This window comes from Populus alba, chromosome 16, assembly GCF_005239225.2.
Source record: "Populus alba chromosome 16, ASM523922v2, whole genome shotgun sequence".
In the NCBI taxonomy this organism is placed as follows: Eukaryota; Viridiplantae; Streptophyta; class Magnoliopsida; order Malpighiales; family Salicaceae; genus Populus; species Populus alba.
In genome coordinates, this window is record NC_133299.1 from 1,464,439 (window position 1) to 1,566,932 (window position 102,494).

Below are 102,494 nucleotides of genomic sequence, written 5' to 3' on the forward strand. Positions count from 1 at the left end.
TAAAATCATTCACGCATTGACTCGTTTCATTAAAATACAACTATGTATCATATCTTATCTTCAAATACATCAACATAAAGAAGAAGAAGAAGAAGAAGAGTGTACGGAGTTTTAAATTTTCTTCTTTTAGTGTGAAAGCATACATATTCGGGTGTACTTCCATGGGTATCAATTAATTATGGCTGAAAAGAAGGATGACCTTGAAGAAGAAGAAGAAGACTTTGCACCAGTTTTGTTAAGTGTACTTTTGTTAATTCAAAATTCATATATCTACTTGGATAGCAGCTCTGTTTCGCAGTTCAACGAGGAATGATTAAAATTGTGTTTTTTTTTTAATTATTAAATTTAAAAATATTTAATTAATTAATACAAGATACTTTTTACATGATGAGATAATACAATATGTTTTTTAAAAATATTTTTTAATGAAAAGTATATTAAAATCATATTTTTTTTAATTCTTACATTATCAAATCAAAATAATTGAAATGTACAAGTATATTAATTTGATATTTTTTAATATTTTAAAAAAGCATTAATTACTACTCTACTAGATAGATATTAAATCACTCAAGTAAAAGTGTTTTCACATAGGAAATTACGTACCTTCCCACCACCCATGAACCTCTTTGTAGAGATTTAAGTATGGCTAGGATAGAAAAATTTATTTTTTCTTTTATGATTTTTAAGAAAAATAAATTTTAGAGTTTATAAAATTAGTGAGCGTGTGTATAAACTCATCCGGATATCTATATTAATAATAATAATAATAAAGTAGAGCAAGGATGGACACAGGTTACCTCTTTGGTGGATTTTGCAGAAACTTTTGTCTGGATTAAATTAAATCACATAAGTTCGTGAGTTAAGTGTTAAATCACATGGGAAATCAGAGCTTCCCACCACTTATGCCTGAACCTCTTTGTAGAGATTTTTTTTTTCCTTTCCTTTTCTTAGAGAGTTTTTGTTTTAGGGATAGGGAGAAGCCATTGTTCTTCATCAAGGTTTTTTTTTTTTTTTTATATATATATATAAAATGACCGTTTTATTACCTAGATATTGTAGTTGTCAGGAATTCAAACTCCTTATTAGTCACCTAAATCTTTTGAATCTAGACTTGATCCCGTTATAAATTAATTAAATGTTGTTAATTTCCATCGGGTCCAATAATATTCTCGATCCAAATCGATCATTCACGGACCATATTTTAAGCTTGTTTTTTTCATTTCAGTTAACAGGAGGCAAATCTCAAGATAATCATGGCATGAGCTTTCTTTTTTGGTGGGTGGAGAATGAATGTATCCCCATAACAATTAGCTCAATCCCTTTCGATCTGGTTTGCAATTTCCTTAAATGGTGGAGCTGAAGAACTTCTTGTTTTTAATTCATTTTTAGTAATGATTAATTAGGTTAACTATAGTGAGAGACAAGGCAGCCTAATTGGTCAAAGTCCATGGTAATATAGTGGTCATGAGCTAGCGGGGGGGGCCGGTGTTTGATCTGGACAGGAGCTTTCGCGTCAGCTCAAGTGGAAGGAGGCAGAAATTTGGATTCCGAGACTCTAAATTTCAGAAATTCGGCATTTCATTTGCACCGACGTGTAGAAAAGGAGAAGATAAGGCGCTGCCTGGGCTGATGTAAGGATATCTCGAGATGGTCAATCCTTTGTAGAGTGCATCACGCAAGTTTAACTTATTTAAGGGTTTATGAATTAGTTATTAAAATAATATTATTATTTTTTTATCAAGGAAGTTATCACTCTAGACCTTTGAAGGTTCACTTGATTGGTTTTTTTTTTTTGGTTTTTGAGTTTAAATTCTTAAATTTCTTTAATAAAATAACATATGTCCCTAGAAGAAAGAAAATGAAAAGGGCAAATAATTCTCGGCACTTGGACTACTGGCAATACCTATCTTTCCTCGTAATTTCTCATCTCGACGAGTAATACTTCAACAATTTCCAAGAAAATTCTTCTCTTTTTCTTCATCTAGAGGTTCAGAGGAATTTTTTTTCCTTGTCTCACTTCATTGCTGCATTTTGCCCCTTGTCAAGGCCTTAGGTTTCATTGCTATACATCGAGAAAACAACCACCAGGGAAAACTCAGGTGTATTTCATTTTGGGGTGTTTTAATATTAATATTAATATTAATATATTAATATATCTTGAGAGATTTGGTTTCACCTTATCAATATAAATAAACTTGATTTCAACCTCTGCCACAAATGAAAACAGTCATTGGCAGACCAAGTGTTTAAAAATTCTTCAATTTTATTCTATAATAATTCTCACAGTGTGCGTTGTACGAAACTATGAAAACACTTGAAATAGTAAACTAACAAAAACTTGAAAAATCAACTTTTCGATAGCAGAACTTCAGTGACCAAATTGTTCAAGTTTAAAGAAGATGAACCATGAAAACCTGTGGCCTCTTCTGCCATTTTCTTCCATTCCAAGACCTTTTCCTTCACTTTCTTACCCTTTTCACCTATCAATATCTCGTTAACAATGTTCTCCACTTCTTCTCTTTTGAATCCATCTCTCAGCTCCAAGCCAATTCCCCATTCGTTGCAAATCTTTCTTGAGTTTGCAAATTGGTCCCCAAAGAATGGCCAACAAATCATCGGCACCCCGGCAGATATGCTTTCAATCGTTGAGTTCCACCCACAATGTGTTAGGAATGCTCCTATTGATGGATGGTTAAGGACTTGCTCTTGTGGGCACCAACTTGCTACAAAACCTTTCTCTTTAGTTTCGAAAAGAAAGTCCTGTGGTAGAATTTCCGAGTCTCCTTTAATCAAATCTGGCCTAATTATCCACAAGAAGTTGTGCTTGCTATCTGCAAGTCCCCAAGCAAGCTCAACTAGCTCCTCTGCTGTTGTTACTGTCGAGCTACCAAAACTTACATAAATCACCGAACCTGGCTCCTTCGAATCAAGCCATTTGATGCATTCAGGCTCAGCATTCCATAGATTTCCATCAACAGATTCATAAAAATCATTAGAGATGTGATTCAAAAACATTTGAGCAGGACCAATGCTATAAACTCGACCAAAAATAGACGAGAGGCTGTTCAAGTCTTCACCCTCCAAGCTATAATAGGTATTGAAAATAACTGCCGATGCCTTGGAAAGTCTTTCCATATCTCCCTCGCTACTATCTTCCATGTATCCATTTCGATCTCGAGCTCGGATAACATTAAGAAGATCTCTCATTCGTGCACCTTTCGTTCCTGGAATCCATTCCACCTTTTTGTCCAACATGTCATCAGTTTTTTGGCTTGGTTCTGTGAACAATACATGATTACCAACATGTCATCACTAAAATAACATCTACATTTATGTTGATTGTTAGTAAAATCGATAAAAAAGAAAAAAGAAAAAGGGATGCTACAGATGAGTTTTTACAGCAATTTTCTCTTCAAATGCCATTTAAACTTCAAGTAATACGATCAATAGTGAATGTGATCTGGGTCCTAGTAGTTGTTTTCTAGACTTAGTTCGATTGCTTTCAGTGGGCCTGGCTCAATTTGATCTGAAATTTTTGGGCAAAAATCTCAAATGTAAATGGGATTTTTTTTGCACCAAGAATTCAGGCCATCGATCGATCGATGAATGAATTAGATTAATTAAAATAAAATGGAACAACAGCTTTTTCAGAGTAAAAAATATATAGAAAACACCTTTGAGAAGAGTGACCAGTTGCTTCATTTGATCACGAAAATGTGCAAAGCTCACAACCCCAGTCGCAGCTATCTGCCAAACAAACACATTCGGCATTTCAAGTTCTTCAGTGAGTACTTGAGTGTACGTCAACATAGCATCAGACACCATGCATGTCACAGGAGGATTTGCAGCAGTGTCATTGAGTCTAGCAATGAGGTCTCTCAAGGGAGACAAAAGGCTCTTTCCACATGCCTGTCGAAGGGCAACAAGGTTCAGGGTGGCACTTATGTGGGAATTTGAAGGAGGGTGCTCGATTGGTAAAGTCTCAAAACAGAAGTCAGGCAAACCATCAAGGGCATTAGGGCCTCTCGCATCAAGTATTCCTTTGTGGTTGATTTCTGTGTTGACAAAGGTTACATGAAAACCTTTATGGTGAAGGAGCTTCGCTATTTTGAACATAGGGTTTATGTGCCCTTGCAATGGGAATGGGATACACACCACATGAGGCTTAATAACTTCTGCCATTGCTCTATTTTTCTGTGTCTCTCTTCTAATTTCTTCCTCCTTTCTTGTGTTCTTTCTTGCTCACAATGGTGTGGAGCAAGAAGAATATCAAGAATGATTTTTAAAGGGGAACTAAGATAGAAAAACGACGAATTTGAGAATATGAGATTCTTGTACCAACCCTTGTACGTTATTCACTATCTTGTTCTATTTTTTGGATGCTCTTAATTGGTCTTTCTATTTGTTTGAACATGAGAGAGGAGCATCATCTAATCTAAATTGTTATTGATTATTTGTTTGTAACATGAATAATAATAATTCATTAGTTTTTCTCTTGAAGCAAAACTAATACTCCCATTTAATGTTATGATAATTTAATTCAAATTTGATAAATATCAATTCAATAACAATAAAGCCGGATGAATATAATTTTTTATACATATTTATCTTCTTGGTTGATGGAAAAGATATTAATATTATTGAATTCTATTCAAAAACTCCAATTCAATAAATAATAAATAATATTTGGATGATGTATAACTAATGTAGATATTTTTTATTCAATGAATAAAATATAATTACAGTAAAAATCCGACCAGTGGCATCGATTGGCATTCCTTAAAAAAAGAAACACCAATATGTCACCAAAATTTATCATTGACTTGCAAAAGTGTGCCTTCATACTACCTCGAGGGGTCATTTTGGAGTTTTTTTAAAACACAACCAGAACGTGGTTTCATAGAAAGCAAAGTCAACAAACTTGTACATTACATGGTTCATCATTAAAAAAAATTGAAAAAAAAGACGGCACTTGAAACGAGGGAAGAGAGTTTTTTTTTTCGTCTTCCTCCAAGCCAGACAGGTCTTTTATGCTAAGCTTTTCCTATAAATTATGCCGGATATCGTCTTCCACCATCGCATTGAGAGACAGGGAGGGAGGGAGATGGCAGCAGTTCCTAGGCCTCATTTGGTGTGTGTCCCATTGCCATTGCAAACACACATAATCTCCATGCTAAACCTAGGCAAGCTCCTTCATAACAAAGGTTTCCACATAACTTTTGTCAACAGAGTTTAATCACAACTTGCAGAGCTTTGCATGGGGACTAGCTAATAGAAACCACAACTTCTTGCGGATAACTAGACCAAATTTGATCATGGGGAAATCACCGTTCTACCAAAAGAGTTTATGAAGGAAACCAAAGAGAGATGTTTCATAGCAAGTTGTTTCCCACAAGAGCGGGTCCTTAATCACCCATCTGTTGGAGGATTCAGGAACCATGGTGGATGGAACTCAGTACTTGAAAGAATTGTTGAAAGAGTTGCGGTGAGTGGGGTGTCGGCATGGAGTTGAGTCATGACTTCAACAGGTATGAAGTGGAGAATCTTGTCAAGGAGTTAATGACAAGAGAGAAGGGAAAACAGATGAGAATAAAGCCAGGGAAAACAGAGTATCATCGTCCTCGAACTTAGACAATCTAGTGAATGAAGTCCTGCTATCCAAAAGTTGATTACCCTAACCATATGCATCAGCGAAACTCGTTTATCCAGTTGGTCATGTTTGTGTTTCTCTTCATAATTTGCTTTGATCCGCTTGAATAAAGACATTTACTCACTTCTTTCAGGTCAAGAAGATGTAGTAACAAAAAAGAACTAGAATTATAGCTTTCCAAATTTGTAAGTTTATATTGGGTTTTCAAGGATAATAAAAAATGGTGATAAGAATCAGACATGGAATGTGGAGAACTATTTTGACAGGGTGTGAAGATGCCTTCAACTAAATTGGTTGATATATAATTCTATGTCAAATACAGAAAGGTTCATGCCATCTTATTGGCAAATTTCATTTCCCGCAGCACTATACAAGTGTAAAGAACAAACAAATACATATAAGAGATAATTATTGAGGATCCACGGATGATTCACTTATCTGTCCTCGTATCTTGAAAATCCATGGGCATGTTACTGTGAGAGTTAACTGGAGAGGTGCTTGTCATGTAGATGCTTTGATGCGATGCCATTAAATTGCGTAGAGCTGACAGGTTGTTCCTGCAGCAGTTAATCCCATAATGCATGCTGAGAAAGTTGGGATGAAGAATATAAATCATAACCAATGTGACCTTTTGAAAAGCATACCAAATCTGGCAGGTTACTGAAAGAAGTTTGCATGGTTGGCGCTCTGAAGCCCAATTGACCCTGCGACAAAAAATATTGATCCAGCAGATGTTGATTCTACTTGGTAATACTACAAGTGAAATCAAACTGCTACATAGAACAGAAAAAATTATCAAATTCAATACCAGTCCCTGCATGCTCAGTGGGGCTCCATAGTGACTAACATGTGTTGGTATCAAATGCAACTGTCCCTAAACATAAATTAAATCAGTATGTCAGAATATATTGCCACCAAAATTTTTTGTGAACTTACTATTGCAGAATGCAGCCAAGCACCATACCAGAACCGGTAAGCTCTGTTGATTGCTATAATAACCATCACGGAATGGAGAAATTGAGTTCAGCTGTCCCTGTGATACAAATAAGAAAATGCATAACTATCCATAATTCTCAATGAATATGTTGCCGCTAAAACTACAAGGTTCCATACCACTCCTGGCGCGCCTTCTTGAGAGCCATAATAGCCTTCAAGATTTGGTGCCCTAGACCCTAATTCCTATAGAAAATAACCAGTACAGGCAATATGAAAAATAGAACTAAAATAATACCACAGTAAAATCAGGTCAAGTTTCTTTTGCAATGACTTTGCCTACAATATGTATTTCATACCACCTCTTGCGTGTCCTGTTGAGGAATGTAGCAGTTATCAGTATGGTGTGCCCTAGAGTTAATCTGGTCCTATACACAAAACAAAGTGATGTGAGTTGATACAGACATAAAATCCACAATTGTTCAAGGATCAATTTGACACAAGTAAGTTTGAAATAAGCAAACCATCTGCTGGTAGCTTTCTTGCAAACCAATTTTTATTCCACCAGCCTCAGAGTATACCTACAGTACAAAATGAAATCTACTTCACGAGCTTACAATTTCCAACAGTACACAGTCATTATATCTTCAATAGCAACATTCAGCATACCTTTTTTTTCTTGTAAGTTCTCTTTTTCTTTGATGACTTGGCCAAACAGTTATCACAGTTCTCTTCTTCAAAGCCAGGAAAACCAAGAACATCCAAGGTGTTAGGCTCTAAGACACTCTTAACAGAGTTATTTAGACCTACACAATTTTCTAAGACTTCCTCTAATGTCCGAACAGCAATATCATAAGCTTCTTTAGATAAAGAACCCTCTTTGCCCAGTTTGATGGCTTTTTTACATAAATCATTGAAACGTTGTACCCTATAATGAAGACTTTTTGATACCTTATCAACAGCTTGATTAATCTTGGCACCTTTTGTCCAACGCTTCAATATGTAGCGGGATGGTATGTTGGAAACACCAGACATTTGAAGAACAAGGATTGCGTGTTTACACAAGAAACCTCTGTATTCAAAAGAACGACATATACAACAAATATCCATTGTTGATTTGTTCCAAGATACAAGAAAATTCTGACGTTCTTCAAAATCATCAACTCGAAAGTTAATAGTTGCCTCATCTTCGCTTTCCTTTTGCAGGTGACATGAAACTACTCCCAAAACCTCAACCTGGAATTTCTTGAAAACGGCATCTGTATATAATGTCGATGCTTGTTTCTCAAAAGATGAGAGAGACCTTAATGCAGGCTGTTTGTTTTGTGTTTCAAATTCAGCTTTGGCTTCCATCTCATACCCGTCCTCCAAAAATGCTTTATATTGCTCCATAAACTCCTTGAATACAGCTTCCCTGTGAATGTACTTGTCAAAAAAAGAGGCAACGCTTCCAGATCGCTCAGTTGTGGACATTCCAGCTAATGATGTATCTCGTATAAAAGTTGGGACCCACTTTATACGATTTTCATACAATGAGTGAACCCATTCATCCTCCCTTAGTTCAAATCTATGAACCATCTTCCACCATCTCTTTTCAAACTGCTCATCTGTCTGAGACTGATATATACATTTGTTGAATTTCAACATAAAAATTTCACTTTGATTCATAACAGCAGACAAGTTTTCAGGAATCTTACTGAATACATGCCATAAACTATAGTAGTGGCGTGTGTCAGGAAATACATCCACAACAGCTTCATTCAGGAATCTTTCTTGATCAGTAATAATTACTTTTGGAGCTTGGCCACCCACTGCTTTGAGCCATGTGTGCATTAGCCAGAGAAAACTAGATGCAGAGTGCTCCCCAATCAATGCACATCCAAGTAACACGAACTGGAAGTGATTATTCACTCCAATAATAGGAACGAAAGGAAGCTTATATTTGCTGCTAACATAAAAGGTATCAAAGAAGACAACATCACAGAAACTATGATAATCATGTCTGCCTTTTGCATCAATCCAGAACACATTTCTCATACGTTTTTCATGGTCCAGATCTATTGCATAAAAGAAGTTCGAATTCTCAGCCTGCATGCACATAAAATACTCGAGCATAACTTTTACATCATCCTCATCTAAAGCCAACTGCAAACCTTTCTTCGGACGAGCAACTGCACCTGATTGCTTGTTTCGTCTCCCTGTAGCATTATCGTAATCTTCCTTACAAATCTCATGGTTATGCTCCTTTACAAAACTATATATAACCCATTTCTCATCTTCTGTCCTCTTCATGTGCATTCCTGCCTTGCAATCTGTCTTTGTACATGATCGTGGATTAACAGACACACTTGACTCCCGCTTGCTTCCAAATCTAGAACAAGCAATTTTCACATCAATAAATTTCCCATTCTTTTTTGAACGACGACTAGCTTTTATAGTGATCCCAAATCCCACAGAGAGCGCATAATCTCTATAGAACGCATATGCTGCCTCCTTCGTTTCAAATTTTAATCCATTCTGAGGCACAGAGATCCCACCTTCACCAACCACATCAACCCCCACACCACTCTCCTCCACCTTATCCCCGCCATCAATAGCACCCTCAATTGCATTCAACCCACACGCTTCAACAACCTCTTCAACCAAACAAGAACTCGCAGCCTCATCAATACCGCGCAATTCACTAGCGCTATCCATGATACACTCATTTGTGTTCACTCCAGACTCTAATTTCTCCTGATCACTCGAAGGCAGTTCAAGATCTATCTCCATTTTCCAAACAATCAATTGTTTGAAACAAATAACATCATCTCGCTACACATACCTGAAATTTTCAAGAAATCAGCAAGCTGCAACATGAATTCTAAAATTAACTAAAAGGTTCCACTTTGATTACCATAATTTGTAATCTTCAATAAAAAATACAAATTCTTTAGCCCATTAACTTTCATTCTTTGCAAAAATATATCAATTAAACACAACCAAAGAAACCCTTTTAGATAGAATTTCCAAAAAAAGTTTCCTTTCACAAAACCAACTTCACTCACTGTATAAATTTAGTATCTCATATTCCATTTTCCATAGTCTTTCCTCTGATTTCTTGGAAACCAAAGAGTATGTAACTTTAAAAGGAAATTGAGAGCATAAAATTGGATGTAGGTAAGGAATGAAAGTTGAGAATAATGTAAAGCACCTGAGCAACATAGAAGAAGCAGCAGTGATTTCTACAGAGAGGGTAGGGAAGTGCAAGAGAACAAAAAAATCAGAGTGGCCGAGGAAATGCCAAAAATAGGAAAAGGGGAAAAATGTTAAGTCGCAAAGAGGAAAGGAATTTTTCCAAAAGGGAAGCTCTAAAATTGAAGAAGTGAAAAATGAAAGGAGAAAACATTGGCGATTAATCGGTATCTTTTGGAAATCACTCCTGGAGTTACTGTAAGAGATCGGGAATAACTCGGCCAAAGAGGAATTAACTGGCAATAAATCGGAATCTAAGCGGCCTTGGCGGCGATTAATCGCTAAATCATCGTCAAGATAATCGCGACTGAAAAATCCTTTGAATTTACTCGGTAATTAATCGGGAAAAGATCGGCAGTAAAATGATAGCGAATTTCCTCGCAATAAGTCGGCAATTAATCTGCAAATAATCGGTGGGGGATTACCACTAAATCGCCAATTAACCGGGAAGCATATCGATTAATCGCCAAATCCTCGGGAACCGTCACGATCAATATCTAATTCATCGAAGCGATTTTAATCGGAAATTAATCGGCAAAGTGGTGCTATTAATCGCCAATCAATCGAGAAAAAGATGCGCTTAATTGGTAAGTGATGGGGGAGCAGTTAGCAAGTAATCGCCAATTAATCGGAAGCTGAGAAAACAATGAAGGATAAAAAAACATCTAATTCCGCCTTTCTATTTCTTTTATTATTAAATTATTAGAATATGAAGAAAAAAAAATTAAGAGTGGAATTATTTAAAGATTAATTGAAATCATATGAAGACACCACAGAGATGAATCAAACACCGATATGGAACAATGTTTCTGGACACCAAAATCAATTACATGTATTGTTTAAAAATGAAAGAGCAATTGTTTAAAAAATTATTAATAATTTTTTAAATATTTTTTATTAATTAAAATATCAGATTTCCCCTAACAACTTGATAATCATATACATAAAAAAAAAAAAAAAACTAATAGTACAATAATAAAAATACCCTGAAACCCAAGGTATAAGAATTTGAATTTCAAGGTTAATTAGGTCTTTTTACTATACTTTCTATATGGAAGAAAAAAAAGTAAAAAATACCCCTGTTCCCGATTAAAGTTTTTTTTTTATTATTATTATTAGAAAAGTATATAAGCTATTTTACGTGCACTTTTATATGAAAAAAAAAAAAAAAAAAACTCTCTTTGAAAGCCTTATAATTTGAAACTTTTAAGGATATTGAAGTTATTTTACTATGCAAATAAAAAGCAAAATGCTTCTTTTATCCTCGATCAATTTTAAAACATTGGAATCATTTTATTGAAAAAACAATTTCACCCTCAACCATTAGCCTACAAGTTTTTTTGAATGACAAGATATTAAAAATATTGTTCTTGTTCATACTGCAATGTGTCTATAGAAATAGAATTTTCACCATCCCTTCCAGGTTTTTTTTTTTTTTTTTTTTTTGTAATACTATTAATTCACTCCCACTACATTGCAAGTCAAATCAAAAGTTATTTTCTAACATAAAAAATCTTGGAGCATATTCTACGCATTTTTTAGCTTGTTGAACTTTTTGAGGCAAGAAATTAACAAGATTATAGAAGCAAAATTTAATTTAAAAAATAATGTTTTCATTATTATGTTGTGGATTTATTAAAAAAAAAATATAAGAATAATATAATGAAACTTTTTGGAGTATTTGTTTTTATGTAATTATGTGATAATAAAAAAATATGTGTAGAAAAGCCAGAAAACATAATTGAAAAATAAATAAATAAAAATCACAAAATGCTTTAAAAAAGTGCTCAATGATTTTATTAAAAAAAAACTATAATTTTATTTTTTTTAAATGATTTGTCTTCATAAAGTTTAATAATAAAAAAAATATACAACAGGTTAACTTTAGTCTATTTTATCTTTTGCAAAATAAAATTTTAAAAACATCTTAATAAAATTTTTTTTATTAAATAAAACTTGTTTACAATAAAATCAACTTTTTTGTGTTGTTGAAATGTGACTAATGAACAATTTCCTTACTTCTTCGTTATTTTCTAATGAGTTTTTTTTTTTTTCAAATCTAGGATTAAAAATAATAAATAAATTTTTAAATCAAAATTTAAATTTAAAAAACTTTGAATTTGAGGGGAAAGGAAAATAAATGGATTGAAAAACATTTTTTTTTTTTTTATGAATTTGAGGTTAAATATTTTTAAACAAGTTAATAAATAAGATGTCTTGGAATATTGTGCATTTATTACAAGTTAAAAAATAAGATGTCTTGGAATATTGTGCCTGACAGAAATTTTTGCTTGAAAGAAACCAGAAAACAAAAAGCAACATTCGAAGCGAAAGAAAAAATGATCACAGCAATGTTGAGAGAGAGTCATAATCTACATAAACACATGCTTTACAAGGACCAATCTTCCATTTACATGAGAAGAGCTCAATCTGATTCAAATAAACTACGCATCCTGAGAATCTTTCTGCTCCTACATGACGTTAGGGATTTTCCACATTGCTTTCAGCACTTTCCTGATAAGAACATACACATCTAATAGTACCAGGAAAGAGTTGATAACCGCAGATCTACAACATCTGCCATGGACATGAAAAAGAACATTCCTCGTACACTCCAGCAACGAGGACAATGTCATCTCACCATCTGAAAAAAGGGAATCTTCTCTTTGAGCAGGATCTTCACATCTCCATGGCTATTGGCCTGGCATATATTAAGATCTGATTCCAGATAAACAGCTCTTGGACAAGAAATCCAGGATCTTCTGCCTTCATTTTGGTGATTAACTTCTGGACTGTCAAAGAAACGACGCTCATAAAAAGAGTGCTCACCGTTTCCTGGAGTAAGCTTTTTCCAAAAAATGTCATATACCTCCAGGGAAGATGACATGCAGCCATCTCAGAAGGAAAACTATCATTCCAGCTGCTAATATGAAAGACCCTTCTTCCTTGTGTATGTGTTCAAGCGCTGCCATGCATAAGCGTAGATCTCAAATGAGAGTCATCCTGCAACTAGAAGGCAACTGCTTCATCTGAAACCAAACTTCTCTGGAAATTTATTTTGTTATAAAATACTGTACCTGCCCATGCATACTTCTTCAATGGCTGCCTTCAAGGTTTTGTCTACATCAGTGGCTACAACTTTAGGTGCTTGCCCACCCATTGCTCTAAGCCATGTTTTCATTAACCAAACAAGTGTTGATCTAGATTCTTCTGCAATAAATGCACAAGCAAGTAAGATTGGCTGACAGTGATGATTCACCCCAACAAAAGGCGCAAATGGAAACTTCTCGTGATATTTTACATAGAAGGTCTCAAAACAAACAGTAATTTCTCAGGCGCTGCTCTTCATTCGAATCTATTGCATAGAAGTTTGCATTCTCCTTCTTGATACTCTTAAAATATTCAAGCACAGCTTGGGCATCCCCCTCGTCCAGAGCCAAACACCGCCCTTTTCCGAATTGCGTGTTCATCTCACTCTTTACAAACCCAGAATTTTGATACCCGCCACACTGTCGAGGCATGTCAACATACATCTTTCTTGTTCGTTCACTGACAGCATGCAATATATCAAAACTGTATTTTTTCCGGCAAATTCTACGTTCCTATGAATTCGAAAATGATATGCTAGAGCCGGTGAGAGCTCATGATTATGCTCATTGACAAATTCATGGATTATCCACTTGCCATTGGGGCCCTTATACTCTTCACATGCATGCTGGCCTTGCAATCTTCTTCTTAACAGTTGATCGCCGGCTATTACCACAATCAGACTCTGGTGTAACTCCGTATCTAGAACAGGCAAATCTACCACCAGTAAACTCCTATGATTTCTGTGACCACCTACTGTTCTTTATCGAAGTGGCGAACGCCGTAGATTTTGCATATTCCTGATAAAATGAATACGATTCTTCATGTATACCCTTCAAACATAGCAACAGCCCCTTTGGAGAATCAACGGCAGCAGCATCTCCAATGCGCGTCTCATCCGCCACACCACCAATATTTCCCCACTTACTACATCATCAGCAGGGGCATTATCTTGAAGATCGATCATGTCATCGATCATATTATGAATATTCCTCTCCATCATCGTTATAACACATTCCCGTTAGGACAAAAAATCCACTCTTCACAGCATCTTCTTTACAGTGGCACCTGAACATATGAAAAAGCGTGTAGCATAACGTTGCATGCATTAATTAAATTCAAACAACAGCAGATGTTACCAAAAATAATAAAGCTACCCTTTCTCAGTTGAAATTCAATAAAATTCAGTACAGAAATCATTGCCCATTATTACATTCTTGATCATTCTCCATTCTCTGATGAGATGCTGAGAAAACTTTCAACCTTGATCTTCCATTCAAGGCATTAATTAATCTTACCAAAATATAACAAAAAAACTACCATTTTCATTCTCTACCAAATCAAATTCAATAAAAATCACAACCCATTTAAGCATTCTTATTCCTTTTCTACCTCCTGCTTGGATTCTAAGAAAATTTTCAAACTTGATATCTCATTCAGAAAATCAACTAATGTTATTAAAAATAATAAAACCACCATTTTCCCATTCTCTAGTGAGTCAATTAAAATAAAAATAAAAATAAAACTTGGCCCATCAAAGCATTCTTATTCCTTTTCTACCTCGTGATTGGATTCTAAGAAAAATTTTCAAACTTTATAATTCATCCAGAGCATCAACTAATGTTACTAAAAATAACAAAACCACCATTTTCCCATTCTCTACTGACTCAAATTCGATAAAAACCACACCCTATCAAACCTTTTCACTTCCTTTCCAATCCCTTCTTGTGGTTACTAAGAGGATTAGGGAAAACACAAAATTCCACTTTCCCACATTTTCTCAGCAACCAAACAGACAATAAATACAATTGTACACCAAAACTAACGCAGAGAGAGGTTTTAGAGAGAGGAACATTGAGAGAGAGAGAGACAGAAAGATTCAGAAAATAAGAGGCAATCGTAGTGGCGCGTGAGAGAAAAGAAGCGTCTGTGAAAAAATTAAAATGAGGGTTTTTCTTCTTCTCCACACTCGCTAGTAGGAAAAATTTGTCAAAAATCCACTCGCATTTTTCCACTCGCTTCCATCTCTGTTTCTTCTCGGCGCGTTACGGTTGTTTTTTTGTATGCAGATTCATTTCCATCGTTTGGGATTTTAATCAATTCGTTCGTTAGTGCCACAGGGCTGGCGCGTGCACTACAAGTACTTTTGATTTAATTTTTTTATTACTATTACTAATGTTTTGGTTTGTTGAATGCACTACAAGTACTTTTGATTTAATTGTTTTATTACTATTACTATTACTTGGCCGTGTAAAACACGAAGTATATTCTAACAACAGGCAAGAGTAAATAGTCATCAATCAACTGGGAAATGAGAACTGATGTTAGCTGATAAAGTATTTAGGTTGAAGAGGAATTACTGCTATAATAGTACAACAAAGCTTTACAAGGGAGATTTTACCCCTACTAGAAGTTGTTCAACTGATCTGCTATGGTGATATGCAGTGAAGAAAAAAGCATCCTACTCTCTTATTTTACAAATACTACAGAGTGAGTTCCCTATATTAATCCTGCCATCTGTGTTGCATGATACATTTCATTGTTTACAGAAATCTCAGCTTCAGTGGAGATGAATCTTTCCTGCTGCATAACAAAATAGATATTCATTCTTCCTCGCCTACCAAGAAATGAAGCTGTTGTTGATACTTCAATTGCCACATGATTCAAGAAACTGTTTCCAAATGTGAACTGCCTTACAGTGAGAAAATTGTTCCTCATGCATGCCTGGATCCATCATCATGTAGCTGCGCTGCTGTTCTTACATTGGGGTCGTCCTGCTATGAGAAAGTAAACCCGTTTTAGGAATATTTTGCAAGTGAAAATAGCATACTCGGAATGAATATCAAGACTACAAAACTGACCCTGATGCTATAAGCGAATCCAGTTGGTGTGCGAAAGAAATCCATCTGTCCCTGCAAGTTGTAAAAACAGCACAAAAATATCACCATTTGCAAGCTGTAGTAGAAAGAAATTACTGGCTGCAGGATAAGATACAATACCAGCCCATGCATGCTTTGCTGAGTACCGTAATAACCATCATGGCTTGGTGCTATTGAGTTTAACTGTCCCTAGAATTATGAAATCCATATGTCAAAAGTCATATCATATATGATGCTTAATTACTGGACAGGACCGATAATACATTAAGCATTCACACAACATTTAATACGCCATACCAGGCCCTGGATGGTCTGCTGATTGCTGTAGTAATTATCGCGTGTTGGAGCCATCAAGTTTAGTTGCACCTACAAAAACGAATAGCTCAAAATGAGATGGGTAAGAAATACATTTCACTACATTGTCATGAGCGTCTAACCACGTTCACAAGCAAACTTACCATTCCTGGCACTCCCTGTTGTGTTCCATAATAGCCTTCTAGGGCTACTGCTCTTGAACTTAATTTGTCCTGGAAAATCAAATCAAGTTGCAGATACTCAGTAGCAGTTGGGTCAAATTGACTAGTGCATTCACTTGCATACTAAATGAGTAACAACATGACCAACCCAGATTCATGCAAGGCCAACCAAGAATGAAGGTCATTGATTTTATTTTTTTTCTATTTTTTGCAAACATATAACATCTTCAATTGTAGTAAATTCAATGTGCCAAGTCAATACAAATATTTCCTTTTTTTTTTTGGTTGTTTGACAAAGTGTAGGAAGACAAACCATTTGTTGCAAGCTATCTTGTGGCCCATCAGTCGTGATCTCCTGCTCAGAATTCACCTGCAGTTACGGAGGAAGTCATTTTTTATGGATACTATTACAACATAAGAAATCAGCATTCATATTCATTATTGACCCCCAACCTTTCTTTTCTTTGTTTGATTCTTTTTCTTATTTGTCTTAGTCATACTCCTATTTTGGTTATCATCTTCAATACAGAGCAGACCATGAGTGGTAGATGTACCAGCTTCCACCAGACTCTTGTTAGAATTATTAATGCTGATGCAGTTTCCAAAAACTTCTCCTAGAGCACGAAAGGCAATATTGTAACTCTCTTGAGATAACGAAGCCTCTTCACTCAATTTCAGAGCTCGCTGGCACAAGTCATTGTACCTTTGCACCCTAGACTGAACCTTTTCAGATTCTTCCCCTAAAAGATGTTTGCTCTTTGCATCTTTTGTCCACCTTTTCAAAATATATTGTGATGGGATGGCAGATTGTTGACACATTTGAAGAACAACCAGAGCATGCCTACAAAGAAAACCCTTGTATTCATATAGTCGGCATATACATGAGACCTCCAACCTCATTTGATTCCACAAAACAGTGAAATCTTGATGCTTCTCCAAATCCTGAACTCTAAAACTAACGCTGATCTCATCTTGGCTTTCCATTTTGGGATGGCAAGCGACTACACCTAAGATCTCAACTTGGAATTTCTTGAATACTGCATGTGTGTACACCCCTGAAACACTCTTTTCCAAAGGCGAGGGAGATTTCAATGAAGGTTGCTTGTTCCATGTATCAGAATCTGCTTTGGCTTCCTCCTCATACCTATCTTGTAGAATTGGTTCATACTGTCTCACAAATTCCTGCACAGTTGTCTTCTTATGCACATGCTTATCAAAGTGGGAGTTTGTGCTCTCAGATCGCAGAACTGTGGACATCCCAGCCAAAAAGGCACCTCTCATGTAGATTGGCACCCATTGCTCACGATCTTCATACAGTGATTGCATCCATTCATTCTCTCTGAGTTCAAATCTGTCAAGAATTTTCCACCACCTTTTTCCAAACTCATTCTCTGTCCATGATCTGAAGATGCATTTATCAAATTTGGCCATGAAGTTTTCGTTTTGTTTTATCACGCTCCCCAGATTTTCAGAGACCTTCCCCAGAATGTTCCACAAGAAAAGGCAATGATGAGCACTTGGAAAGACCTCTGCAATTACTTGCTTCATGGCTTTATCTTGGTCAGTGATTATAACCTTTGGGGTCTGTCCACCCATTGCTCCGAGCCAAGTCTGCATTAACCAAGAATAAGTAGCTGTACTTTCATCTGATATCAGGGCACATCCAAGCAACATGAACTGATAATGTTGGTTCACTCCAACAAAAAGAGCAAGAGGCATCTTATACTTGTTTCTGACATATGTGGTGTCAAAAGATACAACGTCAGAGAAGTTACCGTAGTCATGCCTGCTTTTGGCATCAGCCCAGAACAAGTTCTTCAAACGTTGATCTTCACCCAAATCTACGGCATAAAAAAAGTTGGAATTCATATTTTGCATCTTGGTGAAAAAATCAAACAAAATTTTGGTCTCCCCAGCTTCAAGTCCCAAGTTCCGGCCCTTGTCAAATGAATTTTTAGGGTCATTCTTGAGACCAGCAACATTTTTATATTCCGCAAACTGTTGAGCCATTGCGGCGTACATCCTTCTGGTTTGTTCACTGACAGCTTGGGCAGGTAAAAGACCATGGTTATGCTCCTTCACAAAACTATGGATGACCCATTTTCCATCTGGCCTTCTCTTCACATGCATGCTTGCCTTGCAGTCTGTCTTTGAACACAATCGTCGGCTAGTTCCATTTTCTGGGTCTTGCTTGGTTTGTCTGGAACGTGGTCGGTTAAAGGACTTGTCATACTCTCGTTTCGTCCCATACCTAGAACAAGCAAATTTCGCATCAATGAACTCCCTCGATGTTTTTGAACGGCGGCTGTTCTGTATCGCAGTATTAAATCCCATAGATCGAGCATATTCTTGATAAAAAGAATATGCTGCTCCATGTGATTCAAATTCCATACCAGAAAGTGGCTCAAGATTTGTGTCCTCTTTGAATGTCGTTGGAGTGGGAGAATTCACATCTCCACCTTCTATAGAAAGTATTTCCTCTGCGACATCAACAACATTTCCAGTCTCTGCATCTCCATTATGCAGCTTGACTTCACTCAACATATTATCGACACCATTTGGTTCTTCACCTTCCTTATCATGATCACCAGAAGGTAACCTAAGATCAATGTCCATGATGAGACTTGACAACAGTTCTTACAACCACTGCTGTCAAGGCACCTGAAGAATTGACAAAAATTAATATTCAAAACACTACAAAATGGACATATGCATGCATAAACAGAAACAAGATGGTTTTTCGCCTGTGCCAATACAATACTGTTTGCTTTATATCTTTCTAATTGCCACACGATAGTTAATAAGACTTTCTAGACACAATTTTAATCCAGGCCAATGGTAAATCTATAGAGGATGCTATCAAAAAGATGCAGCATCTAGTCTTAAAAACACTTGTTCCATATACAAAGTCTCTCCAAAACCACTTCCCCGATATCTCACCTTAACATGACCATAATTCAGCTACAGCTCTTTTATTCTTCTCATCTTAGCAGATACCGAAGAAAAATAACCGTGTTCTAACCAAAATAATTTAAGCACTAAATTCAACAAATTATAGCTCAAGAAATCCTCCGAAAATCATTAAAGACAAAACAAATTCTAACCTTGACCCAACAATCCAATTTACCTTCCCTTTCCCTTACCTCAATTTCAGACAAAACTAAGTACCTCGAACACCCCACCACACCACAACCTTAAAACCCAACAACGTTAAGCTTTACCAAATTTAAAGAAACCCCATCATTCAAAACACAATTTTTTTCAAAAAAAATTAACTCAAAAGCCAAAACCCACCACTAGAAATGAGTAAAAATTGTTTAAAAAGAGGGGGGGGGAAGCTTTATGATTACCTATAGAGCTTCTTCTCTCTTTCTGTGCGTATTGGGTTCGATCTGTGAAGTTGCAAGGTGAAAGCTCACGCGAGGGAGGTGAGCGAGTGGGAGATTGAAATAAATTTTTCCTCAATTTTGATTTTCTTTGGTTTTAGGGTTTCTGGTTTTTTTCACTCTCGCTTTGTTTGCTATGTTTCTCAATCGCGAGTGAGATACAGAGATCGCGCGTGTGCAGGCACTCTTGTGGAGGTGGTTTTGGTCCTTTAATTAAAGGTAAACTGTATTTGTAGTCCCTATATATTTGACAATGCTTAACCGCAGCCTCTATAGATTGGGTTTTTCAATATAAACTATACAGTTTCTGTATGGCCATTTTCCATGTGACCATTTTTTTTTTTTAATAGTTTTGATTTTTTCATGATTTTGTTCAAAATTTATCACATATTTATGAGCTTTTTCAATCATTTTTATTTATTTATGAGTTTTTTAAGTTGATAGATTTAAATAAATAAAAAAACCGAATGAAAAAAGTTATGAAAGTGAGCCTTTTAAAACTATTTAATATAGAACAATCAAATTTAAAAATAAAAAATATGAACTTGAGACTAAAATTTTTACAAAAAAGGATTATGAATTTAGTAATTTCAATCCAAAATCCTTTCTAACTCGAAATAACTAAAAAAATTTGGGTTAAATCAATACATTTTGTGAATAATTTTTAATTTAACCATTATATTAAACTTAAGTTTAAAAAACCCAAGTCTATTAATAGTATAAATAAAGAATTATTAATTTAAATATTTTAGTTTTTCTTCTCTTTTGAGCCTAAGTCCAAACTTCGTGTAGAATTAGAAGTTTTCAATGTACGAGGACCAAGTTGAAATATATTTTAATTTACAGGAGTTAAAATATAAGTTATCCTTTGTTGACCTTTGACTGCTACACATGGCGCGAGGGTTTGGTGCTTTCCGTGTTTGCTGTCGTCCATGATCTTGTGGTGATGAGAGGTTTGTGTCCGAGTTAAGTTAAGATAAATAAAACCAGCGGTGAAAATTTAGTTCCTCGAAAATCTAAATATATATAATTTTGTTTTGCTTGGATTATATCAATGACGGGTTATGCGCTGGATAAGTCCATCTAAATCAATTAAAAGATATTATTATTTTTTAAGTTAAAAATATATTATTTTTGTAAAAAAAAAAAATTTAATATAGATTTTAACCGGATTACAGTACATTTAAATTTTTTTAAAATTGAATTACATTAAATTAACTCTTAAATAATTTTTTTAAAAAAACATAACTTGAATTAAGTTGTATTGGGTCATTCATAACATTACTATGTCTTCCCTGTTCATTGCAGGTTGGTTTTTTATCAATCTTATGATATATTTAAAAGCTCCCATCTAAATAAATATTTTATATAGAAAGAATTCTCTTAATAACTAGCTATTTTGATTCTTTTGAAACAACTAAATTCAATTTAGCACTTACTAAACCAGATTTAGTAATATAACTTAATAAAATATACTTTTAGGTTAATCCGTGCACCCTCTATCCTGTTGTTCCTTGCATTAACATGATATTAATATGAGCACATTCTTTAATCTTAATGTAGTTATTGATATGTATCTTGATGTTGGATGCTTAAATTTCCATCTTAAATATAGTTTTTTATAATTGATTTCTTTTTAATTTATAAAATTTATCGAGAAAAACTCAAGTATGAAGCGTAAAAAATATCACAAATATTAAATTCAACATTATTCTGTCAATATTTTTTTATTGACCCGACCGGTTTAATAACCTTGGAAAGTAGAGTCGTCGAGGGCCAGCCATTACTTTCAGCCAGAACATGGCCTCCCGAAGCCAGCCTCGGAGGATGGGGCTGTCCACTTCAATTTTAATGCCATCATAAAGTCGAGAGGCCTAACCTCCACCATTAAAATACAATTGCCTCTTTCTAAATATTGCAAAAAGAGAGATACCAGCTTACCTACTACACAGCACGCGTACACATGGAGTGGTTTTATTTTATTTTATTTCTAAGTTAAAGATACTCCAGACATTTTTTTTCTTTTTCTTTTTCTTTTTTTTATGAAAATCAAGTCCCTCTTGATAAGTCTTCAAGCTAATACATTTGTAAGATCTGTTTTTGTCAGGTATGGTACTAAAACCTAGATAAAATATGAGGATTAAACTCACTCGGTAACTTGGCTAAATTATCAAAGATTTGATAAATTAATAAATTACAAGGTGTAAAACATTAAATATTATTTCTTTTAATGGAGCTGCTAAATCAAGATAAGGAAGTGAGAGAGAAAAGAAAGTGAAAATAAAAGAAAATTTATTTTTTTCCCATCATTCACCTATCTCTTTTATAAATGGATCATACTTACTCTCGACACTATAAATTTTTTCAAAAAAAATAAAAATCTAATCATGAACATTCAAATGATCTGTTAGGTGTTTATTCTTTTAAAAAAAGATGATTTTAGGTACCTACTTCATTATTAAAAAAATGATAATTTGGTAGAGAACAACCATACATGGCATGAAAGTAGTCATACATTTACTGAGATTGATTGATTTTCTAATTTTGTTCTGTCAACGCCTTAGTTTTGTTTCCTTTTGTCAGCTTGTGATGTCCTTCTAACATTTCCTCTTCTTGACTCTTGTTTTCACATTCCTCTTCTTTTTCTCTGTTTTACCTTTTCCAAGTGCTACTTCTCTGCCTTCTTTCCCAATCCCTGGGCCTCTCACTTTGTTCTTTTCTTTTCACTTTTGCTGCCCACCTTAGCTCTTTTATTTTCTTTTCCTTTTTTGTCCCTTCATTTTAGTTAACGATAGCGGCAAGGCAAGTGAGACGGAGGCCTAAACCCGATTGAAGCTTACTGTTTCTTGATTTGAAAAGGGTCTTGCATTTATTTTGGTATCTGGGTTGCTGTAGTTGAGAGGAAAGTTCCTTTCTTTTGGTGTTTCTTTTCTCTTTCCAGCAAGAGTTTTCAGGGTGTGTTTAGGGTTGTGGCCTTTTCTGGGGTTTGAGTTATGGTGAGGAAACATGGATGGCAATTACCAGCTCACACCTTTCAGGTATGACCATAAAACCTTCTATTTTTGAGACTTTGAGGCTGTTTCTCAATTATCAAGCTTTGTTTTTACTCATTCAGCAGTGCTTAGCTTTGCTCAAAAAACTGATCTTTTCTTCTGGGGTTCTCTAAAAAATGCTAAAGAAATGATCTTTGTGCATTTTTTTTTTTTATGTGGGCATAAGAAATTGGCTTTTGTTGTTTGGCATTTTGTAGTTACTGAATTTATGAGTGTTTTCATAGGTCCCATGTAGTGATAATTTATGTGGTAAATGTTTTTTTTTGTTTTTTTTGTCTTTGATAGGTTGTTGCAATCACTGTCTTCTGCTTATTGGTGATTGCATTTTATGCTTTCCTTGCTCCTTTCCTTGGAGGCAAAATCTGGGAGTATGTGCTTATCGGGACTTACACTCCAGTGGTATGTGAATTCTTTTTCATTTCTGTGTATCAAGACTAAGTTTGTTTCCCTTATATGTTCTAGAGAAATTTGTGACATGGACTGAAAATTTTGGTAACGTTTAAGCGAATGAAAGCTCCAATGTTTTGGGAATAAATTGTCCTGCTAGCATTGTTCTAAGTCCTGCCGGTGATAGTCCGTTTTAATGGATTTGTTTTGGTTGCATGACACTAGATGTCCTCTGCGTCGTATGTTATGGATCACTTTAGTCTTCTTATTGTACTAATTACTGTTCTCTAAAGAAAAAAACATGTCTAAGATTAAGAATAACCTTTACGGCTGGTGTTGTTTTCTTGATCCTTGTTGTGGATATGCAGGTGCTTCTTGTCTTTATTCTTTATGTTCGGAGTACTGCAATTAACCCTGCAGATCCCGGCATTATGTCTAAATTCAATTCCGATGATGTAGCAAATAAACTCAATGTGAAACATGGGATGTCGTTGAAGGATCTGCCTAGGAAATTTGATGAAACTGGAAGTGCAATGCATTCGTCTTTTTCTTCACCTTCCAGAAGTTCTATAGCTCCAGCAAACTCTAGTAAGAAAGGGTCAGTGGGAGAAATTGAGAGAGCAGAGACTGCAGGGCAACCTCCATCCAGAAAATCTTCTCATAATATTGGTTTAATCTTCTGTGCACTGTTTGTTTATGAAGACTGCCGCAAACAGGAAGGGATAGCTGAGCAACAGAGCAATGGTGAAGATGCTTTGTTCTGTACATTGTGCAATGCTGAGGTATTGTGCTGTAAAAAGTGTGTGGGGTCTCTTATTTTGTTTGTGGTCTTAATTTACCCTTTTTGGTTGTGGGTTTGGTTATCACTGTGGATTCAGTTAGCTATACATCATTCTATGTGATTACATGCACTCAATACCACACAGTCCCGTCCTTCAACAATTCTGCTAATTGCATGCACCCCAAACTATCTCCAGTGTTGGCCACATGCTGCAATGACAGCATTAGAGAATAATACTGGCTTTCCCAGTTATTAACCATGGCATCTTTAAATTGCAGGTACGCAAGTTTAGCAAACATTGTCGAAGTTGTGATAAATGTGTAGATGGTTTTGATCACCATTGCCGGGTATGCTTCCATCTTGTTTCAAGTGGTCTTTGCAGGCACACGTCTTGAATTATCTTAAACTGGTTTGGAATTCAACAATAGATGATTTCCTAAAAAATAACCAAATCTATGGTGTGACTGCAGTGGCTCAACAATTGCGTGGGGTACAAAAACTATGTGACTTTTGTTTCTCTAATGGCTATTAGTCTTGTTTGGGTATGTGCTATACTCTCTAACTTATATGTGATTTTTATTTCTCATACTGTTGTGGCTAGTTGTTTCATGCAGATATATGTGGTATTCTTGGCAATTTTTATTCTATAAAAAGTTTTCCAGATGGTAACATTTTTGCGCTCATGTGGTGAAGCTTGTACTTGAAGCTGGAGTTGGTATCGCTGTCTTTGTACGTTGTTTTGTTAACAAGCAAAGCATGAAGGTTGAAATTGTCGATACACTTGGAAATGGTTTCTCTATAGCTCCTTTTGCAACAGTTGTGGTATGTACACAATAAACTTTGACTGAAGCTTGTTCCTTATAGTTCATCTCAAAATCATCAAATTTCTTTTGCTGATGCTGGATCTCAATTCGTTCAGGCTGTATGTACTGTAGTTTCAATCCTAGCATGTGTACCTCTGGGTGAACTTTTCTTTTTCCACATGATATTGATCAGAAAGGTTAGTGACCAAGAGACTGGATACTATTTTCAGTTTTTTGTGCTCTAGTTGATTGCTTTTAAAATGGATGAGAAGAAGTTAAAAATTGAAATTTAGAACCATATTTGGCAATTTCAGCAGTCTAAACGTTTTCATTTCTCTGTTTTGTTAAATTAGGGTATTACCACCTATGAATATGTTGTGGCCTTGAGAGCAATGAGTGAGGCACCTGCTGGAGCATCTATGGACGAGGAATTGCCGAACATACTGTACTCTCCATCAGGATCTGCCACAACTGGCTTCAGTGGTGGAAGTTCTCTTGGCCTACAGTACAAGGGAGCATGGTGTACCCCTCCTAGGGTATTTGTGGATTATCAGGTATTGAAGTCTAGTAATGCCCTCATTTCATGTGTATCATTGATAACTAATGTGCTGATCCTAGCAAAGAATCCTGCAGAGGCCTTCAAGTTAGTTTCTAGCCATTTGGTATTGGCTAAAGAATTTTCTACATGGGTCATTTATGAATTGATGAAGGTTTAAACCATTTACCATGTGTCAAGGCTTTCATCCATTATTGTCCTTCTTTTAACCTGGTTGATTTCAAATTCTTACTATTCCTCTGCACTAGGAATAGAATTTGCTGTTGTATGTTTTAAGGATTGTAGTTTCACCGCATGACATTTTTTTGCCAATTCACTTTTAATAATATGATTCCCCAGTCAATGAACTGTCGTGTGAAAATTAATAGGAGCTCCTCGCCCTTTCTGTATATCCTATGTTTTAGTTATTTTGTTACAATTTGTTTTGAATATCTTGAAAAATGTATGTAATTACTTTGGGCAAGCTCTTAACTTTTATGGGTCTTTATAGAACTTGTGTTTTGGCTACATCAGGAAGAAGTTGTACCTCACCTGGACCCTGGGATGGTTCCATCAACTGTCGATCCAGATGCTGCTGGAGCTCAAGAAAGAGGTAACAAGGTACCCAAACGGCCGGTTCGAATTAGTGCTTGGAAACTTGCAAAGTTAGATTCCGCTGAGGCTATGAGAGCAGCAGCAAAGGCCAGGGCATCTTCCTCTGTTCTAAAGCCAGTTGATAATCACCGTTTACCAGATACTGAATATAGCTCCAGTGGTAATATCAGTGTCAGAAGTAGTGTGAGCACTGATATGGGGACAAACAAAGAGATCAAGAATGAGCCGAGATTAAATCCACTAGGAAACTCTTTTGCTCCAAGTCAAGGAAGCCTGGATGAGTATGAAATTGGGACTCAAAGTATTAGTAGCTTCAGCAGCCCAAGCCATGTTCACGAATCAGTCACGCTTAGTCCTCTACCACAAACTCACAGTCTAGGTCGTTTCAAGGCCGCAACCTCAGCCCCTGGCCTTATTCCTGACCATCCTGTAACCACCTTTAAGGCTCCTTTACCTACTGCCAACAACCCGTTATCCCATCCTATGTCAGGATTTGATGAAAAAATCATGCAGAAGGGAAGTAATACTGATCCATTGCTTCTTTCAGCTCCAGCTACTTCTCTTCTTAGAGATGTCAAAAGGACCTCTGTTGTTTGGGACCAAGAGGCTGGAAGGTATGTATCAGTTCCTGTATCAGCTTCTGAAGCACGCAATAGAACAGCTATGAAAACAGTATTGCCAAAATCCAATCCAGAAACAAGCAATGATGGAAGAAAGCAAGTAGTGCCACCACAACAGTTTTCATCATCCACAGCTAAAGCTCCTGCACATCCAGCTGAGAAGCTGATGTACACAGGGGACTCCATTTTCTTTGGTGGTCCACTTTTGAGTGTCCCTGTTAGGGATGGATCGAGAAACGAGGGCAGCTTAGGTTTGAGAGAGGGCCAACAGCGGCTTGCTTTGAATTTACCTCGTGAATCTAGATTCAAAAGAGATTCAGTATCAAACCAGCTTCCAGTGTTTGCCCCTGGGGTTTTTGATAATAACCCTTCATCTGCCTCTGGTTTGAGGTAGGGTTGATGCTTAAGATTTCGACTTCTAACAAAATCATGTACAAGATTTCTTCCGTTTATCAGGTGAATTGCCAAGCAATCAGCTTGGAGAAGAAACCTCTTATGGGAGCTGCACAATCCCAGGTACCTTGCAATCTTGAAACTATTGTAAATGGAACCGCGTTGTGAGGTTCAAGTGGTTTCTTCTTTAGAGGAACTTTGCGATCCCCCCCCCCTCCACCCCACTCTGTGGCAATGGTTTTCTTAGAAAGTACTTGTTTAACTCTCTGCAATTGCCTCCATTGATGTCGGCAGAGTAATCATTCAGCTTTCTATGATGTCTGTGTTGCTTTTTCCACCATTTCTGTCCTTCACTTTTTGTAGCATATTACTTCATCGGATATAACTCTGACCCTTTTCACCATGGATCAACAAGCCATGAATGGTGGTCGTAATCTGCCTCGATCAGTGTTCATCAATCTCTAGCTGTGCCAAGCATCATGAGTGGTATCCAGCTTTGTCCAGCTAACGAACAGATTATTACTAGGTTGCACATTCGCAGCATGGCAGTATCACAACAGCCTGCAGAATATTCAACCACTCAATATCTCACCCCAAAATCTGTGATTGCATGATTTGAATGCTATGATTATGGCAACAAGAGTGCATGTACGGACCAGTAATTAGCCACGACACTAGGTCCCATGATGGATGGTACCTCTATCTAATATTTAATGATATATTTGCACACCAATTTTTCATCTATTGACGCTGTTGGAAATTAAAGGTTGATCAGTGAAATTATGACATGTAGGCTATAACTAATATTTTACTGGAAATTCATGTTTTTTTTTTTTTTTTTTCCTGTGAGATATGAAATAATTTTGAAAAAAAAAATGACGTATATGTAGTCTAAAAAACCCTTAAATATACACAATTATATAGAAAAGATTATATATTAATAATTATAGAGAAAATATTATGAACATTGATAATAAATATGGTGCAAATAACTAAATATTAATAGCATTAATAATTTTATAAATAATAATATAATTTACATATACAGGGTTGTTAAATTTATGAGTTGATTCGGAAAATCATTTGATTTTATAAGTTAATATATGTATATGGTGTAAAAATGTGTAAAAAAATAAAAATTAAATTAAATTGAAATTATGTAAAATCAAGTAAAATTACAGTTTTATTACATATTCTAAAATAATTATAAATTCTCAATTTTTATATTTCTCATTATATATTCTTGTATTTACTAATTGTCAATAAATTCCTTATTCTATCAATAATTCAAGGATGAAGAAAACATAGTCTTCATTAAACCCTTCCTAACAAATAAAAATTGTCTATTATGGGACAATTTTGAAAACTCTTTGAAGTTTGACCCACCATGTGTTTATGCCTAAATACCAGTCTTTTAAACAAATTTAATATATTATAATTTTCTTATATAAAATTTCATAACTTGTTTAAGATATGATCTAACAAGGAATCAGTCTTCAAGATTAAAAAAAAAAATTCCTTCTTTGAATTGTTTGATTAATTCATTTTAGTTCATATGAAGCTACAATTTCTTACGAATTCACTTGTTGAAATTAATAGCATGTAACAAACAATATGTGAAAGTTATAAAAGAATAATAATATCTAAAAATGATGCATTATTCATTAAGATAAAAAAATCAAATAAATTAAAACTATCATTACATATGTTCATGTATTTGGAGGGAGTATTGGAACTGATGTTAGCTAACAAGGGAATATATTTATGAAGACAATTGTTTTTAATGTTTTTTCTTGAACACAAGTCTCACCGATCACTTCTAGCCTTTTCTCTTAGATCTTGCATGTTATGATTTTATTATGCAAGAACAAGTACACAACATCTTTATTGATGAAATTACATACTATTTACATGAACTATGTATATAGAAAAATACTTATGATTTTACAATCCGAGTTTACACTGTATTTTTCGTATCATGTCAAAAAAATTGTTTTTGATAACCTTGTATGTACACTTTTTTTTCATTTTCTTACAAAACTGTTCGATATTTTGTAGAAAAACATTGAAGCTCTAAGTGAAAAAATAATAATTCAAGTCCACATGTTATGGTATTATTGGTTAGTTGTTAGGTGCCTGTTTATTTTTAAAGTTATCGCAACTTGTAGTGTAATCTTAGTTTTAAGGTATGTTTGTTTTTATTTCTATATTTATTGCAGGGTACAACCCTCCATAAAAAATAAACACAATAATAATTTCATATTTTTACTGATGTATTTTTTTCTTTTAGGAGGAACCCCACCATTAAAAACAAACACAACAATAAAAACAAATATATATTTAGAACATGTTTAAAAGTATAATTGCAATTGCGGTTTAAATTGTTTTACTTTTACTGGTGTATTTTTTTGCTTTTAGTAATGAGCTCACCATTAAAAATAAACATATCAACAAAAACAAATATACACTTAGAGCCTATTTGAGAGTATGATTACGGTTGTGGTTTAAATTATTTTTTTGCTTTTAGTAGTAAACTTCACCACTAAAAACAAACACATTAGCAAAAACAAGCATACACTTAGAGCATGTTTAAAAGTATGATTACGATTTCGATTTAAATTGTCATACTTTTATTGTTGTGTATTTTGGCTTTTAATAATGAGCCCCATATCAGCAAAAAAATATATATACTTAAAGTTTGTTTGAAAGTACGGTTGTGGTTGCAGTAAATTATTTTTCACTTAAAAATAAATTAAAATATATTTTTTTATTTTATTTTTTTTTTGATATCATTATATCAAAATAATCTAAAAATATATAAAAAATTAATTTTAATTTTTTTTTTTAAGAAACAAGGTTCTCGAACACTTCTTTAGTTATAACCAGAAAATGTAGGTTGTTCTGCAGATGCAACCGACACTAGTTTTTGAGCTTATTTGGCAGTATAGTTGTGGTTGTTTTTCAAATAACTTTTTGTATCAAAATGCATACCAATGATTTTTTTATTTTTAAAAAATTATTTTTGACATCAGCACATTAAAATGATTTGAAAACACTAAAAACATATTAATTTGAAGTTAATAAAAAAATAAAAAAATTTAAATTTTTTTAAAAATATTTTTAAAACGGAGAAACAAACAATCTCTTTAACCATGTTAAGAGTTATAATTAAACAAAAACCACTATCATATAAAACACACAATATGACAGGAGACAAAACACTTTATTAATATATTGATGTGTCACTGACGTGCTGTCACCGTTGCCTACAGCATCAAAACCTTATCATCCCCCCCCCCCCCCCCCCCCCGAAGAATAAGCCTTCAATAATTTCTACAACCATCAACATCAACATAAATTAATAAATTCTTATCACAAATCAGGATAGATATTATCGTAAGAATAAAATTATTAATATATAATTATTAATTTTAAAATTTATAAAATTAATTAAGATATAATTTAGTTCACTCATATTAATCTAGAAAAAAAATTACTTATCAGAAATACCTTTGTAATTAAAAAAAAAAAAAAAAACAAAGAGTTTGTCCAGCGAAAGAGATACGTGCAGAGGATGGTTCTTTGCATCTAGACATGAGGTGGTCTTTTCCAGTCTACAATACTGTATTTTTTTAAGATATTTATTTTTATACATAAACGTCAGTCCAATTTATAAGTAGATTTATTCCTTGAATTATTATTCAGTTTTAAATCTTAAAAAACGTAATATACACACACAATACATTTATTAATAAAAGCCAAATCAAAGATATCCTAAAAGATGTGTTTGTAATCTATAGAAATATAAGCTCGATTAAAAAAAAAAAAAATTGCTAAAATAAAAAATATGATTTTAGCTATTTTTATACGGAAGGCAGCTAGGATTGTGAAGGGAGTGGCTTAATTTGGACATAAGAAAAGAATAAATTAATTTCAATTAAAAAACTATAAAATAAAAAAAAGGCAAGCATTTGACAAGGTGGCAATCACCTAAATCAGATAATTAACAATTATTTAGGGATTAATTTTTAAATCTACATCCTCTTTCCATAAATAAATTGATAATTTGAAAACTAAGTGATTTCTAGTTTTTCTCACATGAAAAAGGATAAGATTGTTTGACTAAGTAATATTAAAAAAAATAATTTTTATATATTAAAAAAAACATTTGAAAAATAATTTTAAATAATATTTTTAAAGTAATGATTGAATTTTAAAATATTTTTTATCACATCCAAACAATTTAAATGTTTATAATTAACCTTCATTGCCAAATAGGCTCGTAATCACACTTGAAATCAGCAATAAAAACCAACACAGAGGAACAGTCTCAGTGGCTCTCTCTTTCTTACTCAACCGCCACTGCATCTCCTTTTTTCTTGCATGTCTTTCTTGACAAATCCTAAGACATAAATATGGTTATCAGCAAACTCCTGCGATCCACTCTTAAAGCCCAGGTATCAAAAATCTTGGAACACTTATTTATGTTTTCCTGCAAAAAGCGTTGACCCTTTTGGTGTCTGTTCTTGATTCTTGAAAAAGTTTGTGAATTCAGTTTTCTTGGCTTTCTTTTCATGCATTCTTGAATTTTTTATTTTATTTTTACGTCTGCTTATGTAGTTTTCTTGAGTCATCATATAGTACTGTGTCTTGTTGATCCTTGTATTGTATAATCTTGATTCTTGAAAAAGTTTGTGAATTCTTGTTTCCTTGGATTATCTTTTCTTGCATTCTTGATTAGTTACAGTGACCCTTGGATTCTTGTTTTTAGATCATTCATGTTTTGATTTTTACACTAGCTTCTGTTGTTACTTCATCACCTTGTTTGGTTGAATCTACTGCCTTTTTAATGATGAGACTGAAATGACAGAACTTGAATATCCCATTAGGTTGCCACTTGCCAAATGAAGGAAATCATAATTAAGACTTCGTTGTTGTTTCTTGATACACCTATTTGTCTTAGCTGAGTACACTTTTAGTATTTTTAACAAGATCACTGACTATGTTACTCAAGGACCTCCATTTCTTTTCTTTTTCCTTTTCAAATTTTTGGGATATTTTGGTTGCTTTTCTTCTTGGAGGCTAGATTAGTGATTAGTAATGCGAAACTTCATGAAGATTTGTTGAGGGAGTTTTGCTCACATCTTGAATGGTTAGAATCAATTTGAATGAATTGTATTTTCCTTAGAAGGGATTTGTATTCATGGGGTGTAGTTTAATAGAAATTTGTTTTATAGAACTTTTGATGCAGCACTTGCTTATATATTTTGAAGGTTAAATTCCTTAATCTTTACTAGGTAGTTGAAGATAATGGAACCAATACCGAAATCAAATATCCATTATTATAGGATTACGAAGATGATTCGAAAACAATTTGGTAGTGCTACTGGTTGTGATTCTCTCTTCCTACCTTACCAATCACCCTGTTTCTCATGTTAAAATTGGTGAATAGGATGGTGTGTGGAGGTATGGAACAGAGTAGAGAAATTCGTGAGCAGTTAAAACACATACTGAATTATCTATTTGCTCTATAGTTTCACAGCTCATCATTCATGCTTTTTTATTGCTTACACTTTCTTAATACATTATTTTCAGCTCGGCTCTTGCATAAAAAATGGCACTGCCTCTGGAGGTTCACAGGAGCATCTTCTCCGGGCCCCTTTCCTGGCCAGGTTATATGGTACCGAGGCATCTTTGCAAAAGGAAGATTTAACTACCGAGGGCAACAGGTACTTAACGTCCCACATGCACACAACTCCTATGTGTGTGTGTCCGATGTGCTTCTACATGGTGTAGATGATGCAGACATCCCCTGATTTGTCCAGAACAATTGTGCTACTGCATTCAAATTCGCACTTGCTAGGAATACTGTTTAGTGGTGATTAGTTGCTAACAAATTTAGTTATTGCAGTTTTAAGGGGCATGATATGCTGGCACCTTTCACTGCTGGCTGGCAGAGTAATGATTTGGATCCCCTAGTCATAGAGAAGTCTGAAGTACGCAGCATATTTGTTATGCTAACAATCTAAGCTCAGTTTTTTTCCTTTGAATTACATAACTAACTTGAAGCTGCTGAATGATACAGGGTAGCTATGTCTATGACATCAATGGGAAGAAGTATCTTGATACTCTTGCTGGTCTTTGGTGCACATCCTTAGGTAAATGAAACAGCATACCCTAGTTGAGCAGAGACTTATTCGCCCCATTTTTCTCCACTGTGATGAATTCAAATTATCAGACCCCTGCACCTGGTTCATATCTTGTCAAGTTGTGGGATATGAGAATTTGATAATTCCAAGAACTAGACTTCCCTGAGCCATCTTGCATATTTAGGTTCCATTTTGTATATGTATTGAGACATCGGCTGTTTTCAGGGGGGAATGAACCACGGCTTGTGGCTGCTGCAACAGAACAGTTGAATAAATTGCCATTTTACCACTCCTTTTGGAATCGGACTACAAAACCTTCTTTGGTACTCCTATATTTCTGTCTTTCCTTTTCTATGTTGAAATAACTTCATTTTTTATATGAAATGCATTTTCATCTATGGACTTCTCACCAGTTAATTAACTTACATAATCTGTGAATGTCTTGCTTTCTGCCTCTCTAAAACAGAAGCACCGGTGTTCCTTCCATTACAAAATATTTGACCTGTTATCTTCTGAAAATGCTTTTCATTGGTTTTAATTAATCATTTTTATCTAACAGGATCTTGCAAAAGAACTCCTTGAAACTTTTACTGCAAGTAAAATGGCAAAAGCTTTCTTTACAAATAGTGGATCAGAAGCCAATGACACTCAGGTTTGCTTTTTGTCTATAAGCACTTATCTTTCACTTTTTATTATTTACATATATGCATTTTCGTTGATGTGTAGTTAAACAGTTGCTGTATGTCTTTGTGATTCACATGCAGAATGAGTGCAAAATATGAAATGAATATCTGATCAGCAAAGTTTTCATGAAAGATGAATAAATTTAAGTTAGAAATATACATGGATGTCAAAGCTATATCTTGCTTTGATATTCAATCCCTTATTTCAATGCTTGTTAATCAACAAATATCAATGATGATGATGGTTGCAAGAATACTGTTTTACTTGGTTTACATTTTATGTTTTCTTCCCTGAGTGAGGTGCGTGCTTGGTGTCTTGAATTACTTATTTGTAGGTGAAGCTGGTTTGGTATTATAACAATGCTCTTGGAAGACCAAATAAGAAGAAATTTATAGCTCGAGCAAAATCGTATGTGGACTGGTCAATTGATTATTTTGTCAATATTCTTGTTGGGAAGATTCCCAATTACTAATCATTATATTTGAATTTGGCAGGTACCATGGTTCAACCTTGATAGCAGCCAGTCTTTCTGGGTAAAGATAATTGATGAGAAGTTCTTAGATGAGAATCTTTGAGCTTAACATATGAAACTCATGTTTCATTAACCAATAAATTTATGTTACAGCCTTCCAGCTTTGCACCAAAAATTTGATCTTCCTGCACCATTTGTACGACACACTGACTGCCCACATTACTGGCGTTATCATCTCCCAGGTTGGCACTCTACCTGTCTTGCTGCTCAGATCCTTTGAATGACATTATTTGTACTAACATTCATGCTAATGCATGTTCCAGGTGAGACAGAGGAGGAATTCTCAACCAGACTAGCTATCAATTTGGAGAATCTTATCCTGAAAGAGGGACCAGAGACGGTAATTTGATCTTTAGATTGACTGTCTTCAATTGAAATAGAGGGATTAGTTATTTCTCATGTACTGTGCTTGCTCATTTCAGATTGCTGCATTTATTGCTGAGCCTGTCATGGGAGCAGGAGGCGTGATACCTCCACCAGCAACTTATTTTGATAAGGTGGGACTTTCTTAACCCAGTGCTGCAATTTGGTTGAAAATGCCATCTCCTGTGATGTTTCTAATTTAACATATTTTGGTAAGTCTTAAAAAATAGTGCTCACAAGTCATCATGCACTTCTGCTGACGTCTTAGTGTTGACATATTATGCAATGGAATGATAGTTTTTGCATTAACAAAATTGAGAGCCAGATAGCTCCTTCTTCATAATGATATAGGACCAGTGAGGTTTCTTCTTAGTCTAAGAGTTATAGTCGCATTATGTTTATAAATGTGGCATGCTGCTTTTGTTATCTCCCCCCACCCAAAAAAAAAACCTCACTCGTCTTATCAAGATATACAGCTGGTCCAACTGACACCTTTTTTGTCCTGCAGATTCAAGCAGTGGTGAAAAAGTATGACATTCTTTTTATTGCAGACGAGGTACATAATATCCATCCCTGTTACCAAGAATGTTACGTCTAAGCTCTATATCACTGGCAATTCAAGCTCTCTTTTTTTCTTTCTGTTTATTATAGGTAATTTGTGCATTTGGAAGGCTTGGGACAATGTATGGGAGCGACAAATTTAACATCAAACCAGACCTTGTAACAGTAGCAAAGGTAAGGTCAGAGAAAAAGTAATTGAATGATTTTCAAATTCTGAGATATTACTTGATCTCTCCTTGTTTGGCATTGGTTATCCAGGCCCTTTCCTCTGGTTACTTGCCAATAGGAGCTGTTATGGTGAGCCCTGAAGTTTCAGATGTGATTGACTCACAAAGCAGCAAACTTGGTATGTGGACACTATTCATCAATGATCAAGTTTTCTTCATGCTACAAAATGCTTCTCCTTTTTGTCATCTCCTAAATTCATCTGTTTCAGGTTCTTTCTCTCATGGATTCACTTATTCTGGTCACCCTGTAGCTTGTGCGGTTGCCATTGAAACGTTAAAGATATACAAGTGCGTCCTTTTCTGATATTCGTTAGATACACCACATAAGAATTCAAATAATTTGATTTCAAGCATGTATAACTTTCTAAGCATAGATGAACCAACCAGTTGATGATCATTATGCGTTGTCTTATATACCTTCTTCCTGTTAATATTGGCAATGTGAAATTGCAATGTAATTTCTTATTTATGGGCCATAATCATCTGTTTAAGTAGTTTGTTTGTCATTGAATTGCATTAGATGAGCTTATTCAGTGGTTGGCCATGTCTCATGATACAAGTGTTATAGCATTTATATTTAGGTCTAGGATTTAGCTAAACTTTTACTTGTTTGCAGGGAAAGAAACATTCTTGATCAAGTAAACAGAATTGCCCCAAAATTCCAAGATGGTGTAAAAGCCTTCTCCGACAGCCCTATCATAGGGGAGGTACATTTTATGTTTGAAATATTTAAGCTAATCTGGTAAATAAACAGGTTACCGGACCTTATAAAATCCTGTCACTTCAGATACGGGGAACTGGCTTAATTCTTGGTACCGAGTTCGTAGACAACAAGTCACCAAATGATCCATTCCCTCCTGAGTGGGGTAAGCTTCAACTCCCTTTTCAGTTTTCAGCTGCTCTTCAGATAATAATTTAGGGCATGTTTTCAGCATGTTTCTCCAAAAACAGTTTTCCGGATTTTACCAAAATGGGAGTTACCTTTATGCATGCATTACCATTACGAGTTTGGTAACCAGTTCTACTTGATTTTCATCATCTTTCACTCTTAATAATCCTTGAGTTGCAATGGCCTCTAGGAGTTGGCGCATATTTTGGAGCACAATGTGAGAAGGAAGGAATGTTGGTACGTGTCGCAGGGGACAACATAATGATGTCTCCACCATTTATCATGTCTCCTGAAGAGGTTGACGAGGTATATTTTTGTGTAGAAGAACCAAGATTCATACCATCCCTGCCTGCTTTTGCAAGTGCCGCATTTTATATTCAAAGTTATCTTCGTGCAATGGAACCACCCTTTATTAAATGAATAAATGTTTATCTTTACAGTTGATTAGCAAATATGGGAAAGCTCTGAAGGCTACTGAAGAGAGGGTAAAGGAATTGAAATCTCAGCAAAAGAAGCAGTAAACAACAGCTGCTAATAATGGAAATGTTGTAGGTTTCATGTAGAACAAATCTATTTGCTTCTGTGAATTGTGAGACATTTGGTATCCAATAAATGCGTGCTATTCCTGTTAACTATAACCAGAACTAATCAGGTATTTTATAAAACTGATCAGTATTTTACTGTAGCGTGAGCTTATTGTTTTGTACTGTAGATTATACTATTTGGTGAGAGTATGGTTAGACTGTAGCCTGCAAGCCCCAAGCGCCAGGCTGGAGGCATGCTCGCTGGGGCTGCGGATATCTGGAGCTTGGTTGCCAGGCTTGAGTGTTGGGTAGGCCACGCTCTCCTGGCCGTGCTCCAGGCTGCAGCCACCTGGTGTTTGGTTTGTCCAGCCTTGGGTAATGGGGGTAGACCCGCGTGCTTGGCTGCAACCCCGAGCGAGCCAGTCTGTAGCCTCGACCACCGAGTTTTGTTCTGACTAACCTTGGGTTTAGAGGCTCGCGCGAATGAATCAGTAGACCCTGCAGAGAAGAAAAATGAAAAAAAATATATAATAACAGTTATTATTATTATTATTAAAAATATTATTATTTCTTATAAATATTATTTTTTTATTGTAATTAAAAGTAATATATCGGCAGACCCTGCATAAAGAAAAAAAAAAAAATAATAATAACAATTTTCATTATTATTATTATTGTTAAAAATATTATTATTTATCAAATAAATAATAATAATAATAATATAATTAAAAGTAATATAATTAAAAATGTTATTTCCTATATTATAAATATTTTTTTTAATAGAATTAAAAATATTAAAAAATAGTATTATTTATATTCTAAATATTATTATTTTTAGTACAATTAAAAGTATTAATATTATAAATATATTATTATTTTTCCGTGATGCCCCACAATCCTAGGATCTGCAAACCCTTGAGGCAGGATCCATTTCTCTTAGGTCCTGACTTGGGACCCAAGAGCATTGGGTCCAAGAGGTAGGACCGAATGTTCTTGGATCTTGGGTTGTGTTATAAATATTATTATTTTATTATAATTCTATAATTTTTAGTATTAAAATAAAAAAAATATTATTATTTTGTTAGAAATATTATTATTTTTTTTATAATTCAAAGTATTTATATAAAAAATATTATTATTTGTGTTTTAAATATTATTATTTTTCTTATAATTCAATGTATTCATATCGAAAATATTAGTATTATTTTTATAATAATTCAAAGTCTTAATATCAAAAATATTATTATTTGTGTTATAAATATTTTTAGAATTTTTAATATAATTATTTGTGTTATAAATATTATTATATTTATTATAATTCTATATATTCGTATCAAAAATATTAAGCAATGGATTTTGGGTGGGTGTTATTATAAAATTATAATCAAAATGATTTTTTTTTTCTTGTTAAACAGCCGCAAATCTCATAAAGAAAAAAAGAAAAAAACTAACAGTATTTCTTTCACCTCAAAAACAATCTCAGTCAACTGAAGTCATTATACACTATCAAAAGCCACTTGAGCTGTGGCGGCACTAAAACTTGAGCTATGAAAACGGTGTGCTTTCTTCGATGATTACTCCCGATCTTTTAACCATTTTGAAATAATATTACTTTTTAGGTAATTAAGGGTTTGTCTTAGTGGTGAAAAAGTTATGCTCATTTCCTTAATTTTCTGAGTTTGGACTTTGGAACTGACATGAGGTAGTGTGCATTTAAGATCACGCATGATTTTTTTTTTAACTTTAATTAATGAGTAAATTGGTTTGTGAATAATCTTTATTGTCTAATAAAATTTTTTTGAGACTGCACAAACTATAGGACTTGGAGTACAGATGACATATTTTTATCATTTTGCTTCGCGAAATAATTGTATGCTGCTAATGCAACCAGGCTTATGGAAATTAAAAGGGTTTGAGAATATGTTACAAACAAACTATGTTAATAGCTTAATAGATGTTTTTATGTACCGATGAAATATACTTAGATTTAAAAAAAATATATCCAATCGTGTTAGACTAGAGTAGCGATTCAAAGTGGTTATAATAAAAGATTTCACAGTTGTATTGAGCTCAAGTTCTTACAAAAGGTTTCAGAGACCTAGTTCCATGAAGAAATTGCTTTTCTGGTCATATGCTATTTGGATCTATGAAATTAGGCTCGGAAGATCTTGTTTAAGCTAATGTTTTATTTTTCTTGATTTTTATGAATTTATTGTTGTGTTTCATATATTTTGTAATTTCTCTTTGTGCTTTCAAATTCTGATTTTGTTTTCTAGTAGATATAGGTTTTCAAGCCTATTTAAAAGACTTGTAAACCTCTTTGAGAGACTTATTTTCAGAGAATAAAACTGTGAATTTAGAGTTTGTATCTACAATTTTTTTTTACTCATAAAATTCGGTCTTTTTGTGATTGTTTGTTGTCTTTCTAGTTGCCGCTTGCATCAATTGTTTTATTATAATACAATTAAAGGTGTAACAATATTGCAGACAAAAGAACATAATAAAGATAATAAACATAAACGACACAAAATTATGTCAAATAGGATAACTATACAAAAACTCTAATTCAAAATTTAATTATTGAATAGTTTTTTCCAAGTATTTTGCCTCTTTAAAAGGTTTATAATTTCTTAAATAATCCTAAAAATCAACTTATACTAATTATAAAATTCAAAAATAAAGGAAAAGGCAGTAAAAGTCCTAAACATGTTATAAAATCTAAAAATAAAAAGGAAAATAACAAAACTAGCCCAAAAGCATATATAATTTTAAGGTTTTCCAGATCTTTGTTGGTTATAAAAGCATACGTTCATATAGAATTAGGCCTTTTGGAACCTCCTAGCAAAATTTTAGCATGAATCAATGATAAAATAAAAAATTATAGACCTTTATGTCAAACTGATCATTTTGCATGACCTATTCCTCTTCTTGGGCTTAATCATGTCCTATTGATCTAGAAATATCGCTATTAGGTTATCCACATAGTCTAATTATAGCAAATTCACAACTGACTTGTCATAACCACCTGCATTGAACTTATAAATCCTAAGGATTGTATGTGATTGAGTTAAGCAAACTACTTAAAAAACAATGGTTTGAGAGACTATGTTATGCGTGTTAGATGTAGGAATATTGGCTGTAATAAAGGTTGGAATTTTATGTTTTTTCCACAAAGAACTATCAATTGCTTTCTCAATATGTGGGATGCTTTAGGATTGTATAATAGCATCTAAAAAATCTCATATTTACACGAAGATCAAATTGACTTAGAGAGTACACCAACTAAAAGACAATGGACAAAATGTTGTGATATATAAATGCATCAATAAAAAAATCTTAAAAAAGGATTTGTTGAATGAAAATACTTATGTTGATATATGTACGAAGAATCCTATTTATGTTCCTTACCAAACTATCTTATTGACTCAATTTCTAGTTCTAGCAACATATATGAGTTTGCAGATGATAATAGTATGATTATGGATGTAATTAGAATAAATCATAATTATTCAGGATGAAGGTTCACGTAATATCTCTTTACATGAAAAAACAAATATAGATGCAATTAGTTTTTTTGAACTTTTAAAAGATTCCAATGAACTATTATGGGATGAGTGATAACTCACAACAAATTACCAGTCATTGCATGAGTGTTTATCATTAAGTCACATTATAGTTTGAGTGGGACCAATTATGATAGCATAATTGAATGGGTTAAAAACATGTTACTTGAAGGGAATAGACTAAAAGAGAATTTTTATGTTGCAAAATTCATGATGAAACCTCTTAGTCTATGATACCAAAAAATTGATATGTATTTAAAATTTTACATGCTATACTACGATGAATATGCAAATTTTATTGAGTGCAAAACCTATTAGCATGCTTTGTATAAAAACCTAATAATGGTAGAGGAAGGACATTTGTTGCACATAAAAAACTATCATATGTTGCAAATATTATCTATGTCTCCAAAAATTGATGAGCATATGACATATCATCATTCACATAATGTGGTGGATGGATTTATAATGCACCCTTCTGATGGTGAAGCATGAAAGTAATTTAATAGTGTGCATACTCAATTTTCAATGGAATTACGGAACAAACATCTTGGTTTGTGTACAGATGAATTTACACCATATTCTTGTTGGTCGATCATATTAACATTTTACAACTTTCCTTCAAGGATGTATATGAAGTTGAAATTCATCTTCTTGTTTGTGGTCATACCTAGTCCTTGCAGTCCAAGTAGAAATATAGATATTTATCTTCAACCGTTGATTGATGAGTTAAATTAATTATAGCTAGTCAAGGCGTTGACATATGATGTATCGAGAGAATATAATTTTTATATGGAGACAACAATGATGTGGACTATAAATAATTTTCTTGCGTTTTAGATGGTTTTAAGTTAGGGCACATATGAAAACTTATCTTGTTTATACTGTATGAATAATAATAAAGCCTTTACCTTAATGAATGATGGTAAAGTTTTTTTTTTCATTGCAATAGGAGGTTCTTATCAGGTCATCATCGATACAGAAATAACATAAAAGACTTTTTAAAAGGTAAAACTAAATGGAATGCTTCACTGTCGGTATTATCGTGTGAATAATTGTATGATGAATTGAAAGGTACCTTTTTTAGAGAATTTTTTTTTTTTGAAAAATTTTAGTGAAATTATAAACTATCTTTTTTAAAAAAGAATTATCATCAGTACTGCCTGATTTGAAGCACAACTAAACCTTGCATCATCCACAAACTTGGCCTATCCAAAAAAACATTTGAGGCTTAAAATGGACTTAATTACCATAACTTAATTTCCCTACTAATTGTTCTTGATATATTAATTTGTATTAATGATCCATAGATTTAAAGCTAATGGTAAAAAAAAAAAAAAATAGCAAAATACTGACACAGTATTATGTCAGTGTAAACACACTAATTCTATCGGTATAAAAAATCACTAATGGATTCACCAATGAAAAATCTTTTTATTTTTTAATTATTTTATTATGCTAGTTATTCTACTGGTATTTACTAACGAAAGTAATTTTTTCACTATTATAATCGGAAATTTCCAACCAAAATAGTCTATAGCTATAATCATTGGAAAATATCGATAGAAAATATTGCAAAGAACCATCTCAACCCAATAACTTAAGCTGTTAAGTAATATCCCACGATATAATTTATATTATTTTCTTATACACCCTCTTAAATGAAAGCTATTTGATTTTGAAACTTGCATAGGTTCACACCAACTTGTGCTTAATTGTTTTTATTAAATAAATGGGAATTGTGAGATTCGAACTCATGACCGCTTGGTTATCGAAGCTTTGATATCATGTTAAAGAACTTTCTCAACCCAATAGTTTAAGTTGTTAAGTAAAATCTTAAAATATGATTTATATTATTCTCTACCAAATATTTCGTAAATGATTTTGTTAGGATTAGGTTATTCTCTAGCAGTGAAAACCGTAATTAAGGAAAAATTAAGGTTTCCTGTGGTACTGAATGTATATTAATGATGTTGTTCTGGAAAAATCAGTGTGCCTAGCAGCTAGGATGGAATCTATGTTGCTTGTTTATGTGATTTGCTAGGCACTGATTTCTGTGACTAGGCAGCATACCTCGGTGCATGTAGTCATCTTGCACTTGAGTATTTTCTGTTAGGAAATTCAGTGCTTCAAAGATTGATTCAATCCTTGCCACAAACTAATTCTGGCAATTTGATCATCTTCTGGTGCCATGTCTAATCCATAGTTACCAGAAAACATGGAATGTTCGGATTACACTACAGGGTTTTTCCAGAGATAAACCTTTAGAACAAATTTATTAAAAAAACATTTTAATTTAAAATTTTAAATTATAACGTAAGGTTTATGATATGATTTATATAATAAAATGGTAAAATGATATGATTTATATAACAAAACAGTAAAATTTAAACTTATAATATTTTATCAATAAAGCTTTGATATACATCACTCAAAAAAACTATTTAAATTGAAAAATTTAAATTATTAAGTGAGATAAAAAAATATAATTTTACAATATTATATATTAGTTTGAAACTCTACAGGGTGCAAAAAGAGATTTTCTTGGTTCGCACAGGAGAAAGATCGAGCAGTAGGATCATAACTGTCTAAGATATCATAAATATATAATCCTCAATCCATAAGGCTGTCATGCATCTACTGAAGATTTTTTTCCCTACCCTACATGGATGGAATAAATAACCAAAAGGTAGAGCACAGTGCTCCCACAATTTTACTGCAGCTAAATTGTCTTCACAAATGTTTGTCAATTACTTTTTAGTGAAATAAGCAGCACTACAACTCACCCACTGTTTCCCACCATGTTACAGATATGGAAATCAAGCCCTAAGAAAGTGATGTATGATGCCCTAAACATCACTATGCTTGACGTTAAATAAGCTAGTCATGCAGTCTTTTTTTGGCTGCAAAAACCGTAGTCCAACCCAGATATCCAACAAAAGCACTGGCTTACACCCCAGCCCTTCACAGAAAGCAGTTCATCAACAACTGGTTTGCACTTAACAATCCGAGCTCAATCAAAATTCTCTCTGGAATCCCTGCCTCCATAAATGGCGTCTCTTATGGAACACTTCGAACCATCTTTCCGGCGCCATTTCTTATCAAATATTATCTTATTGAAAACCCATGCAAGATTCTCAACCAAGCAAAACCTCAAGTCCTAACATTAGCAGTGGCAGTGGCGGTAGCGGAACTGCTTCTGCTTCTGCTTCTGCTCCTGCTGCTGTGATTGCTGGGGCTAGTGCACCTCGAGCTTCAGGCTCCCAACGTGCTTTTCGAGGAGTTCGGCGAAGAAGTAGTGGAAAATGGGTGTCTGAGATTAGAGAGCCTAAGAAGCCTAATAGAATCTGGTTAGGCACATTTCCTAACCCTGAAATGGCCGCTGTTGCTTATGATGTGGCAGCGCTTGCGCTTAAGGGCCAAAATGCAGACCTTAACTTCCCAAACTCGGCTGCTTCTCTGCCTGTTCCTGCTTCCACTTCGCCACGTGATATTCAGGCGGCTGCAGCCTCTGCAGCTGCTGCTATTGGTGCTGCAAAGGATGCTTTAGGGATTCCGAATACGGGGGATACTAATGAAATGGAAAAAGAAATTAGGCCAACGGTCGATGATCAGTTTGTTGATGAGGATTTGATATTCGATATGCCTAATGTTCTTGTGAACATGGCAGAAGGGATGCTTCTTAGCCCTCCTCGCTTGGACATTGCTGGTGATGAGACCACAACCGCCTATGACAACACTGGAGACCAGAACCTTTGGAAATTCCCTTGAATCCATCCCTATATGAATATGATAAGAAACTATATTGAGTAATCTCCAAGTTAAATAATAAAAACAAAAAAAAAAATAAGTAAAAGTTAAGTCATGGTATCTTGTGTCCAAATTCTGGAGCTGATCAGATGTAAGATAAGTAAGTCGTATTGGCATGAGTGGCTTGTTCTCTTCATTGTTTTGTACAGGTTTCTTATTTCCTATATATGTTGGATTTGGAGTTTTCTGTTCTATTATCGCTTGATGATTTGATTCCATGAACTTTATTTCAATATACTTATGCTAAATCTTCATTGCTTTGTTCAATTTTCAAATCAAAAGAGTAAGCAAAGCAGCATTCCAATGGGTGGGTAAAGAAAAGCTAGCAAGTTGGCAGGTTTAGTCAATAAGAATGATTAAGAAGTTGATTTCTATATGCTTCTTATAGCAATATAAAATTTCTTTTTATCCTTTATATATTTTTTATGGAACGATTCCGAAACAATATTGGACAACAATCTCATCGATGACAAGAAGCCTATATGATATGTTTTGTGCTTCTAAAGTAATCATCGTTCTTTTAGCTAGCTACTTTTAGTCTAAAAACATAGTATTCGATTAAGGTCTGCTTTGTTTTTATAACAAGGAAAATAAACCCTTTTGCTATGAAACATTTGTGTAACCATTGGTTGACATGTCATGCTCAACAAGTTGGGGTAATGTCTAGGTAGATGGTGACACTTCAGCTTCCGAGGATAATTGTCTCCTACTCATGCAAGGTTTATATCTCTCAGTGTATCCACCAATGTCAGCTTCCCATTAGATCAAATTTAGTTTTATCCTGTCAGAAAGCAAATGAGCCACAGATTGAGTAATGTTTCTATCTAATTGTACAAGCATGGTACAAATGATCTACCAAAGAAAAGGGCTATAAATGAGCACTGAAAGACATGCTAGAAAAAGGGTTGGAACAAAGATAAGGTTTATTCTAGTGATAGAATACCTCGAGACTCAACTCGAGCTCTTATGGTTCAAGCAGAAGGCCCCTTAGACAGGATGGAAGAGATAGGATCATGCTGAAAATTGTGCTTGCGGTAAGAACCGGCAACAGAATAAATATCCAAGAATGCTGAGAAAGGGGCTGTGTTAGAAGATCATGGTAGTTCAAGAGGTAGTTTAGAGGTTTTAGTAATTAGAAATTGAAATGACAGTAGTTTGATAATTAAGGTTTTTAGCTGTATAGTAGTTTAATAAAAAAAAAAAAAAAGGACTTAGTTTTTATAGTTTAGAAATGATATACAAAGCAAAATTCTTATTGATAGAAGAAATAATGCAAGGAGGAAAGTTTTAGGACAAAGATTTTAAGCTTAGCATTGTTTTTTGCTTGCTTTACAAATGATGGTTACTTTGCTATTTATAGCCTTTTTAACCAACCTAAGACCATGCTGGAAATTTAGCACACTAGAAAATTCTAGAGCTCTTTAATTATGGATAAATAATATTCTTTCTTTTATAGAATTTTCCTAACTTAGTTTAGAACTAACTTGTAGGTTTTTGTATTTTCTAGAATTTAATTTTCTTTAAGTGCGTTGATAATTTAACAGGCTGGTAAGTCTAGGGCAATCAACTGATTGAATAGCTCAAAGTCGTTATCTTGGTAGAATTGAAGCATGGAAGCACGTACCCTTTTGATCATATGAATAGATACTTCTGTTTTCATCTGGGAAAGCACCGAAGGCCGCTACTCTGGAGAGGGCAAGGACCTAATGTCTCAGCAGAAGAAGCAGTCGAAGAACGGTTTCTCGGTTTGTGAGTGCCATCCTCGGCGAGGTGCCACGCTAGTTTTCTCGATCTATATCGTTCCAAATATTTGATCGGAAGTCTTTTGTTCCCGTCCTGGACATGGCTCCGAGATCTTTTGATGAATGATTACATGTTTTCATTTGATCAAAAGCAGTAGGAGCTGAGCCCTCTTACAAATTAAGCTAGATATCATGGTGATGGGGACGATTAGCTGGTGATCATCTTTGCCCTCATCAGCTTCTCCACATAAAATTAAGACAGTGGTCATACTTCCCACATAGATTTGCCTTACTTTGGTAGCCGGTCTGTTCAAGATTGCTAAACGGATGTAGAAGAGGTCCCCAAACAAGTTTATGCCAGTCAACTTGAGTCCTTTTACTCCCACTTAACTCCCAATCACCAGTTGAGAAAAATTTTCCATGTGGACCGAGCTTACAGAACACTTCATTTCGAAGCTGCAGTACTATTAGAATATAAAGTGTTTGTTTTTATGTTTTTTAAAAAATTAATTATTTTTAATTATTTTATTTTAAATTAATTATTTTTTAATGTGTTGGTGTTAAAAATAATTTTTTTAAAATATATATTATTTTGATTCATTTATTTACAAGTAAAAAAAAACTTTAAATTAAAAATAATTATTATCATACTTTTAAATATTTTTTTTTTTATCTTAAATCAGTGTATCTTATCCTAATTGTATTTTCGAATATCATTTTGAGAAGATATTGACAAATCAAAAACTAGATTAATTAAAATCGAAAGAAAAACAGCAAGACAGGACAAAAAAAAAAAAAAAAAAGAGAAGGAGTTGAGAAACCTTAGACACCGTTTAAACAAAATCAATATTTAAAATATAGGCTGAGTGTAAATAAAAGACTATTTAACTATTTAAACGGTTTTTTTTTATGTATGGTTAGACAAAAAAATAAAAAGTTATCATCGTACCAAACTGTCATTTGCTTGATCCTTTTCCTTGTGCGATCAATTCTTGTCTTCTTTTTCAGCCTTTCTTCGTGCTCTCCCTTTCCTTGACTTATAGCAAGTTTCACAGTGTGTTTTAAAAATATTATTTTATTTTAAATTAATATATTTTTAATATTTTTAAATTATTTTAATATATTAATTTTAAAAATAAAAAAATATTATTGATATATTTTTCTAAATAAAAAAACACTTTTAAAAATAATCATAACCCATTTTAAGAGATACCTCTCTAAGCTCAGAAAAGCTTACGGCGGCGGCGGCGGCATCAGCAGCTACAGTTCCTAGTATGGGAAGTGCTGTTTGCATTCTTGCATCCATTTCTTGTCCTGATTTTTTTATTGCAGGAGGGGAAGTGCTCTTTAGTCTTTAGCAGTCAACAGAAAAGGTCAGTCAACTGTCAACATCTATCCATGAAGATCGATCATGCTTTGAAGCCTTGAGAGGTACTGCTTGGTCAAGCTAAATTGGCCCATTTTAGCCAGTTTAAAACCCACAAGTTCTATGAGTCTGCCGACGACAAGCCCAGTCTTGTATTCTGCCACAGTCCATTTTCAGAGAAGATGAGATTTTGAGCTAGAAGCCATTTTGCCACTTTGCCATCAAGGCTGTGTAATCAATTGAATTAAGACATTCGGCCATTAAGGTGTTCTAATAATATATTAGGGTGTTTTTGAGAATGTGGTGATCCAATTTTCAATTGAAAGTTATGATTTTTTTATTTTAAGTTATTGGTCCAGCATGAACATGATTTTTATTGAGTTTAACTACAAGCTTGTTATATTTTTTGCATGATCCATCAATTTTCAATTGGATTTGTTTCTGTCAGGCAATCATATTGATTCGGTGTATTAAAACAAGAGTTAATAAACTCTTAATGATAATCTTATAGCTTGAAGCAAAAGATTGACTAGATCAATCAGTCATTACTCAATAATCAAAAGATTAAAAGAAAAGAGAGAGAGAGATGAGTAATCTCTTCATTGTTAAGAAAGCAAAGCCAGGAGATGAGAACATTATTCGGTATTTTATTTTACTTCAATTTAATTTTCTTCAAGGCACTCATTCAAATTGGTGGGCATATCCATCCAAATTTGGGGTGGCAATGGAACCCCACAAAACCGTGGCAAAATCAATCTTTGGCCACTCTGTCACACTCTTGGAAGATTGAAAAAGTGTGTCAAATATATACAACTTTTTTCTCAAGCCGCCAATTTAGTCTCATACTTGAAAGAAATTTAGGAAAGTGACTCCTTTTAAAAAAAATAAAATAAAAATTAGGTGCTATGCTTTGAATTTTGAAAACTACCGGTCAAAGCCTTGATAGGCCGGCCGGCCGGCCATGAATATATATATATATATATATATATATATATATATATGCACTGTATAGTTCAAACGGTATAAGACCAAGAAAGTTTCAAGATCGACCGGTAGCGAAATTAACCAGAAAATTCAGCATTTTTACACCATTAATAAATTAAAGATAGAGTATCAAACTCTTCTTGCACAAATGATAATTAAAAAAAAAAAAACTACTAGAAACAATTTTTCAAGGGGCATGTTAATTTCTTGTAGAACTTTCGGACTTCTACTTATTTAGCTATTTCTAGTTAGAAATTGTCTTAACGACCACTGATTACATGTTAAAAAAATGATTAAATTAGATATCAATTGAATTTAATTTAACATTGTTTTCTAAGTTTCAAATATTACAAGAAGTTGATTACTAGGAAAAAAAAAATTGAATGCTTTATTTTGTAATGACGTTGGTATGAAATTATAGAGATACAACTAAAAAAGATGAGCTCGGTTTTAATATTTGAAACGCAATGAAATCAATTTTTTATATCTATAATAAACAACTTATTGTCTATGTATTTTTATTTTTATTTTTTTTTCAAAAAAAGACCCTTATCAAAAAAAAATTATAAAAACTACCCCAAGCACGCAGGTCTCCCTCAAGCTCACGTATCAAGGCTTTTTTTTATTAGCCATTTGGTTTTTTTTTTTTTTTTTCTAATTTTATCTTTTAAAATTGAGTTTTTATTGAATTTTATCATTTAATATTGAGATGATTATGTGAATTAATTTTTCTATTTTTTTCATATGATAAAATAAAATAACTAATTCAACCTAGTGAAGTTCATAACTAAGGTCGTGAGTTTAATTAGGATGAACCTGACCTTGTTTTTCTTTGATTTTTTTTTAGGAACTACTCGGTCAACAAGATCATATCAGAATAACTCTTATACAATTTTAATTTAAAAACCTGGCTAGACAAAGAGTCAAGTCGAGATTTTTCAAGTTTGAATTGTTTATACCAAGTTTAATATCAATGCTGAAAGTTTATGAGGGTCTAGATATTATTTTTTCACATTCCAAAAAATTTGGGTTCAACCCTCAATTAAAGCAAATCCTAATATACAAATTATATATTAATACAACAAGATTCTCTAGGAAAAAGTTGTAAAACATTTAAATATACAAAAAATCTATAAATAATACAAAAACAATCAATAAATTAACCTAAAACATAAATGAGTTATAAAAAAATAAATAGATTTTCTTATTTGGTGCAATGAAGCTTAACAAAAAATTGAACCAATAAAATGATGCAAAAACTATTGATAAATATAGGTCGACGCTAGCAGTTAAGGGTGGTCAAATTTGTAAGAAAATGAGGGGTTGTTTCTTTCTTCTTCTTCTTTTTTTTTGTAGAAGAGAGAATTGAGGAGAAGAGAGAATTGTCGGGTTTTAATTTATTTAAATTTGCTTATGAAATGTCCATTCGCAATTCTGTCAAAAAATACTAGTGTGTTAAATTTACAAAGAAAATTTTATTATTTTTTTATCTTCTCTATTATTTTAGAAATTATCAATGAAACATATTATGTTTTTATTTGCATCAGTAGTTATTATTGATGAAATTTTATCATTGTTATTTTCATAAAAAATTATCAATGAAATATCCTTTATTGATTTTTTTTCATCGCTATTTATCAAATGTTTTTGTAGAGACAAGCGAGAAACTAGTTATCAACTAAACATCCTGTGAAAAGAAAACCATGCATAATCATGACCATTTATTTCATTTGTTTGATGGCCTCCGACTATAAAAGTTCTAGGTCAGCAATATAAACAAGAAAGACTCATTAAAGTTGAGAAGTTAAACTTGAGTAGGACAGAAGTTTACAGATCAATTAAACAAACCTATTGAATTAAACCATTAAACATGCTAGGGCTTCATGTAAATGGGTACATGGTGGAAGAAAGGAAGTCTCCGTCACAAAACATTGGTTTTAAACATTAAAAAAAAAAAAAAAAAACTTTGGCTCGCTAAATATTTCGTGCAGGAGACTAATTTCGTTCTTGATCAATCAAAATCAATTTATTATTATTATAACTTCAAGGAATGAATCTGATGCATGATTAAAAGAATTATCTCTTTCTTGATTTTTTGGATTCAAATCTTGAGGTTAGCATTGAAATTTTTTTGAACTCTTTTGAATATTTTAAACTCATGATATGAATTTGTACTTTTTAAGATCGTTCAGAAGAGAGATTTAAAATCTTAATAGACAAACAAGCTAATCCAAGAATATCAAATTATTTCATATCCGAATTAGTATATTTTTGAGAAATTTTCTTCTTTTAGCACTAGAGTAGTCCCATACGATTATTTCTTCTTGTTAACCAGAGAGATTAGGGAATTAAATCACAATGATTTAGTTAAATTTGTAATAATAGATGATTCTGAATAAGCAGATATATATTTATTATAATTAAACGAGGATTTATTCTAATCAAATCATATAGAAAGTGTAACATATATATTTATATACCATTGGGATATGTCTAGTTTCAGAAGCAAATCTGGTTATGCCAGATTATAATAATATATCAAAATGATCATAATTTTTTATCCAATTATTGTATTGTGCTCAAATTTTTATATTTATAAAATCATTACTTTAACTGTTAAATCTTTAGATTTTTAAAATATCACATTGAAGCCCTGATTTTGATAGTTTTATAATTTTTCTTATTATTTCGAATTTCATGCTTCTTTTGTATTTTTAGATTTTTTTTATTTTGTTTTCTAGGGTTTCTAATTTATTCAAGATTTTGTAAACTTTTTAAAGAGCAGGAACTTGGGGATTTTTATTATAGAAAAAATAAAATTTATAAACTCGATGTTCTCACAGTCTTTTTTCTCATTAAAATTCATGTAAGCTTTATTTATTTGTTGTTGTTTTAACTTACTCCTGTATCACTTGAATTTAGGGATGAAGAGCAGTTACACAAAACACTTGTGCATGTCCACCAACTAGTTAGTTAATTAGGAATTAAGGCATAAAAATATTTCTCCAAAAATAAAAATAGAAAGAAAGAAAGAAGGTATAAAAAGGATGTTATTATTTAAAAGGAAATAGCAAGTGTCATATTCGGCCGAAGAAAAGACACGGTCGTCATGACGCCTAGAAGGGCGGTGCGGTCGGTCGAGTAGGGCTGCCACTTTGGGACCAAAAAGCCAAAACATTTTTCTTTGTTGATAAATGGCCAATTGCACCTCCTTTGTATTTCTAACCTAAGAAAATGTCTTTTCATTTTGTCCACTAATAGTCTATAATTTTGTAATGCCAAGACAATCAATTTCTCCTAGTTTGCAGGAAAAAAAAAGAAAAAAAAAAGGAAAACTTAGGATTTTGACATAAAAAAACTCTTTACAAATGAAAAGATATCAAAAGAAACTTCTTTCTTTCTAAATAAATTCTTCTAAATCTATATGTAAACGCTGATTTATTAAAAATATATTAGAAAAATACTTTTTGTTTGGGAGTGGGTTACTGTTATTTTTTAAAGTGATTTTTCGTACCGAAATATATTAAAATATTTTTTTTTTATTTTTTTAAATTTATTTTTGAGGTCAATGTATCAAAAAGATTCAAAATATATATAAAAAAAAATAAATTTATTGAAAACACAAGTTGACTTGTATTTCCAAACGCAGTCTAAGACTTGTTGATTGATGGACGGCATATAACCAAGAGAGTAATTATATATATATATATATATATATATATATATATATATTGATTGATTAATAACAAATACATGCCCTTCTTGAATGAATATATAAATTCGTGTAAGATATGAAAGATGAGTTTGAGTGTACCAAAGTTAATTTAAATGGTTTGGGTATCGTTTGTAAAGATAATGGTGATATTGTTCATTGCTTCTAAACTAAAAGACGATTGCTTGATCAAGAAGAAAACTAAAAATAGATGTAATTAATGCACATAGATGTTTGATGATGCATCTTCTAATATAACCACTTACTCTTATCATTTTCTAGATGCCTTTTTATATGGCAATTGAATCTCATTATTCTAGTATTTATGATCCTTCAGTATCCATTAACGATGCTATATATTTTATTTTCTTCCTTTGCTACTATTTTTTTTATAATAATAAGATTCTCAAAATTAATCTTCATTAATGTCGAAACTAAATAAAAATACTTAAAAAAATATTTATAATTTACCAATATATATAAAAATCAAGGGGCAAAAATTTAATTTTTCTTCGGAAGTGTTTGTTTTTATTGTTAAACCCCCTTTTCAAAATATTTTTTAAACTACTTTTTATTTAAAAGATATGTTATCAATTGATGTTTTTTAGATTTTTTTATGATTTTAATATGTTGATATAAAAAATAAAAAATATTATTTTAATATATTTTTAATTGAAAAGAATTATTAAATTTATTTTTTATATATTTTAAAATAATGATGTAAAAAATATAAAATATAAAAAAAAATTATTAAATATATTTTCAATTTAAGAATATTTTTAAAACTCAATCTGCAGCCAAACCGGCAGCGTTCCGACCCAACCATTGTCCTATTGGCTGTTAAAACTGCAAGGACTGGCCCCACCAACCACTCCCAGGTGGACTCCACTTCTTCCTCTCTCCTTTATATACTTAAAGATTCTCTCTTTCTTTCCTCTCACACCAAAAAACCTTTTCCATTCCTGGAATTTTCTCCTACTCCATCATCACCACCATAGCTCTCTCTATGATTTTCGTTTTTTCTTGACAAACTGAAAAAACCCATTTTTTAAAAGCTAAGGAAACAATACAACGTTGAATTTTCTCTCAGGTAAACTGTCTTCTGTCTCTGTTTTCTTTAGCTATGTAGCTCTAAGTTTCTGCTGTTTTTTTTTATCAAGAAATCGTCAGTTAAGTGTGTTGCTTTGTCTTGATCATTCTTTTGGTGATCTTTATGTGATGTTGATGGTGATGGTTTGTTGTTCATTTGTTTTTTGCGATCTTGGGCTGTTTTTTTTTTTTTTTTTAATTTCGATCGTCCTTATGATCATACTTTACTTGTATTCAAACTTGAAATGGATGAGTATAGAAAGGGTAATTAGTGATTTGCTTAATGGAAATATTGATTGAAAAAGGAAAAGAATTAATGTATAATGAGCTTTGATCACTCTCTTGGGCTGTTTTTTTTTTTTTTTTTTTGAATTTCGATCATCCTTATGATCATACTTTACTTATATTCAAACTTGAAATGGATGAATATAGAAATGGTAATTAGTGATTTGCTTATTGGAAATATTGATTGAAAAAGGAAAAGAATTAAAGTAGAATGAGCTTTGATCACTCTCTTGGGCTGTTTTTTGTTTTTTTTTTTTTTTAGTTTCGATCATCCTTATGATCATACTTTACTTGTATTCAAACTTGAAATGGATGAATATAGAAATGGTAATTAGTGATTTGCTTATTGGAAATATTGCTTTTTCTCAGATTTCTTTTTCTGTTTTTTGGGAAGTAAATCTGATTTTATTCGTTTTATTTCTTTAATTTAAAGGGTTAGGTGGAGATTTTAAAACTGGTTTCTGTAGTATCTTTCCGTGATCAATCTATAATAACGTATAGAATTTGTTTTAGACTGTTTTATACGCAGACGTAAATGAAGGGTACGAAAGCAAAATAATTTAGGTAAAAAAGAAATTGAAGATTATGGTAAATTAACAGTCTTTTAAAGTTCCTTTTTTCTCTCCATCAAAAATTTAAAAAAAAAAATCATAATTTTGCAGCCACCTCTCATATGTCTCCAGTTGATGAGACAAAATTTATCGAGCATACCCGATCATATTTATATTCTATCCCGTATCTTTATGTATAATAAATTCCAAGATAATTTCTTTAAAATGATGCAAAATATTTGATTATATAATTTTTATTTTTCTTGATGATTCCTTACTGAGGGTCATTGTCCTTTAATTGTGTGCATGTATAAAGGTAGTTGATGATTTTCATGGCTAAAAAAATGGGTTTAAATTGAGCTGTCACACGGTTTTAGCTTTAAAAAAATGGAAAACAAAACAAAAATAAGTAAAAGAGATGCGAGATGGAGATGGGATGCCAGCTTTGATGGATCCCACCCACTATGCATCCTTTTTTATATATTTTTATATTTATGTAACCCTATTTTTGTTTTTGCTGCGATTTGATGGTAATTTTTCATTTAATTTCTTGATTGATCCATCTCAACATTTTCCACAATTGATGGTCATGATTCAATAGTCAATCATGGAAAGGGTGTTAGGTGTATTGGCCCTTAAAGAAATTCTTAGGGCCCACAAAGATAGTGGGGTCTCGCATGACATTTTCACATGATAGTAGATCAGAATAATAGCTAGGGTTATTTTGGATCTTATTTAGGAGATCAGGGGGAGCATATACTTTATGAACTGGAATTTGGATCTTGTTATATAGTCCTAATAAAGTATATTTGAATAGATCTGAGTACAATTGTAAAATCTTTAGTCTAATACTAGATTTATATCTATGTATTTATAAGGTTAATTTAGTAGAGTTTAATACAAATTATTACAAAAGTGTGATGATATGTTACGTAGATTGGACCACAACTTCAGAACCCACAAATCCCATGCCTTACATGTCTTCGTCTCAACACTTGGTTTTTCAGCCATGGATGCTTACACTTTAGACCAGAGGTATCCTTTGGATGGAAAGTAAAGGGTGAAAACAGAACTATTCAGATGATGCCTTTTCTATTTCTCAGAAGAACATTATCTTATTTTTTTATATTTCTATGTAAACTATATAATATTATGTGTGATTAAGTATGATCTTTCGATGACGTGTATCTTTGAAATAAGCACTAACGTCTTTTAGATCGGGTTAGCTCGGGTCCTTCTTAGAAAGGTTCGACCCTATCGGGTCTGCTGCCCTTTCTGGGGGGGCATGCACAGCCTGATGATTGTGGCATCTTGGAAATTCTCGGTTCTATCTTTGTTGAATAATTTGTTCGATGACGTGGATGATGACGACATGATTTGATGGGTACCGTGCCCGATTTAGGTTCCGACGCCAGGTGGTTTTGTCAGCACACATTCCAAAGTCCAAATCAAAGACATGTCGCCCATGTGGTTCACTTGTGTCTAGCTAGTTCCACCTCAGGAATTGACTTGGCATTTTATAAGATTTCCCATTTTCCTTTTATTTATTTTGTCCATAAATTCAGTGCCTGTTTCTAAATGCAAACACGCAGATCTGCGGCTGCATCCACGTTTCCGAAAAAAATTATAAATATTATATTTTTTTTTATTTGAAAACATTGGTGCAATCACAGTCATGCCGGCGTTGTCAAACGGAGCTCCGTTTTTAAAAAGGAAGGGTTATGATTTTCTCAGCAAGAACATAGTAACTTTTGATGGGCACAAGTACTTGATGCAATCCTTCTGGCGCTACAGTATCACTGTGAGAAACATGTCGAGAAGGAGAGCAGATGAACTGCCTTGATACTCGAAGGTGACACGTCGTATGGTGTTACTATAGTACTCCGGCTTCTAAGCCAGTCAGCATTATCAATATTCTAATCTACATGCTTGCAATACATTAAGATACCATGTTGTTTTGTGAAATGAAATCTCTTAATACCACTTTGTCTTCTGAGCTTGTGCTATGTGCATCGTGAAAGAATGTGCTATGTGATATATATATATATATATATATAAAAATAAAAAAAAACCGACATTGTTAACTGTTTGTCAGCTTGTTGCAATTTCAGAAGGAAAAATTTAGCGAGGTGAAGCTGGTTTAACATGGAGGGAGAGACTCAAGTCAGTTCAGATGTTCCAGTTGTGAAGGTTGACACTGATGTTGCCGATCCTATCAAGGTAGTGCCTGAATTAACTTAATGCAACTGACATTAGCCTGTTTTGCAGAAACTTACTGAAATGCTAATTTGCTATGAATTTTGTTTTTTATAAGGTCACAAATGGAGACTTGCCGCAAGTAGATACGGAAGGAAAAAAAGAAGAGGATGAAACTGATGGAGAATTCATCAAAGTCGAGAAGGAATCGCTAGATGGGAAGGATGGCTCTGATACAGCTGAGGCGCAATCTGTTGTGGAGGCTGACAAGCCATCTGTTGTGGAAAGAAGTTTAAGTGGTTCGGCCAGAGAATTGCTGGAGGCGCAAGAGAAGATGAAGGAACTTGAAATCGAATTGGAAAGAGTAGCGGCAGCATTAAAGCACTCTGAATCTGAGAATGCACAGATGAAGGATGAGGTCTTGCTGGTCAATGAGAAGTTGGATGAAAGTGGAAAGAAGTACGAGGAGCTTGAAATCAGTCACAAGAAAGTGAAAGAGCAGATAATTGAAGCTGAGGAGAAATACAGTGCACAGCTCAACTCTTTGCAAGAAGCTCTACAAGCACAAGAAACCAAGCATAAGGAATTGGTTGAGGTCAAGGAATCATTTGATGGCATCACCCTTGAGCTCGAGAATTCGAGAAAGAAGATGAAAGAGTTGGAACATGAGCTGGAAGTATCTTCTGGTGAGGCTAAGAAGTTTGAGGAGCTGCACAAAGAAAGTGGTTCACATGCTGAATCCGAAACGCAGAGGGCCTTGGAATTTGAAAGGCTGCTTGAGGCGGCAAAACAGAGTGCAAAAGAAATGGAAGATCAGATGGCTTCTCTTCAGGAGGAGGTCAAGGGCCTGTACGAGAAGGTTTCAGAGAATCAGAAAGTTGAAGAGGCACTTAAGAGCACTACAGCAGAACTTTCAGCAGCTAATGAAGAGTTGGCTGCTTCAAAATCACAGCTGCTGGAAATAGAGCAAAGACTTTCTTCAAAGGAGGCTCTTATCATCGAAATAACCCAGGAATTGGACCTTAAGAAAGCCTCTGAATCTCAGGTGAAGGAAGATGTCTCAGCTCTTGAGATTTTGCTCACTGCAACAAAGGAAGATCTTCAAGCAAAGGTTTCCGAGTTGGAAGGGATCAAGCTGAAGTTACAGGAGGAAATCAACACAAGGGAATCAGTTGAGGCTGGGTTGAAAACCCATGAAGCACAGGTCTCAACTGTACAGGAAGAATTGGCTAAAGTAATAAAAGAAAAGGAAGCTCTAGAAGCAGCCATGGGGGATCTCACTGGTAATGCAGCACAGATGAAAGAGTCGTGCAGTGAACTTGAGGAAAAGCTGAAAACTTCAGATGATAATTTCTGTAAAGCAGATTCTCTTTTGTCCCAAGCTTTGTCAAACATTGCCGAGCTAGAACAGAAGTTGAAGTCTCTTGAAGATCTCCACAACGAATCTGGAGCTGCTGCAGCAACTGCCTCTCAAAAAAACCTGGTGCTAGAGGATTTAATCCAAGCTTCAAATGAAGCAGCAGAAGAGGCCAAGTCACAACTGAGAGAGCTCGAGACACGTTTTATTGCATCAGAGCAGAAGAATGTGGAGCTTGAGCAACAGTTGAATCTGGTTGAACTGAAAAGCAGTGATGCTGAGAGAGAGGTGAGGGAATTCTCAGAGAAAATATCTGAACTCAGTACTGCATTGAAAGAGGCAGAGGAAGAAAAGAAACAGTTGAGTAGCCAGATGGAGGAATACCAAGAAAAGATTAGCCACCTTGAATCTTCCCTGAATCATTCATCGTCTCGGAATTCAGAGCTTGAGGAAGAGTTGAGAATTGCAGAAGAAAAATGTTCTGAGCATGAGGACCGAGCAAATATGCACCACCAGCGCAGCCTTGAACTTGAAGATTCATTCCAGACATCTCATTCCAGAGCAGAGGATGCTGGAAAAAAGGCAAATGAGTTGGAGTTGCTGCTTGAAGCAGAGAAATACAGAATCAAGGAGCTTGAAGAGCAGAAAAGTGCATTAGAAAAGAAATGTATGGATGCAGAAGCAGATTCCAATAAATACTCTGGCAGGATATCTGAACTAGCATCTGAAATTGAGGCATATCAAGCCAAGTCATCAAGCCTTGAAGTTGCTCTGCAGATGGCTGGGGAGAAGGAGAAAGAGCTAACAGAATTACTGAATTTGTTTACAAATGAAAAGAAAACGTTAGAAGAGGCATCAAGCAGTTCCAATGAGAAGCTGACTGAAGCTGAGAATCTTATTGGAGTGTTGCGTAATGAACTAGTCGTGATGCAAGAGAGGTTCGAAAGCATTGAAAACGATCTAAAGGCTGCTGGATTGAAAGAAAGTGATATAATGGTGAAGCTCAAATCTGCAGAGGAGCAACTTGAGCAACAAGAAAAATTATTAGAGGAAGCCTCTACAAGAAGGTCAGAGCTCGAGTCATTACACGAAACCCTAACAAGGGATTCCGAAATCAAACTTCAAGAAGCATTAGCAAACTTCACTAACAGGGATTCGGAGGCAAAATCCCTGTTTGAGAAACTGAATACCCTTGAAGACCAAGTAAAGACCTATGAAGAGCTGATAAATGAAACAACTGGAAGGTCTGCACTTTTGAAGGAAGAATTGGACTTGTGTGTGTTAAAAATGGCAACTTTGGAAACCTCAAATGAAGAACTCAAAAGTCAGATTGTGGAAGCAGAAACTAAGGTTTCCAACTCCTTCTCAGAGAATGAACTCTTAGTTGAGACAAACAATCAGCTGAAAAGCAAGATCGATGAACTTCAGGAATTGCTAAACTCTACCATTTCTGAGAAGGAAGCCACATCTCAACAACTTGTTTCGCATGTGAGCACTATCACAGAAATAACAGACAAACACTCAAGAGCCATAGAACTTCATTCTGCAACTGAGTTACGAATGGTGCAAGCTGAAGCGCAACTACAAGAGGCCATTCAGAGCCTCGCACTGAGGGATACAGAAACAAAGGATTTGAATGAGAAGCTAAATGCGCTTGAAGGGCATATAAAATTGAACGAAGAACTGGCTCATCAAGGAGCTGCAATTTCTGAATCTCGTAAAGTTGAGCTGGAAGAGAGTCTCCTCAAAATTAAACATCTGGAAACCGTTGTAGAGGAACTGCAAACCAAGGCAGGTCACTATGAAAAAGAGAGTGGAGGGCTAGCTGAGGCGAATTTAAAGCTAACTCAGGAGCTGGCCTCGTATGAGTCCAAACTCGGTGATTTGGAGGCAAAATTATCTGCAATCCTTTCTGAGAAGGATGAAACAGTTGAGCAGCTTCACATTTCAAAGAAGGCCGTTGAGGATTTGAGGCAGCAGCTCTCTGATGAAGGGCAGAAACTACAGTCTCAGGTTTGCGTCATCATTTGTGGTTTTTCATTTCTTGGTAAATAATTATTTGGCGATTATTTTGGCCATAGTCTTCTAACTTGCTAAGTTTTCAAATTTCAGATATCTTCAGTTATGGAAGAGAACAACCTCCTCAATGAAACATATCAAAATGGAAAGAAGGAACTTCAATCAGTGATCATCCAGCTTGAAGAAGAACTGATGGGACAGAAGGCGAATGAAGATGCCTTGAAATCTCAGATTGAAAGTCTCAAGGCTGAGGTTGCTGAGAAGTTGGCATTGCAAACTTCTCTTGAGGAACTTAAGAAACAATTGACGGCAGCTGAAGCTCAACTAAAAGAACAGGTATTGTCTCAAGAATCAAGCACAAGTTCTAGAATAGGGTTTTGATGTTCCATAAGTTTATTACTGGATACTGAATAGTCTCTCTGACTATAAGTTCATATAGACCTCCTGTTGTTTTAATATAGTGGATAATTATTGCAAGGAACTTTTAAAATACTTCACTGACAGTTTTCTTTAATGTTTAACCAAACAGAAAGAAGCAGATTCTCACAATCAGCTGGAAAAAGATGAAGCACTGAAGAAATCCCTTGAAGACCTTGAAGCCAAGAACAAAGAAGTGTCACATCTAGAGAACCACGTGAAGGAACTTGAACAGAAACTGCAAGTGGCTGGCGCTAAATTATTAGAAAAGGTTGGTTTATATCTCCCACAATCCATGATACTTCCGTTCTTTAAACTGAAAAAAAAAAAAAAAAAAATTAAACCGAGGAAATTACGTTGGAAATAAATTGTCAGAGGAAATGCTAATAGTAGTCATTTAAATGTAAAAATCAAACGGTTGCTTACACTGAGATATATTGCAGGGTGATGGAAGCAGTCCTGCTGAACAACAAGATGGATTGGAGATTAAATCCAGAGACATTGGTGCAGCCATTTCCACTCCAACAAAAAGAAAGAGCAAGAAAAAGTTAGAAGCTGCATCTGCACAAGCCTCATCCTCTTCTCAGACTCATACTCAAACTGCAGATGTTTCGCCTGCCATGACCTTTAAAATCATCTTGGGAGTGGCCTTGGTATCTATCATCATTGGTGTGTATCTTGGAAAGCGTTACTAGTTTCGGCATTTTGGATTTCGGTTTTGCTCTGTGTTTCAGGTTTTTTTTTGGCCCTTCTTTGTTTTAATTTTTTTAAATTCCTTGTTTCATACCAGTCGATACACAAGAGGTTGGAAGCTGTATTAGTATGCTTTCTAGCTTAGGTTTTTGAGCGTCGGTTAGGGAATTTGTTTTTCATTATTGCCCCTTGCCTCAATGCGCTAGACAAAAGAAGTGTTCAATTCATGTAATATTCAAGTTTGCATTAATTGGTTTATTGATTGGATTGCAAGACCATGATCTTTTTATTTGGAAATTCTGTGTACTCCATCGAGTGATGAAAGCTATCACTCTTTCTGGATGCTTGATTAAATTCTCAATCGAGTTGGCAAAGAAACTGGGAAAACTTTGAACATGTGATGAAGCAGAAACATGGAAATCAAGCTTCTAGTGACCATCACATCCTGCTTATGAAGTAGATTGACTCAAGCCATTCCGGTCGCTGAATCAGAGCTTCAGTACTATCAAAAACTTAGTTAAAAATACATTACCGCATGTGTTTCATTCAAGGATAACTCTTGGCATTCTGCATTTTATGAAGATACATCCTCAAGACCCAACGCTCTCTGTGCTGTTGTGGTTGCAGTTCATAATTTTTAGTGGCATCCAAGGATTTAATATCTATCGGTATTGAGGTGGATTTGGAAATGATCAAAGCATAAAACTAGCAATCACACCTCATTGTGATCTCCAAAGATGCATTTCTATACAGCAATATATTTTGGTTAATTCTTCCAGAGGTCACAAGGGTTTAAGGTGCATCAACTTAAAACCATGAGAAGAAAATGATCATGATTCCCAAGAAAGGAAGCTCTATTGTCACTGCATGTGTGGATTTTGTTCTGCGTTCTGCAGATTTGGATGAGTAAACGGATAGTTTTTACTTGAACTACAAAACAGATGAAACACTTTTAGTATTCAACCATGTCATATTAAGGAAGGTCCAAATGGAAAAACACTAGTGTCATACTTGATTGGAGACGCTGCCCCCCTAAACTAGCTCCTGGTTATAGCGCCAAATATAACTATCTTGCAATACCTTTCTCCAATATGCGCATGGTGCAAAACATGACCAGTCATAAATATTAACTCTCCATGGATATTTGGAAGAAGTTCAAGTGGCCTGCGATATCATCTTCATTTCACATCTTAAACTTCCTTCAGTCCATTAAAGATCTCAAAATCATCAAACCCTGCAAACAGACCAATGCATTTAGTTTCATTAAGAAAAAGAGCTGCTTTCTGACATTCTCAGGTATAGCAACAACAATTACCAGTAGCAACATCTTCACTTTCATCAGTTGATGGTACCAATGGCATCGTATTAACAGATGGTGGAACAAGCGACATCCAATCCGAACTTCCATGATCTTCTAGAGAAAGATCATTTTGTGTGATCCAGTCTTCAATAATACTGATATTGTCAAATGATATGGGGTCCTCAGGAATCTGTTTTTTGTTTCCATCAACCCTGGAATAAAGTTGGTTAGCAAAAGAACAAGATCTCGTTCCTCTGTGATTGTCAAATACCAACTATAAACATAATCATTGGTTTTACTTACATCTGTCTAAGACGCAGGTTGTACTGAACAAAGACAAGATCACTTAGCCGTTGGCGCTGTAGGCAGTTTCTTGTGCGATACACCTTCTCAAAGTGAATATGATTATGGCTACACCCAATTGAACTGCAGGTTTGGCTGAGAATACGTATAGCTAAACGTGCCAAATTGGGGCAGGCTCCGCCATAGGCAGACCACCAATCAGCTACAATAAGGAGGTATATCTAGAAATTAGTTCTACATAAAATTGATGAAAAAAGTAATATTCTAGCAATAGGACAGAAAGATGCAATTCTAGTACATGCATGGAAATTGCAAAGAATGGCTAGGAAAAATGCAATTCCTTTACATGCAAGGGAATACAATTCTTCTACGTGCAAGGAAATTGCAAAAAATAAATATAACACTACATGATGCATTTTGTCAAACAGGTATAGCACAATAGCAACTTCAGAAACATGCCTAACAGGTAAGAGTTGAGTACCATTGATATCCCTAAATTTCCTATGATACTTGACAATATGAAATGAGTTTGACAATGATTTGAAACTTATGTTTATAATACTTTCTCAAAGGTTTCCTTAATCGTTGCATATACATTCTTGCTGTGTATATATGCCAAGTATTTGGGGCAGCATTTACGTCTTCTTTATTTTTATACCAAGACGGTCAAAAGCAGGTTTCTTTTTGGCAAGTTCATTTGAAAGGCAGTCCATTGGCTAATCTTTTTCTAGCAATCCCTTTTTCAAGAAGGTAGCCAAGCTAGAGTCTGGTCTTTTAATTATCTTCCCTTTATTTTTTGAGGGGCAGATTTCTGGAAGTAAAAGCCTACAGTTCGCAATGAAAGGGAGGGCTTCCTTTCTGGATTTGCTGAGTTTAGCAGGCTTCTATTTCACTAAGGTAGAACAAGGTAGCTTATTTCCTCTCTCTATGTCTCTGTTCAATCATAACCTCCTGATTATAACATTGCAACATTGAGAATTAAAGTAAACAGAGAGCTAAAGGTAGTTGAAACCAGCCAGCTGAGCAAGACCATTCAAGGAATCAAGGTGAGAAAACTCGTCAGAGAAGGAACCCCAAAAAGGAACAAGTAAGCTCAGCAAGGAGGCTTACTATCAAGCAAACTAATATCATTAGAAAGCTCTTGCAAGAAAGCAGAGAATCTGAACACTGTATGGCTCTCAACACTATATGGCAACAGCTATAGTAATAAAAATATAATGAAAGTAACCATACCAGGAAGCAGAGTGTCTCTAGCTCTAATTGCCATCTTCCTCCCAAGGTCTCCTTCGGCATTCTTGTACATGGTTAACTCTTTGACAATCTTATCCTGGACTTCAGTACCAGGAACCAATCTCTCAATGCAATCAAACATCCTTGACAAGATTTTAGTGTGCATATCTTCTTCAATGCTATAAAAGAACTTCGGGTTGAGGAAGAAACCCGCAGCATGAAGAGGAGTTTCCCATTGTTGTTCCCACCTATGATCTATAATATTCCAGTAAACCATATAATCCTCTCTCTTGACAAGTTCTCTCTTAATGGATTCTTTGGCTCTGTATATTCCTGAAAAAACATACCCCATAGCAGCCCTCTTTTCACTGCTAACTGTTTCCAAAACTTGCATGAGCGGATTTGTTAAACGGATGATCGAGATGCATGAAGACCAAAATGATCGATTACTTGTAACATCTACCATTGATAATCCTCCAGGTTGCTTTGAACAAGGGCAGTCCATCCACTCTTGTGAGGTTACCATAGTTTGCAAATTAAGTTTGAAATCAGCCATTTGTTTCAATGCAGTGAAGTCAGTAGCAGAGTGTGTTACACCCCGTCGCACAATGTCACTTCCAGAAGTAAACTTCCTCATCAGGTTCAGCACTGCACTATTATTGTAGACAAATCTTGTGACAGATTTAGCCTGTTCAAGCACTGCATTTATCCACTCAAGTTTTCCAAAATCCTCCAGTATCTGATCAATGCAACGAGCTGCGCAGGGAGCCCAATACAATGAAGGGAAATTATCCATTAATTTTTTCCCAGCAGCAGCATAGTGCTCTTCACCATTGGTAATAACTTGCAAAACGTTTCCAGCTCCAACTTCCTCCACCATTTGTTTAAGCAATTCATACAAACCATCTGTTGAGTATATAAGATTTGATGCATCCACTGATTTTAAAAATACTGTTCCTTTAGAGCTATAAACCAAAAACTTTAGCAAAGTTACACCACTTCCTGAGTCCCATTCTTCAACCAAAAGAGAACAACCAGTCTTCGCCCATCTTGTCTTATGTTGTTCAATATCACTTTTTACTTCTTCGACCAGACTCTTCAATATCCGACCACGAAAATCTTGATGTGAGGGTGCAGCAATCCCTGACTGTCCAGAAAAAACTGCATCAATCAGTGGCTGGAAAAAACTCGAATCCAGTGCATCCAAACTAGCTCCTATATCATACAAGAACCGCCCCATTGTCACATGGATTGCATTATCTGCTTTTTCTAAACCCATTCCCATTAAAGCATCAGCGTCATGTGCAGCTGCAAGAGCAATAGCAGAAGTTCTCTTACCTCCTCTGCTCTTTCTTTTACCGAAATTTTCATTGCTTGTTCCTTCTTCATCTAGTAAAAAATCTGAATTTGCTTCGGCTAAATTGCAGCCAGCAGCAGCTTCAGGTGAGGTGTTCACATCATCAGTATGATCAGCAAATATGTCTAAATCTTCACCACTAGGAAGTGAATGAACATTGTGTAATTTTTCTTGATTCGATTTCCGTTTCTTTCTTTGCCACGCTACAATAGGACTCAAATGTTGTTGCATCAAAACCCGGACATTGGATGGGACTCGATTGCAAATACGCACACCGCTACTATTTCTACCAGCAAGGTGCTCCTTAAATCTATGAATGCCACCACCCTTAAACAATTTGGCACAATAATTACACTTAATCTGCACCCGTTTCTCATTTCTCAACATTTCACAATGCTTCCATCCCACATCTTTTTTTCTCCGGGTTCCTGGAGTCCCTTCAAAATTACCGAAGGGATTTGAAAGCATGCCTTCCTCACTAGAAGGCAAATCAACAATGCTTGCTTCTTCCTGAATCTTCAGTTGCTGACTGTTCTGCTTCCCTATAACACCATCAAGGTACTGCTGCGTCCAAAGCCGAACATCAGGTGGAACACTTCGGCACATAGGCCCGCCACCTTTGCGACCAGCAAGATGCTCCTTAAGCCTATGAATCCCACCACCCTTAAACATTTTACCGCAATATATACACTTCAAGTATGTCTTTTTCCCTTCCTTAAACATTTGACAATGTTTCCATGCCAAGTCTTGTTTTTGGCGTGTCATTGGTGATGGTTCCAGAAACTCCTCCATTTTTCCAAATTAACCCTTTAATAAATCACTAAACACCTATATCAACACTATCAACTTTTCTTCAACGGAAACAAAACTAACTGATCAAACCTGAACAAAACCAACCAATGTTGCCTTCTCCTTGCTGTCCAAAACTGTCAGCCGGACCTCAATTCCTACTACGCGACGCAAAAACAGAACGAAAGTAAGACACCCTTAATCATTAAATGATGATCTGTGAATTAAACTAGTTTCACATTATATTTCACAAGGAAAAACTACTACCCAGAAGACAAAAGTTCGAGAATTTAAAGCCCATACATAAAAAAATCATCATATAAAGACAAACATCTTGCACTACTAGGACAACAGTACAACGTTAAATTTCATAGCTTTATGTCATTGACTATAATCCCAAAAGTCATGGAAGTCAGCCATTTTTTATCATGTTATTACATTATAAGCCTAAATCCCAGAAGAAGACGGCAAATACTAAATGGTACAAAAAGGGACTAAATTCTAATGCTCTTGTTCATAAAAACATAATTCAAAGGCAAACAAAAAAAACACGAGTGAAAGGAAAGAGCTTTGCTTTGTTCTGTAAGAGAAACAAACCTGGGTGAGTTCTGGTCGGACCGGTTGTTTTGACCCAACTGGTTATCTGGGTTTTCACCGGTGATCTACCTGGTTGTGGAGAGGTTGTGAGGGAGATTCTTGATGGGTTTTCACGTAGACCAGCTGATCGTCAGAATTTCGGGTGAACCGAGAATTTGGTCTGGTTTTGTGTCAAGTCTCGGTTAGGTTTTTATCTGGCGGAGGCATGAAAGAGAGAGTGGTTGGCTTTTTCTCTGTTTCTATTGTTTTGATTGCTTGGGTGGAAATTTTATTTGGGTCAACTACATTTTAGCATATGATAATTTAATATGTTTTACTTTAGTCTTTATAATTTAGAATTTCTCAATATTAATTATATATATTTCATTAAAGCCCCTGATTTATGGCTATACTTTCACTAGATCAAGAAATTTCATCTGGGCTAGGGTTTCGTGATATTTCATTTTTTTTATAATTTAGTATAAGATTTGAGTTCTGATGATTGAGGAGAGCATAACCTTTTAACCATCATTAGCTAGTGAAAGTTAATCATTAACCAACCTTTCGAATTATTTTTATTTTATGCTTGTTAGTTATTCAACAGTAAAGGACTTTAATGAGATTTTTTTAAAAAAAAAACTATGTAAAAAAATAATTTTAAATTATCAAATTAAAGTAAAACATAGGGGATACAATATAAAAAATTATTTTTTCTAGAAAATAATTTTAAATTTAAATTTTTAATATCAACACATATAAAAACAATCTAAAATTTTTAAAAAATACGGTTAAATCATAATATCAAATTTCTTAATTAACTAAGAAAATTAGTTAATGGAGACAATTATAAATCACAATATGAAGTTTGAGTGAGATTAACTATTTATTTTATTACCCCAAATATTTAATTCCAACAATTTATTTATGAGATTTCCATTAACTATTTTCTTTATTAGTTTCTTTATTTTCTTTTTAAGGTGGTGTCTTTAGAAAATAGTAAACTTTTGCACATTTAAAGTTTTAATTCCTTTCTAGTCATAATAAAACATTTCACCTTCCTTCACTTCACTTGATTCGATGCATTCATAACAATCCCCGTGGAAAGCAAACACAGTTACTTCACGTTGCCTTGTATAATTATTAGTTAAATGTAAAGCAATTGTGGTGGGGGAAGAAGCTAAAATCCTATTGTTTATTCGTCTCGGATTAGAACTAGCGTTATGATATGGGTTGGATAAAAAAATTAAATTTAATAAAAAATACCTCGGTTATAAAATATTATCTTGAGATTTTTGTTAAGTTTGGCTGAGTGGCTAAATTTGGGTTTAAAATTTGAAAATAAAATTATTCAATAAAATCTAATTAATTTGATCAGGTTTAGAGACATCCTTATTGATAGATAAACAAAAAAATTTAAATTCCATCCTCAACTTTTTTTTTTTATGAAATGACTTAATATTTTATCTATTTTGTGTTTAAAATTAAATTGTGAGAGTTGTTTTGATGTGATTCAATCAACTTGGACTATCCAAAAATAACCTGAACAACAGTGATAAAAAAAAATATAGAGATAAAATTGAAAAAAAAAAAAATCTCACTTGACTTTTACTGAGATTTAAAATTAAATTATATAGGAATATTTAATATAATCTAGATAACTTATATAACTCGAATTATCGTTAAAAAGAGAATTTACAAGTGAAATTAATATAAAAAAGAAGGGGATGGAAATGGAAGAGAAATTGTTAAAAAAAGAAAAGAAAAAAGAAAGAAGAGGAAAGGTTGTTTTAGAACAGAAGTAAATTCGTAGCTGGACTGTCAAACCCCAAGGCTGTCACCTACTATAAAACAATAATCTGAATCACAGCATGTACAGTAATCGACACTCTCTATCAATCAAATCTTCAAAATCTTGCAGCCTAATTTCAACCCCCCAGATAATTGAGTAGAAGAAAAACAACAATCCATGGCAAGCACCTTTGTATGGGAAGATCATCATCGTTTATCTTCTTTTTTAACACTTTGACATCAACCCACTTTACTTGATTACAGTTTGCATCCATTGTAGCTGCTTAACAAGGAAACATTATGTCTGTCAATGCCACCACACTCACTGTATGTCCATATTTGAGCTACAGAATTGCTGGCGCCATGGAAAGCAGCCTCCTCCTTACATCACGAGCTTTGCTTTCAATTCCTATGGTGCATCACATGCGTTGGACTCATTTGCTTGGCCTTTACCACTCATTAGCTGTGTTTCTTGTCTCGTATTTTGTTTCTTCCTTTTTCTTTCCTGGGATATACTTCTGTTCACCACACCACAACTTTCCTAACCCTAGCAAATCTTCTCTCTCAGAATTCATATTCCACTCACGTCTTTTCTCAATTGCCAGCCCTCAACTCCCAGGCTGTTTCCCAGCTCCGAGTTGATCCTACCAGGATCAAGTTTAAACCGAAATGATAATACAAGAAACAAATCTACTTGTTAAATTTTAATGGTTTATCTATGCTCCGCTGCATAAATAAACAATACCGGCACCAGAAACAACCCGTAGAGATAAAATTCAAATATGATCCAACGATCAAATCAAAAGTTCCGAAGAATTATCCTCACAACGTAAACATCCCTACAAAGCTGATAACGTAGGCAGGTCCACATTTGACTAGTTAGAAACACCCACATCCACTCGAACTCGAACAGGTTTTGAACTTATCTGCGTCTTGTGGTGTTCAAAGTTGAGACTAAAGTTTATATACCAGAAGCATTTACTTTAAATAAAATAAAATAAAAACCACACATCCTTGATCTGTCGCTACAAGTTCTGTTCATGAGACGCAGAAGATACAGCGGGGAAAGCAGAAATCGCTGCCATGACAGAGGATAAAAAGAAGTGAATTATTCACAGATGGACCAAACTTCTAGTTTGGAATCACAGACACTCCCATGTCTGTCTGCTCCTAAATTCCATGCAACCCCACAAGCATAAAATAAACCAAGACACGAACACTAACCTCCCAGGCCCCAATCATCGAACACCTCATGACCCGATTCTCGAATATTCAAATGGATTGTTAATCAAGTGCAATTGTTTAAAAAAAAAATAGCTTGAAATCAACATTTACAAGTTTAATGAACTACCTCCAAGCTAATTGGAACTATCTTCCTTTCTTTTCTTCTCACCTTTCTGAAGAAACTTTTTCTTCAAAGGTGATGCTACTTTGGATTAAAAATAGAGAACTACTCTCTTTCTCTTCAAAGAATTACAACAAAGTGAACATTTGAACTTCAATTGACCATCTAAATCTTCGAAAACTTCCCTGAATAAATTAAGGTTGTCTCGAAAGGGAGCGGAAAACTTCTTGTCCATTATTACAAAACAGAAAATCAACCCATCACCACTGATCCACTGCCATCATCATCAACACAGATTTCCCATTTTGGTGTGGCATTTGACTCCGATCAAACCCATGATCCACAATTCAATCCGACGGGTGCCACGCCGAGGCGGTCAACAAGGACAAGTCCTTCCACCCCAATTTCAAGCACCCGTTTTCCTCAACCAAAGTGTACCCTTTCCATGGAAACATCCCAAGCAACAAACTAGCTTGAGCAGCCGGGCTACCGCCAAGCGAAACGGGTTCAAACCCGACCCGTCGCAACTCATCACCCCATCTCTCAACCTTAACCTCACCGGTCCTCTTAGGTCCACCAACAGCAACAATATTCCTAATCTCACACCCAAATAATTGCTGCTCCACCATATGCCTCTCTACGCTGTCCACACCTAATCCATCCCCAAGTGCATCAAACAAGGCACTATAATAATGCAATGCCTCTACGAACCTCCCTAAAAAACTCCCCCCGTGACTTAAATCTTGTTCAACGGTCGTGATCAATTTGGGCCTCAACAAAGTCAACAACTTCAACGTCCCTAAATCACTCCCTGTTACATCATACAAACAATGATGCATCCAATGTACTACAATAGCCTCTCTCGGCCTCACCCCGAGCTGACTTAAATCTGTCACATTCCCAATCTTACCCTCTAAAGGGTGAAACTCAAAGGGGAGCCCGAGTGAGCTCGCGAAATCGGCGAGTCGCCTCCCGGTTGACTCAAGCAACTCCGATGAAGATCCAAACCCGGTAATTCTCATGGACCGAATCTTTTTAGGCCTAGAAGCTAAAATATGAAACAATCCTGGCCATTGAAGTCCTTGCATTATATCTAAATCGATAACGTGGACACGATCTTCACCGTCCAAAGCTTGGTAAATCGCTTGATTAGCTGTGAAATGAGAGAATTTGACCAGAGGGCTGATTGAATTATATGACTGCAAAGCATTGAATAATCTCTGCGACTGAGTTAGCGTTACTGATTTTGACACGAGTGCTGAGTACGTACCGAGGCAAGAACCAACCACACGCGCCTGCAAAGCATGCGCAAAGTACGCTCCCACTCTCTCCGGCGACGATCCAAACGGCGACGATAGCTCTGCTATCTCCGGCAAAAGGTCCGTCGCGTCATTTAGATTATCCATCGCAACACACTCCGCACATTGCAGCAAGAGCCCGAGCAGCCGGAGCCCACTTGCCTCTCCGCCGTCATCTCCTCCGCAGTCGATTTCCGTGGTGGGCTTTTCGTAACTGGCCCGTTTGGATGAAGGGTCCTCACCGGAAGAGTCACCGGCGGTGAGGTCGGCGGCGGCGCGCTTGGATTTCATGGAGGGGGAGGAAGAATTGTTGGGGTCTGTGGAATTGATCGGAGACTGAGGAATTAAGCTTTGAAGCATGATCAAAGTGAAAAAAGAGGAGATTTTTTGTGGGTTTTTGAGAGAGAGAAAGATTCTTAAAGGCAAAGAGCTTTTAAGTGAAAAGTGACAAATCCAAGCAGAGTTGTGTCAGAGAAAATAACTTATGGAGGGTCTGTTTGGAAGGAAAGAAAATGAGGGAAAATTAAAAGAGAAAGTTTGATAGTCCTTCTACCATAGAAAGGGCGAAAGGGAAATATTTGTTTTGATATTATCGTTAGGTAGTAAATGGGATTAGTTTAATGATTGCGAACATAATTAAAATAAGATTAATGGAATAATTAAGTGCTAATTATTAGGTCATTGGATTCTTGGGATCATTTTTTTGGGTAATACTAAGAGTAGAAAGTTTGTCTTTATGTTGAAAGACATGAATCATGCAATGTTGAGGTTGATAATATTATGGTTTTAGATTAAAAAATAAAATCGAAGAGTTTGAGATACCATGGATAGAGGAGATATGTTTTTTTATTTTTTTTTAAATGATATAAATTTAATTTAAAATTGTTTGTTGTATATTAATTTTTTACTCTTTAAAGTATTGTTTATAGTTTAATCATGTTTTTTAAAAAAAAAAAAATTAAAATTAAATTTTTTTAGTACATTTTTTATTAATTTGATACAATCATATTAAAAATAAAAAAAATAAAATATATTTTAACCAAAAATTATTTTAAAAAACATGTATCGCACTTCCCAATAGGCTTTAATTAAAAGAGTATTTAGGGGTGTTATAGTTTTTACTTTGGAATACTTTTCAAAAATACACTTAACTTGAAAAGGAATTAAATTGATACATTTTTTAGTATTTTTTTTATAGTTTTTTATGTTTATATATAAAAAAAATATAAAAAAAATTATTTTAATGCATTTCAAGTAAAAGAACACTTTTTACTATAATATTAAACGCTTTTTTTTTTTAATTTCTATTTGTATATGTTATTTCTATCTAAAATCACTAACAAAATGTAATTATTTTAGGTTGTAATTACTAACTTTTATGTCTATCTTTTTTTATATACTGTAAGTGTTGTTAATCGTAGTTTGAATGGTTGTTAAATAAGTATTTATTTTTTTAATTTTAAGTGTAAATTTTAGGGTTAACAGTATTGTTTTAGAGCTTGCATGTATTGTGTAATAATTGTTTTTTAAAGTGAAATATTTTTTTTTTTTATTTTTTAAAATTTATTTTTGATATATATCAAAACAATATAAAAAAAATAATTTAATTTAAAATAAAAAAAAAACAACTTTTTAATCAAAGAATCTCTATCCATCCACCCGGGCTGGAGTGGTCTTGGCCACCAGCTCAAGGAAGGGTCCATGTATGCATTTAAAAAACACTGAGTTTTTTAATTTAATTTTCTAACCACGACACTATTTAAAAAGAGGGAAGAAAACAAGAAATATAATTGATTCCACTTTTTGGGAAAAAAAATAAAAAATATATAGGAAAAAGAAAGGAGAGCAGGCCATGGCCTAGTGGCTGCAAGGCCATCAAGTGGTGCTGTGTTCCGTCCTGTTTCAGAATGAAAGCATCATGTCAGGCAAAGTACAAACCCTACTTGAGTTTAACCAGGCCGATGAACTAGAATTATCCGTTGAGTTCATTCTCAAGGTAAGAGCAAAAATCTAAAACCCAGCATTTATTCTCAATTATTAGGGTTTCTGTTTTTACTCATCAGAGAAAACGACCATTGATAGATGTTTTCTGGGCACCTCTGGACATTATTTAGTATAAGGAGAAATTATACCATCTGGCACCAAAATGAAAACCATCATAATTTATGAACCCCACCTGGGAATGAGCAAAAAAAAAAAAAAATATATATATATATATATATATATATATTTGTTTGTTGGAAAGTAGTTTTTTTTTTTAAATTAAATTTTGAAAAGTATTTTTTAATATTTGATAGTGTAATGAAAAATAAGTTGAAAAACACTTTCAAGTGTTTGGTTATGTCATGTAAAATGAGCTGGAAAATAACTTATTAATATTTTATTTTTCTCAAGTTTATTAAAATATGAGGAACAAATCTTACAAATTAAAAAGTTAAATGAGAATAAAATTGAAAAAAAATATAATTTCATAAATTATCGCAAATAAAATAAATAATAATCAAAATAATAAAGATCAAATCTAAAAAATTAAAAAAAAAAAAAAGATGAAGAAATTAAAATAATAATAATCAACATTTCATAAATTATTTCAAATAAAATAAGTAACAATCAAAAGAGTGAGGACCAAATTTTATAGATAAAAAATTTCAATAAAAAATGACAAGGAAAAAGCAAATAGCAATTATAAAAATAAGGATCAAAGTTAATATAAAAATAAAATTTTAAGAGATGAAATTGAAAAATAAATATTCAAAATATATATATATATAGTAATTAAAAGTTTGAGGTTCAAATTTGATATAATCAGTAAATAATGACATTTCTAATTTTTTCACAACTTCCGGAAAGTCTTTTCTGCCCAAATTTTCCAGGAAAACACTTTCCTGAAAACCAAGCCAAATTTTTCTTTTACTGGAAAGTATTTTCCGTTGACCAACTTTTTTAATGGAAAACAAACACAAGAAAGTTTGGAAAGTGATTTCCTGAAAACCACTTTCCCAGAAAACAAACACAGCTAAAAAAAAATACTTTCATGAAAACCAAACCAAATTTTTTTTTGACCGGAAAGTGTTTTCCGGTTGACTAGAAAGTGTTTTTTTTATTGAAGAAAGTGTTTTTTATTGACAATTTTCTAATAATAAATAAATAAAAAAAATTTTAAAAAATAATATTTTAAAAATTACTTTTTAAAAAACAAACATGATCTAAAGGACCGTTGCCAGAGGAACTCTCCCACGAGATGCCTTTTCATACGATACACAGTCTGCTCTGCGTAGCCAAACAAAATCGTATGATTCCATTAATATTCTACGGCACTGCAAAGTAACTTTTTCATTTTTGTCATGTTTTAGTCGCTCACAGTGTGTTGACAGTAGAGAGAGAGAGAGTAAGAGAGAGAGAGAGAGTTACTGGGAAATTTTGAGGACAGGGAACATGCTTGAATAATCATATTTTAACCACACAAAAAATCAATATTTCAGTCGTTAGATTCTCCTTTCAAGAGGATTTTATGGAAATGGTGTTTCTCCGTAACCATGCCAATAACAGGTTCAAGGGTTGGCTTTTTGATAAGAAACCCTTTCTAAGCTTGCAAGGGTTGGCTTTTTGATAATTGACGAGACACTTGGTCATGGCCCCTTTTTTTATTTTTTAACCTTTATATTATGTCTTTCTATTTAAGTGTTGATTAATCTCCTCCTCCTTTGTTTTCTAATCTATTTGTTTAAACTTTATTTTTAAACGGAAATTTATCTTTTTACAAGTTTTTTGAGTTTTATGCTTCAATAATATTAGTATAATTTGTTTTTAATTTTTTTCTTTTATATTTTAATTGTATTTTCCTGACACATTTATAAAAACAATAATATTTTATTATTAGCGATGATAATTAACCTTTAAATAACTTGGATGAAAACACTTAAAACAAAAAGAATAGCCATTATAAACCATTTACATGTACATTAATTTATCTTGTGTTTTTATCTAAAAGATTAGCTTTTCGTTTTAGTATTTAATTAGCATAAATAGAACTATACTCGCAAACAAGTGTTAAACACCCGATAAACAAGTTGTCTAATGGCAATCCTCAAAATCCGCAAGGCTTAGGCAACCGGGGGAGCAAAACGATCGATCATGTCAGTTCACAAATCGCATTCTAAGTTGACATTACTACAAGACCCTTAGACATTTGCGGGATACAGGACCACTACTCTTGTGCCCTTCGATATGCCATGGGCCCCACAAAAATATTAACGTTGAATAAAAATATCAAGATGCCGCAAGTGTGTTTTTAAAAAGTAAACAAAAAAAACATCTTGATTCAAGCTATAACCCAATTTATTTAAATAAGCTTTTTTTATCTAATAAAATAATTTTAAAAAAAATACCAGAGGGATTGAAGTAAAAAAAAAAATCATGATAAAAAAATTATTTATTAAAAAGAAAAAAACAATGAATATAAATTTCAATATATTTAAAAAAATAATAATTCAAATCAACTAAAATATACTTGCCAAACCCCCCAACTCAACTCATTCATAAAATCATGATAAAAAACAAGGATAAAAAACAAGTAAGCCTCATTTCCTAACAAACTTAATGTGAAAGACTAATTTGAAAAAACAAATCAATTAATAAAAAGGTAAACAAATAAAAAGCTAGCAAACTTAAGTTAGCACACCAAATCATACTACTCGTTTTTTTTCAAATGGGACAACACAATAAAAGGCAAGCCAAGAAAAGTTATGAAGCTAAATGCAAAAATAAAATAAAATGATGAAAAATTAAACAAAAACAATCAATTTTAGAAAAAACAAAGCAAAAAAAAAATATCAGAAAAAACCTTGACTAAATAAACAAACTTATGATCAAAGTCAAGAAATGAAACTGAAGAACACACGAATAATAGCTTCACATATCTAAATTGTTAAATAATAAAATTAAAAAAAATAGTGGAAAAATAGGTGGAAAATTGATATCATCTAGACTAATTTTTTAAATTTAAGAACTAAATCATGAGCTTGATATAATCCAACTAGAAAAAAATCATAATTTTTAATTTTCAATCAATTCAAAATTAAAAAAAAATTATAATTTTACAAAAAAACTAAAAAAAAATAAATTATCGTGGTGTTAAAAAATTAATTTGTCAGTTCACAAATCGCATTCTAGGTTGACCCTTAGGCAATTGCGGAATACAGGACCACTAGTCTTGTGGTGTTCGATATGCCATGGCCCGGAAAAAAATCTAAACGTTAAATAAAAATATTAAGAGGCCGCAAGTGTGCTTTTTTGAAGTAAGAAAAAATGCCCTCTGTTGATTTATTTTGATTTTAAAGGTATTTTGCTTTAAAAATACAAAAAGAGTATTCTAATCATGATACTATACTCTAAAAATACAAGAAGACAGTATTGCCCTCAATCAATATGGCAATACCATTTGGTCCTTATGAAATTACATTACTGTCCCAATAGCTAGCCTCATGAATTTTTTTTTTAAAAAAATACAAAAATATAATTACATTGTTACATTTCCGCTAAGCATTTTATCTAGAATTCCTACCCCAACCACGTTTTATCCAGGTGTAAGTAAAAAAATAAATAATAAAAAAAAATATATATATAACTGAAAAAATTAAATCATAAAAAAAAATCAATTAAAAAATTTAAAATACTAGCTGGTTCAAATTTATAAATCTAAAACTAAAAAGTTAAATTAAACCAAAATTAATAAAAAAATACCAAATAAAAAACAAATAAAACAAAACCAAATTCATTAGAAATTATATATATAAATAAAAAAAAAAACCTCAAAAACAATATAATTTCTGTTTTTTAATATAAAATAAAAACCATATAATTTCTGTTTTTTAATATAAAATAAAAACTGAACTAAAAGCAATCAATTGAATTTTAATTTTTATTTTAAAATAACTAAATTAGAACTGATCAATTTAAATCAGTTTTAATTTAAAAAAATAATAAATTCAGTTAAATTGTTTTGTTAAATAAAAAACACACCAAACCACACATTACCAAAAATAATAAGCCCAAACTTTTATCAGGCTTCTAATCATCAGTCAACAAGTCAGGTTCCAAAACAAGTCAGGTTCCAAAACAAGAAAAACACGCATCCCCCTTTTCAACTAAATGACCTTTCAACTTGGTCCGGCAGAGTGTTTGCTGAAATAACTTGAAAAGTGCCAGTTTTTTCTCTCAAAACGAACTTGAAAGCATGAGCAGCAAACGTTAACCTCTTGAAAGCCGTTAACCTCAGAACTGCACTGACCTGAACGTGCGGCTGGCAAGGGGCTGCTCATTCCTGCTTCAAGATAGCCCACGGCCTCCTTGCTTAGGTAAAAAAGCATTCAGGTCCAAACTCAAACACAAACTCAACTAAAAACCACATTCTCAAACAAGGGGGGAAGAACGACTCCGAACTAGGGGGAATCAAACTATACATCTTCCTTTAAAGACAGCCTCCGAATCTGATTTCGCTGAAGCCATCACGGAGCAACCAAATTTGGATGTCTAAAATATATCTGTGGGGATCTCAACACCAACAGAAGCAATCAGATAGCTCACACGAACTAGCTGGGGCAAACCACAGTTTCCAAGGAGCATCAACACCTAGACTCCTCTGATTCTAATTTTACAAATCAAAAGCATCCAAGAACCATGTAACAAATATAAAACTGAATGTGCCAGAACAACTTGTTTAGTTAAAAACAAACCAGGGAGCATGACAATCACATTTAAAAAGGTGCATCAAAATCCATTGTTGAATGAAGAAAAAGGAAAGAGCAAAAGATACAACAATAAAAGAGTCAGTAAAGCCTGTTCAAGTCGGTTTGCAAACCACCAGATCCGACTACTGAACTTGAAAAAATCATTCAGCAGCCAAAAAAGAAATGAAACTCGCTAGTGTACCATATTATGCTCTATTGCGACACTTTTGCCGCATAATCCTTACTTAAAAAGACTAATTTTTTAGGCTACCACCTCCTAAGTTGAACCTATTAAATCACCACCACCCCTTATTCAGCCTATCACGTAAAAACATCAAATAGGAGTTGACATTAGCTAGAGAATAACAAAAAACTGATTTAACTCCACAGATGATAGACCAGATACGAGCTTGTTGTGCATGATCATTCATAAAATAAGTACACCTAGTCTTCAATAAACACCATAAATCCAAACATCGAACCAAACTGATCATATCAACCCCAATGGCTCACTTCCCCAACTACAGCACACTACTTTAACAAAATCCAAACCAAGAAATTGCAAAAACACCCTATCAGCGTATCTAAAAATAAAAATGTGTAAAGGGCTAGCAAAACTGATCTCCAACATTTTCCATTGCATTCAAAACATAAAACTCCCTACCTCCCCTATATAGCAAGACAGCAACTCTCAAACAATCAATTTTAAATGCAATGATAATACTCCTTAAGAGAAACCAATGAGCTCACAATTTCAAATCATTTAATCATAAAATTAAACTCAAAATCCTTAACTCAACTATCAACACACTAATTTAAGTTTAAAACAGTCAATAAAAAACCATCAAACATGTCAATACCCAATACTAGCAAACACCACCAATAGCTCACAATTGAACAATTTCATAATCCACAGTTACATAGCAGATCACGACATCTAATTTCAGTAACACATCATAAACAAAAAATCAGAGCAACCCTAAAACAAAACCTTTAAAATTACAGCTAGGGTATTTCCATTTTATGGAAGCCGAGACGAATCAACACTGAACCTATACATTCCTAAAAACGCAATAAAATAAAAACAAAACATCATGTGAGCAAATCAAATAAAACCCATAATGCTAACACTAAAAAAATCATCACATAAAGAAATAATCAAAACACCGGCATTTAAAATTGCGATATATATTAGTAATCCCAAAAATAACTAAATCCAAACAGATCCAAATTAGTTCCATAAAACACAACATAACCTTAACAGTAATTCTTAATGTCTCGAAACAAAACATTAAATCTAAAACAAAAACCTCAAAACCGACACCATTTTGCATCCTTCAAAACCTCAGCTTGGTAAAAAACCAACGGTTCTTTCCAGTCTTAAAACGCTCCTCGAACCTTGCCTTTGTATCCTTGCAAGCAGTAACTTTCTTATCCTTAGTAGTCAAACTCTCCGCAGTGACAGCATCCTTCAAATCCACATCCAAGGTATACCTTGTCGGCATCAGATGTTGGTAGTTAACAAGCTTGATAAAACACTTGACCCTCGATTTCTTTGCTGTTTTCTTGGTTGAATCTTTCTTTATAACCTTGCTTGGGTACTTCTTGATTCCAGCCACTAAACAGTGCCCATATGGACGGTCTCTTGTTCCGTCATCGAAGTGCTTCACGATCACTGCTTTGCGACCCGCATAGCGGCCTTGGAGGATTATGACGGCCTTGTTGGGCTTGAGAAACTTCACCATTGTAGCGGCGGCTTAGGGTTTTCTCTACCTCTCCTTTACGCTGTTCTGAACCCTAGAGATTGGGAGGGGGGGCGTTACGCGTGCTTATAAGGAAATGGAAACCCTAGCTCTCGCTGTATGTGGATGTGGGCGTTTTTATAATTCAATGGGCCGGGCTTTATTTAAGTTACCCGGCACATAAATTACTGGACGTCCAAGTACAAAATTTTGGGATCAATTATTAGAGTTGTTTACGGATATACGGATATCGTGCTACGGGTTAGGTGCTAGAGTGGGATAATAGTTATATTTTAAAATATTTTTTATTTTAAAATATATTAAAATAATATTTTTATATTTTAAAAATTATTTTTACATCAACACATTAAAATATTATGAAAACATAAAAAATATATTAATTTAAAGCAAAATAAAAAAAATTCAAATTTTTTTTTAAAAAAATTTCCAACTGTAATGTCAAACATGTCTTAATCTATAATTATATCTAACTTAGTGTTTTGATGTTTTATAAAAATATATTTGATCCTGTCCAAATTTTTTTTTTAACATGAACGGGTTTGATATATTAAATTGGGTTTAAATTTTCATAGACATTACATATATCCACATGTTAGGTTAGATATATTAATTCTTTTATTTTTTTTGACAATCCTAAAAACAATATTGGGTTGCAACGGTTGAAATTAGATAAGACTCCTGTAATACATATACTGTGAACATTATAAAAACTATCATAATTTTTATGTTCAAAGCTGGGGATTTAATTGAAATTCAGTTCCAAAAAGAGGGCGTAGTTTGTGCATAAGTTTTCGTGCATGGATAAAAAACCAAACTGCTAGGAGTAACAAGTAATTCAGTTCCAAAAAGAGGGGGTAGTTTGTACATAGCGTTACGTGCATGGACAAAGAAGGTATTATGCTACAAATTGAAGTTCAGGCAGTAACACAATCACAAAGACAATCAGAAAAGGGAGCAATCAAATTTATCAAATCCAACAGATTCATCAATAATGGTCGCATAAGGCAAATTGCCAAGATTTCGACACACCACCAGGCAAGAGATCGAGTACTCGTGGCTGTTGGAAGCAGTGGAACAGAAAAGACTTCAGCTTTGGTTCGAGAAACCAGCATGAAGCTTAAAGGAGTTTGTTCATGAATGGTTTTCGTGCAGCATATGCGACGAGCTGCATGGACCGAGTCTAGCAGCAACCGTTGAGGGGCAAATCCTATACCCAAATTAATGACACAGAAACAAACATATAACTATATGAAAAAATAATTTATTACATCAAAATGGTCCAAGAAATCATCAAGCCACATCACATGGTCACATTCTATTACAATAAAAACCCGGAAAAAGAACAAAACACAAATAAAACATCAATATTGATGCAGGAAACTCCATCAATCCTCAGAAGCAAATGTCCAAGGCACAACAGCAACACAAGGCAGCACAACTGCAAAATAAAGGAAGAGAAAACAATTAGAATATTCACATGATCATAACCAAAAAGAAAAAACATGTTTTTGTACGCAAAAGTATCCACATATGTAATTCTTCTTCTGTAGTGTTTAACAGTCATGAACAGCCCAGTTTGACTCGATGAGTCAATTATATGACTCGCCGATATGCTAGGTTTTACTTTGAAACAGTTTTACAAAAACAATATCATTTTAAGAATTTATATATATATATATATATATATATAATACTTGATTAACTAGTTGATCTGCCACCCACCTCACGACCCGTATCTTGAATCAGATACAGATCAGATCAAGTATTATAACTATCATTTAACATTATATATTTGTTTGGCTCCATTACAATATACAATTTATTCTACAGCAAACAGATAATTACATTGACTAATCCCACTAGAGATTAAAAAAAATGATGAGTGGGCTTACCATCCTTTCCAGAAGCCATCGCCCCTGGATTTGGTCTCCACAGGAATAGGATCTTGCTGGTAGGTTTGGCCATCCATGGTTGGATAGCCAGCTGGTGGTGGGGCTGAATATGCACTAGGACCCGTTGATGCTGGTGGAGGAGGATATGCCACTGCCAATTCAATTTTTTTTTAAATCTCAATTAGCATTATATAATCCAATAATAAAAACAAATATTCAATTATTGTGAAAAAGTATCAAGTAAAGCAATTGGCGGTTGATTCTTGGTTGTTTTCTAAGACAATCAAAGGAAAAACAGTTATTAGAAAAGAATTTGGGTTTGATCCTAGTTAAACTTTTTAACAAGACTTGATAACTCCCCAACTAAGTCCTTTCTAGTAAAAGACTTGGCTAAGATTTGTCAAGAGCTCAAGAATTTTGAGACAGGAAAGCAAAGAAGATGGAAGTTTGTACTAATTAGCACTAAATCGTCTGGACATCAAAGCTATTTTCTTCTGCAAGTCTAGTTTTAGAATGCTACAATCAATCATGTTGGAAGAAAACCTAAGATTAAGGATTATTACCTGTAGCCTGATTCTGACTCATGTTTGAAGAAAACTCTTGGCAGGCAAGCACAGACAGATGAGAGTTATTAAAGAAGGAAGATATCGGGATGATGAGAGGTTAGGTTGTAGCAGTTGAAGACGATGGAGTTGTTGCTACGCTAGCATCTACCTCCTTATAAAGAATTAAAGATGGAGTTGGTGTTTCCTTCCTAGGAGAGAATAGCGAGGGCGGCCATATCCGCGTGAAGAAGCATTAAATTTGTGAAATGCCACTATAATTGTTAAATGAAAAACAAAAAACAAAAAAGGATGTTAATAAAAAAAAAGGTCTGAGGTTTCTTAAATGGAAAGCAAAAGGATCCAATAAAATAAAAACTTATTCTTGTTTGTTCAGTAAATTTTTTTTAGAAATTAAATTTTTAAAAAAATTAAATTATTTTATGATATTTGGTAATATAATAAAAAATAAGTTGGAAAATACTTTCTAGTGTTTGGTTATATTATAAAAAATAGTTGGAAAGTAACTTATTAATGTTTTATTTTTTCTTAAATTTATTAAAATAATGAGAAACAAATCTAATAAATTAAAAGGTTGAATAAGAATGAAATTGAAAAAAAATATAATTTCATAAATTATTTCAAATAAAATAAATAATAATCAAAATAATAGAGATCAAATCTAAAAAAAAAAAAAAAAAAGATGAATAAATTAAAATAATAATAATTAACATTTCATAAATTATTTCAAATAAAATAAGTAACAATCAAAAGAATAATGATCAAATTTGATAAATAAAAAATTTTAATAAAAAATAATAAAGAAAAATCAAATAACAATTATAAAAATAAAAACCAAAGTTAATACAAAAATTAAATTTTAAGAGTTGAAATTGAAAAATAAATATTCAAAACAAGATATATATATATAGCAATCAAAAGTTTGAAAACTAAATTTGATATAATTAGCAAATAATATGATATTTATAAATTTTTCACAACTTTCAGAAAGTGTTTTCCGCCTAAATTTTTCAAGAAAATACTTTTCTGGAAACCAAGTCAAATTTTTCTTTAACTGGAAAAGTGTTTTTCGTTAACCAACTTTTTTAATGACAAACAAACACAAGAAAGTTTTAAAAAGTAGTTTTTCAAAAACCACTTCCCAGAAAATAAATATAATATTGAATCCAAGAAAAAAAAAGACCTAATTAAGAAAAAAAAAACACTCCAATGAAAAACATAAAGTTAAGGTGGAAAACAAGGTTGAGATTTGTTAAATGAAAAGTAAAATCACCAAATTAAAAAAAGAACTCAAACAAAAAAAATATAACCAATAAAAATAAAAGACTTGAATGAAAATACAGTGTTTTCCACCCCCACTTTTTAAATTGAATTGATAATGTTTGTTTGATTGCTTCATATAATGGTCCAATGTGTAATGGTTAAAAATATAATTTTAATGATAGTTAAAAAAATTCAATTTAGGTTTGATCTAATCCAAAGGTTGGATGATAGATTGGAGGGGTTAATTCATTTATATAAGCTAAAAGTTAATCAAAGCTAAGGTTTTTATTAACAAAAAAAATATCTAAAACAATATTATTTTAATAAATAAAAAACACTAAATTTTATAGTTGACTCATTAATCTATAATAACTAATTAGCTAAAGATAGTATTATAAAATTTATTAAGAATACATTGTTAGAAAATATATTCTTTACATTATAATTCAGGATTTGAGATTATAAATTTATTAAGAAAATAAAAATTAATAGGAAGTGGATTAATTTGGAAATGAATGGATGTCAAGAAGTTAGATTTTAAAATTGATTGAAGAGATATTTATAAAACGACATATCATAAGTGGTTATTGTCTCCGAGCCTCACCTTTGACAAAAGAGGCAAAAATCCTTGTCAGGTGGAAAACTCTTGTCGTGACGCGTGTCATGCATCATCATCTTTGACTTTATACATGCGGGGACTTTGAAGAATCCTCCACGATCGGGTTGCTTGTGACAGGTGGCAAAAGATAATTTGTTATCATTAGATAAGAAGGTCTTGCCAATGCCTATATGATTTGTAAAGTAAAAATATCAGATATTTGTTGTTAATTGCTACGAGTTCTCTATGTTCTATACTGTCAAAGAAAAATCTACTTGCCTACCGCACCTTAAAATTTGGACCTTCTTTCTTCTTTAAAAATTGATTTAAATTTAAGTAGATTTAGATTAAATTTAAATTTAAATTGATTTAATATTTACTTAGCCGGTGGCTTTGTTAATATTGCACGACGTCATCCAAACTTTGACCGGGATAAAATCAAAAAAATTAAAATAAAATGAAATGAAAATATTTTAAGAAAGATAATAAAATAAATTGAAAAGATGATCAAATAACCTAAGATTTTAAAGAGATGGAAACATCAAATGTATTTTACTCTGTAAGATTTCATCCAACTTTCTAAAAGAACAAGGGGCCAAGTGCGTATTTAGATGAGAGGTAATTTGTGTTTTTTTAAGTAAAAAATATTTTTTTTTAGCTTTTAAAAGTATAATTTATACTTAAAAAATATTATATTTAAAATAAAAAAAATACAGAGATAAATAAGCTAGTTATGATGCATTTAGAATGATGAAGTGTTTGTGCCTGTTTGGCATTCCGGCCAAACTGGCTTTTTGAAAAAATTCAAATTTTTTTTTTGTGCTAAAATTGAGTGCAATTTGTACTTTTTGGATCGTTTTGATGTGCTGATGTCAAAAATAATTTTTAAAAAATGAAAAAACATTATTAGCATGCTTTTCGACACGAAAAGCTATTTGAAAAGCAACCACTACCACACTCTCAAACACCCTAACCTTAGCCAAGCCCATAGAGACTTCAGGCAAGGAGCACACATAAACATTCCTCTGCCTAAAAGGCTAATATATATATATATATATAATATACATTGTGATTAAAATGGTAATAATGATAGATTTTAAAGTGTTTTTTTATTTAAAAAATATATTAAAATAATATATTTTTTTATTTTATAAAAATTAATTTTGATACCAATACATCAAAATAATTTAAAATTATATATAAAAAAATTAAATACAGAAACAAAATCACTCTAAATTTGTTTCGTTGTAGTTGTTATGGAATGAATATTTCCTTTCCTTTATCTTGGTTTACAAAAATCAAACAAGCTTCGAGTTTTGAAATTAGAAGACGAGAGAGAATGGAGAAAAAACTCAATAAATAACCTAGTTAAAATAAAATAATTATATATCTGTAATGCATTGTATAATATTTATTATATCTTATTTTTCTATCTTTTTCACGCGTTGATAATTATTCATAACTATTATTTTAATATAAAAAAATCAATCCGTTAAAAAAATAGAAACTAGATAATAAAATGATTGTGAATTATATATTTATGAGCAGAACTCATTATTTGTTTTTTCCAAAGGTTATTGTTTTAGTGTCGCGAAGAAATGCCAACATGGACCAATGACTTTCGAGAGGTTGCTTGTGGAGGATGGGCCTCGAGAGGGCAAAGTGACATAACACTCGAAACAGATAATTGGCCCAGAAAACCAACTAGATTTGAATCCACTTAAAATGAGCCCGTGAATTCAATTAATACGGCCCCTTCCCATTGGACAGTGCCTAAAGACCACACAGACTAGCTATAACTACCAGTAAGAATTCGCTATATGTTATACCAGATTACTGACCCCGTACACGTACTACGGGTTGGATTAAAAAATTTTTAATTAAAAAAACATAAGAGATAGCTTATATTTTTAAAGAAATGAGATAAATTCAATAATTAAATTAAATTTTAATTAATTTGATAATACAATAAAAAATAAAACAATAAAAAAAAAATGCATTAAAGCCCAGTCATGTGCGCTTGGACATGCTATTTTTTTTTTAATAAAAGAGTAGATGACCCTATTTTTAAACCGGTTTCAATCACAAAGTACCTTACAAACACTTTTAGAACACTAAGAAACCAACCTATTCAACTCAAAAAAAATTCAAATTTGGTAATCGGAATCGTCACTAACAAAAAAAACTTTCTTTTTCTTCATTGAAATCTAGTAACTCCTCTCTCTCCTCTCATGAAAAAAAAAAACTGAAAAATTAGAAAAATAAAATTTGTTTCTAAAATGTATTTTTAAAAAAATTAAAGGAACCAATCATATTACAAAAAAAATAGGAGACTAATTAAAATGTACTTCATAAATAAATTTGAAAGCGCCACTTATATTACTTGAGATTTTTACTCTAGTTCCTTGTATTTCAATTCAACTCTTCCTAAAAAAACATGCAATTAAATGTTAATTTAGGTTCAAAAGGCTCAATTTTACAAAGATAAAGTTCAAGAATCAAATTAAAAGTTTTGAAAAAATCACTATTTCAATCCATATTGATTTGTAAGAGAGTTAACAATACTTTTATGCATAATAAAAACATTACACACTTTATATATTTTTTTAATTGATTATAAATGGTTTACTGGCACGTGCTATACTGGCTCAATTTTTTTTTTTTTTAATATGAAATAATTAGACCACACATAACTATTTAATATTATTAATAAACCCAACTTAATAAATCAATATTAAAAGCTTCTAAATTGATTTTTTGTTTAGGTTGAATTTAAAAATAACCTATATTAGAGTCGTCTTGATAAGATCTAGTTAGCTTGGCGAGACAAAAAAAAACAACTTAGATGATTAATAAAAAAAACATGTTATGACTTTTAAAAAAATTCAAGATGATATATTTTTTTTAATATTGAGATGGAGACATATTAGATCAATCATGACTTCACAACTCAACCCTCTAAGGCTATAGCCTAAATCATTAACAACTTTATTTTTTTGTTACAAAAAAACTATTTTTTACTAATAGACACTCTACAATAATATTTGTTTCAGGCTATAATAACTTCATACAAAACAAACCAAAATAAATTATAAAGACGGTTGCTACCTAATTTTGATAAATTTTTAGAAAAAAATAAAAAAAGTAAAAAATAACAAAACCCTAAAAATATACGTTCATGATACATTTGCATTATTTTTTAGCATTTTCAGTATCATCTTAAAAAATTTAAATTTTAAAAGTTTTTTTTGAGCGCATTCGACTTTTAATGTATTATTTTTTAAAATCATTGATTTTTATAATTGAGATGACATTAATATTGCTTTTTAAAAAAAAATTAAAATAGAAAAAATAATAAATAAAAAAAAATAAAATTTACAAAATAAAATAAAATTATGGGATTAATATATAAAAACTAAATAACATTTTATCTATAAATAAAGATGCAAACAACACAGGAGAGGAAAATATTTTTAAAAGTTTCCCAGTACCAGCCAAACCTTCCCCCCTTCCTCTCCATACCCGCCTTCTCGGTCCCAGCTCTCCCAGCCACCCTCTGTCCCTCCATCTCCCCCCTGACCTCCCTATCTCCCCTCAAACAACCGACCATGCCCACAGACCCCCGTCTCTTTCCTCAGACGCACACCGTCCCTTTTCCTCTCTCAACCGGCCCCCTCGTTCTCCTTTCCCCTAATCTGTCCGCCTCCATTCCCGCCTCCAGACCAGCTCCCCTCGAGAACCAGCCAAGACTTTTCTCTTCCCCATCTCCAGTTCCCTTCATCTCCTTCGACCAGAACCGCAGCCAACTCCCCTCTCTCTGTCATTTTCCATCTTCTGCAACCATCCTCTCCCTCACAGACCCATATCCTCAGCCACGAGCCACCTCTCCATGTCCATCATTTCCCGGCCAGATCTTCCACCCCCCCCTCTCAGCCCTCAGCTCTTTCCTCCTGAACCAGCCGCCAACTCGCCAATTCCCAGGCCAGATCTTCCACCCCCCCCCCTCTCAAAAAATATCAAGAATTTGAGTATGTGTGTTTGCATTTTCAGTATTTAGGATTACAAACTTGTACCTAAAATATATTCTTCATTTGAAATAAAAGGGTAGCTTTGTTTTGTTTTTATATCAACGTTAGAATAATTGGGTCTGCATTACCTAATAAGATAAAAAATTTCTTATTGAGAAGAATTTTTCTCTAACTTAAACCTTATATTATTGAGAAGAAAACTTTTAGAACTTTTAAACCACATACAATTTATTTCAGGTAAGGTGCTCTAGAAATATTAATACCATTCCTAACCATAACAAACTCTTACTCTTAAATCTTTAACAAAGATCATTGCACTTGGGTTTCCTAGTAATCCTAAACTAAATACTAAGTAGTGACTCCAAAATCAATCAAATGACAAAACATTCATCATTGACATCACGCGGGAATGTAAGACAAAGACGAATTCAAATTAATTAAATATTGAATGATGAAATTAAAAAAAAATAAAAAAGGATTCAATCAAAAGAAAACATCCGGAAGATGGGATTTCAAAATAACAAAAAAGAGAAAAAAGGTTGGACCCAATGTCTCAATTTTGAAATCTCTTGATTCAACTCTTTACCTATCCTATGTTTAAAATAAACCTGAGTAGAAGTTGCCTCAGTATGACTTGATTGACTTAGTCAACCCAAAAACAATCCAAATAATAGTAAAAATTATGGTTTTTTTGTTCAAGATCATCCTTTTTTAAAAAAAAAAAAACATTGAGAAAATGATATATTGTGTTGGGCTAGGCTTCATGACTTGCCAAACCCGCTATTTGGACCATATACTCTATCTTCATGACTTGCCAAACCCGCTATTTGGACCATATAATCTATTGGATTTAACTACTTTTTTTACTTAATGATATAATAATAAAAATAAACACTGATAAAATTGAGCACTAATCAAATACCAAAATTTTTGTTTGAGATCATAAAAATATCATAAAAAACAAACCGCAATAAATTATGAATATTGATTTAAAATCAATATAATATTTAAAGATAAAATTAAAAAAAAAAAAGTTAAAAATGATAAAGGAAAAATTTGGAAGATTATTATTTTTTAAATAGGAAAAATTCCTTAACTATTTATATCAACCATAAAAAAAAAACTAGGGTTCCATGTTTTTCTTATTAGAGTAGATAATGCCAGCATAAAAAGCATGTTTACACTCCCTTGTTTGTTTCTTGCTGCACACAAAGGATGCTCCCCTACTATGCCTAAACAGGGATATATCTGTTTGTTTTTGTATTTTAATAATATTTTAAAAAAAATTAATTTTTTTTTGTTTTAAATTAATTGTTTTTGGTGTTTTCAAATTATTTTGATGCGCTAATATTAAAGATGATATTTAAAAAATAAAAAAAATATTTTAATATATTTCTGAATAAAAAACACTTTAAAAAATAATCGCTATCATATTCCCAATCACCTTTAATTTAGCAAAATTTCATGCAATTTACACACCGCCTTTTCCCTCCAACTGGGTAGGACAATTTTGTTTAATATGCTTGACTTTAGGTCTACCTTTTCCATAATATATAAAAGTATGGCCTTTTTAATTAGTTCTTGTGTCCCAATCCTTCTACGAAAAAAAAGTGAACACACACACACACACACTCTCCGAATTAAGTTATATATTTAACTTATCATATTGATTAATGATGTCGTTGCAAAGTATTTGTGGAGTCCAAGGATAGCTTCATTGTTTGTATGTAAAAGAGCACTTTGTTTACACAAGCAATGATCTGCTATCCAACGTTGAAGGGATCCATGGATGACCAATGCCACTACAACTCATCCAATAATGGCCTGGAAGGAAACCACAAGGGACTCTAAAATAGAGATGCCAAAATCAACCCAGTTCGATCGAGCTGATAGAGGGCAATTCCTCTCCTATAAACAAAAGGAATCCAAACCTATATATATATATATATATATATATATATATATATATATATATATATATATATATATATATATATATATATTTCGTTATGTGTATGTTTTGAACAATTGATATTTCAAAATATAATTTTATCAAAGAATTATATTTTGATAATTTATATTAAATATGGCGAAGAGTTATGGTATAAAATATAGATCCAACATCGTTTTCTCATTGTTTATTGACTATTAATCATAACTATGAAAAATTATGTATTTTTTTTTATTGATGAAGAATCCTCGAATCTGTTCCAAATTTGATAGGGGAAAAAAATGTTTCTCCCCCCCAATCTAATTAACACGGGACAGTGATGAGTGGAGGATAACTTATCCGGAACCTACCCATTGCATGCGCATGCCATCCCTCCTCTGAGATAGAACGTTCACACTGTCTTTGGAAAAGCTGCGAAGATTAGGAATTAGTGGAGTTCCATGGGGACCTCGAAGGTCGGTTTCAAGGCACCTTTTCGTCTCCTGTAATTGTAAAGGAATATGATGAAGCTAAAGGCCCTTTCTACCCAGAAAGCTAGGGAGATATAAGATCATGTGCTTCATCATCGTTAGGTCTCTATATTGGATTATCGAGTTGGATTCCTCAAGTGCAATATTATTTGCTTGGCTTGAAAAGGAAGTGGGTTGCAGACCATGCATGGAGAATGAAGAACACTTTCGATGCAATTGCTTTGCTGTCTAGTTACAGGCCCTGGAATCAGTACTTAGTTAATTATATCCATGTAATTAATTACTAATGAGCACTTTGCTTTTGTTACTCTATCATCTTAGCCGGTACCTCACACTTCTCTTGTAAATCATTCGATTATCATAAACAATGTTAATAAAAAAATAAAAGTTTTTTTTTTTAAAAAACTTATTTAGCCTATAACTCAGTTGTCATTAATATCTACCTAAAAATAAACAAATTTAGCCTCATACAGACAACTAATTAATTATTTTATATCATCACCAAGCATGCCCTCGATCGGTAAGTGAATATGAGTACTGGATGGGATGCGATTGAACTCAACAGAATTGTATGGGAGAAAAATATTATGAAATAGAACAAATTAGAATAATTTATTATAATTATTTAATCCGAGCCTAGCCGACTTGATTAATAAGCTATCAATCTAGAACATGTATTATGTTGTGTTTTTATTTTAAATTGGTTTGGAGAATGACTTGTTCACTTAGCTAAACCCTAGTGAGATTAAATTAGATCAATTTTAAGGATATATGTTTTTTTAATTTTTTTTGTTCAAAACAATATTTTTGGACAAAATAATCAAATGTTTTATTTTTTAAAAATGACACATTATCATTTTACAATTGACTCAGCAACCTTCAATCTAATATGAGAAAAATAGAAAAGACTGCAGGAAGTATTTGAATTGGTTGACTTAATTGTCATTTGTTTTTCATTCAAGGTATTTATAAAGTATTTCATGTAACAAACTATAGAAAACAAGGAGTATAAATAGATGATTTACAACTAATAATATTAATCTATTATTTTAAATTAGAACATAATGAGAAAAATCTAGAGATGGTTTGTTTATTGCACAATTGTTATTTTTTTAATTATTTTTTGATGCTCTAATACAGGATCTGTAACATGACTCAAATAAGGTTTTATTTCAAACAGGTTTGGAGATTGACTCGATCAATCTCAACTGATTTCATTCACTTAGCTAGTGAGACCTGACTAGATAAATTTTAAAGATTGTATTTTGTTTTTTAATCCAAAATGATGTTTTTTGAAAAAAAAATTCAAATGTTTTATTAAAAATATGACAGAATATTATTTTATAATTGACTCAATAAAATGAGTTCTAATAATTATGCAATCTACTAATTGATCCACACACACAAACATTGCATGGTATCCAATCGAAAATAAATTCGAAATTGCTTAACTAGCTAGACAGTAAGTTCAGTCATTTTGACCTTACTATTAAACTCAAAGAAATTATCAGAAACTGAGAGTAAAAATTCAGATAAAAGACTATAAGAGGAGATTATTTATATAGAGGTAGCAGAACTTATTAACTTTCACTAATTAATCTGTCTAAATAATTTATACTATGGGCCTCATAATTTATATATTTATATGAGCGCACATAGTTTCAAGCAAAACATTAGGTCTTAATTCAAGGAATCGAATACGATTAATGCTGTAAAGTCAAGCATGTGTGACAATTTTCCAATTTGATATTGAATAGTGAATAAAAAAAACATAGCCATTTAGAATGGGGATTAAGTATATTTTTCTTAATTTTTTTTTCTTCTAGATGGAAAAAATAAGAATAAATAATATGTAATATCTTTAAATGCAATCTGACTGTAATCTAATTAAATACGTTAATTAAATCGAAGGAAAGATCTCATGAAACTTATCTATCGCATTTCTTAATCAAGAAGATGTGTACCTCATTCATTTCCTCGATCCAGGCTGTGTAGTGGAATCCTTAAAATAAAACATACATTAGGTACATTTGCACAAGAGATTTTTAATTATTAGATAACCTTTCCACGTTACAATTAGAAACAGTAGCCATTTCTACCAAGAATTCTCTGTGAGAGTGTTTTTTTTATTTTTTTATTTTTATCAAATATGAATCTCATTCACATTTTTGAAAAAGCACAAATAAAACATTATTTAGAAAGAGAGATAAAGGGATATAAATACCTAAACATATACATAAAAACAAATAACATCGCAAAATCCAGGTTAAAAAACCCAATAATTAATTGGGAAGAGAAAACGACACAGTACCCCCAGGAGATTATTATAAGAGTGGTCATTCAAGTTTAAAAAGCAAGACATGGATGAAGTTGCAAGCACTATATATTATTAAAATGACTTAACTTATGGGTTTACTTGGAGTTCGACCGACCTTTTTCTAGCATGGTATTAAAAAAATCAATTTAGAATTCATATAGTTTAACTTAGAGGATTGACTTCTCAAGATCTAAACGATATTTTTATTTTATTTCTTAACAATGTAGCTTTGAAATTAATTTCTTTATAAACTTATATCAGTTTATCTGATCTTTAACCTAGATTGTAGGCTGAGTCGACGGAACACGTCTTCAAAAACAATAATTTCGAAAGGGAATAGTAGAATAATGGTAAAGCAAAGGAAAATATCACAACCGAGCTAGTGATGTTCATCAAGCAGCCACTCATAGCATGACAACAATGTTAAAAAAGGAGCATGTCATATTGTCACGTGTAGTGACACCGCCGGCGGCCATGCCATGATCATAAATACATGGTGGCTTGTGGGGTTGTGGCTCGTGGGGGTGCCCATAAACCCACTTGCTTTCCTTTTAATGCACCATATGAACTGAAGGTATCGAGGCCATGTGTTTTTTTGACCCATTTGTGTAGTGAAATTGTACCTAACAGTTTTCTATATGCTCACACATGTTTCTTGTTTCTAATTAGATTACATGCATGTGATTTTCAAAATTAAATTAAATTCTCATCTAAAAAATAACACAAGAAAATTCATGCTTCGATTTCCATTATGGTTTCTTTCTTTATTGTTGTCGGAAAAGGTGAGTTCATCATATATACAAATAAACACACATGTTAAGGCACATGCTTAGTTGACTATAGTTTCCCCCTCCGGCCCTCTATATATTTGAGCTATCGTTTCGATTCTAATGCAAGAAAGATCAAGAGATTAGAATAGCAAGTTTTGAGCTTACGAAGCATGGGAAATATGAAGTGCATAAAAACACCCAAAATCATTCTAGTTCCATATCCAGCACAGGGCCATGTTACTCCCTTGCTCAGGCTAGCCTCAGCCTTTCTTGACCATGGATTCGAGCCGGTGATGGTCACCCCGGAATTCATCCACCGTAGGATCATATCAAATATTGATCCGAAGTCTAATATTTCATGCATTTCAATACCAGATGGGTTGGAAATGGACATGCCTCGTGACTTCTTTGCTAATGAGAAGGCCATGGAAATAACCATGCCACGTCACTTGGAGGGCCTGGTTCAGAAATTCAATGAAGATGGTGAAGTGGTGGCGTGCATGATTGTTGATTTATTAGCCTCCTGGGCTATTGAAGTTGGCCATCTATGTGGGGTTCCCGTGGCTGGATTTTGGCCTGCCATGCTTGCTACATACCAGTTGATTGCAGCCATACCTGACATGGTTAGAACCGGCCTTATTTCTGAAACCGGTAAGTGATTTTATTTACATTTCACGCCATCAAATAAATATTCCCATCGTCATCGTCATCATCATCATCACACAGTAATGATATCATTTGGTTGATTTTAACGCATCGAGATGACATTTCTTTTCAATCAGTTTTAAGAAAAAATAACCATATTTCCATTGTTGCAGTCACAAACCACAAACCAATGATTTCCTTTGATATTTGAATATTTGAATGAAAGTTATTGAACCCGGCCTAAGACTTGGATGGTAAATTAGACAGGTTAATTGAGTTGATCCTCATTAATCTAAAACAATATTATATTTTTTGAATTAAAATAATATTATTTTAATTTTTTTATATATAAAAATTCAAACTAAATTTGAACCGTGTTAATTGGATAGAAAGTTGATAAGTAGAGTTAACTTTGACTTATTTTTTTTAAAAATATAACATGCATGATTAATGGCTAAGTTAATTGAGTTTTGGATTGATCTATCAAGTTAGGTTGAATTTATAAATTAATAGTTATTTTATCAATCAAATTAAACCTTAATTTTTTCAACTAATCAAGTTTATAAATTAATAATTATTTTATTAATCAAACTAAATCTTATATGACTTTTCATTTTTTTATTTAACAATCAGTGAATTCAAGAACATCAAATCAAATTCATAACACAAACAATATACCGTTGTTGATTAATAAAGTTAACTGGAGTTAAACTAAATGATTTTTATTTTAAATTTGACTAAATCTGAGCCAAATTTATTGGGGACTGGTCAAGTATATTAATAATTATGATGAGAAGGGTAATTATAATGGAATCAACAACACAAATAATTGGAATGTCCACCAACCAGGCTGATGTTGATTGGACTTTCACAATAACATGGTATAATATTTTCATACTTTATTCTATAGAACTAATTAATCAGACACATGCCCTAGATAATGTAGTAAGCAAATTTGTCGGGTTAAGCAATTAAAAATTATTTTAAAACGATCACTATCATGCAGAGTAATTATGATGAGATTACACATTTCCATAATTGCTTTGCATGATTGTGAGCAGCATTTTTTATGCAGAGGAAGATCAAAGTGTACGAAAGTACACTGTTTTATTCACAATAACTAAAAGAAAACGAAACCCATCAGGTCAGTTTTCACGTGAACAAATGCCATAGAAGTTGTATCCATTAGTGATTATTAAGGACAACATTTAATTCTGAAACCTTGGATTGTACAAAGGCCATAAAATAATGGAGTTTGGAACCATTGTCGATCGAATCTAGCATCACTGACAGGGATGAAAACGCATCCACATGTCAAGTTTTTATTATATTTATATATCATATTAATTATTTATTTTGTAAGAAATTTAGATATATGTTTTATTTATTAGATTTTGGATATCTATTTGAGTATTATATATATATATATATATATATATATATATATATATATATATTATTTTGCATGAAGCTAGCAGAAGTCAATTTATACTCATATAAGTTTTATAATACAATGTTTTTATCTGATAAGTTTAATGAATTGGCATAATGTTTTAGTACGTATAAGGTTGCACATGCGTTCTATAAATTTTTAAAGAGCTTGCTGGCATTTGGCAGGAAGTCCTCAACATCTAGGTCCATTATGCTTTCTACCTAATCAACCTTTGCTATCTACTGAAGATCTTCCGTGGCTAATTGGAGCTCCAGCTTCAAGGAAAGCAAGGTTCGAGTTTTGGACAAGAACCTTAGACCGATCAAGAAAGCTTTCATGGCTACTTGTGAATTCCTTTCCAGAGGAATGCGTTGATAATGACAAACCACAAAATAGTGCATTGCTAGAGAACTCTATGGATCAACCACTCATTTTCCAAGTTGGAGCATTGAGCAAGCATCCACTAGTCAAAAACCCTAGCTTCTGGGAAGAAGATATGAGTTGCTTGCAATGGCTAGACAAGCAAAAGCCTAGCTCGGTTCTTTACATTTCATTTGGAAGTTGGGTCAGCCCGATAGGAGAAGGGAAAGTGAAAAAACTTGCGCTGACACTTGAAGCAATGGGACAACCTTTTATTTGGGTGTTAGGGCCTACGTGGCAAGCTGGGTTGCCTTTCGGATACATAGAAAGAGTGTCAAAGCAAGGCAAAGTGGTGTCATGGGCACCGCAGCTGAAGGTATTGCAACACAAGGCTGTAATGTGCTATCTCACACATTGTGGATGGAATTCAACAATGGAAGCAATACAATGCCAAAAATGCCTTATATGCTATCCTGTTGCTGGAGACCAGTTCGTGAACTGTGCGTACATCACTGAGAAATGGAAAATTGGAGTAAAGATCAATGGATTTGGGGAAAAAGAAATGGAACAAGGCTTGAGGAGGGTGATGGAAGATCATACGATGAATGATAAGTTAACGAGGCTGCATGAGATAACCATGGGAGAAGAAGCCAGTGTAGTAATGATGTCAAATCTCACAACTTTTGTTAATGATTTCAAGGAGCAAACAAATGGATATCCTATTGAATTATCAATGTAGTTTTAGCTGGTTTTTATTCTTGAAATTGTGGAGACGATTTTTCTAATCTTACCATTACAAATTTATATATAGTAGACAGTTTTATATATTAGCAAAACATATATAAAATGTTGGTGTTTCACCGCAGCACAAAATATTTTTGGAGATGGTATTTCTAATCTTGTCATTACAAATATATAAAATAGTTTACTATGAATTATAATTGTCACACCCCCACAAAAAAAATAATCAGCGCGCGGCAATCGGCTAGCGATTTTCGTTGTGTTCTAAGGATTTGGTTCTTTGGAGTCGCCACCTAGTATTTGGTCACTAGGAACCCTAACTGGTCTTTCAGAGATTCTAAGGCAAGGGACTGGTTGCGTAAAGGGAAGATACTAGCACCCCTAGTACGCCCTACCTAAGGTAAGCTGCTTGGTGTTTGGCTTGCTCTATAGTCTATGGTGTTGGTTTTTTCTAATCCCGTCAATTTATTTTAGATAGAAATCTAAGGAAATTCCATGTGCATTGAAAGTTCGTTTTTTTTTTCAAGAGTTGGCGACTCGTAAATCGCAAGGAAAAGAGAAAGAAAAAAAACGAAGAAAATTTCACAATTCTTAAAAAAAAAAATTTTATACTTTTCACGACTCGTAAACCGTGGAGAAAAAAAAAATTGAAATGTTCTCGATCGCAACCAAAAGCTTCTTTCAAACATGTGCGTTGATTTATTACTCCCGATAATATTTTGGATGTTCGTCCTTTTAAGGATTTCTTCATCCAAACATTAGCGGTGAACAATAACCCCCAACTTCTCCTCCCAAAATAAGATTTTTATAGTTTTTGGAATATTGGCCAATACCCTTTGGAGTTTTACAAACAGGTTGTAAAATCCACAAATGCAAGAAAATGATTTTGTGTTTAAGAAATCTATGCGAAAACACATTTTCAAAACTTCCAATATTTTTTTTATATATATAAAAAAGAACATTCAAAACATGCTAGTGTATTGGCCGTATGCATGAAAACAAAACATTTTTTTTTTTAACTCTCTTTTTTTTTTTTTTGACGAAAACAGGTGTTTTTAAATACTGAAATTATATCCCATATTATAAAAAAATCAATGTATATAAAAACAACAGTATATTTTTTTTTTATTTTTCAGAAATTTTTTTTTTTATATTTTTTTTTAAAAAATATATATATACATCCACATGCATAATATAATAATATAACAAATAATATAATATTAATACATTAAATGGGCTGGCCCGGCCCAACTAACTGGGCCGGACTCCAGCCCCAAAAATGTTGGGCCGGACTCGGCCCAACAGCAACCTGCTTTGGTCTGGGCCGGACCGGCCCAGACCCATATCATTGGGCCAGACACTGTCTGGCCCAACAAAAAAAGGAAATGAACGGCGGGGAATTATTTCCCCCCCATGCCTCCTGCATGCAGAAACGATTCTGCATGCAGGAGGCCAAACTACGCCGGCCTAAAAAAAATGCAGGGGGGTCAGGATGGCGTACCTGGCGCAGCGGAGACGGTGGCTTGCTGACGGTGCTGCAGTGTCGTGGCTCACGGACGGCGGCTCCCGGGCGGCGCTACGGCTGTTTTCTAATGGTTCGTCGTCGTTCAACCGGTTCGTTCCTTCTGTTTCAGTTACTTGAGTTCCCTCTCAGTTTCAACTATCCCAAGCTTCTCGACTTTTGGGTTTTCGGTGGTTTCTCTCTCTTTCGGTCTCTCTCTCTCTCACTGTCTCGGTTCTTCTCTTTCTTTTTCGGGTCCTTCCTCTTTCGTTCCCTCCTCGTTCTCACTCTGCTTCTTCTCTATTTATAGGCATATCGGGGCATGCATGGGGGAACAAGGCGTGCTGGTCGGTCGGTCGGCAGGCGCCGCTGCCAAGGTGCTTCTCTCGGGTTCGGTGGCGCGGCGGGTGGTCGACCAGCGGCTTCGGTTTCGGGGGTCCCAAGGTGTGGGGCGTCGGGGCCAGGGCACGTGAGGAGAGAGGCGGGGAAAAAAACCCCGGTTTTCCTCTCCTCTGCTACGCCTGCGGGGGGGAAGAAGAAGAGAAACAGTGCCGTTCAAAACGGCACCGTTTGGTCTTTTTTTTTTTTAAAACGCATGAAACGGCGTCGTTTTGGAGAAAACGCGCCGTTTCATTTAAATGTGGCGCCAGAAATGCGCCAACGTTCACATCAGTCCCCCAATTATTTTTGTTCCTTTCAATTGCGTCCCTGCCAATTTCGGTCTTGTCCGCCAAGTTGGCCGCCTTTTCCACTTTGGTCCTTGACCTCTAAATTATGCAATTTAGCCCTCAATTGATCAATAAACTTCCAATTTCTTCAATTAGACCCCTCAATCAATTCCAAACAGCCCCCCTATCTTTGCGCCTTTTCCAAATTGGTCCCTGGTTTCGGATTTTCACAATTAAACCCCTAATTGGCCATTAACTTCAATATGTATGCAATTAAGCCCTGATTTGACTTAATAAATTCCTAAAAATCATAATTTGGCCCCAGAACTTTAATTTCTTCAATTTAAAGCCCAATTGACTTAAAAAATCAATTTTCTTGCAATCAAATCCCTATAAATCCAATAAAAATCAATTAAACCCATAAACATCCAAATTTGGGGCTTCTCTCCTCAAAATTCAAAATTTCCTTCTCAATAGGGTTCTCATCCTTCAAGAATATATTGTCAAAAATCCAATCTTTGTATCTTTATACTCCTTGACCAATTTTCCTGACCATTTTCCGAGCGCTTCTGCCTCTTGTCATTTTTCTAACCTTCTTTGGCTATTTATTTTATTTTTTTGCGGGGGACCCAAAAATGGGTTACAACAGATGCCCCTCTTTATAGAGCTTACGGAGCGAAGGTTTTGCGCAGTAAGTTTTTATAAAGATAGTCCCAACTAAACTCCCGAAAACTGATCTGGTCGAAGCTTGATCGATCTGAAACTCTTTCTTTACAACAATCCTCTTCGGCCATCGGAATCCCATCTGGCAATTCCCATTAACGAAAATGAAATATGGGGTCCCTTCTGGCGACCCCTTTTGACAAATATCGAAATGCAAGATCCCTTCTGGCGATCTCCTTTAATCAAACTTAGAATCCCATCTGGGATTCCTATTAACAAACATGAAGTACGAGGTCCCATCCGGCGACCTCCCAAAATAGTGAAACACGAAATCCTTCTGGCGATTTCAAACAACCTGGAATCCATCCGGCGACTCCTTTTAACCAACGTGAAGTGTGAGGTCCCATCTGGCGACCTCCATAATAGTGAAACATGAGATCCCTTCTGGCGATTTCAAACAACCTGGAATCCCATCTGGCGATTCCTTTTAACCAACGTGAAGTGTGAGGTCCCATCTGGCGACCTCCGCAATAGTGAAACACGAGATCCCTTCTGGCGATCTCAAGCAACCTGGAATCCCATCTGGCGATTCCGTTTAACCAACATGAAATACGAGGTCCATCTGGCGACCTCCAAAATAGTGAAACACGAGATCCTTCTGGCGATCTCAAACAACCTGGAATCCCATCTGGCGATTCCTTTTAACCAACGTGAAGTGTGAGGTCCCATCTGGCGACCTCCATAATAGTGAAACATGAGATCCCTTCAAGCAACCTGGAATCCCATCTGGCGATTCCGTTTAACCAACATGAAATACGAGGTCCCATCTAGCGACCTCCAAATAGTGAAACACGAGATCCCTTCTGGCGATCTCAAACAACCTGGAATCCCATCTGGCGATTCCTTTTAACCAACGTGAAGTGTGAGGTCCCATCTGGCGACCTCCATAATAGTGAAACATGAGATCCCTTCTGGCGATCTCAAACAACTTGGAATCCCATCTGGCGATTCCTTTTAACCAACATGAAATACGAGGTCCCATCTGGCGACCTCCCAATAGTGAAACACGAGATCCCTTCTGGCGATCTCAAACAACCTGGAATCCCATCTGGCGATTCCTTTTAACCAATTGATATCGATGTCGTTCTTCCTGCTGGCAGGGTTTGAAAAATATTATCTTATCTTGTTGTTCTAGACTCAACTCAATGATTCTTCCGTCGTCCACAATCCCGTTGGAATGCACTAAGATCTCTTCCTGTAACGATAAAAACATACGTGCAATGATTTTATGATTAGATGCAATGCATGCATTCGTACCTGGTTTTGAAACATAGGCCCCCCATCCTCTTTTCTAGTTCACGAGACTCCCTCGTAACATGAACTTGCTTTTGAAGTCGTATGCTGGATTCATCTCTCGTGTTGTCTTTTTATCATATTCTTGGAGAAGAAGTATTTGACTTTCCTCAAGTAATCCTTTTCTCAAAATGTAAGACTTGTTCTTGCCTCTATGTCATGCTTTTGTCAAATGCTTTAGCTTGGTTTTCAAATCTATAAGCTTCTGTAAAACTTTTCATAAAAAACATCTTGTATTGCCCCCAGTGTAGAGGTGTGATCCTAGTTTGAGCTTTTATATAGAGAAGAAATTCGCTCAGTCGATGCTAAAATTTTTAAATGAGTGAGGAGATGCACTGTTGGGATTTAATGCAAAAAATGATTGTTGTGAGATCAATGCACAAAAGGAAAGAAATCAATGGCCAAACTTTGCTTTATTGATTTAAGGAACTACATCAAGCGTAATATCTTTTTACAGAGTCAGAATTCACAGGCCGAGCTAGGTTTTCTCCATCCATTCTAGCTAACTTCAACGCTCCTCCTGAGAATGCCTTTGTTACTACATAAGGACCCTCATAATTTGGTGCCCATTTGCTTTGATCATCTCCTGGTAATGACAATATTTTCTTCAATACTAGATCCCCTTCTTGAAACAAACGCGGTCTAACCTTCTTATCATACGCCTTAGCCATTCGTTTCTGATAAAGTTGGTGATGACATATTGCGGCCATCCTCTTCTCACTGATCAAGTTCAATTGCTCGTATCTCACTCTGGCCCACTCGGCCTCTTCTATCTTAGAATCTATTAACACTCTTAACGATGGGATTTCCACTTCCAAAGGCATCACTGCCTCCATACCGTACACCAAAGAATATGGGGTAGTCCCTGTTGAGGTTCGAACTGCGGTGCGATATGCATGAAGGGCAAATGGTAACATCTCATGCCAATCCTTATAGGTGACTACCATCTTCTGAACAATCTTTTTGACATTCTTGTTAGCAGCTTCTACCGCCTCATTCATCTTTGGTCTATATGGCGAAGAATTGGAATGCTTGATTTTCCATTTAGTGCAGAGCTCTATTATCATCTTGCCGTTGAAATTCTGGGCATTATCAGTTATAATCTGTTCTGGGGGGCCATACCGACATATCAAATCTCTCTCAATAAATTTCTTCACCACTTTTTGTGTCACATGAGCAAATGACCCGGCTTCTACCCATTTTGTGAAGTAGTTAATAGCCACGAGGATAAATCTATGACCATTGCTCGCTTTTGGGTTTACAGGTCCAATCACATCAATTCCCCACATCGCGAAGGGCCATGGAGATGTTAAGTTAAACAGAAGAGCTGGTGGCATATTGACCTTGTCGCTGTAAATTTGACATTTGTGACATTTTTTGACATAGTTGATACAATCTTTTTCTAGTGTCATCCAAAAATAACCAGCCCTTTGGATTTTCCTTGCCATCATGGGCCCGCTAGCATGGGTTGAGCAAATCCCCTCATGGACCTCTCTTAATGCCTTTCTAGCATCTGCCTCATCTAAACACCTTAACAGGGTTCCATCAAATGATCTTTTATATAAAATCTCTCCATCTAAATAGAAGTCTATAGCCAACCTTCTCAAGGTTTTCTTATCCGTTTTAGAAGCTCCCACCGGATATTCCTGATTCTGCACAAGATTCTTGATATTGTAATACCAAGGTTGTCCGTCCATCTCTCCTTCAACTGAACAACAGTGCGCTGGATCATTTCTAATGTCAATGTGTACCGGTTGTACCTTGCATTTGAGGTCAATGGTAGTCATAGCAGCTAGTGTGGCCAAAGCATCCGCAAATGGTTCCCCTCCCTTCCTAGATGGGTGAATCTAATTTCTTCAAATTTCCTTTGCTAGCATGGATACGTATTCCCTGGTACGGCCTCAACTTTTCCTCTTTGGTTTGCCATTCCCCTTTGACCTGGCAGATGATCAACATTGAATCCCCATATACATCTATCTTCTTTATCTTCAACTCCAATGCCCCGCTTCTAACCGAGTATACAAGCTTCGTACTCAGCTGTATTGTTGGTGCACTCGAAATGTAGTTTGACCGAAACTGGGTACTGTTTCTTATTAGGAGAGATTATTACCGCCCCTGCCCCGTTACCATATACATTTACTGCCCCGTCAAAAAACATGGTCCACCAATCTGTCTTCTCTTCTTCCTTTTTCTATTGACGATATATCTTCATCAGGGAAATCAAAATCCAAAGGCTCGTAATCTTCAACAGCAT

General features: G+C 33.8%; 11 protein-coding genes across 34 annotated transcripts; 5 read left to right on the top strand and 6 right to left on the bottom strand.

Annotated features, from left to right (window-relative positions):
* Positions 1-2,248: 2,248 nt before the first annotated feature.
* On the bottom strand, positions 2,249-5,788 carry LOC118037275 (7-deoxyloganetin glucosyltransferase-like). Its single transcript, XM_035043185.2, has 2 exons — positions 3,678-5,788; positions 2,249-3,281 (listed from the first exon to the last, which is right to left on the bottom strand). Exons 1-2 carry the CDS (start codon positions 4,183-4,185, stop codon positions 2,350-2,352), a joined length of 1,440 nt encoding a protein of 479 aa, XP_034899076.1. The 5' UTR covers positions 4,186-5,788; the 3' UTR covers positions 2,249-2,349.
* A 141-nt stretch (positions 5,789-5,929) lies between these two features.
* Positions 5,930-9,936, bottom strand: LOC118037276 (protein FAR1-RELATED SEQUENCE 2). Of its 14 annotated transcripts, none has more exons than XM_035043187.2 (9): positions 9,780-9,936; positions 7,256-9,410; positions 7,111-7,167; positions 6,949-7,014; positions 6,767-6,832; positions 6,618-6,686; positions 6,462-6,527; positions 6,298-6,357; positions 5,930-6,210 (listed from the first exon to the last, which is right to left on the bottom strand). In XM_035043187.2, exons 2-9 carry the CDS (start codon positions 9,356-9,358, stop codon positions 6,136-6,138), a joined length of 2,562 nt encoding a protein of 853 aa, XP_034899078.1. In that variant the 5' UTR covers positions 9,359-9,410; positions 9,780-9,936; the 3' UTR covers positions 5,930-6,135. The 14 variants fall into 14 exon arrangements, 9 of the variants coding, with proteins under 9 accessions (XP_034899078.1, XP_034899077.1, XP_034899081.1 ...); XM_035043186.2 differs by having other exon boundaries at positions 6,946-7,014; XM_035043190.2 differs by lacking the exon at positions 7,111-7,167.
* Positions 9,937-15,246: 5,310 nt separating this feature from the next.
* On the bottom strand, positions 15,247-19,781 carry LOC118037278 (protein FAR-RED ELONGATED HYPOCOTYL 3). Of its 7 annotated transcripts, none has more exons than XM_035043202.2 (9): positions 19,613-19,781; positions 16,716-18,923; positions 16,576-16,632; positions 16,245-16,313; positions 16,084-16,152; positions 15,907-15,975; positions 15,769-15,819; positions 15,605-15,684; positions 15,247-15,490 (listed from the first exon to the last, which is right to left on the bottom strand). In XM_035043202.2, exons 2-8 carry the CDS (start codon positions 18,876-18,878, stop codon positions 15,622-15,624), a joined length of 2,541 nt encoding a protein of 846 aa, XP_034899093.1. In that variant the 5' UTR covers positions 18,879-18,923; positions 19,613-19,781; the 3' UTR covers positions 15,247-15,490; positions 15,605-15,621. The 7 variants fall into 7 exon arrangements, with proteins under 7 accessions (XP_034899093.1, XP_034899092.1, XP_034899096.1 ...); XM_035043201.2 differs by having other exon boundaries at positions 15,247-15,524; XM_035043205.2 differs by having other exon boundaries at positions 15,605-15,681; positions 19,613-19,780.
* Positions 19,782-22,187: 2,406 nt separating this feature from the next.
* On the top strand, positions 22,188-27,172 carry LOC118037279 (probable protein S-acyltransferase 19). Its single transcript, XM_035043209.2, has 9 exons — positions 22,188-22,686; positions 22,987-23,100; positions 23,457-23,870; positions 24,148-24,216; positions 24,340-24,411; positions 24,563-24,691; positions 24,789-24,869; positions 25,026-25,226; positions 25,742-27,172. The coding sequence occupies exons 1-9, from the start codon at positions 22,642-22,644 to the stop codon at positions 26,834-26,836; spliced, it is 2,220 nt and encodes a 739-aa protein (XP_034899100.1). The 5' UTR covers positions 22,188-22,641; the 3' UTR covers positions 26,837-27,172.
* Positions 27,173-31,116: 3,944 nt separating this feature from the next.
* On the top strand, positions 31,117-36,925 carry LOC118037280 (gamma aminobutyrate transaminase 3, chloroplastic). Its single transcript, XM_035043211.2, has 19 exons — positions 31,117-31,292; positions 32,431-32,564; positions 32,747-32,831; positions 32,921-32,993; positions 33,210-33,307; positions 33,544-33,636; positions 34,003-34,076; positions 34,163-34,201; positions 34,294-34,382; positions 34,464-34,540; positions 34,623-34,697; positions 35,072-35,119; positions 35,215-35,298; positions 35,383-35,470; positions 35,561-35,639; positions 35,968-36,058; positions 36,139-36,217; positions 36,431-36,546; positions 36,681-36,925. The coding sequence occupies exons 1-19, from the start codon at positions 31,251-31,253 to the stop codon at positions 36,759-36,761; spliced, it is 1,545 nt and encodes a 514-aa protein (XP_034899102.1). The 5' UTR covers positions 31,117-31,250; the 3' UTR covers positions 36,762-36,925.
* Positions 36,926-42,859: 5,934 nt separating this feature from the next.
* On the top strand, positions 42,860-44,471 carry LOC118037281 (ethylene-responsive transcription factor ERF024). Its single transcript, XM_035043212.2, has 2 exons — positions 42,860-43,016; positions 43,138-44,471. The coding sequence occupies exon 2, from the start codon at positions 43,454-43,456 to the stop codon at positions 44,096-44,098; it is 645 nt and encodes a 214-aa protein (XP_034899103.1). The 5' UTR covers positions 42,860-43,016; positions 43,138-43,453; the 3' UTR covers positions 44,099-44,471.
* An 8,416-nt stretch (positions 44,472-52,887) lies between these two features.
* On the top strand, positions 52,888-60,821 carry LOC118037282 (uncharacterized). Of its 2 annotated transcripts, XM_035043213.2 has the most exons (6): positions 52,888-53,031; positions 55,978-56,086; positions 56,181-59,432; positions 59,532-59,774; positions 59,968-60,126; positions 60,299-60,821. In XM_035043213.2, the coding sequence occupies exons 2-6, from the start codon at positions 56,012-56,014 to the stop codon at positions 60,548-60,550; spliced, it is 3,981 nt and encodes a 1,326-aa protein (XP_034899104.1). In that variant the 5' UTR covers positions 52,888-53,031; positions 55,978-56,011; the 3' UTR covers positions 60,551-60,821. The 2 variants fall into 2 exon arrangements, with proteins under 2 accessions (XP_034899104.1, XP_034899105.1); XM_035043214.2 differs by lacking the exon at positions 52,888-53,031 and having other exon boundaries at positions 55,962-56,086.
* Positions 60,591-66,404, bottom strand: LOC118037284 (uncharacterized). 3 transcript variants are annotated; one of them, XR_004685584.2, is made up of 6 exons: positions 66,125-66,404; positions 63,385-65,688; positions 62,152-62,353; positions 61,864-62,060; positions 61,560-61,782; positions 60,591-61,478 (listed from the first exon to the last, which is right to left on the bottom strand). XR_004685584.2 is itself a non-coding variant. In XM_035043216.2 (5 exons), the coding sequence occupies exons 2-5, from the start codon at positions 65,528-65,530 to the stop codon at positions 61,739-61,741; spliced, it is 2,589 nt and encodes an 862-aa protein (XP_034899107.1). In that variant the 5' UTR covers positions 65,531-65,685; positions 66,125-66,404; the 3' UTR covers positions 60,591-61,738. The 3 variants fall into 3 exon arrangements, 2 of the variants coding, with proteins under 2 accessions (XP_034899107.1, XP_034899106.1); XM_035043216.2 differs by having other exon boundaries at positions 60,591-61,782; positions 63,385-65,685; XM_035043215.2 differs by having other exon boundaries at positions 60,591-61,782.
* A 2,764-nt stretch (positions 66,405-69,168) lies between these two features.
* Positions 69,169-71,132, bottom strand: LOC118037285 (scarecrow-like protein 23). 2 transcript variants are annotated; one of them, XM_035043219.2, is made up of 2 exons: positions 70,507-71,132; positions 69,169-70,389 (listed from the first exon to the last, which is right to left on the bottom strand). In XM_035043219.2, exons 1-2 carry the CDS (start codon positions 70,892-70,894, stop codon positions 69,584-69,586), a joined length of 1,194 nt encoding a protein of 397 aa, XP_034899110.1. In that variant the 5' UTR covers positions 70,895-71,132; the 3' UTR covers positions 69,169-69,583. The 2 variants fall into 2 exon arrangements, with proteins under 2 accessions (XP_034899110.1, XP_034899108.1); XM_035043217.2 differs by having other exon boundaries at positions 69,169-71,132.
* Positions 71,133-78,434: 7,302 nt separating this feature from the next.
* On the bottom strand, positions 78,435-79,105 carry LOC118037286 (large ribosomal subunit protein eL27). Its single transcript, XM_035043220.2, has one exon. The coding sequence runs from the start codon at positions 79,005-79,007 to the stop codon at positions 78,600-78,602; it is 408 nt and encodes a 135-aa protein (XP_034899111.1). The 5' UTR covers positions 79,008-79,105; the 3' UTR covers positions 78,435-78,599.
* A 13,805-nt stretch (positions 79,106-92,910) lies between these two features.
* Positions 92,911-96,256, top strand: LOC118037289 (UDP-glycosyltransferase 82A1). The gene is made up of 2 exons (XM_035043222.2): positions 92,911-93,528; positions 95,140-96,256. The coding sequence occupies exons 1-2, from the start codon at positions 93,048-93,050 to the stop codon at positions 96,051-96,053; spliced, it is 1,395 nt and encodes a 464-aa protein (XP_034899113.1). The 5' UTR covers positions 92,911-93,047; the 3' UTR covers positions 96,054-96,256.
* The last annotated feature ends 6,238 nt before the right edge of the window (positions 96,257-102,494 follow it).

Excerpts from the sequence above, each read along its gene's own strand:
- LOC118037275 (XM_035043185.2), bottom strand. The coding sequence starts at position 4,185 with ATGGCAGAAGTTATTAAGCCTCATGTGGTGTGTATCCCATTCCCATTG. Across the intron at positions 3,282-3,677 it reads ACTGGTCACTCTTCTCAAAG|AACCAAGCCAAAAAACTGAT; the intron begins GTGTTTTCTATA and ends TATTGTTCACAG.
- LOC118037276 (XM_035043186.2), bottom strand. The coding sequence starts at position 9,358 with ATGGAGATAGATCTTGAACTGCCTTCGAGTGATCAGGAGAAATTAGAG. Across the intron at positions 7,015-7,110 it reads AAGAAAGCTACCAGCAGATG|GACCAGATTAACTCTAGGGC; the intron begins GTTTGCTTATTT and ends TTTTGTGTATAG. Across the intron at positions 6,358-6,461 it reads CACTGAGCATGCAGGGACTG|GGTCAATTGGGCTTCAGAGC; the intron begins GTATTGAATTTG and ends TTTTTGTCGCAG.
- LOC118037278 (XM_035043202.2), bottom strand. The coding sequence starts at position 18,878 with ATGGACATTGATCTTAGGTTACCTTCTGGTGATCATGATAAGGAAGGT. Across the intron at positions 16,153-16,244 it reads AACAGGGAGTGCCAGGAATG|GTGCAACTAAACTTGATGGC; the intron begins GTAAGTTTGCTT and ends TCGTTTTTGTAG. Across the intron at positions 15,976-16,083 it reads AGCAGACCATCCAGGGCCTG|GGACAGTTAAACTCAATAGC; the intron begins GTATGGCGTATT and ends TCATAATTCTAG.
- LOC118037279 (XM_035043209.2), top strand. The coding sequence starts at position 22,642 with ATGGTGAGGAAACATGGATGGCAATTACCAGCTCACACCTTTCAG. Across the intron at positions 22,687-22,986 it reads TACCAGCTCACACCTTTCAG|GTTGTTGCAATCACTGTCTT; the intron begins GTATGACCATAA and ends TGTCTTTGATAG. Across the intron at positions 24,217-24,339 it reads GTTTTGATCACCATTGCCGG|TGGCTCAACAATTGCGTGGG; the intron begins GTATGCTTCCAT and ends GTGTGACTGCAG.
- LOC118037280 (XM_035043211.2), top strand. The coding sequence starts at position 31,251 with ATGGTTATCAGCAAACTCCTGCGATCCACTCTTAAAGCCCAG. Across the intron at positions 34,202-34,293 it reads ATAGCAGCCAGTCTTTCTGG|CCTTCCAGCTTTGCACCAAA; the intron begins GTAAAGATAATT and ends TTTATGTTACAG. Across the intron at positions 34,698-35,071 it reads CAGCAACTTATTTTGATAAG|ATTCAAGCAGTGGTGAAAAA; the intron begins GTGGGACTTTCT and ends TTTGTCCTGCAG.
- LOC118037281 (XM_035043212.2), top strand. The coding sequence starts at position 43,454 with ATGCAAGATTCTCAACCAAGCAAAACCTCAAGTCCTAACATTAGCAGT.
- LOC118037282 (XM_035043213.2), top strand. The coding sequence starts at position 56,012 with ATGGAGGGAGAGACTCAAGTCAGTTCAGATGTTCCAGTTGTGAAGGTT. Across the intron at positions 56,087-56,180 it reads ATGTTGCCGATCCTATCAAG|GTCACAAATGGAGACTTGCC; the intron begins GTAGTGCCTGAA and ends GTTTTTTATAAG. Across the intron at positions 59,433-59,531 it reads GGCAGAAACTACAGTCTCAG|ATATCTTCAGTTATGGAAGA; the intron begins GTTTGCGTCATC and ends TTCAAATTTCAG.
- LOC118037284 (XM_035043216.2), bottom strand. The coding sequence starts at position 65,530 with ATGGAGGAGTTTCTGGAACCATCACCAATGACACGCCAAAAACAAGAC. Across the intron at positions 62,354-63,384 it reads TAGAGACACTCTGCTTCCTG|CTGATTGGTGGTCTGCCTAT; the intron begins GTATGGTTACTT and ends TCCTTATTGTAG. Across the intron at positions 61,783-61,863 it reads AAGTGAAGATGTTGCTACTG|GGTTTGATGATTTTGAGATC; the intron begins GTAATTGTTGTT and ends GTCTGTTTGCAG.
- LOC118037285 (XM_035043217.2), bottom strand. The coding sequence starts at position 70,894 with ATGCTTCAAAGCTTAATTCCTCAGTCTCCGATCAATTCCACAGACCCC.
- LOC118037286 (XM_035043220.2), bottom strand. The coding sequence starts at position 79,007 with ATGGTGAAGTTTCTCAAGCCCAACAAGGCCGTCATAATCCTCCAAGGC.
- LOC118037289 (XM_035043222.2), top strand. The coding sequence starts at position 93,048 with ATGGGAAATATGAAGTGCATAAAAACACCCAAAATCATTCTAGTTCCA. Across the intron at positions 93,529-95,139 it reads CGGCCTTATTTCTGAAACCG|GAAGTCCTCAACATCTAGGT; the intron begins GTAAGTGATTTT and ends GGCATTTGGCAG.